General features: G+C 40.1%; 18 protein-coding genes and 1 non-coding gene across 19 annotated transcripts; 7 read left to right on the forward strand and 12 right to left on the reverse strand.

The window, feature by feature from the left end:
* Nucleotides 1-9,693: 9,693 nt before the first annotated feature.
* K441DRAFT_672050 (uncharacterized protein) lies at nt 9,694-9,957 on the reverse strand (the record flags this gene model as incomplete). The annotated part of the gene is made up of 1 exon (XM_067650509.1): nt 9,694-9,957. A coding segment is annotated over one exon (183 nt), but the record flags the coding sequence as incomplete, so codon positions are not given.
* A 37,411-nt stretch (nt 9,958-47,368) lies between these two features.
* On the reverse strand, nt 47,369-49,710 carry K441DRAFT_624398 (uncharacterized protein; the record flags this gene model as incomplete). Its single annotated transcript, XM_067646077.1, has 8 exons — nt 47,369-48,034; nt 48,192-48,386; nt 48,438-48,543; nt 48,606-48,674; nt 48,723-48,865; nt 48,918-49,341; nt 49,393-49,453; nt 49,514-49,710. 8 exons carry the CDS (start codon nt 49,708-49,710, stop codon nt 47,508-47,510), a joined length of 1,722 nt encoding a protein of 573 aa, XP_067496128.1. The 3' UTR covers nt 47,369-47,507.
* A 2,632-nt stretch (nt 49,711-52,342) lies between these two features.
* Nucleotides 52,343-54,384, forward strand: K441DRAFT_672054 (uncharacterized protein). Its single transcript, XM_067650510.1, has 6 exons — nt 52,343-52,809; nt 52,892-52,982; nt 53,040-53,263; nt 53,325-53,626; nt 53,680-54,000; nt 54,053-54,384. Exons 1-6 carry the CDS (start codon nt 52,614-52,616, stop codon nt 54,278-54,280), a joined length of 1,362 nt encoding a protein of 453 aa, XP_067496129.1. The 5' UTR covers nt 52,343-52,613; the 3' UTR covers nt 54,281-54,384.
* Nucleotides 54,385-54,939: 555 nt separating this feature from the next.
* K441DRAFT_713123 (kinase-like protein) lies at nt 54,940-58,075 on the reverse strand (the record flags this gene model as incomplete). The annotated part of the gene is made up of 8 exons (XM_067653930.1): nt 54,940-55,330; nt 55,451-55,618; nt 55,674-55,885; nt 55,993-56,041; nt 56,092-56,238; nt 56,296-56,441; nt 56,503-57,413; nt 57,464-58,075. 8 exons carry the CDS (start codon nt 58,073-58,075, stop codon nt 55,254-55,256), a joined length of 2,322 nt encoding a protein of 773 aa, XP_067496130.1. The 3' UTR covers nt 54,940-55,253.
* A 1,615-nt stretch (nt 58,076-59,690) lies between these two features.
* K441DRAFT_691593 (mitochondrial Rho GTPase 1) lies at nt 59,691-61,636 on the reverse strand (the record flags this gene model as incomplete). The annotated part of the gene is made up of 2 exons (XM_067652490.1): nt 59,691-59,840; nt 59,894-61,636. 2 exons carry the CDS (start codon nt 61,634-61,636, stop codon nt 59,691-59,693), a joined length of 1,893 nt encoding a protein of 630 aa, XP_067496131.1.
* Nucleotides 61,637-61,667: 31 nt separating this feature from the next.
* Nucleotides 61,668-62,501, forward strand: K441DRAFT_35505 (uncharacterized protein). Its single transcript, XM_067641336.1, has 2 exons — nt 61,668-62,369; nt 62,437-62,501. The coding sequence occupies exon 1, from the start codon at nt 61,839-61,841 to the stop codon at nt 62,319-62,321; it is 483 nt and encodes a 160-aa protein (XP_067496132.1). The 5' UTR covers nt 61,668-61,838; the 3' UTR covers nt 62,322-62,369; nt 62,437-62,501.
* Nucleotides 61,873-64,004, forward strand: K441DRAFT_35526 (uncharacterized protein). Its single transcript, XM_067641338.1, has 5 exons — nt 61,873-62,347; nt 62,437-62,567; nt 62,630-63,183; nt 63,240-63,407; nt 63,472-64,004. The coding sequence occupies exons 1-5, from the start codon at nt 62,343-62,345 to the stop codon at nt 63,832-63,834; spliced, it is 1,221 nt and encodes a 406-aa protein (XP_067496133.1). The 5' UTR covers nt 61,873-62,342; the 3' UTR covers nt 63,835-64,004.
* A 52-nt stretch (nt 64,005-64,056) lies between these two features.
* On the forward strand, nt 64,057-64,944 carry K441DRAFT_672058 (uncharacterized protein). Its single transcript, XM_067650511.1, has 4 exons — nt 64,057-64,171; nt 64,231-64,413; nt 64,465-64,540; nt 64,670-64,944. Exons 1-4 carry the CDS (start codon nt 64,151-64,153, stop codon nt 64,777-64,779), a joined length of 390 nt encoding a protein of 129 aa, XP_067496134.1. The 5' UTR covers nt 64,057-64,150; the 3' UTR covers nt 64,780-64,944.
* Nucleotides 64,945-66,220: 1,276 nt separating this feature from the next.
* K441DRAFT_713127 (carbon catabolite repression protein cred) lies at nt 66,221-68,612 on the forward strand (the record flags this gene model as incomplete). The annotated part of the gene is made up of 5 exons (XM_067653931.1): nt 66,221-66,282; nt 66,339-66,482; nt 66,545-66,866; nt 66,922-67,362; nt 67,418-68,612. 5 exons carry the CDS (start codon nt 66,221-66,223, stop codon nt 68,246-68,248), a joined length of 1,800 nt encoding a protein of 599 aa, XP_067496135.1. The 3' UTR covers nt 68,249-68,612.
* On the reverse strand, nt 68,594-68,978 carry K441DRAFT_683203 (uncharacterized protein; the record flags this gene model as incomplete). Its single annotated transcript, XM_067651666.1, has 2 exons — nt 68,594-68,846; nt 68,908-68,978. The coding sequence occupies 2 exons, from the start codon at nt 68,976-68,978 to the stop codon at nt 68,594-68,596; spliced, it is 324 nt and encodes a 107-aa protein (XP_067496136.1).
* Nucleotides 68,979-69,401: 423 nt separating this feature from the next.
* K441DRAFT_672063 (glycoside hydrolase family 18 protein) lies at nt 69,402-71,149 on the reverse strand. Its single transcript, XM_067650512.1, has 2 exons — nt 70,988-71,149; nt 69,402-70,729 (listed from the first exon to the last, which is right to left on the reverse strand). The coding sequence occupies exons 1-2, from the start codon at nt 71,042-71,044 to the stop codon at nt 69,833-69,835; spliced, it is 954 nt and encodes a 317-aa protein (XP_067496137.1). The 5' UTR covers nt 71,045-71,149; the 3' UTR covers nt 69,402-69,832.
* A 470-nt stretch (nt 71,150-71,619) lies between these two features.
* On the reverse strand, nt 71,620-73,405 carry K441DRAFT_709793 (cell division control protein 2). The gene is made up of 4 exons (XM_067653873.1): nt 73,139-73,405; nt 72,526-73,040; nt 72,306-72,469; nt 71,620-72,237 (listed from the first exon to the last, which is right to left on the reverse strand). The coding sequence occupies exons 1-4, from the start codon at nt 73,173-73,175 to the stop codon at nt 71,973-71,975; spliced, it is 981 nt and encodes a 326-aa protein (XP_067496138.1). The 5' UTR covers nt 73,176-73,405; the 3' UTR covers nt 71,620-71,972.
* Nucleotides 73,406-73,625: 220 nt separating this feature from the next.
* K441DRAFT_691598 (uncharacterized protein) lies at nt 73,626-75,019 on the forward strand (the record flags this gene model as incomplete). The annotated part of the gene is made up of 4 exons (XM_067652491.1): nt 73,626-73,920; nt 74,113-74,279; nt 74,438-74,702; nt 74,754-75,019. 4 exons carry the CDS (start codon nt 73,626-73,628, stop codon nt 75,017-75,019), a joined length of 993 nt encoding a protein of 330 aa, XP_067496139.1.
* A 279-nt stretch (nt 75,020-75,298) lies between these two features.
* Nucleotides 75,299-76,969, reverse strand: K441DRAFT_598450 (PH domain-containing protein; the record flags this gene model as incomplete). The annotated part of the gene is made up of 4 exons (XM_067645115.1): nt 75,299-76,483; nt 76,539-76,631; nt 76,693-76,818; nt 76,880-76,969. 4 exons carry the CDS (start codon nt 76,967-76,969, stop codon nt 75,299-75,301), a joined length of 1,494 nt encoding a protein of 497 aa, XP_067496140.1.
* Nucleotides 76,970-77,448: 479 nt separating this feature from the next.
* On the reverse strand, nt 77,449-77,588 carry K441DRAFT_t39. Its single transcript has one exon. It is a non-coding gene; the product is annotated as a tRNA-Asp (tRNA).
* A 453-nt stretch (nt 77,589-78,041) lies between these two features.
* Nucleotides 78,042-79,738, reverse strand: K441DRAFT_683207 (Dehydroquinate synthase-like protein; the record flags this gene model as incomplete). The annotated part of the gene is made up of 3 exons (XM_067651667.1): nt 78,042-78,994; nt 79,050-79,165; nt 79,266-79,738. 3 exons carry the CDS (start codon nt 79,736-79,738, stop codon nt 78,042-78,044), a joined length of 1,542 nt encoding a protein of 513 aa, XP_067496141.1.
* Nucleotides 79,739-82,190: 2,452 nt separating this feature from the next.
* K441DRAFT_649942 (putative ABC transporter) lies at nt 82,191-84,452 on the reverse strand (the record flags this gene model as incomplete). Its single annotated transcript, XM_067646960.1, has 8 exons — nt 82,191-82,711; nt 82,761-82,881; nt 82,938-82,970; nt 83,023-83,550; nt 83,604-83,862; nt 83,914-84,126; nt 84,178-84,205; nt 84,281-84,452. The coding sequence occupies 8 exons, from the start codon at nt 84,450-84,452 to the stop codon at nt 82,191-82,193; spliced, it is 1,875 nt and encodes a 624-aa protein (XP_067496142.1).
* A 1,170-nt stretch (nt 84,453-85,622) lies between these two features.
* K441DRAFT_649944 (PLP-dependent transferase) lies at nt 85,623-99,226 on the forward strand (the record flags this gene model as incomplete). Its single annotated transcript, XM_067646961.1, has 6 exons — nt 85,623-85,662; nt 85,716-85,747; nt 85,798-86,169; nt 90,953-90,984; nt 98,276-98,350; nt 98,407-99,226. Coding segments are annotated over exons 1-6 (1,341 nt in total), but the record flags the coding sequence as incomplete, so codon positions are not given.
* Nucleotides 99,227-102,184: 2,958 nt separating this feature from the next.
* Nucleotides 102,185-103,994, reverse strand: K441DRAFT_598453 (nitrate transporter; the record flags this gene model as incomplete). Its single annotated transcript, XM_067645116.1, has 6 exons — nt 102,185-102,369; nt 102,437-103,233; nt 103,291-103,566; nt 103,622-103,701; nt 103,769-103,787; nt 103,843-103,994. 6 exons carry the CDS (start codon nt 103,992-103,994, stop codon nt 102,185-102,187), a joined length of 1,509 nt encoding a protein of 502 aa, XP_067496144.1.
* Between the last annotated feature and the right edge of the window lie 20,595 nt (nt 103,995-124,589).

The following is a 124,589-nucleotide window of genomic DNA, read 5'->3' on the forward strand; positions in this document are numbered from 1 at the left end:
CTAAAAGACGCCCTTTAAGATCTATCTTATACTAATTAGCTATCTTCTTAATATAGGCTTCCTAGGATAGCTATAGGAGCCTCTAGCTATAATTATATAATATATAGATTCCTAGGAACTATTTTAGCTCGCTAAGGGTACTTATCTAGTATTCCTTACTTAGCTCCTTAATTACTTCTTAAGCTTTCTTTTTATCTATCTTTCGGTAGTAGAAGATAATATCATTAACGTAGAAGAAGACAACTATTCTACCTTTTAGCATAATACATGGCTTTTAGGGTACCTCTTTAAAACCCAATTCGTTTAATAAGCTTATAAGATTCTTCTGCTATAATAGTAGTGATCGTTATAGTCTATAAAGGGCTTTTCTTAAGCGCAGTACTTTATCTATCTTTCCTTTATTAAACCCTAGTGGTAGCTTTATATAGATAACCTCGTTAAGATCGTAATAGATAAACGCGTTGACTATATCTATCTATATTATCTCTAGGTAGAATTTTATGGTAATTACTATTAGGGTCTAGAAGGTTATACTCGCTAATATAGTAGCTCTCATAGGTAGGTCTCCTAGGGCCTATTAATTTCCGTATACTACTAGGCGTACCTTGCATTTCTAAAGGAATTTATACTTATCCATCTTATAGATAAACACCTATATTAAGCTAAGGATCTACTATCCCTTTATATGCTTCTTATTTATTTCTTAAAATAACCTCATTTAATAATAGGATTAAAGGTGGGCTTATTAAGCCTCTTAGAACTAATCTTAAAGAGGATATATATTAAGGTCCTTAATTAACTAAGGTAGAGGAAGTAAGTTCTTCCTATATAATCTAACATCGCATATTCTACCTAATTTTAGCTTACTATTATTAAGTTAACTATTAAGGTTAAACTTCCTTCCTGCTAAGAAGGCGCCATAATAGGCTAAAGTAATCCTTTTAGTAACAAAGTCTTTAAACCTATAATCGCTGGCTTTTTTTAAATAAGTCTTTAACCGAGTTATTAAACACCCTCTAAGTGTTAAACCCGTCTCCTATTCGTTAAATAATGTCCTAATTAGTATCTTATATATCTAACTTTATAGAATACTTAACGTAAAAGGCATATAGAGATTCTTTGTCTTCTTCTATTAAAGGTGGCGTATAATATATATCTTTAAGAGCTTTTATAAGCTTAAGATCTACTAACTTATTAAAGGTTTAAAGTGGCTTATTATTAATATTGTCGTCTTCTTCTTAAATTAATGGTTTAAATACTTCTTTATTATCTTCTAGAAGGACCTCGTTCTTAGTTAGGGTATTAGGGAGTTAAATCTTCTTAATTAGCGTGTCTAATTTAGCGTATAGATCCTTTAAGATATCTATTTACTTACCGTTAAAGAATATCTTTTTATTAAAGATAATGTCCCTAGTAGAGATAATAATACCCTTATATAGAATTTAGATTCTATAGATATTAGTAGAGTTATAGCTAATAAGGTAGCTAATATGGGCTTATAGATCTATCTTGCTTAGCCTTTTTTTCTTTAGCTAGGCATCTAACATTATTACATATACCCTATAGCTTTAACCTTAAAGAGATTAAAGCTAAGGGGGTATATTAGATAATCTGTATTCTATATGGCGTAGGATATATATAAGTTACGTATATGGGGCACGTATATTATAAATATCTTTATCTAAGCCTAGGGGCCCCAGGTTAAGACGCGATTAAAATTATCAATTAATTAACCCATTTTATTAATAAATAGCTCTATATAAACTATCTGATAATTTTAGCTTAAGTAGTAGGGAAGTAGTCCGCATTATCTTTAAGCTTATCCTATAATTAAAGCTTCTAATTATTAAATATAGGGTTAGTTCTATCTATAAGCAATAAGGGGTCCACAACTTTTGCGGACCGCAATAATACTAATACTATATATTAGGCTAGGGCCTTAAGGATTATAGTAAGTCTTTAGGTATTTAATAACTCTTTACTAGGTATAGGGGGTTCTTTAGCTTTAACCAGCTCCTAAAGTTATTTAATTTTAGTATTAGCTGCTATAAGCTCTACCTAGATGTTTAAGTTAGTTACTGTTTTATTATTAGAGGTATTTAAGGGTCCTATAGCTGCTTTGCCGGCCGCTATAGTTTTTAGCATAGTAATACGGTTATTAGGGTAACTTTTAGTAGGATTCTATAGGGGTTCTGGTTTATACATGTTCTATAGGTCTTATTATTCTTTTCTATTCTTCTAGTTTTATTTTATTCTTTAAGTTCTAGTAATATAGTAATGTGCACGACCAGCTTCTACCCCCCCCCTAGAAAAATATTATTTCGCTTCAGTATGCGAGCTCGCTAAATTGCCACTAACTGTATATAGTAATTGTAGCGAAGCCGTATGCTTGGCTGTAAGAACCTTTGCTTTTAACGGGCTTAAAGCTATTTATAATTGGTCTTCCTCCGCAGTATCGTGATCTTTGTTAAATATCGTAAGGTTTCTATCTATACTATTTAAAATATGGCTTCGCGAATAGGCCTATATTAGCACGCCCTAATTAAGAATCTTCTTTAACTTAGAGTAACTTAAGCGGAGTGTGCCTTTACCGCTAGTTGTATAACTCGCTTAATTACCGCGATTAAGAGGAACTTGCGGATATTTAGATTAACTTAGGCGCCTCTAAATAGTAAAGGTGGCCAGTTTTTACTAAGCAATTAAATAATGGTGGTAATACTAATGCGGCTAGAGGAAAAGCTAACTTTCTTTAGCGATGAGTTATAGTGGTTAATTTATAATGTCTTTGGTGTTATAGTAAGCCGCTATATAATATTTTAAGAGCTCTATTTAGCTAGCTGGATAAGAAAGCGGGTAAGCTAATTAGATCCTCCTGTTATAGAGCCTAGAGTAGCTTATATAAAGTAATATTGCTAGGTAGCCCTAGAGCGTAGCTCTTACAATTATAATATATATTTTGCTATTATATTACAGTATACCGCTAATTAATTGGTATTTATGGATAAGTTAGGTATAGATTCGAAGACGGGCGTACGGAAGACTGGCTGGGCTTTTTTTAGTATTGCACTAGTGTTATATACGCCATATAATTAGGGTAAGACGAGGCTTAATATACTGCCTGCGTATATAGTTAACGGCGTACTAGTAGCCTTAGTATATAAGGGCTTAATAAATAGCGAAGGCTTTAAGTTCTGGGTGGCAAATACTCTTCTACCGCGGTATAATCCCTTTCCTACTAAGCGATTAGTAGTAGTTATAGATAACGCCAGCTTTTATTACTTAGAGAGGATATAGGCTCTCTTTAACGCCTTTAGAGTTAAGCTTATATATTTATCCGTGTACTTACCTAATTTAAATCTAATTAAAGAGTTTTTTGGAGAGCTAAAAGCTTTTATTCGGCGGGAGTGGTTCTCTTAAATAGAGCACCCTAAAAGCTTTAACTATAGCTTTAAAGCCTTTCTTCTTTAGTATATAGATAAGGTTGGTAGTAAGAGCGAGAGCGTAAGAGGATATTTCTGATATAGTGGGTACAATTGCTAAGGGTTTTAGTGTAAGGAAAGATCGATTTTTGGTAGCGTTCTTAATTATATAAATATACTAAAAGGCTTTAATATCTTATATATATAGGGTATCTTTATTACTACAGAGGCGCTAGTAGTAAGGAAGACACCCTATATTTTACTAATTAAAGGTTATCTATGTCTTAAAAAACCCCTATAGGGCGTCTCTACTACTGTAGTGATGCTAGCAGTAATAGAGACACCCTATATTCTGCTAATTATCTATATCTTAGAAACCTTTAAGCTAAGTTTAATATTTATTTGCCTACTTCTTTAAATCCTTTTATAGCCGCCTTGTAACACCTAATTTAATACTAGCCTATATAAGTTCCTTAATAGGATTAGCATTATTAGATTTATTATATAGGAGCTCTAAATCCCATCTTAGATTATAGACGATTTTGTGTACCGCCTTAAAGTTAGCCTCCTAGTTAAGATTGCTAGATATACTCTACTTCTAATATACAAAGAACTTCTCTAAATCCTTTATATAGTTAATACCTTAACGTGTTCCACTACCGAGCTACGCACTCTACCGAGCTGCGCACTCCAAAAACCACCAAAAATCGGAAAAACTGCACCTTAATATCTCAACAATGGCTTAATAATAAATTCTAAAATTTTATAATTAGCCTTTTATACTTATTCTAAACCTCTTATTAGATTTAAAAAGTAATCTATTAAGTAGCTCTAGAGATATCGCAATTTAGCTTAAAATTAGGGGCTAAAACCTAATATCTTAATAACGGCCAGGCTTATTACGCTAGAATTTTATTAAGAGTCTTAATATAGGTATAAAAGGCTAATTATAAAATTTCGGAATTTATTATTAAGCCGTTGTCAAGATATTAAGGTGCAGTTTTTCCGATTTTTGGTGGTTTTTAGGGTGCGTAGCTCGGTAGGGTGCGCAGCTTGGTGGTGGAACACGTTATAGGCGGCGTATTAGTAATATAGGTAAGGATAATAATATTAGTCGGCTTACTGCTATAGGAGTTTGCTAATTTGGTACTAGACTTATAGAGCTAATATAAAAGTAATTAATAACGCCTAGAGTACTAGTAGTAGAGCTCTTACCGGAGGCTAATTGGCGTACTCTTCTACTGTTATTTCCTTTACCTACTATTCTCTTAGTAAGCCGCGTAGTAAGCTAATGAGGTGGATTCTAAATATTCGCAATGCCTTGCTAAATACTAGTTACCTATTCTCTTAAGTCCTTATTTATTAATTTAATGTCTACCTAGCTAAGAACGTAGTACTAATTAATATTTAGGTAGCGCTTTTTATAAAGCTAATATCTAGTAAGCTTAACCCGCAATCTTATTAAATTGGTAGCGTTACTAATAAGAAGTATATAAGGCGTTAAGCTCCGCTCCAAAATCTATAAGGGCGTTAAAACTTTATTATAAAGTTAATTAAGCATTAACGGATAAGAGCTAACTCTAGAATGAAAGGCTACTAATTAATTTATAGTTAGGGCATATATAATTAAGAGGTTAATAGTAAGAGCCTTAATCGCGCTACTTTTATTAATATGCTTCGCCCATAATATAAGCTAAGTATTAATCTTCTGCCACTAGGCTATAACCTTAACTTCTATTACGTTAAATCTAATATTACGAACGCCTGCGTACTAAGTGTTAATTTTAGCCTTAATTGGCTAAAGCTTAATATAAATACCTTACTCTTAATAATATAGCTCTCTCTTATAAATAGGAAAGACTTAGAGTCGCTAAAGATTATAAAGCTAAAGACTTATACCAATAAGAGTTTTAGTAAAAGGCGAATCCTTTAGGTATTAAATTACTATATTATAATTATAAGTAATAAACACGCCACCACTTCTCCTCTCTATATTATTAATCTCACTCTTAAAACGTAGGCGAGGCGGTGGCGGAATTAGCTTATCCTTATACTTACTTATTAAGCGGGCCCTTAGGGGTAAGTGAGAGGCTAATAGTAAGTAAGTAATTGGAGGAGCATAAGCCCGAGGAGCATAAGCATGAGGAGTATAAGTACGAGGCCGAGGAGCATAAGCAACTTCCTAAGAGGTCGTGGCTTAATATAGTGGTGTTAATACTAGCGGCTTCTATGTCAAATACGGTGACTTATAAGATCTTAACTAAGGTAGTTTACCGTGCTGACTTTGGTAGTATCGCCAGCCTTCTTTCTCCTCCTTAATGGCCTCCGCTGCGGTTTCCGAATCGTTATCTATTTCCTTAAGCTCCTCTAGTGTAAAACCCGGCTAAACGGCGTTATATTCGCGTCTTGGCGGCTGTTATATTATATCTAGGTAATAGCTTAACGGTAGTAGGGGCTTAGGTAATAAGGAGGGAGGAAGGTAATTTTATTAAGTTTGTTAAGAAGGAGGACTCTCGCCCGTTAATTAAGCCGCTGCGCGTTTTAAAGGATGCATATTAAAGGCAAATTGATAATAGTACAACACGATTTTAAGTGGATGTTATAACTTTGGTAGGTTAGGTAGGTTCTATATGGCTTTAATTTAATTGTCCTAGCAACCAGGACGACCCTTGCGTGCAGGCACATGCGTTCGCTACAATTACTATATACAGTTGGTGGCAATCTAGCGAGCTCGCGTGCCGAAGCGAAATAATATTTTTCCAAGGGGGGGTAGAAGCTGGTCGTGCACATCGCTGTAGTCTTTAAGTCTACTTTTATGTTCTATTATTATTTATAGCCTATAAATATTTTTAAGTTCCTTTTTAGAAAGAAGAGTAGATAAGCTTTAAATAATATTAGTAACTTAATTAATTAAGGCATAAGTATAGTAAAAGGGACGCGTAAGCCTATATAAGTAGTAGTCTATAAATAAGGATCTAAAGCTAAAAAAAGAAAAGAAGATAAAAGGTAGTGCCGCTTAACGTTATATATAATCCTCTAGTTATATAACAACAATTATCTAAAACTATATAAAACTATTTGCGATTATCCACCACAATCTACTAATATCTACTAGCCACAATCCACCAGTTTTTACTAGTTTTTACTAGTTTCTACTAGTTTCCACTAGTTTTCACCCGCGCCGTAATAACTAGCTATATTAGATTATTATAGCTAATAGTTACTCCTCTATAATTCTAAATACTAAATATGTCTAATAGGCTTTATATTTTATTAGATACCTTCTTAATAAAGGTACTTCCGCTTTATAGTATAGTATTCGCCTATCTTTATTATAGAGGGCTATTACTAGGCATAGTTCTAGCGGCTACGCGCGAATGTAAACCACCGTCATTTAACGTATGCCTTTTTTGCGATATATATATCTTAGGGGGATTCTTTAGGTATTTTTCAGGGTTCTTTTAATTAGTTTTAGTCTTTTTAGGCTAGGTGCAGCAAGAGTTCCTTTTTTTTGCAATAGGTATTGTAAGCTTTATAATGTAGGAGAATCGAATAAACGACTTAATTCTAAATCTATAGAAATTAGGTGAAATATATATATAAATGTAGAGTCTTAACCGTAGGGCCTATAACTTAATTTCTAACTTCTTTAAGTTATATATAAGGTATGCGAGATATATAAGGATAGTACTAATAATGTCTTAAAGCCTTCCAGGCTATAGTCTTATATCTTAATATAGTACTAATAGTCGGTTACATCCCCCCTAGATTTAACGGTGTAGTTAAAGCTATAGAAAACAAATAAAGGTTAAAACTATACTAAAATAGGAAATTTAGATACAATTTGGGAGTAGTAAAAAGATAGGGTAACTGTGACGGATATCGCGAATATCGTGGATATTGCGGATATTGCGAATAGAATTAATTAATCTGATGTCGAATATCTACCAAATTCAACTGCTGTATCTATGCTTCGTGCTTTTAACGAGGTAAGATTTTAGTAAGGCTATTAGTAGGTATTTTGTCTATAGGAACCTATCGTATATTAATCTTTTTATCTTAAACTTTCTATCTAAGCTAGTGCTAATAGATGTCGATATATTAAAGCTTTATGTTAAGTTTTAGTGTGTTCTGTCTAAGTAGGCATACAGTCTGTATATTGTCGTATAGTAGGGTAAATTCGCGTTCTAAATTAAAGCCGATTACCTTAAAGAATCGTTGCCACTAGATGATTTTAACGGCAGTAGTAGATAGGGAGAGAAGCTCTACTTTAGTAGTTAAGCGTATAACAGATCGCTATAGGGTTACTTTCTAATTAATTAAACCTCTGAATAGGATAAATAGATATCCTTAAGAGCTCTATCTAATCTCTTTATGGTCTGTAAATGCTACGTTAAATACTCTATAAAAGGTAACGTCTTCTCCTTTAGGGTTTCTAAAGTAGATATAGGCTCTAAATACTTCGCCAGAGTATTTAATAGCTATTGATTTTGTTCTAAGGCAATAGGTAATATATAAGCTTTATAGTGTGTAGGAATTAAACAAGTAACTTAATTATAAATCTATGGGCATTAAGTGGAATATATATATAAATGTAGAGTCCTATAGAGTAGGGTCTAACTTAATCTTTAACTATATCTAAGATATATAAGGGTAGGGTCAATTCTATCTCGGAGCCTTCCAGGCTATAGTATTATGTCTTAGCACAGTACTGGTAGTCGGTTATATAATAGCTTAGTTTGCCGCGTTAAGGTGTTTTTAATTTAGATTAGTAAGAAATTTAGCTAGTTTAGAATGCGTCTTAGTAATATTAGGACTTCTAAATATGGCGAGGTATGTAAGAGAACTAACCCGCTACTAGTAGGCTAGTGTCCTTTAAGGGTTCGTCTACTAGTTAGACGGAATTAGTTCTTTAGTAGAAAGCAATAACTTAAGAGATCTTCCTAGTTAAATATTAAATCGATTGGCTATCCTTTTAATATAGGAGTCTTGGTAGAGCTAGAGCTTTCTACTTACTTAATCTCGCTCAATTTGAATTTTTAGGAACTATTATAGGTCTCCTAGTACACGGATCTCGTATTAATGTAGTAGCTTAGCTTTAAACTCTTCTAGTCTTAGGAGGTCCTCTTTAGCAAATAGAACGGCAATATCGTCTATTAGTAAATAGGCAGTTAGTACCTAGGATAGGCTTCAATCCAAATTTAGTTAGGGTACTAGTAAGTTCTTTATACCAAAGTAGCGGTGATATTTTTAGTCCGTATTGCGCTATAAGTAGCTCTAGGATATGTCCATTTTAATTAAATCCTTCTAGGCAGTAGCAGTATACTAATTTACTAAGCTTGGCATTTATAAATACGTTTACGGCGTTATACTGTCGAATTTCCAAATTAAATGCAGCTGCTATAGCTATAAGGGCACAGAATATTTAAGTAGCTAGGGTTGCTGCATAGGTCTCTTCTTTAGTAATCTATAGGTCTCCGCAGACATACAGTTAAGCTTTAAGCTTTTATAGGTAGCCGTCACTATTAAGCTTATATTTAATAATAATAAATTCAATTTACCGTCCAACCCGGTCCCCCTAATGGGTCCACGCAGACTAATTCCTATGGTAAAAACTCAATATACATACTGAGAAAAACCCATTTTTTAGGTAAACAAAAAACCCCCAAGGGAAACGTGAGAGGTAATACTTCTAGATAGCATTCGTACTACATTAACGGGGGAAAAACACCGTCAGGTTACTGCTTAGAGACCCCTAAGGAAGGTGTCTCAAATGCCTGTCTTACCCTGTCTGCCTTTTAAACCACTTTCCCTATCTATTATTGCCTATGTGGAATTGTGTACCTACCCTTCCCCTACTCCGCCCTATATGCATACATATATGCTACTTACAGCTTCCCTACTTATAGCATAATCCAATCTTATTATTATACCTTCTAGTATAATCCACTACCCTCCCATATAATGCATTTATATCCAGTCCTATATGACCTTTTTTAAAACCAAAACAATGGGATAGTAATTAGTGCTAGGTGTCTTTTCCTAGGGCCCCAACCTAGGTCCTTTGTAACATAAAGGAGGACATATACCGCGTGCGGCAGGTCCAAGCTATTAGGTAATAATAAAGGTGGGTAAATAAGAGGCCTTAAAAGGCAATGGACGAGAGGCTTTTGGAAGGTAGGTAGATAAAGAGGCTTATCGCGGGCTTCAGCCTGTAAGGCGTACGTATATACTGTATAGGGTCGTGCAGTATGGCGTACCATACTGTGTAGAAGGAGGACGCCGATTTAGATGCCGTGATTTAAGCAGGTTGACCGTATATAAAGACGAGTTGGTCGTGTTCCTAAGGCCTTATTAGGGCTCACCCTCCTAACAGAAACTTCTTTCTTCGCAATTACCCGTCGCAGCGCCAGCGGTGCGCAGCCGTACGGACGTCTCTGCGTTTGCTCTAGTAGTCTATTAACACGATCCTAACGGAACATCAATAGTACTGCCAGGTTCCCGGGCTCCACCGCGTGGAGGTGCAGAGGCCGATTTCATGAAGCCCTAAGCTTATATTTAAAGACCTATTTTAGAAAAAGGATCTACTTATTACTTACTTCTTCTTTTAGTATAGTCTTAAATATCCCTTAGCGTTTTAGGTCGTTATATTCTTTTTCTATAGCCTTTTAAAAGCTGGTAGTTAATAAATGCTTTTTTAGCTCCTTAAGGTTCTTTAATTTAGGAAGATTGTCCTAATATAGAGACGAGGATCTAGTTTAGTTAATGTCCTTTACTAATCCTGTGGCAAATCTAACGTAGTAACCAAATAGGGTAGATAGATTGGCTAGTGCTATCGCATATACTTGACGTTAAATTCATTTAAATCCTTCTGGTAGGATAAGGTCGGTAGAAGGTTTAGCTAAGACTTTGTTAGCTTATAGAGCTATTACCTTAGCAAGCTTAGACGCGATTCTATTAGTGCGGATTTTCAATCGGTCCGCAAGCTTACTAATTATATTTGTGCGAAACCACCAGAATTACGTCTAAGCTATATTTCTAAGGGTTCTTACGCGTTCTAATAATATCCGCGTTATAGAGATTGCGGATATTAAAATAACTTAATACTAATTTTTTATATTATTTCCTAAAGTTAATTAATTATATAACAGAACCTAGGCTTTTAGAATATATTATTTTTATTACTTAGGTATTTTTAGGTCTTATAATTATTTTCTTTAATAAAAAAACGTGTTATTAGGAATCCCGTAACTATATATAACTTTATTAAACGCTAGCTAATATATATAAAACCTATATAGACCTATAATAGCTAACCTAAAGAACCTATTATAGCCTGGCGGATATATAGTGTCCGCGTTATAGTATATAACACCTACTAAAACCTTATCGCGCGCCTACTACTAAGTTACGGATATCTAGGCAAATCTACTATATGCCGGCACTAAAACCCACTAGCTAGAGAGGGAAGAAGTTAAATAAGGTGCTAAAACAGCCGCAGCCGTATTAGGTATTAGATAATTGGACTTAGAGGAATTATAGAATGGATTAGGAATAATAGCTATAGGACCTTTAAGATTAGCTTCTTGCGCTTCGCGGAGAGAGTAAGGCTTAGTAACTAAGTAAGGTTAATAAGGCTATTGCTTTTTTATATCCTTATTGCGGATATGCGGAGCAGCTTAAAGCCCTTAGGTGGCTACTGTTTAAAAAAAAAGATATAATACTTATTATAAGAACCTTATTTAGCAAGAGTATAATAATATAAGCAATACCATATCTTCTTTAGGCCTTAGTAGTGATTATTATCTTGCTACTTAATATAATTAGTATAGAGCAGAAGGTAAAGATTAAGGAGCTTCTTAGAATAAAATTAGTTTATATATACGCCGAGATAATATCCGCACGTCTTTTATGGGAAATCCGTATTAGAGTATATACTTATATTTTAATATCGCTAGAGCTGTTAGTTAGTAAAAGGTTTTATAAAACTTTTACTAACCCTGCCTTTTATATATATATTAGTTTAGTAGTAATTAATAAGGTACACCTTATAGCTAATTAGGGGGATTTATTCTAAAGTTTGTATACATAGCTATAGAAAGTACGGTCGTTATTAGGGCGGAAGCCTTGGTTTGCTTATACTATAACACTTAATAATATAATATTTAAGATTATTTAAGGGTTAGTGGGCTTTTAAAATAATATTAACATAGTGCGGACATTAATTAACCGGGCAGATTTATTAATTATTAGAGAATACGTTAAATGAGGAAGTAAGAAGTCCTTTAAGAGCTTATACTTTATTATAGACTATACGTATACCGCTATATCCGCTAAGTAGAGAATCTAATATACGCTAACTCCCCACTAGATCCTAAAGATAATTATCTTTCTTAATTTAAAAGACATGATATTACTCTATAGGGACTTAATTTATTTATAGTTAGTATATTACGGGTACCAGGAAGCGCAGGCTAGAAGAGCTATTTAGCTTTATTATGCATTGTTAGCTATTACAGATAAAGATAAACTATATAAGGAGTTTAGAAAGCCTAACTTAGAAATTTATATCCTACTCTCCTCTAACGCGCTTACCTACGGCGCTAATATTCCTAATATTAACTATATTGCGCAGTATTATATATATAAAGACAAGTCCATTAATATAATATGGCAACGACTTAGACGCGGTGCTTATAGTAATAGTTAAATAGGTAAGGCAATATTTCTAATTAAGGATTAGTATAAAGGTCTATATAAGGATATTTGTAACGGAACCTTGTAGTAAGAACTACGGTAGGCTTGTTATTAGGCTAGGTGTATAGGAAATATAAGTATAAAAGTCAATAACGTAATAATAACTAGTGGAGTGGTTACCCAATAGATTAACTCTAATTATATTCTGAGAATTACTACAAGGAAGAAACTATCTAGGTAGGGACTAAAGTCCTTTAAATATACAACCGTACTCTTAAGAAATCCTTCTTATACGTAATATACGTATACTCTATCTGCTCTATTATAGATTATATAGATCGTATAGATTATATAGATCACCCCACGTAACCTTAGTTACTATTCCTCGTTATATAGCTCTATTGGCTCCATCTTAGACTATGCCTAAATTAACCAACTAGCTTCTTCTAACTCTTCCCTAAGTAGTCATAATATTGTACTTAAAGCGTCTGTAATACTATCTCCCTCCTCTTTATCTTCGTCCTTAAAGATTTAAAATATCTCTAGGTTATTTACTAGAGGTATAATATCCGTCTAATTAATTTAGTTAACATTATTGCTTATTATACTTAAAGCAATTTCTTCTTCCTTAACTGCTTGTTATATTCGCACTATCGCTACAATATTGTCTCTTAGTGAGATTATACCGTCTCTATATTCTCGCTATTTAAAAGAGGGGTTAGTTTATATTACGTTGGCGAACCCATCTTCGCGATAACCGTTTTCTTACTTAGAGTGCACTAAAGCGAATATTTATTCGTCTTATAACATTTACTCCGTCTCTAATGCTAAATATACGCAACCTATTACTCTTAATAGTTATCTAGTTCCCTAACCAATTTGTCTTAGGATTTTATATTTAATCTACTGCTACGCGGCTAGATAATAAACTATTTATAGCTCTTGTAGAGCTATATCGTTCCTAAGACGCTAAGTAGGAGGCTATTAATGCTTAGCAACGGGCCCTTAAGTCTCATCTTGCGGCGTCCGCTCGGTTAATCCGTCTTAAGAAGGTCCGTAAGAAGGTGTATTTTAAGAAGTAGAAACTTATAAAATAGGGTCTACAGGAACTTAGTAATAAAAGAACAGATTCTCCTTTAATAGAGAAGGAAATAGATCTAAGTAGTTCGGCAACTGCTCTTCCTAGGTCCCCCTTAGGTGACTTATTCTTTAGTAATTCTTCTTTTTCTATACTACCTAACCTAATTTCTTCCGATACTTCTATACCTTTCCTATAGCGTTCTTTAAATTCTATAGTGGTTCCTAGGTAGTCTTAGTATAGCCTGTCTACTTAACCTTATACTATATTTTATTATTAATGTCCTTATAACTAACAATCTTTAAAACTTACTATTCGTCTTCTTCCTATCCTCTATATATATCTGCTTTGTAAACTAGTGGCTTAATATTCCTATATGCTAGCTCTAGTATCGCGATATGCTATATAGGGTAGATCTTTATTTTAGCTGGTAGGTTTAACTTAAATATAACCAGTAAAATCCTCTATATAATTTTAAAAGGTCCTAGTCTAACATAGTCTAACTTCTTACTTAGTCATTAACTCTTAAAATTTTTATATAGTAGCTATACTTTATCTCCCTCCTTAAGATCTAGTCCCTTAGATCTCTTAGCATTATAGTACTTTTTTATTCTCTCTTATACTTTCTTTACTAATTCTATAAGGTCTATATAAAGATTTATTAACATCTTTATTCTTTCTTTAGCTGTGCTACTTATTTTCTTTACTTACTATAGTAATAATAATATTCTTAGCTTATATCTGTAATTTGCCTTAAATAGTAATATACCTATTCCTTCTTAAGGTATTATATTATATGCAAACTATATAACTAGTAATAGCGATACCTAATTATTCTATATATAATTAATATAATATCTTAGATACTATTCTAGTGTCTAATTTAATCTTTCCGTTTAACTATCTGTCTGCGGATAATATACGGTAAAAGTTGCTACTTAAACTCCTTACTCCGCTAAAAATACCTCCTAAAATGCTATTATAAATCTTAGATCCCTATCTAATATAATTTTACTTAGTGCTCCATATCTTATAAACACTTCTTTAATATAAATTCTAGCAATATCTTCCGCTGAGATTTCTTCCGTATATGCTATAAAGTATCCCCACTTCGTAAGCTTATCCACTATTACTAAGATTGCGTTATAATCTTATCTAGTAATAGGATCTTTTAACTTTAGCAACTTAACAATAAAGTCCCACGATATGACCTCCTATGGTCTCTCTAGTATTTTAATAGGTTATAGCCCTCTATACGGCTTATACCTCGTTAGTTTATTCCTTTAACAATCTAAACACTCTCTAGTAACCCTTCTAGCTATCCTTTAGATTCCGTTAATAATATACTCTTCCTAGAGTCTTAATACTAAGGCCGGAGCTTTATTATATCCCTAAGTTAGTTCCTTATAGAAGTCTTCTATAAACTACTTTACTATGCTTTTTAGGATATACTTTGCCTCTTAATTCTTATATATATCTATTTATAGATCTTCTAGCTATGCTTTTAGAATTCTTTATACCTAAAAGCTTTCTAATATCTTATAAACCTTATTTAGTTCTTCTTAAGTTATTATAATTTTTAGATAATTGTACCTAATTAATCCGTCTATATCTTTTCGCAGTAAAGCCCCTAATGGCTTTTTATCGTTCTATAGTTTAGCTTTGCGACTTAGAGCATCTACTCGCGTATTGTCTATACCCTTAGTATACTAAATCTTGAAATAGTATTCTGTAAGCATCTCTACCCATCTAACCTATCTTTGGTTAAGTTCCTTCGTTATTAGAAATCTTATTAGGTTCTTATAATCTGTTTTAACTATAAATAATTTCTCTATACCTTATAAGAATACTCTCTATTCCTTTAATACTATAACTATACCTAATAACTCCTTATTATAGATATCATAGTTTAACTCTAATAGTGTTATCTTCTAACTATAGTATGCCACTAGGTGCTATCCGTCTTAATACCTTTATATAAAGTATACCCCTAGTATATAATCTAATATATTTATTTCTATAACCGTTTCTAATCCTAGTTAATAAATCTTAAAAACTGGCTCCTGGGTGAATAACTCTTTAACTTTCTTAAAGAGTTCTCTCTGTTCCTCCCCCTATGCCTATAGTTCTTCTTTCTTCATTAATCGCGTAAATGGCTTAATATCTTTTAACTATTGCGCTATAAACCTTCTACAGTAATTATAAAACCCTAAGAACAATCTTAATTGCGTAACGTTCTCTAGTTCTTACCAATTTACTATAGCCTCGATCTTCTTTAGATCTATACTAAGTTAGCCTAGTTTAATAATAAATCTAACAAAATTGGTTTTCCTAGTAAAGAACTCGCATTTCTTAATTGCTACTAGCATCTGTTCTTCTTATAGTCTCTTTAAGACCTATTTAACGTGTTCTTTATATTCTTCCTTAGTTATTAAGTAGATAATAATATTATTAAGGTATACCATAATAAACTCATTTAAGTATTCTCTTAATACGTTGTTAATACGCTTCTAGAACGTTACTAGTGCATTTATAAGCCTAAATTGTATAACTAATAGTTTATATAGTCCTTCCTTTAACCTAAAGGCTGCCTTTTATTTATTACCTTCCTTAATCCTAATCTAATAGTACGCCTATCTTAGATCTATCTTTATAAAGATTTACACATTACCTATCCTATCTTAGATTTCGCTAATTAAGGGTAAAGGATACCTATCCTTTCTAGTAATGCTATTTAACTGTCTATAGTCAATATACAGCCTTAGTTTACTATTCTTCTTTAGTACAAACAGTACTAAATAACCTACTAATAACTGCGATAGTCTAATATATCCCTTTTGTAGGTTTTCCTAGATAAACTCTTTTAACGCTCTACCTTCTTCTTCGGTAAGCTTATAGATTAGAAAGAACCTTAGACTTATTCCTGGTTCTAATTCTATCTTATAGTCCTATACTATATACTCTAACAGCTTTTTACTTTCTGGTGACCATAATTTCTTACTATACTTATAGTATCTCTTTAATACATAACTTAAGCCTTTCTCTATTTCTTTATAGGTCGCTCCTACTTAGTACTATACTAACTTAGCTTATTATTACCTCTTATGGCGTTAAGTATTTCTAATATCGACCTGACCTATAATCCAATTAATCTTTAGATTGTATTCCTGTAACTAAGGCATGCCTAATACTGCCTTATCCCGTCCCAATAGTAGGATATTAAAAGATATCTTAATTTGTCTCTCTTTAATAGTTATCTAAATAGGTCCTATTTTAAGATTAATAATCCCTCCTCCATAGGCTATTAGATCTCCTAAAATTATAACTAATAGGTAAAGTTGCTCCTTCTATCTATAAGGTAGTCCTATTCTCTTAACTACTACTAGTAAGATATAGTTTCTTATTGCTCCACTATCTATTAGCGCTTTAAACTACTAGTCTTACTATTTAACTCGTAAATTTAGGTGTTGTCCTTAAATTCCTTTAAGGGTCTAAGGCTCTACCACTGGCTCCCTCTAGTCCTATAGGCCTCCACTTTTCCTAACTATTAGCTGCTTAATCCTTATATACTTAGCTTACTCTTTAGCTAATACCTAGTTTACTTTTTATCTTTAATATACTATAGACACGTATTTTCTAGGCATTCCCACCACTATTATCCGTCTAAGCATTTTTCTATAAGGAATCTTCCTAATTAAAGTACTAAACTTCCTTCCTCTTGGACTTCTGCTGGATGCCATCTATATATATATTTAGCATTCCTATACTATTACTTATCTATTATCCAGTATATCCTTATAGGGTATTTCTAATTCTTTTCTTTTAGATTCTTATGCATTTCGTATATATCGTCCACGCACGCAATCCATAATAACGTGTAGTGTGCTAGGTGCTTTAGGTTAACTCTTAACTCGTCTTTATCTTTAAGTTTAAACCTTTATTATATTAATCTAAACGTTATAACTTTATTCGTAGGTACTAAGATATATCTCTCGCTTCTCTAGTCCTCTAAATCTTTTAACGTTATAATTAAGGCTCCTTTAATATACGTTATAGCCTTTTCTATAATTAGGTGGTCCTAAATAACTTATTCATCTAACTACATATAGAAGTCTTCCCACTTATCATTATACCTTTACCTATACTACTTTTAGTACAGCTGCTAGAGTATATACGGCTTGTCTATAAGGAAGTATCTTCTTATTACTGCGTTATAATAGCTCTTTATGTGTCGTTCTTTGAACCTAGTAGGGATCCCTAAATCCTCTTCATCTTCTAGTTTAGTAAGCCACTTAGCTCTTAATATACCTGCCCTAAGCCTATTAGTAATTCTTTATATTAATACTCTATCCTTTATACGTCCTAATATACTAAATCTCTTATCTAGTTTCTGTTCTTGCTATGCGATAATTCTTTACCTAAACTCTTCTATAGTTTCTTTTAGTTTACGTCTTACGCTTAGATCCTCGAAGTCTTCATACTTCTTAATCTTAGTATTAACTTTTTGATCTTTAATCCGAACACTATATTCTACTAGTAAATCTTTTAGGTTTATATACTCGTCTCCCAGTCTAATTATTATTTACGCTGCAGATTCTCTAATCTATAAAGAAGTCTCTTACCTCTTATTTATAGGTGTCCTTATTTATACTCCGAATTCTTAACCCCTTTAAATTCTTAATCCTAAGCTTGCTTCTATCTTAAGCTTTACTCTAGCCTTAGTCTAACTAGGCTTACTTAGTATTCTTATCTTATTTTAAGAGTCTTAAATCTTACTTATCTCGTCTTAAGAGTCTTATGCCTTTAGGAAACTTCGTCCTAAGCTTATTTGTATATTGCTAAACTAAGCCATTGCTCTACTCTATCGGTTATCGTCCGTTATAGGTCCTTAAGCTTACCTTATCTCGTTTTAAGAATCTTAGTTGTCTCGCATCTTATTATAAGAATCTTAAGCCTTTAGCCTTTTGCCTTTATTAAGTACCAAAGTGGTTTACTATTCTACTTTTCTTATATCTTGTGAAGCGATAGACATTATATCTAGTGGGGTTTCAATCCCTACTAATATTCCCTATTCTATAGTGGAATTATCCTCTACCTCTAGTATAATATCTCCGAGGTCTACGTGCCCCTAGTAAGCCGCTTCCGTTACCTTATTATTATAAAATATTTCGCCTACGTTAAAGTCATCGTCCTTAATATCCAATCTATAAACTGGTTCGTTAGTTCCTCTATATCCTATAGGTGCTAGCTCTTATAGCTAATAGCTTGCGCTATACTTAGCGTCCTTATAAATTTGGTATACGTTATTATAATAAAACGTAAAACTTTTAATTAAATATTCCTTTATTCCTTATAGCATATTATTATTTCTCTATACGTATATATCGTCTACTAGTCTTATTTCTTTTACTATATAGTAACTCTAACCATTCCTATAGTCTCTAACGTAATAACCCTATTTTCCGCAATTTATGTAAGCTCCCTCTTTAAACTATTTTTCTTACTATAGAGTCCGCCTAAACGTCTTCTACTACTAAGATCCCTAATTTAGCCTCTGCTCCTTAGACCTTTAATTACTTAATCCTTATCCTCTAGGTTTCCACGGTTTCTTACTCTATCTCTTATAGGCTTCTTTAGTACCACTTAGGTCTATTAGCTCTGCGCCATACCATAGTTTTTAACTTAACTTTAGTTATTACGTGCTCTGCGCCTTATATAACTGTAGAACTCTATCCTAGCCTTTCTTAGCCTGTTCCCTTTAGTAGATCTAATTATTAATCTTAATTACTTAATCTATTAGTTCCCTTAGGGTGTCTATATCTTCCATTAGGATAATTACGTCCTAGACTTTAGCCTTAAGTCCCTGTTTATACTATACTATAAGCGCCCTATTATTCTACTTTACTTGCGTTGCTAACGTCTAGAACTACGTTATATACTTAATTGCTAAGGTTTATTACGTAATATCTTAGAGTTTTCTTTCCACCGTGGTTACTGCCTCTAGGTCTCTAAATATTTATATAAGTCGTTCTATAAATCCATTCCAGCTTAAGAATATAAACCGTACCTCTTAGTTAGTAGTTGTTATGCCGTTCGCTTATATCTCTATAAGGTAAGGCTCAAACTACTTAAGTGCCCTTCCTATTAAGAATAGTCCTGCATAGGCTATTTAATCTATAGGTGTTGCCAGCTTTGCTCCTTCCTGTGCTACCTTAAAGTACATTTATATAAGGAATCCTTTAAGCTTTAATCTCTCTCCTAAGTACCTTTTAATTAATAGTAACTTAACCTTTACTGCGCCTATCCCATTAATCCTATTTTCTAACGTTATATTATTTTCTATTAACTAGTTAACTATCTCTTATAGCTATCCGACCGTTATAGGTTGCTATAAGTTAGTATCTGCTATACTAGTGTCGTTACCTAATCTTAAAGTAGTTGCCGCCGTTAATGGCGTCGTGGTGGCTGCTTTTAGTGGCATATTATTTGACTTTCTGTATTAATACCGTAACTAGGTAGTAATTGTGTAATAAAACCTTATAGCAAGAACTACGGTGGGCTTGTTATTAGGCTAGGTATATAAGAAATATAAGTATAAAAGTTAATAACGTAATAATAACTGGTGGAGTGGTTGCCTAACAGATTAACTCCAATTGTATTCTAAGAATTACTATAAGGAAGGAACTATCTAGGTAGGGACTAAGGTCCTTTAAATATACAACTATACTCTTAAGAAATCCTTCTTATACGTGATGTACGTATGCTCTGTCTACTCTGTCACAGATTATATAGATCGTACAGATCATATAGATCACTCTACGTGACCTCGGTTACCATTCCTCATCACATAGCTTTATCGGCTCTATCTTAGACCGTGCCTAGATTAACCAACTAGCTTCTTCTAACTCTTCCCCAAGTAGTCATAACATTGTACTTAAAGCGTCCGTAACAATATTACTAGGCTAGCTAAAAATCGCGGTTATACTAGAGCCTTCTAATCTTAGCTAAGTTAACTTAGCCGCGAATATTATATTAAGCGACAGGTACTATAAGAGGACGGGGCTGCTAATTTTGCTAGCGATATATCTTTAAGAGTGTCTATATATAGTAATGCTAATTCTAATCCGTTTGTATCTAATATAGGGCGAGAGCTTAGTCTAGGTGAAATATCCGTAGTTCTACCTACGGATATTCTATTGGGGAAGCTAGCGCGGCGTCTAAAGACTAAAGCTAAGAAAAGAGCAGCTCTCTCCTATTATATATATGCTCTTATAAATAAGGAAAAGGGCTACTTAGAAAAGATTATATTAGAGAACTATAAGAAACATTCTCCGTCCACTAGGAGCTAGGGTTATTACTTTAACTATAATTCTACTTTACGGGCTTTTAAAGAGTTTAATATTTATAAGCCGTATATAGAGGGAATTCCAAGGAAGATATAACAAAAGGCCTTTACTGTAAGCATAAAAAACTAGTTCTGTAACTAGATGGAGAAGAAATATTAGTATACTGTTTGGAATCCGACCTTAAGCTATATTATATCTAATAAGCAAATTACCGCCCTCTATAGCTGCGCCTGGTATATAACTAGCTATAAGGCGCTTAAGAAAAACCTACCTAATTGGAATTATAATCAGCTTAGTAATAATCTAGATAAGTTTATTGCCTTTATTTAAACGGAGGTAGAAAAGGTAAATTAGGTAGAGAGCTAGCTATTAGCGTTAGTAAGTAAATTAAAAAATAGTATAAAGCGGATATTACTACGGTCTAAGGTAGCAGAGAGGCGTATAGTATTAGTAGCTTAATGTCCGCAAATATAAGTAGCTCAGCTACCTTAATTGATATCCGCCGAAAATCCGTATATAGGGTAGCCGACACTATTACCTTCTTAGCCTATATCTAGCAGGAACACGCAGCTAGCTAGCTTAAACTCTAGCTAGCAGAACACCTCTAGGCTAAGTATACTAATACCCTATAACGGATATTAGTTTTAGTAACGCAATAGTTAGGTCTAGTTTTTAATATAAGGCGGATATTTAGGATCCTAAAGTTAGGCCAGGTATTAATAGCCCTAGGGTAATAATTAGAGTTAGTTGTTATTAGGTATTAAGTATTAGCCTCTTAAATATTAGGGTCTATACTATAATAATAAATATTAACTCCCTATAGCTCCTAGATATCTAAGTCTATACTATAGTATTAAAAACTAGTCTCTAGGGCAGGCTAGGTATTATAGCTTACAAGGCAGCTCCGCACCTTAACCTTTAGAATAATTTAGATATTAGAGCTTATAACGCAGTATTAGGTCTTAGCCCTTAAAGTAATCCAGATATTAAAGCTTATAGCGCAGTATTAAATCCAAATCCTTAGGGCAGTCTAAGTATTAGAGCTTATAGTGTAACACTAAGTCTTAACTTTTAGATAAGCCCGAGGTTTAATATTCGTAATATAGCACTAGATCTCCAATTACGAAAATTTCTAAAGTTTAAGATCTGTACTATAGCACTAGTTCCTAAGTAGTAGGAAATCCGGAAATTTAGAATTTATAACACATTATTAAATCTCCGCTCCTAGAGAATCTTAAGGCTTAAGATTTAAGTTACAATACTAAATCTCCGCTCCTAGGAAACTCTAAGGCTTGGGGTTTATAGGCTAATACTTAATCTCCGCCCTCTAAACTGGGCGTAGTTTAAAATTCGTATACTAATGCTCGATCCCCGCCTTTTAAATTAGGTATAGCTTAAAATTTATAGTCTAGTGTTTAATCTCCGCTCTCTAAATTGGGTGTAGCTTAGAACCTGCGGCCTAGTGCTTAATTTCCGCCCTTAGCTTTAAATATAACGCAGCTTTAGCAGGTTAGTATTTAATATTCCTTAGCGTTCCATTTATTTATTAACTTAACTAAGACTAGGGTAGAGCTCTAATTAATATCTGGGTGTTAAGTGTTAATCTTTATATGCGTATTTAAATAGTTTATTAGATTCTTATCTAAAAAGACACTAGGGTTTATACTAAAAGCTTTTAAAACCCGTAGAACCTATATTATATTAGCTATTTAGTTTAAGTATTTTATAATCCTCTTAACTAGATATTATCCGTTCTTCTTAGGCTACTATACCTTAAGCCTTTTAGCTAATATTAAATCTACCTTATAGTAAGAGAAAATAAAAGGACGTATCTATATACTTTAAAAGTAATAAATTTGCTTACTAAGTAAACCTAATATCCGCTTATAACCCTTCTCCAGCACCTTAATTAAGTAGTAATTTTATATTAATGTTACTTCGTAAGTTAACTAGACGGCGCCCACTTACTTTAATTAGTAGTAACTTAACTATAAAGGATTTACGCGTTACAAATAAGCGTATAAAAGGTAGTTAATATTTACTAAGGTAAGTTACTATAATAGTAATTATTTATTAGTAAGCTAATTTAATAAAATCTACAGCGTGGATATTTACCTTAATTAACCTCCGCACTTTTACCTCATAACATTACACCGCAAACTTTATTATTATTGTTTTATCTACTATCTATTAGCATACTACTATCTATAATCCCTTCTTTTATACCTCTAAATACGTCTAACAGCTATTTAGTTGAGGAACTTAATACGCGCGATATTGATGATAAAATAATTAAGGACGCTTTTAAAGACGCTCTTTCTTTTACTAATCCTTTAAAATCTTTACCTAGAGAGTAAGCTTTCTAATACTAAATTATGCCTATAGCTAATATAATTTTAGGAAATATATACTAAAGCACTCTTTATTAGATCTAGCAGAGCACTATAATAAGGTTATTGCGAAATCCGCTAGAAATTTGCTTACCTTTTCATTGCTTACCTCTTTACCGCCTACTTCTTTACTACTTATCTCTTTGCCGCCTACCTTTAAGCCGCTTATTTCTTTATCGCCTACTACTTTTAAGAAGTTTAATCCTTATTGTGCTTTTACTTCTCTTAAGAGGCAGGCTAATAGAATTGCTGCGCAAAATTTTTAGTATAAGATAGCCTTTAAATCGTATATATTAGCTATACTCTTTTAGTATCTTATCTACTAATTTACCTCTTATAGTAACCTAATAGAAATGTTAGAGATTTTAGATAATAATAAAGAGAATAATCTTAATGACGCTAACTCTCCTAAAAGCCCTTCTCTATCCTTTTATAATCTCCACAGCCCTTATAAGCTCCGCAGTACATAGACGGCCTAAGCTATAATATTGGATATTAATATAAACGAGCGCCTTCCTATTTAAGTGCTGTTAGTAAATAAATAGTATACCCTAAAAGCTAGTGCTTAGGAGAATATAAAGGAAACTCGCTAGTAGATATATACCCACGTCTAGAATATTAAGGGTAGCTCTAGTATGCTGCGCGATCTACTATACGCTTTATATGTTAAGCAAGACTATAAATATCGCGTCTATAAGTAAAACTCTGCGCTATATTTTGGAGGTATGTGCTTAAGATATCGTTTAAGTAGTAGGTTGTGCAAAAAGGTATATACTAATAATATACTATTATTCTATTAGCTAACACGTATATAGGATAGTTTGCTAAGACTAGAGCCGGTTACACCTTAGCGTAAAAAATGTACGTAATTAGCTTCTGCTAGTAGTCTAGCTAGAACGCCTACTAAAAAGGTATAATATCCGCATTTTAATAATATGGATATTGCTAATATCCGTATAGCTTTATACCTATACTATCCCCCCTCCGGAGACCTTCCCTTCCCCTAAGACTTTTACTTATAGTAATATACGCAGCCGTAGGGGCACCCGTTCTGCTGCTGCTCCTTTTACTCTTTTACTAATTCCTAGTACGCCTAGTACTGCTTCTAGTACTACTGCCGCTCCCGCTAGCACGGAGAATATTAGGGTATATTTAGCAATTGCTATTTCTACACGCGTTAATATAGTTTATAGATAGGTAACTAAGATAGCGAAAGATGTTTAGGCTATAGATTGCTGGTTAAGTAAGCTTAAAGATTCTTTAAGTAAGATAAAGGATTGGCTTGCGTTTATAAGGCGTAGTATTATAGCACTTATATATAACGCCGGGTTGCTAAATATAGAATTTAAGTAGATATTAGTTAGCTATTGCTGCGGGTTAGCTATTACTATGGGTTAACTGTTATTATAGGTCTAGAGTAATAAAATAGTAGCTCTTACCTCTCTACTACTATATATGTAGGAATTAAGTCTCTACCTTATATTTAATAGACGTAATTAATATTATAATATCCATATAAGCTAAGATAAAGATATTTATATATTATTATTAATTCTATTTATCGCCCGATTCGGTCCCTTTTTAGGTCTATGCAGGCTTCTACCTTCTATATATAGGAAAAACCCCCTAGGGGGGAAAACCTAGGTATATCCTTTTAGCTAGTCTTACGCGCTCCGCCTTCGCCTAGCCTGTGTACCTTTATATAATGTCTGCCTTACGTACTATGCTTCTAAGGTGTCTTGGAAGATCTAGGGGGTAGTGGGAGGGTTTGGTGATTCGCCGGTATGCCACCTTTAACTAGGTAGGGGGTGTCCAGTCTCTAAGGGACTAAAAGGGGGCGTATCCTTTAGTGTCCTCCTGCTGGATCTCATTTGCTGTCTGGAACTGCTAAAGGACTCCTTGGCTTATAAGCCATTGTGCTGCTTTATATAGACCCCTGCTTATGGAGAGCATTTAGGTAATATCATTTGTGCCTATTCTAGCGAACAACTGGTCTCTTGCAGTGCGTTGGTTGCAGAATAGTAGTACGTGGCGTACTAACTGTGTAGGCCATCCGCACGTACAGTGTGGCGTAATATTTGGGACATGGATGCTTGCTAGCTATGCATTTAGCCCTAAGACCTTTGTCCTTAGTAGGAAGGCGGCCGTAGATTCTGCCTTTGTTTGTCCTTCGTATAGGGGGAGAGTTAGTATCGTCCATGGGGTGATCTATATAGCTGCCCTCTGTGTTTTTGCCGCCTTCTTCCATCATTGGTTCCACTCAATATTTGCCCATCTTGCGATGCATGTAGTGGATCTCCACTTATGCTGGTGGCCTCCTATTCTCTACTGCCGTGGTGGCGCTCCGCTGGCGTAGCGCCGGGTCTCTGCTTAGTATTATAATAGCTCTTGTATTTCCTATTCTTTCTCTGCCGTACGTAGGCGGAGGGCTTCCTAGCTTATAAGCTTAGGCGTATTACCCCTTCGGGGGGCCCTTACTCCTTATATACAATTGAGTGTTTGGCGTATATCCTTCTCCACTAGGTGGTCTTGTACTATAGCTGCTCTCTATATGGCAATTATGTCTATATATATATCTAGTGGAGGTACTACTGCTTTGCGTTCTAGTGTGGCACATAGTGTCCTCTTATAGGCCCCTGTAATTCTACGTAGGTATTAGTTTTATAGTTTAACTAGTGGCTCTAGGGAGCTTTTTGCTAGTGGCTTGCCTTTTAGGTCCACGCCCCAGATCTAGGCGCTGTATAGCATTGTTGGCCTTACTACAGCTATGTATAGTAGTTGTATACGTCTAAATGAGGGTCCCCAGGTTGAGGCTGCGGTACGCGATATCGCTACAAATGCTGCTGCTCCCCTATGAGTCGCCTGTATAATATGCGCATTTTAGTTTAGTCTAGCGTCCACCCATACCCCTAGGACCTTAAGGGTGGCTTCTAGTTTTGCTTCGCAGCCCTAGATGCTTACTGTTAACGCTAAGTCGTTATTCGCCCTCCTTTTCCTTATAAAATGGATAAGCTAGTATTTATCTAGTGCAAATTTAGCGCTATACCGTTTTGCCTATACGACGCACCTATCGTGCGCCTAGTTTAGTCTAGTGCAGTTTTCTGCTGCTGTGTTTCCCTATATAATTAGGTTTATATCGTCTATAAATCCTAAGGCTACTGTTTCCTAGTTGCTCTTAAATATCTCTAGTAGCTTAGATATAAAGAATAAGAACAGGATTGGCGATAGGGGCGACCCCTGTGGGATGCCTATAGGTATTGGTATTAATTCGCTTTTGTAGCCCTTAAATACTATCTTAGTAGTACGCCCTGTTAGAAAGGCTTATGTAAACTTAACTATCCATTCTAGTAGACCCTTCTTTCTTAGGATCCATAGGAGTCTCTCATGCGATACATTATCGAAGGCTCTACTTAGGTCTAAGCTAAGCATAGATACTACGCATCCTGGGTGGGCTTGCCACGCCGCCTAGACGCTAGAGGTAATTAGAGAGAGGGCTAAGAGGGTTGATCGCTTCTTTCTTACGCCCATTTATGTCCATAGTAGTAGTCCTTACTCCTCTGCGGCGTCTTATATGCGCTCTATAACTATCTTTTCTAAAAGCTTTCCTAGCGTATTTTTAAGGGCGATTGGTTAGTAGCTTTCTGGGAGAGAGTAGTCCTTTTTATTTAGCTTTCTTAAGATAACTGTAGTTGTTGCTTTACAGCAGTCTGGTAGATTGCCTTCGTATAAGCAGGTAGTTGCAGCGTTTACTAGTAGTATTGCTAAGGCTTCTAACGCAGCCTTAATTACCTCGTTTAGAATCCTGTCTAGTTCTGCCGCTTTGCCTATAGGGAGCTTCCAAATAGCTTCTTTTATGTCCTTTATTAAGACTATCTAGCTTATCTCTAGGGGTAGGGGGTAGTTTTAGTTGCTAGTGTTCTATAAGTCTGCTTAGCCTACGCCTAAAAAGAACCTCTCTGCTAATATTCTTGTTTTTTCCCCGTTATTATTTATATACTGGTTATATACTATCCAACGTAGTGCGGGTAGGTAAAGGTCCCCTAGCATTTCCCCTGCGGCTCGCTTACTCCACTTTAACATTTGCCAGAGTCCCTAGTTATATGGCTTAGTGGGGTCTAAAGTAATTTCCTTAAGGAACCGGCGCCAGCTGTTTCTGCTCTCCTTCCATATTGTCTTCTTAAGCCTATTCTTTAGGGCTTTATAACTCTGTTAGTAGTAGACCTCGCCCGTCTCACTATACTATCGCCTCGCCCTCCTTAAGCCTATAAGTATCTGCGCTGCCTCTGGTGACCATTCGCGCCGGGCGTGTTTACTAGGCTAGGCCATTAGGCAATACTTATCTAGGTAGTTGCTTATAGTCTTCTAGATATCCTCTAGCGTTACCTAAGGTATTGTTGCTAGCCTATTAATAATTTCCTAGGTATATTTTTCCTAATCGAGTTTCTAGATAGCGTATCTCTGGCGGGTTTGTTGCGCTAGTATGTTAACATCAAGGGTTATCTGTATAGGTATATAGTCTGCAGTTATTGCCTATATATTCTCTAGCCCGCAGAAAGCTAGCCGGTCTACTAGTGCTTCGTGCATAAATATAAGGTTAATTATGCTCTCTTAGGTTCCTCTTTTCTAGGTAAGTTCGCCTATTAGGGTAATTAGGGCGAGGCTTCGCGTTTCTAGTTTATTAAGTAGGTGAGTTGCCTATACTTCTACTATAGCCTACTATCCTCCCCATGCTGTATAGTGTGTATTAAAGTCCCCTAGGACTATTATCTCGCCTTCTACTATGTTAATTATTTATTAGAGTAGCCCCTACGTAGTTATCTGGGGCCTGTTGTCGCTTGGGTTATAGACATTAATTATACTAATTTAGCCCCTATTTGTAGCTATTTATAGTTTAGCTATATTAGGGCTAATAGTGTAATAGCTCCAGGCCTATATATTAATGCGTTGGCTAATTAGGAAGCATACGCGGGTAGACGGGTTTAGTTTATATAGGAGGTAGTATTTTTTTAGTTAGTACGTTTTACGGGTTTGTTTGTTATACGCTAGCTCCTATAGGGCTATTATTTAGTATTTTTCTAAGTCTAGGCTGTCGAATAAAGGGCGTGTTGCTCTGTAGTTTGAGTGTCTATAGTTATATTATATTGTTATTAATCCTTTTATAGTTCGTCTGGTGACTTATAGGCGTCTTCCATTCGTGTCTGGGGCGTTTTACTCAGGGCCGCTATAATTGGGATTCTTTATTAGGATAGGTCTCTGGCGGCGTTAGTGCTGCCTCGCGGGCGTCCTACGGCTCGTTTTACTACTGGTTAGGCAGAGGCTGCTCCTATTAGGGTAGGTATCCTAGTTCTCTTCCGCTGTTCGATTATCCAGCCACTATTATTTGCCCTGCTTATCTCCTTCTCCTTATATACGTTTCCCTAGAGCGTGGCTATAATCTAGTATAGTTAGGCTTATCTTGTCCTAGTGGCTTCTAGGTATACCTAGTAGGTTCTACATTCCGCCTTCTGCCTTACTCTATATTCTTTTCCGCAATTTACGCATCTAACTCCCTTATCCTTAGGGCAGTCCCTAGTATTATGGTTATCGGCGTACTCTCCGCACCTTACTTACTTCCCGCATGCGTTCTAGGTGTGTCCCTATTATTAGCATCTAAAGCATTATTAGACTTGGACTCTGTAGTAGTATAGCTAGGCTTTATACTAAAGGCTATCTATAACTACTTCTTTGCGGGCTACTATTGCCTACATCTCTTGGGTTAGTAGGTTGATTATTAGGGTGCCGCGCGTTTTAACCTTTTGGAACCCTGGTGATTCTCCTGTGTACGTTATGCGTTCTTTATAGAGCCATATAACTCTAGTTATAGTAATTCCAGGGGCTAGTTTTTTAGTGGCCTCTATAATCCTCTAGATAAGCTATGCATTTATAGCGCCTCGTCCGCTTTCTACTTATATACTAAGTGGTACTCCTATTACTTTAACTGGGTAGTCCTAGCGGAGGATCTTACACTCGGGGGTGTCTCCCTAGGTGATAGTCTAGTCCTTTGCCTGCTGGTTAGGGAGCGTAACCTCTACGTTGCTGCTGCGTAGGACCCTTACTGCCACTGCCTTTGGTATATATATTTTAATTAATATAAGAATCTGTTCTGGGTCCGCCCCTAATACCTTTAGTATTTAGACCCTAACTGTGGCTCTAACCGGTGCTATACTGGGTATACGCTAGGGAGTCGCCGGTTAGGCGCTTGCGGCGATATTAGCCCATATTAGCTTTGCTGCTTATGCTATTAGTGTTCTCTATAATTTTATAGCATCCTCGATGCGCCCGAGCCTATCCTCTACCGCATTCTGGTTCCTGTTATGCTTTGTCTAGAGCTCTCATACAATAAGGCCTGCTTATTGTGCCACACGCGCTACCCCTACGCGTGGGCGTTCGTCCTCTCCCTTCCCTAGATCGTCCTTAATGTTCTTTAGGAGGTCCACAAGTTTCTGCCAATTCTAGTCGTTGTCCTTTAGTTATTATGGTTAAGTCGCCCCCTGTTGGGTTTGTTGTGGTGTCACGATTTTCTATGCGGCGCCCACCCTTCGAGTCTACTACGACCCTCCTATATCGCGCAGGCTTTCCAGCTGTGCTGCATACATTGGTTCTAGGGCATAAAATGCCGTAGATTTGATTGGAGGTGGTTATTTCTCTATTAGGTAATTAGTGGGCGTGTTCTGCTGCTATAGCGGCTCGTTTCTATCTGAAGATATTTATATATCCGCACTATTGATAATTACTAAGGTAAGTCACTATAGTAGCAATTATTTGTTAGTAAGCTAATTTAATAAAATAGGTAGCGTAAATATTCACCTTTAATTAACCTCTATACCTCTTTTTCCTTTACTAACCTTCTACCTTATAGTACCGCACCGTAAACTTTATTATTGTTGTTTTATCTACTATCCCTTAGTATTCTTCTATCTATAATACCTTTATTTACACCTGTAAATAATATTAATGCGAATAATAGTAGCTAGGTAGTTAAGGAGCTTAATATACGCGAAATAAACGAGGATGTTGTTAAGCACGCTATAGCTGCTCCTACTAAGCCTTTAGGCTTTATTCCTAAAGAGTAAGCTTTCTAATACTAAATTATACCTATAGCTAATATAATTATAGAAAATATATACCGAAGCGCTCTTTATAGGATTTAGTAGATAATAAAAATATAGATAGAGCGAAATCCGCTAAAAATCCGCGTACCTTTTTGCTGCCTGCCTTTCCTTTACCTACATCTTTACTATAGACTACTTTGCCGTCCACTTCTTCGCTATCTGCCTCTTTGCTACTACTACCTAATACTTTTAAAAGGAGGCTTAATAAGGCTCGGTTATCTTCTTTTTTTAAAAAGTAGGCTAAAAAGGCTGCTGATATAAATTTAAAGGCTAAGATAGCCATTAAATTATATATATTAGTTATACTATTTTAATATCTTATCTACTAATTTACCTCTTATAGTAACCTAAATATTTATAAGGTTTCTTTAGATAGCAAATCTTTAAATAGCGGCAAAGATGAAGATCTTAATAACGCCGACTCTTATAATCTCCGCAGCCCTTATAATCTCCATAGCCCTCGCAATCTTTATAGCCCTTATAATCTCTATAGTACTACAAATATAAACAAGCGCCTTCCTATCTAAGTGCCGTTAGTAAATAAATGGTATACTCTAAAAGCTAGTGTTTAGGAGAATATAAAGGAAAGTCGCTAGTAGATATTAACATACGTCTAGAATATTAAGGGTCGCTTTAATAAGCTGCGTAACCCGCTATATACTCTATGTAAGAAGTATAGCCATAAATATCGCGTTTATAAGAAGGACTCTAGGCCTTATTTTAGGGGTATATACTTAAGATATTATATAGGTGGTAGGTTGTACGGAAAGGTATATGCTAATAGTATACTATTATTCTATTAGCTAACACGCGTATAAAAAAGTTTACTAAATCTAGAGCTGGTTACACCTTAGGGTAAAAAACGTGCGAAGTTAGCTTCTGCTAATAGTCTAGCTAAAACGCCTACTAAGAAGGTATAATATCCGCGTATTAATAATACGGATATTGCTAATATCCGCATAGTGTAACGGAACCTTATAGCAAGAACTACGGTAGGCTCGTTATTAGGCTAGGTGTGTAGGAAATACAAGTACAAAAGTCGACAACGTAATAACAACTAGTGGAGTGGTTGCCTAATAGATTAACTCCAATTATATTCTAAAAATTACTACAAGGAAGGAACTATCTAGGTAGGGACTAAGGGTCCTTAAATACACAACCGTACTCCTATAAAATCCTTCTTATACGTAATATACGTCTTATATATAAGGTACGTAAGTTCCTCTTATTCCTCTTATTTAATATATAGCATATTATATAACCTTAGTTACCATTCCTCGTCATATAGTTCTATTGGCTCTATCTTAGACTATGCCTAAATTAACTAACTAGCTTCTTCCGTCTCTTCTCTAAGTAGTTATAATATTGTACTTAAAGCGTCTATAACACCATCTCCCTCCTCTTTATCTTCGTCCTTAAAGATTTAAAATATCTCTAAGTCGTTTACTAAAAGTATAATATCCGTCTAATTAATTTGGTTAATATTATTACTTATTATACCTAAAGCAATTTCTTTTTTACACGCCTAACGTCGTGCTCGCACTATTACTGTAATACTATCTCTTAGTGAGATTATGCTATCTCCGTATTCTCGTTGTTTAAAAGAAGGGTTAGTTTATATTGCGTTAGTAAACCTATCTTTACAATAACCGTCCTCTTACTTAAAGTATACTAAAGTGAATATTCGTTTGTCCTATAACGTTCGCTTTACTTCTAATACTAAATATACGTAACCTATTACTCTTAATAGTCGTCTAGTTCCCTAATTAATTTGTCTTAGGGTTTTATATTTAATCTGCTACTATACGGCTAGATAGTAAACTGTTATAAGCCCTTACTAAGTTAGAACGTTCCTATAACGCGGAACAGAAGGCCTTAAATACTTAAATTACGGCATCTACTCGTCTGCTTTGTCTTAAAAAGGTTTATAAAAAGGTTTGTTTTAAGGAGTAGAAACTTATAGAATAAGGTTTATAGAAACTAGGCGATAAAAGAATAAACTTTCCTCTAATAGAGAAGGAAATAGATCTAAGTAGNTTNGNAACTGCTCTTCTTAGGTCCCCCTTAGGTAACTTATTCTTTAGCGATCCTTTTTTATTAATACTGCCTAACCTAATCTCTTTTAATACTCCTATACCTTTCCTATAGCATTCTTTAAATTCTCTAATAGCTCCTAGGTAGTTTTAGTATAGCCTATTTACTTAACCTTATACTATATTTTGTCGTTAATATCCTTATAATTAACGATCTTTAATACTTACTATTTATCTTCTTCTTATCCTCTATATATGTCTACTTTATAAACCAGTGGCTTAACATTCCTATATACTAGCTCTAGCATTACAATATACTATATAGGGTAGATCTTTATTTTAGCTAATAGGTTTAACTTAAATATAACTAGTGAAATCCTCTACGTAATTTTAAAAGGTCTTAGTTTAACGTAGTCCAACTTCTTACTTAGTCGTTAACTCTTAAAATTTTTATATAGTAACTACACTTTATCTCCCTCCTTAAGATCTAGTCCCTTAGATCTCTTAGCATTATAGTACCTTTTTATTCTTTCTTATACTTTCTTTACTAATTCTATAAGGTCTATATAAAGATTTATTAATATCTTTATTCTTTCTTTAGCTATACTACTCGTTTTCTTTACTTGCTATAGTAACAATAATATTCTTAACTTATATCCGTAATTTGCCTTAAATAGTAATATGCCTATTCCTTCTTAAGGTATTATATTATATGCAAACTATATAATTAGTAACAGTAATACCTAATTATTTTATATATAATTAACATAATGCCTTAGATACTGCTCTAGCGTCTAATTTAATCTTTCCGTTTAACCGTCTGTCTGCGGATAGTATACAGTAGAAGTTACTACTTAAACTCCTTACTCTGCTAAGAACACTTCCTAAAATACTATTATAAATCTTAGGTCTCTATCTAATATAATCTTACTTAATACTCTATATCTTATAAACACTTCTTTAACATAGATTCTAACGATATCTTCCGCTAAGATTTCTTCTGTATATGTTATAAAGTATCCCTACTTTATAAGCTTATCTATTATCACTAAGATTACGTTATAATCTTATCCAGTAATAGGATCTTTTAATTTTAGCAACTTAATAATAAAGTCCCATAATATAACCTCTTATAGTCTTTCTAGTATTTTAATAGGTTATAGCCCTCTATATAGCTTATGCCTTATTAGTTTATTCCTTTAGTAATCTAAATATTCTTTTATAACTTTTCTGGCTATCCTTTAGATTCCGTTAATAATGTACTCCTCCTAGAGTCTTAATACTAAGCCCATAGCTCTATTATATCCTTAAGTTAATCCCTTATAGAAGTCTTCTATAAACTACTCTACTATACTTCTTAGGATATACTTCACTTCTTAATTTTCGTATATATCCGTCTATAGATCTTCTAGCTATACTTTTAGAATTCTTTATACCTAAAAGCTTTCCGGTATCTTATAGACTTTCTCTAGTTTATCGTCTTCTTAAGTTACTATAATTCTTAGATAATTATACCTAATCAATCCGTCTATATCCTTTCACAATAGAGCCCCTAATGGCTTCTCCTTATTTTATAGTTTAGCTTTACGGCTTAGAGTATCTGCCNNNNTATTATCTNTACCTTTANTATNCTNAATCTTAAAATAGTATTCCGTAAGCATCTCTGCCTATCTAACCTATCTTTAGTTAAGTTCCTTTATTATTAGGAATCCTGTTAGGTTCTTATAATCCGTTTTAACTATAAATAGTTTTTCTATACCTTATAAGAATGCTCTCTATTTCTTTAATGCTATAACTATACCTAATAACTCCTTATTATAAATGTTATAGTTTAACTCTAGTAGTATTATCTTTTAACTATAGTATGCCACTAGGTGCTATCCGTCTTAATGCCTTTATATAAAGTATGCCCCTAGTATATAGTCTAATACATTCGTCTTTACAACCGTCTCTAGTTCTAGTTAATAGATCTTAAGAACTAGCTCCTAGGTAAATAACTCTTTAACTTTCTTAAAGAGTTCTTTTTACTCCTCTCCCTATACCTATAGTTCTTCTTTCTTTATTAACCTCGTAAGTGGCTTAATATTCTTTAACCACTGCGCTATAAACCTTCTATAGTAATTACAAAACCCTAAGAATAATCTTAACTGTNTAACGTTCTCTAGTTCCTACTAATTCACTATAGCCTTAATCTTCTTTAGATCTATACTAAGTTAGCCTAATTTAATAATAAATTTAACAAAATTAGTCTTCCTAGTAAAGAACTTATATTTCTCAATTGCTACTAGCATCTGTTCTTCTTATAGTCTCTTTAAGACCTATTTAACGTGTTCCTCGTATTCTTTCTTAGTTATTAAGTAGATAATAATATTATTGAGATATACTATAACAAATTCATCTAAGTATTATCCTAATATATTGTTAATACGCTTTTAGAATATTACTAATGCGTTTATAAGCCTAAATTATATAACCAATGGCTTATATAGTCCTTTTTTTAACCTAAAGGCTGCCTTCTATTTGTCGCCTTCCTTAATTCTAATCTAATAGTACGCCTATCTCAGATCTATCTTTGTAAAGATTTACGCATTGCCTATCCTATCTTAGATTTCGCTAATTAAGGGTAAAAAATACCTATCCTTCCTAGTGATGCTATTTAACTATCTATAGTTAATACACAGCCTTAGTTTACTATTTTTCTTTAGTACGAATAGTACTAGATAACCCGCTAATAACTGCGATGGTCTAATATATCCCTTCTATAGATTTTTCTAGATAAACTCTTTTAACGCTCTACCTTCTTCTTCGGTAAGCTTATAGATTGAAAAGAACTTTAGACTTATTTCTAGTTCTAACTCTATCTTATAGTCCTATGCTATATATTTTAACAGCTTCTTACTTTCTAATAACTATAGTTTCTTACCGTACTTGTGGTATTTCTTTAGTATATAACTTAGTCCTTTTTCTATTTCTTTATAGGTTGCTCCTACTTAGTACTATACCATCTTAGCTTATTATTACATCTTACGGCATTAAGTATTTTTAATATTAACCTAACCTATAATCCAATCAATCCTTAGATTGTATTCCTATAACTAAGGCATACTTAATACTGCCTTGTCCCGTCCTAATAGTAGGATATTAAAAGACATCTTAATTTATCTCCCTTTAATAGTTATCTAAATAGGTCCTATTTTAAGATTAATAATCCCTCCTCTATAGGTTATTAGATCTCCTAAAATTGTAACTAATAGGTAAGGTTACTCCTTTTGTCTATAAGGTAGTCCCATTCTCTTAACTACTACTAATAAGATATAGTTTCGCGTTACTCTACTATCTATTAGCGCTTTAAACTGCTAATCTTACTAATTAACTTATAAATTTAGGTGTTATCCTTAAATTCCTTTAAGGGTCTAAGGCTCTACTACTGGCTTCCTCTAGTTCTGTAGGCCTCTACTTTTCCTAACTATTAGCTACTTAATCCTAGTGCACTTAGCTTACTCTTTAGCCAATACCTAGTTCGCTTTTTATCTTTAATATACTATAGATACATATTTTCTAGGTATTCCCACCACTATTGTCTATCTAAGCATTCTTCCGTAAGAAATCTTCCTAGTTAAAGTACTAAACTTCCTTCCTCTTAAACCTCTACTGGATGCCATCTATATATATATTTAGTATTTTTATACTATTACTTATCTGTTATCTAATATATCCTTATAGGGTATTTCCAATTCTTTTCCTTTGGATTCTTATGTATTTTATATATATTGTCTATATACGTAATCCATAATAACGTATAGTATACTAGGTGCTTTAGGTTAACTCTTAGCTTATTTTTATTTTTAAGTTTAAACCTTTATTGTACTAATCTAAACGTTATAACTTTATTCGTAGGTACTAAGATGCGCCTCTTATTTCTCTAGTCCTCTAAACGTTCCTCTAGATCCTTTAACGTTATAATTAAGGCTCCTTTAATATGTGTTATAGCCTTCTCTATAATCGGGTAGTCCTAAATAACTTTTTTATCCAACTATATATAGAAATCTTCCCACTTATTATTGTGCCTTTGCCTATACCACTTTTAGTACAGCTACTAGAGTGTATATAGTCTATCTATAAGGAAGTATCTTCTTATTACTATATCGTAACAGCCCTTTATATATTGTTCCTTAAACCTAGTTAGAATCCCTAGATCCTCTTTATCTTCTAATTTAGTAAGCCACTTAGCTCTTAGTGTGCCTACTTTTGGTCTATTAGTAATTCTTTATACTAGTACTCTATCCTTTATACGTCCCAATATGCTAGATCTCTTATCTAGTTTCTATTCTTACTATATAATAATTCTTTGCCTAAACTCTTCTATAGTTTCTTTTAGTTTACGCCTTGCGCTCTAATCCTTAAAGTCGTCTTACTTTTTAATCCTAGTATTAATTTTTTAATCTTTAGTCTGAACACTTCGTTTAACTAGTAAATTCTTTAGGTCTATATATTTGTCTCCTAGTCTAATTACTATTTATGCTATAGATTCTCTAATCTATAAAGAAGCCCCTTACCTCTTATCTATGGGTGTTCTAATTTATACTCCGAATTTTTAACCCCTTAGGTTCTTTAATCCTAAGCTCGCTTTTAACTTAAGCTTAGCTCCAGCCTTAGTCTAACTAGGCTTACTTAGTGTTCTTATCTTGTCTTAAGAGTCTTAAATCTCACTTATCTCGTCTTAAAAGTCTTATACCTATAGGAACTTCTATCCTAAGCTTATTCGTATATCTTTAAACTAAGCTACTACTCTACTCCATCGGTTATTATCTATTGTAGGTCCTTAAGCTTACCTTATCTCGTTTTAAGAATCTTAGTTATCTCTTATCTCGCTATAAGAATCTTAAGCCTTTAGCCTTTTGCCTTTATCGAGTGCTAAAATAGTTCGCTATTCTACTTCTCTTATATCTTGTAAAGCGATAGACATCGTGTCTAGTGGGGTTTTAATCCTTACTAATATTCCTTATTCTGTAATAAAATTATCCTCTACCTCTAGTATAACATCTCTAAGGTCTGCTTACTCCTAGTAAGCGGCCCTTATTACCTTATTATTACGGAATATTTCGCCTAGGTTAAATTTATTGTCCTTAATATCTAATCTATAAACTAGTTCGTTAGTTCCTTTGCATTTTATAAGTGCTAGCTCTTATAGCTAATAGCTTACGCCGTACTTAGCATCCTTATAAATTCGGCATGTATTATTATAACAAAACGCAAAACTTTTAATTAAATATTCTTTTATTCCTCGCAGTATATTATTGTCCCTTTATACGTATATATTGTCTACTAGTCTTATGCTCTTTACTATATAGTAACTTTACCCACTTTTATAGTCTCTAACGTAATAACCCTGTTTTCCGCAATTTATATAAGCTCCTTCTTTAAACTATTTCTCTTACTATAGAGTCCGCCTAAATGTCTTCTACTAATAAGATCCCTAATTCGGCCTCTACTCCTTAGACCTTTAATTACCTAATCCTTATCCTCTAGGTTTCTATAGTTTACTTCATCTCTTATAGGCTTCTTTAGTGCCACTTAGGTCCATTAGCTCTGCGCTATACCATAGTTTCTAACTTAGCTTTTGTCGTTACGTACTTTACGCCTTATATAACTATAGAACTCTATCCTAGCCTCTCTTAGCCTATTCCCTTTAGTAGATCTAATTATTAATCTTAATTACCTAATCTATTAGTTCCCTTAGGGTATCCGCATCTTCTATTAGGATAATTACGTCCTAAACTTTAGCCTTAAGTCCCTATTTATACTATACTATAAGCGCCCTATTATTCTACTCTACTTATATTACTAGTGTCTAGAACTATATTATATACTTAATTGCTAAAGTTCGTTGCATAAGGTTTTAAAGTTTTCTTTCCGCTATAGTTGTTCCTTTTAGGTCTCTAAATATCTACGTAAATCGTTCTGCGAATCCTTCCTAACTTAAGAATATAAATTACACGTCTTAGTTAGTGGTTGTTATTCCGTTTGCCTATATCTCTATAAGGTAAAGTTTAAACTACTTAAGTGCTTTTCCTAATAAGAATAGTCCTGCGTAGGCTATCCAATCTATAGGTATAGATAACTTTACTCCTTCTTATAAGACCTTAAAGTATATCTATATAAGGAATCCTTTAAGCTTTAACCTCTCTTCTATAAATCTCTTAATTAATAATAGCTTAATCTTTACTGCTCCTATCCCGTTAAGTCTTTCTTCCAATACTATATTATTAGCTATTAGCTAGTTAACTATTTCCTATAGCTATCTAACCGTTATAGGTTGCTATAAGTTAGTATCTACTATACTAGTATTACCTCCTGTCCTTAAAGTAGTTGCTACCATCAATGGCGTTATAGTGGCTGCTTTTAGTAGTATATTATTTAACTTCTTATATTAATACTATAACTAGGTAGTAATTATATAACGGAACCTTATAGCAAGAACTACGGTGGGCTTATTATTGGGCTAGGTATATAGGAAATGCAAGTACAAAAGTCGACAACGTAATAACAACTAGTAGAGTGGTTGCCTAATAGATTAACTCTAATTATATTCTAAGAATCACTATAAGGAAGAAACTATCTAGGTAGGGACTAAGGGTCCTTAAATACACAACCGTACTCCTATGAAATCCTTCTTATACGTAATGTACGTCTTATACGTAAGGTACGTAAGTTTCTCTCGTTCCTCTTGTTTAATATATAGCACATTATATAACCTTGGTTACTATTCCTCGTCATATAGTTCTATCGGCTCCATCCTAGACCATACCTAAATTAACTAACTAGCTTCTTCCGTCTCTTCTCCAAGTAGTTATAACATCGTACTTAAAGCGTCCGTAACACATAGCTTTGTTCTTACACTATCCCCGCCCACGCCACTATGCCTCTCCCCCCCCCCACTAAGGCCTTCCCCCCTATTAAGACTCCCACTTATAGTAGTACGCGTAGCTGTAGAGGCACCTACTCTACCGCTGCTCCTCTAACTCTTTTGCTAATTACTAGCACGCTAGGTGCTGCTGCCGCTTCCGCTAATACTAGGTTTATTAGGGTATATTTAGCAATTACTGTTTCTGCGTATATTAATATAGTTTATAAACGGGTAACTAATATAGCGAAAGATGTTTAAGCTATAAATCGCCGGTTTAATAAGTTTAAATATTCTCTAAATAAGATAAAGGATAGCTTATATTCCTAAGGCGTAGTGTTATTATACTTATACGTAATACTAGGCTACTAGATATTAAATATAGGTAAATATAAGTTAGCTATTGCTACGGGTTGGCTATTATTACTAGTTTATAATAATAAAATAGTAGCTCTTACCTTTTTACTACTATATATATAGGAATTAAGTCTCTACCTTATATTTAATAGATATACTTAATTAATATTATAATATCTGTATAAGCTAAGATAAAGATATTTATATATCCGCACTATAAAATAGCTTACTGCTACGTTATATATTACGCACTAAGAAGATTATACGCTGGCTAGAGTTAATATTAATAAAAAGAACTCAATTAATATATTAAGACAGAAACGTATTATAAGCCTAAGTATTTAAAAGTCCTTTAGTATATTATCTATAACCTTATTAAATCCGTCCTTATAAGGGTTATATAGTAAACCGCTAATGTAAAACATACATATATTAAAATTAGTAATGCCGCCCTATAAGAGCCGCTTTAATCCAAGTTAAAAAATAGTAGGTGCTTTAAACCCAACGTCCCGCACACACTAACGTATAATTAAATCCTTAGCAATTATATCTGTAAGGGATTAAATATTAACCGCAGGAGATTTAATTATATAATTAAATATCGTCCGCTTACTAAACGCATTCTTAAATTTAGTACGAAAAGGTCCGGTATAGCTTATAGTAAAAACACTTTACCTAAATAGAGAGTCTACTCTAAAGGTTAAGTTTCTATATAATTAGAGTAACTCCTTTAGCTAAAGATTTAGTAGTTTATTAAGTTAATTAGCTTTAAAAAAGCTATTTAGCTCTCCGTAATTATTAATTAGCCTATTTATAAGTATAGCCTACTAAAGTACTAGATTATACGCCTCCGTTATAATTAACCTCTAAAAGTACATTATTTTAGATATATAGTTATTACTTTTTAATCTAGTAAAGTAAAGGTAAAGGTAGGTAATTGTACGCTTTAGAAGGCCGATATCTGCATACTTAATAGTGTATTTTAACACTTTATATATTTTAACCACCTATAGATACCGAATATAATTAAAGAACTCCATATTAATAATCTAAGTAGGCTAGCTTATAGTAGCGGAGCTAGGTTCTATAAGCAATTAATCTATAATTTAAGAACTTTTGTAGGCGGAGGTCTACGGCGGAACTAATTTATTAGCCTTGCGGCCGACTTTAAAGCTAAAACCTACTACGCAGATATCCTTAATATGCTATAGAAACTACTTAGGCGTTAAGGATCTAATATATCTTTTAACCGCACCTTCTTTATAGATATTAAGCCTATCGCAGATATATATTAAGTATTACGGCACTAATATAGACCCTAGTTAGGGGCTCGGCCAAGCCTTAGCGCTATATATATAGACGTGTCCTTTCCTTAACTTTCTTCCAGACCTTGTCTTAGAATTCTCGTTTACTAGCTACTAATAGATTCTATTATTTTAACAGAGCCTTTATATTAAGAAGAGCGCAATAATACGGGCATTAAAACTATACAGTACTAGCTCCTTAAGATAGTAAAAGGGAGGGCGCTCTATAGGAATATTTCGTCGCCTAAGGTAATTTATATAAGTATAGAGCGTAGAGTACTACTGCATATATTGCTTACTACTAAAGAAAGTCCTTATAATTATATATAGGAAGTTTAACTAAAGGTGCCAAAGACCTAGAACAGGTAGTACCTAATAGTAGCTATTATATAAAAGCGCAGCCTCCGCCCGCTCCCGCTTATAAGCGTAGATAAGCTTTACGGTTTTCTAATTACTATATACTAGATATAATCGGTTTTAGAAATCGTTATTACAATTAAGCTATAGTTGCTCTAGGAAGATTGTCTTAAGTATACGGTAGTTGCCATTTATAGAAGCCTCGCTTTCTATAATAGGGCCTAGGTTTATATAGGTTGTCTTTATAAATAGTAGAATATTAATCTTAGGCATACGCGGATATTTAAGTTTGGTATTAGATTTAAAAATACCATTTATAGCGGCCGGATACGTACTTTAGAGAGTATTTGTAATTATAAAAATAGATATCCAATTTTAAACGCTATTATATATATTACCTAGCGCCTTAGCAATATCTTTAATCCAAAGCTGCACTTGGTTATATAGTATACTTTAAAGAAGGCCACTAGGGGGAATACAAAATCCGTAGATAAGCTTTTTAGTAGTATAGGAATAGAAAATACTAGTATCTCTAATTAACTAATATCGCGTTCGCTTAAGGTAGTTAAAATTATCGTATATAATATAGATATTATTAAGAGCGGATATTGATTAGAGGTAAGTCTTTAATAATATTAGTGCCAGTATATTCGCCGCTAGTATTATAACCTTCCTTAGAGCGTTCGGCTAATTCCATCTTTTAATAGTTAAGTGCTGTATATCTATTAATAAGCCCTAGTCTATAAAGCAGTAATAAAACCTAATACTTTACACCTATGCCTTAAAGATAAAGACTAAGAAGCCGAGTAAAATAGTTAGTAGAGCTTTAAGCGCGGCCTAATAAAAGGATAGACGTAAGAAGAATAACCCGCCCTAGGTATAAATTTCGCAATTTATTAGTTCTTAATTATGCTAATAATCCTTCTATTAGTTGGTGGAGTAGAGGGGCATATTAGCTAATTGCCTTATAGCCCTATAAGAGTTAAACGTCTTTAAACTCTAGATCTAACTTCTATGGGCTAAAGATAACCGTCTTCTGCTAAAGATTACAAAGCTCTTTATGGAGGATATTTATAACTATATTAATTAGTTCTGAATAAATATCTATAATCTCTATAATCGCATTACGGATTTCTTTATCCCCTAGAAGGGTAGTAATAAGCCCCTTTACCTTCTTCTTTTTTTCCTTCTTCTTTTTTTACGCCTCGTCATTTCTTATCCCTTATCTTTTATTAATACTAAGCTATAGCTACGCCAAAGAAAGGTCACTAAAGGACTATCGCTACTTCTATAAATGCTCTAGAATAATTCTAACCTTTTCTTCCTTTAATATCCGCTTAGTGGATGCTCTAGTTAGTATTTAGATAGGCGTCTGCTGGTTAACTAATATTATATTTATAGTGGGAATAGGCGATTTAATTATCGATATATTACCCGTTTAGCGGCGCTTTCTACTTAATATCGTGGGGGCTAATAAGGTAGATAGGGCTCGATGAAATCGGCCTCTGTACCTCCACGCGGTGGAGCCCGGGAACCTGGCAGCTACTATTGATATTCCATTTAGATCGTGTCAATAGACTACCAGAGCAAACGCAGAGACGTGTGTACGGCTGCGCAGCGCCTGCGCAGCAACGTGGTGGTGGTAGTGTGAAAAAATTTTTACTAGGGGGTAAGCCCTAGCAAAAAGTTTAAACACAGCTACCACGTCTATTGTACACGTTCGGTCATTCGAATTAACAAGCAATTATCCCTCCGGCGTACCCCCTCCCTCCTACAAATACTATATACACCGCGCAGCACCCATATATATACGTAAACAATCCGCGCCCTAAATATAGCAGAGGCCCCCTATTTTAATATTACCTGGTAACCTAGGTATCTAGTTATAGGGACTGGTCCCCCCTATTAAATACTAGAGCGTCCTCCTATACCTCATAAATAGGTACAAGGGCCTAGGTTTGGGCCCTAGGGTAAAAGCGATACTAAGTTATATACACCCCGTTATAGAAACCTTTTAATAAAGGAATGGATAAGAGACCTTAGCATGTAGGCCTAGGCGGAGCGCAAGCGTTATTATTAGGAGATATTCATAGGAGACTTAGAAAAGGAGCTAGGGATAGGCACACGACTCTATATAGGCAATACACAGACGTGGCAAAAATAGTTCAAATAGCAGACAGGGCAAGACAGGTATTTTAGACACTCCCGCGTAAGGGGAGTCTCAAAGCAGTAACCTGACGGTGTTTTTCCCCCCGTTAATGTAGTATGGATGCTATCTGGAAGTACTACCTCTCACATTTCCCTTAGGGGTTTTTTATTCACCCAAAAATGGGTTTTTCTCAGTAAATATTGAGTTTTTACCATAGGAATTAGTCTGCGTGGACCCATTAGGGGGACCGGGTCGGACGGTAAATTAAATCTATTATTAATAAGGTAGATATATTTATTAATTATAGAGCTACTTCCGCGGATTAATTTAACGGTATTTCTGAGATAATAGCTACTATAGGGGTGTAGATTAATTTCGTTAAAAAAGGTAACTGCTCTATATACAAACAAAGTCGGATCGCTTAAGAAACGCTGGAAAAGTCTCTTAGACCATAGAATTAACTTTTTGACAAAAAAGGTTAGCGATATCCGCTTGCGGATATACGTATGTCCGCTAATTGATTCTATAGTCTGAGCTTGCTGAGGTAAGTAGAGCTGTATTAGTTGCTCTATTGGATAGTTCTGGTGAGCTTGGCTAGGTAGGGGCTTCTTTAATTATATCCAAGATATCGTCTTAAAGTCCTCCTGGTGTAGTGTTTGTTTCTAGTAGATCTAGAGATACTATTCTACTAGGAGTTAGTAACTGCTTAGTATCCTTTATAGGAGGTTCTGCCGAATTGTTCGATTTAGGTGTAGTCGTTTAATCTATATTTAAGGCAGGTCTATATAGGATAGATTTATCCTTAGACTTATTCTTATAGAGAGGTTCTAGTAGACTAATCGTCTAGAGGGTGTCTTCCAATGCTTCCCTTAGCAGGTAGTCGATATCTTAACCCTTAGGGTTATAGAACGAGGTCTTGTTAAATATAACGTCTCTAGTTTGGATAACCTTGTAGAGACTTAGAATCTAAATGTAGTAGATATTAGTTAAATCGTAGCCAACTAGATATCTAATTAATGCACAAGGAGCTAGCTTATCTCCCTTTTTAACTTATTTATTTAGTGTATAGGTCTTATAACTATATACCAGTGATATAATAATAATAATAATTCATTGCTTAACGTCCGATTCGGATCCCTACTGGGCCCACGCGGACTACTCCTTATTTACATATGGGGAGAAAACTCTATTTAAGAAAAATAAGAAAACCCCATGATCCATCTCCCTGCCTTTTAGGACTCGCCTGCTTAGCGCCTACAAGTTGCCTATAGTGCTCTACTACCTTACTGTTTGACCTTCTTAGGAACCACTGCTGCCGTAACAAGCCTACGGACGCGCTAGTATTACAAACTTTTACTCTACTACTATAGAGTTACTAGGGGGCACCTACTACTCGCCCCCTTGCCTTCTATTACCATTTCCCTTACAACCCGGAACTAATTTAGCACATTTTAACTAATAAGCCACTAGGTAACCGCCTTAAGGCCTTTTTATGTTAAGAGTAGTGTATTATAGTTCTCTATGCCAGCTGCTGAGAGCATTATTTCTTAATTGGTGCGTAGGGGGCATAGCAGTATTACGTGTTTTGGTGTCTGTCTTAGCCAGCCACATTCGCATCTTAGGCTACCTACTAGGACACCTACCCAGTAAAGCCAATCTTTTAGTCCTATTATTCCTATTCTTAAGAGTATTGCTATTATATTTTCTACCTTTATTAGGCCTTCTTGGAGCCCTTAGGTATTTACCCCCTATAGCGTTAACTATGCTATAGCTTAGGTTCGTCTTGCCTAAGTCAGCCTCTATACCTTCGACTCCTATTCGCCTCTCTAGCGTTGGTCCAACCAGTATTGCATTACGGTAGATGGTTTCCTAGCGTTCTTATATATTCTACTTTAGCTCCTTTCTCTGTCTTGCTATTATCTTTACTAACCTCTTACGCATCTCCCTTTCTCCTCTATATAGGCCTGAGCCCTAAAGCGGCACCATTCTTCTTCTGCTTTCTTTACCTGTTTCTCTAATATCTCTTCCCTACTTTAGGGTTATTGGTTTATTCTCCTACGGGGCACCTTAAGGTCCCTCTATAGTTTACTTAGGCGTGTTTTAATATACTTTGTAACATTAGAGTTGCGTTTATTTTGCGTTCTTTATATTGCAGCGGCTTTAATATATAACTGTAGGGGGGGAATATTGGATTCCTTCTTAAGCAGTGCTGTGGCCGTTCGCTTATACCCGCCTATGATACTCCAGAGGCAGGCTGTTTGGACCTTTTAAAGTGGTTTAAGGAGTAATTTTGGGGGGCCCTTCTCAGTTTCTCCAATGGCCCAGATACTGGATCCATATGTCATGGTTGGCCAGACGACTGCTGTATATAGTAGGCGTGACCTCTAGAAGCATGGACCCCATGTGGAATTGACAATCCTGGATAAAGCGATGAACTGTGCTTGGCCTTTACGGGCCGTATACCAGTGATATAATTGGTCTGGTTAGTTATAAATTTTGTCCCTATAACCAACCAATAGCCTATTTAAAGGCCCTAACCGGTTGCCTAACTGGTTAAACCAGATAAACCAAATGAGATTAGAAATATCATAAGTCTTAGACTCTTAGCATAGTGTTAAGTTAAAACAACCGTTAATAACTATATTTAATAGCATCTCCCTTATCGCTTTCATTATTATTATTGCCGCAATCGCTCTTACTAAGCTCCCCTTCCTACTTATCCTGTTCCTTATCCTTTTCCTTATCCTTTTCTTCATCTATATTACCTATTATATTATAACCTTTCTTAGCGGCGGCTTTAGCGGCAGCTTTAGAAGCAGCTTCTTCCTTATAAATTGTCAACGTTAGGATCAACGCCTTGCTAAAAGGCCTTGGGCTTTAGGCGCCTATATTAGGACTTTAGTAATATTAAATATCTGTGGCTTTATAAACTATCGCATATCCCTTCTCTTCCTCCTATATATGCGACTTCTTTATACGGCCTCCGCGCTTCCTCGTAACCTTATTATAACGCCTATACCATTAGCCGTAGACTTTAAATCGCTTTTACTAAAAGGCCTAGCTTACCGCAAGCTCTAGCGCGGAGTTAGACTTAGCTTTATAATAGGTAAGAGGCTCTACCGGAGCTTTATCCGGCTTCGTCTTTTAATACTTCCTTTTTTAGCTTTAAGACTAATAGGCGCGCTTTTTAGGGATAGTAAGAGCCTTGCCCGCAGAACGGCTATTGCCTATAAGACTACTACCCCCACTACGCGATAATCGACCGGTTAAAATAAAGGCCTCCATTAAGTTAACAATAGGCAGAAATAAGGGCAATTAGCAATAAGGATAAAGCAATAAGCGCAATACGATAAGCGCAACGCGACGTATAAACGGGCTCTTAAATTAGTAAGGGGGTAAACTTTAACAATTAAGTGGCTCTAGCTCTTATGCGTGGCGCCTTACCCAAAACCTTAGCACCAAGACTCTATACTAACTTAATTGGTTTAGGTAGTTAACCGGTTAAGCGGAATTTTCTATAACCAACCAATCGGAAGCTAAAAAAAGCTCCAACCGGTTGCGATTTTGGAAGCGTAACCAACCAACCAACCAAAACTTCAACCAGACCAGTGACATCACTGCCGTATACGCGCATATGGGTAAGTAATGGTATCTTGCCGTAGGCAATCTTATATGGAGTTTTCCACCCTAGTTGCTTATTTGGGGTTCGATTAAGTGCGTAGCTAGCAGTAAGGAAAGCTTCTGGTCTTAGAGATGGGGGTAAGGATGCTTCTAGCTGCATAGCTCTTAATCGTTCCATAAGGGTTCATCCAGATCTTTCGGCTCTACTATTTTGTTCTTTAGTATATGGCGCTCGACATTCAAAAGTAATGCCTTTGACACGAACGCACGCACGAAGCTACAAAAGAGGGGGTCAAGGGGGTCTCCCCTTAAGGTTTAATATGGAAGCTCTATATAGTAAGGCTTTACATAACACTCTATATAAAGCTCTATGCAGAGCTCTATAGGGGAAGATTTAATATAGAAGCTCTACGTAATAAGGCTTTATATATGGCTCTATACGTAGCTTTACTTAAAGCTCTACCAAAGCTCTGCTAAAGCTTTACTACCCCTATATAAAGCCTTATTAAGAACTTAATATGCATTAACTTGTAATTATTATAATTCAACTATACTAAACCCCGCCCCTATATATACCTAAGCCGTGCCTTAATCTACTCTGCTTACTAAGCGTAAACTGGGCCAGAATTTTCGTTGGCGTTGACCCCAACGACTATCATGTTACATTTCAACAGCTAGCAGCCCAGTAAAAGTACACGGGACTAAGTCGTCGAGTCCAGTCCAACGTGACCACTGGCCAAGTATTTGAAGTCAGTTGGAAGATTAGCTTCATCTAACCGAAGCCTCTCGCGCAGGCAACCAGGCCGTGATGGTTTGAAAAATTGAGAGGGGTTGCCGATGGGATACTCCAGCATCCACCCCAATTTGTGTTTGAAGGTGCCTTCCGGGCGTTGGCCTTGGTCGAATTTGAAGCCCACGCAGATCGTAAGGATGTAAATTGCGGCTAGTGCACCAGCGCAATATACAGACCCCACCACGACTGTCAGCACCCAAGTCGGTTTCGTCAGCAGGAATGTATGGTGACTGTCTATGAGAACCAGAGGCATAATAACCACCAATCCGTTTCCGCAGAGAAACATCATACCGACGACCCAGCGAAGTAAGAATTGAACAGCGCCGTAGGGCATGGAGTCTTGAGGTCGTGGGTCTGGATCTTCCGAATGTGTTGAATGGGACGGCGAAGGGGAGAGGTTAGCGCTGACTTCCAACGGTGAGGCAGTGCCCGCGGCTGCCTCGTTTTGAAAGCGACGCTTTCTGATGTGTTTGTAAAAGGCCAAGAAGCCTATCCCGAGCATGACTGACAGAGTCCAGATTCAGCTTTGGCTATTATCAAAGGCCTTGAGACTTACTTCCAGAGATGGAATGTCCGTACATGAAAAAACTACTAATAAAAACTTGAGCCTCTCTGGAATCCCGAAACGCCGGCATTGTGGCAATGGTGACGAGCGATATCAACGTAATAAGTAGAAGACCTCCCCTAGGAGTGCCGTTCTCATCCCATTTAGACTTTCCGTACGTTGAGCTCGCTTGGAATGGTTTGTAGAATGGTATAAGTCTTCTCCGTGCAATTATTCTCAGTACTTTACGGGCGTCAGTCACTAGGTTCTTAAAGTGAAATATGCAGTGCAAACCTCTACTGTTGGTATATAGAACGCTGATAACATTTCCCATTGAAGAGAATGCGATACACAGTGACATTGAACATGACGTATTTTCTATTGAATGCGTAGCAAAAACCTTCAACGCAAGTCAGATGTGATCTCGAGGAAACACGGTTGAATGCAAATGGTGGAAGTGACCTTCATCGCAAAAAATGCTATCAATGATTCCTTCTTGTTTACAATCGTGTCGAGATCAAGTAGCCAAAACTTGCAAGCAGGTTAGCAGGGCTCACCAAAATTCAGGAAGTAACGTACCAAGAGCATGTTGAACGAGAAGTACAGCATAATGACTCCCGACACGGCGAAGTAGGCACCTTGCTTCAAAGCTTTCATTCGGCTCCGAGAACATTCGTTGAAATGCTGATCTTCACCGCCATCTATTTCGGAGGTAACGTAATCTTCTCCCTCTCAGCTAGTACAGGGTGAAGGCGAGAGGATTCATATACTTACCTGCGGCTTGCCATCCTTGGTAGCTGTAAAGAACCAGAACGATAGCCAATGGCATATTTCGACCGTGGATGTCGTCATCAAACTCTGTCATGAAACCATCAAACCATGGAACGGATTGTCTTTCTATGATTGCTCGTACCAACCCTGCCAAAATCATAACCAGCAGGAATATGACCTTGGTTGTAGCAACGCCCCGATTTGTGAAGATTGAGACCCTTGGCAGGCAGTAGTGCATCCAGGCAAAGATCATAATTAATGCGCTGGCAATACACATCGTGCGCCATTCATTTGGATGTGTAGATCGGTATGGAACTACATGTTGTGCAAAGGCCAATGAGCTTGCTACAGGTGTCGAAAAGGCAACAAAGAACCAGGCAAACGAGCATATGAACACCAGTGGTGGACGTGTAAACACCCTAGAAATCTGGCTTGAATATCAATGGTGGGAAGTTTACCCCTGCTTTGAAGTGCTCACATAAATAAACTCCCCTCCATTAAAGGGCCAAGCAGCAGCATACTCGAGATTAACATGAAGGCTGACGGTTCATTAATGATTTGAAGGTCAATGGCACTGCGTCGGAGGGAAAGGTACATACCAAAATAGAGTGTATATACCACCGAGAAGCCAGGCGACTGCCGCGGCTAGTTTACTTCCAGCGAGTATTGTTATAAAAGGTGGTAATATGAAGATATCCCAACCTATCATTCGATTAATGATAAGACAAGTAACGTCCCACCTGACGAGCGCAAGTAGGATTGGACGACTTCCATCAGTAGAACCAGTGCCCTGCATGTCGTTGTTGCACAGCGGAAAGCAGTAGATAAGTTTCTTACACAAACCAAACGCCTCAATGGTAAATCACGATCAATATATCGACGCTGTCAAGGCACTTGCTATTTACAATGCGTCGGACAATTGCGAGGAACTTTAGGGGGAAAAGCGAGAGGCGAATACTTGACGAGATGGTATTCGAAAGATTTGAGGTGGACCATCATTTTACTGGGGAATGGCTGAGGACCCCACCGCCAACCCAGGGCTTTCTAGAAGGCGGCGAGGCAGCCTTTGGGAATAGATACGATACTGTGCGGCTCTAAAATAGAGCGGGGTTCACACAGAAGGACGCACGCAAGGCATAAATCAGCATTAGGCCCCACAGCCCCGAGCATCTGTGGGGCTTTAGTGTCAAGAACGCCTTATCGCAAAGTTCGAGGGAATAGAGAACTTCTCTCCCCAATTGCCACCGGTCAGCGACATATTGTTCGTGTTCGACGAGAAAGCCCTACGACCTCGCCCCTCGGTTCACACAGGATGGAAGAACAGGTCCTTGAAGGACGGTATATTACCTACAAAAACACTCTGAGGGACTTCCTCATCGAGACTTACGGGCATGGTAATTTTCAAATCACTGTATGCTCCCAATGTTGGATCCCATAATATGTCCTAATCAACTATGCTTAAACCATCCAAGGCGGTAGACGGGGGCGAACGATGGAGCATAAGGGTACCGCAAGGCCGCACGTTAAATGCAGTAAGTAATTTCGATTGCAAAGTATTAGGAACACAATGGCTGACGACAATGGTTCGCGAAATCCCAGATTCAAAAGCGAGAAATTCAAAGGCGTTCTCAGCGTGCAATCCAGCAAGACCGGGAGGCCGAACTGGAGCAGCAACGAAATGAGGATGAAGGTCAAGAGTAGAACTGCGGAACGTGAAAAATATGAAAAGCCAAGATTACATGTGTATCAGGGACAGGCACAAAATTGGGGTATTATTGCCATTACGACCTTATGCAGATTTCTTTTCCTGACACATTTCTGGGATGACAAGGCGAAGGCTTTATTGGTTTACGGCTCACCGATGAGAAATTGCATGGTAAGCTTGCTTTTGGTTGGCAGGGAGGGTGGAAGATGCACGCCATTCGGCGAAGGGCCGTCCCGCGTCGGGTTAATGCCATCCGTCTGGTTTCACACTTATCGTTAACGTGGGACCCCAGGAAGCGAGACCCCCTGCAATCGAGACACTCTTGGCTTAACTTACAACTCTAATAACTTTAAATATTATTATTAAATAAAATATATTTATATTTATATAAAAAGTTAAAAATAAAAATAAAAATAAAAATCTTTTAAAAAGGTTATATATATTATTTTATTTTTATTTATTTTTAAACTTAAGGTTATATATTAATATTTTTTTATATTATTTATTTTTTAATATATTATAATAGTTTGCTAACTTTTAGGCTAGGCGAAGATAGAACGCGTAAGACTAATTAAAAGGAAATACTTAGGTTTTTTTCCTAATAAGGGCTTTTTCCTATATATAGAAGGTAAAAGCCTATATAGACCTAGAAAGGGACCAAATCGGGCAATAAATAGAATTAATAATAATAATAATAATAGTTTACTGATTTAATGTAATGTAGGTAATAGGGTTATAACAGTTAGTATAATTATAATAGTTTAAAATATCAAAACTGCGTATAGACAAAATTTATTAGGAACCATTATAATCCTATTACCTACGTTATAATAAATAAAATATTTTTTATCCTTTATATATTAAATTTTTAAAATAAAGTAATATATAATATTAAGTAATAGGCCCGTACGTCGGGGACCTAACTATTACCTTGCTTATTATATATATTGTTCTACATAGCGTATCCAGCAAGTATACTAGATATTTGCTTACTTTTTTAGTATATTTAGCTCGAGTAGTATAGAGTTTATCGCTTTATATATAAATTATTATATTTCTATAATATTATATAGTTAGAAACCTTAAAGAAACCAATAAATTTTTTTTAAATATTATAAAGTATAGCCCTTACGCTAATCGGACTATATATACTAAAAAGATAAGTAAGGTAATGCGTTACCCCAAAAAATTTATACTTATAATAGTAATATAATAATAATATAATAATATATTACGTTTTTATTACGTTTTTATTACGTTTTTATTAAGTTTTTATATCAATACTATTATTATAAATTAAATTTATATATATGAATAAATTGTTTATTAAATTGTTTATTAGAAGGGTATTATTTAGTGTCTCGCTTGGAGGTGTCTCGCCTCCTGGGGTCCCACGTTATCTCCCGGGTTTTACAAGTATTGCAAATTGTGAAGAAAGGTGAAAGGAAAGAATGGAGGATGGATGATGAAGGGGGAAATTGTGTATGAAGAAGAGCATTTGCATATCTTAATAGAATTTGGAGGAGTTGCTGAAACTTGTCGCGCTCGTCCAAATTTGGACTAGCTACTGAGCTCGAAATGTGGGTCCACGTGATGATCCAGTTGAAGACAATATCATGGGAGTGACGGACGTTCATAATTACGTTTGGGAAGATAAGTTCGTGTTGATACACACAACGTAGCATAATGTCCTAAGTTCTTGGTGCTTGTTCGAAAGCGCGGCAAGGCTGAGGCGGCGCAGCCAACCAGTTGTCATCGTGTTACGAGAAGGCAGTAGGCAAAGGGCAACCGCATGGATCCGCTTTCATTCAGAGCTGGTCTCTCGAAGAGGGATTCTCCATTACATTCGCCTTTATGTTACCTCCTTTTACTGCCTCAAGGCGACTATTCATTTCAGCCTCGCCGCCGTCCAAGTGGGGCAAGTTTGAGGGCAAAGGTATAAGGCCCCTCAGTTCCAGCTCAGTATTGTATGTCCGATGCTAGTCGAAGTCAGTATGGTTGAGCGCGAGCATACTCCTGAATGTTTCCGTGGATGGCAAGAGTTCCCCAAAAATCTATCCTTATCTCTTCTTCACGTCGATTCCAACCGGTGCTCCGTACGGCTCTCCCAAGATTCCGAAAGGCTGTTCGTCTCCGATAAAGACAGTCGGCTATGGGCACTTGTAATAGACAATGCCGGAGTAACTAAAGGTCGTAGTAGCATTTATCTGCCATACTTCATGACAATGACTGGGCTAGTACAAAGGATGGACTGCTGATCAAGCCTTTACAGACGGCCAACGGGATGTTCGGCATGTCACGTTCCAAGACTCTTCCCAACTTGCTTCCTACCTGGAACAGTCTTCCTCATCAACGCACGTATTGCAAGTGGCTTCGTATTCATTCTTTATAGTGTCAAATTATCTGACAACAAAGATTAGCTTCATTCGCCAAAGCTTTTCCTGGGGCCGACTTCTCATATCAGAGAATATGTTAAGGAAATTGTTCACGAGTCAAAACGTTCACCCAAATTTTCTCGACGTAGTGCACACTTTTGGAGAGAAAGCCGAGCCCGTCGAAGAGAGTTTCTCGGCATTTTTCTACCATCCTCTATCACAGTATCAAGCGCTTGGTTCTGAGTCCCCTAATGAGAATGCAGGCTATGGTAAGATTGTCCAAAATCGGGTTGACATGGAAAAAGTATTGCTCGTGCTGAACGGCCGTAGTTATTGGATACAACATTAAGTATGTTGCAGGACACGGCAGACCATTCCTGAAAGACCCTTATTCCGTCAGGGAAACGGGTGTCTTCCAGCTATGTGCCAACAGTTCTGCGTCTGCACAGCGGTGTAGCTGGGTGTTTATTCACCCATCAGACGCTTTGGAAGAACGGCTGGGAGAGGTCTTCAAAAATGCAAAGCAGACAACTTGCACGCTTCAGTTCCAGATCCATGCTCTAGTGCTTCTCAGTGTATCTGACAACTGGAGAACTTATACAAATTACCTAGAGGAATCGTTCCGGAGGCTGGTAAGCACTGAGCAATTCGCGGATTTAGTACTACGAATAACCATAATATCAAGCTTGAACGAGGCTTCTATACGAACATCAACGGCCCCACAGTCGAGGGTGACATTGATACAGATTTCTCTGATATTCGGAAATTACAGTTGCTGACAGATAAACTCCGTCGACTCTGTCATATATTGCAGCTCAATATCAACCTCGGGACGCAATTGAAAAGCTGCATGCAACAAATTAAAGATAGAACATGTGCAGTATCATCTTCTGTTTCATCTTTTGATAGCTTTAATTCTCAAATGGACCTGTTTATTTCCCAACACCGGACCCACCTTGCGAGGATCGAATCGTTGGTATCACGGGCGCAAGGGGTGTCAGGACTGGTGAGTAGCTCTTCCTATCGTTCGACCCTCTTACTGATTGGGATTGGAATAGATACAGAGCATTCTAGACATCCGCACTGCAGAAAGTAGTAGTAGAATAAATACTGCCGTTCACGACATTACTCAGCAAGGTATTCAGGAAAACAAACTTATAAAACAGCTGACGCATCAATCTACTCAGGATACACGAGCGATGAAGTTGATAGCTTTGATATCTGCAATCTTCTTGCCCGCGACTTTTGTTGCTGTAGGTCTCTTTTGGAGGTGTCGTCATTGCTAGTATTAACGTTGAAGAACCATGCAGACCTTTTTTGGTTCAAACTTTTTTGGCTTCAAGTCTGATCGGAGCCGCAATGTCCTTGTAGCCGCGGAAAATATCTGGATATATCTTGTTACTGCTGTTGGACTGTCAAGTCTCACCCTAGCCGCATGGTTCTGGTGGCTGAGGAGAACAAGGCATCCTCCTCAAAGTTCAGCTGAATCGGACATTGAAGCATTCTCATGAGGTCTTTCGAGGATTACGGATTCACCGACGCCGGAAAAGTTTCAAGGGAACCATGGGCGAAGATGGTTCCTGAATATGATGTGGAACCTTTCGAAAACAGCTGGGAGCAAAATCACACCTCTTTTTCACCGCAAAGCCGCCAAGTGCTTTGCAATATCTCCTTTGCAAGGCTCATATCTTTTCCGCTGCTGTAGCTAGTATTTCATTTGGTAACGGAGCATATGTTGTTCTCTGGGAATCTGTCTCTTGATCGTCAGTATTCCGCAAAACTTTTTTGGACTTTCCTTCATTTCTCTTAGTTTTCGTTAATTGTTTGAGCTTGCGCTATCATTCAATTCTATGGAGGCGTAAATGGATTAGTAAAATGGAGTGTTTTTGTTATTCCCTTCTTCTGTTCTACATGTTTTGCGTTAGTTTCCAGTATTCCAGAAAGCTGATTGAAAGCCGGGCGGCTTTCAGTAGGCTTTCACAGCCCCCTTGATCCTGGTATACACTAGTCTATCTATATTATGCAATCGGATATTAATTGAATTAAGGCGTATTTGTCTGGAGGGGTATCTAGCGTATTATAACCATGCAGAAATGATATGTCCCGTGATTCTCCACCGGAACGGAAATGCAAATGCCAAAGGAGAAATAATTAAGGAACAAACAAGAACGCCTTCAATAAAATCATGACTCGCACGCATATCTATACGCGGCAAGCAGACTCGGCAAATTGCGATGCCCGTTGCTCTCGCACAGGATTCTACTCTAGGTCCTGGTTATTCATGCGGGCCTTCCTCCTTGAACTTTCCCACTCATTAAGAACGGCGTTAAATTCTCCTAGAAAATCATCAAGGTCTTATGACGGTCAGTGGGCAGCGATGACAGAATGACCGGAGTTCGTGGAAACGATGCAGGATTCGAGGGCAGCAATGTTTCAAAAGTAGAGAGTATACTCACTTTCCTTGGTTGCAAACTCTAATTGCACTTCCTGATCCGCATTATAACTAGAAGTTTTGGAAAGATCGGTTGGGATGCCATGGGTGACGTCTATTTCGCGGACTGAGACTTTGTAGAGTCTCAGACCCGTATTTGAGGCTGTCACATCCCTTTGTGTATTATCGGATACTGGATCATCTCAGTAAGGGATAATATGCGATTAGAATAATTTAGATAATCGTACTGCATATGAGGAAGAGCTTTGAAGCTTGAGCAATAGCAATCCTCATAACGAAGGGTCGGGAGTTCATTCGCGGTTTTCCGGTTGCATTCCTGTCTGTCCAAATTTGGGATCGAGAATGGGTTATGCGGAACGAATCCCTTTTGACAAAGGGCAGCCAACCTATGTATGGTTTCTTCATGTCGAACCAAAATGAGGACACCTCGAATGACAGGCTGAAAGGGTCACATTAGCTGAAGCATTGGGGAGAAGAAAAGCAGTACCAAGCGATAGACCTCTCGTATGCGGAGGAAATTGTGAGCTAAAGCGAGGAGAGACTTACCATTCATGGACCGAATATCCTGTGAGTGCAGCCTGAAAATTGATTGTGTCTTCGAAAGTGAGCAGAATATGATGTTAGTTGAAGAGAAGGCGCGCTCACCACTCAGGGATCGAAACGAGTAGTGGTCCGTGTGTCTGTCTCCGAAAACAAGTGTGATGGTCATCGGACGGGTTTGGCATGTATTAAATCGTACAATTTCGTTGGCAGTACTTATACGGGTTTGGGGACTGTATTCATCTCGATGAACTACGGCGGTAGTCAGCGATGTAATATTCACATGAAGGTTTTCAGACAGAGACTAACTGAGAAAAGTATCATGAGGTATCTCCTGGGTTTGTTCGTCGATGTGGTACCTTTTCAGAATGACCAGTGGCGGGTTACCATGCCTGTAGAAGTAAAGTGCGCATTTCTTCTCACATTTATCGGAAGCATCGCCGAATTTGGCACATCTGGGAAGATCTAGTCAGTTAACACACCGTGAGACCCTGGGATGTGACAGGGACTACTTACAATCTCCGGTAATGACTCAAGTGGCTCGTTGGAATGGTTCCTGCCCAGGATCGTTGCCATACGTCGGGCTGACCGGTGGACTCTTGATCATATTCTGAGGCTTGATTGATAAAATGACGCAGCTGTTTCACCACTTCCGAGGCTGAAGGTCTCTGGTCTTCGGGGCCGAGCATCTGTTCTACTAGGCCGAAAAAGTCCCTGGTGTAAAATCGCATTTGCCAGGACGACAGCTCCCCACCATTCCCGCCTTTGTTCTGTTGCACCAGATTCAGAAGGGTTTTGTGTCTTTCCCTGACTGCTGCCTTCATCATCTTGTTCTTGTGAAAGCACGACCAATAGACCATATCCTCATTTTCCTGCGATCGTTCACTTCGGTATTCAATGAGAGCGTTTCTCTTTTGTGCATCAGAGGTCGCGACTTCAGACATCACGCACCCGAGTGACCAGATATCGTACGCCGGGAAGCGTACATTTAGCTCGGGCGGAGAATATGCCCTTCCTGCCCAGAGGTCTTGATTTTCTGTGCTTTTGATACTATGTATAAGGCAGGAAGAACCAAAGTCTGCGAGTTTCAGCGTTTCATCATGAAGAAAAATATTCTGTGGCTTTATGTCTGAGTGAATCGTTACAGGGTCGTCATTGTGCAGGCACTCGAGGGCTTCGGTGATGCCAAGGATCTGCTTCCAGATTGACTCAGACGCGAGACCAGCAAAATCTTGCAAAAGTAGTATCTCAAGCGTGCTCTCGGCGTACAAGAAGAGAATTGAGAAGGTGTCCCCATGGATAAAAGCGCCCAATGCCTGCATGAAATGAGGATGATATTTCTGATTGATATGTAGGAGTGCCTTCCACTCCTTGCGCGCAAAGCCAAAATTGTGGCGAGCGAAAACTTTACGAGCAAAAAAAGGGAGCTGCAGAAGGCTGTCAGTAAATGCTCGCTCAGCAAAGTGGGAGAGAATACCTTCTGCTCCTTCATCCAGATCCGCTGGTATTCCGGATAAGGGAAAGAGGATTTGTAGACACTGCCAAACTGGCCAGAGCCAATCGGATCACTGTCTTCTTCAATCGGCACCACTTCCTTTGATTGATAGACCATAGCCTGCGGGGACATTACCAAAGGTCGAATCTGGAATCTCCATTGATCGCGCAATATGCTGTCTTGAAGAAATGTTGCATCGTTGAGCGCTGATAAGAATGCCAGGTCTATAGCATTCAAGAACCGGTCACCATCTAATCTGACCTCTTCCCGAATGAACCTCCCAATCAAAGTTGGTCTTTTGTGATAAATCAGCAGAGCGTAGATTAGTAGATAATCTTCTAGAAGCCTTCTTTCAATGTTTACAATTTGATCGATGCGGTTGTCGGTGCCATACTCGGCGCGGGAGTAGCGTTTGCAATTTGCGCATTCACAGAGAAAGATATCCTTGGCGGATAGCCCTCGAAAAAATTCGATTATAATGCTCTTTGGAAAGTAGAAGTCTGGAGCGCCTGGAAATGCATTATTGAACTGCACCTTTCTATCGTGCAGAGCCAGGCGCGCACGTTCGCACCGAGGATCTGAATGTTCCTCCATAAGAACCGGAACTCTTGAAGTTTCCTTAAGTCGAACGGCATTCTAATGAGCGAAGCGTCCGAAAGGGGTATTGGTCTGATTGGATCAGATGTAGTAGTGATAGTTTCCAATGTGCGAATTAATATTGGGATAGATTAAAACGGGACGATGGGATGAATTAGACCCTGCAAGAGGTGTATAGTGACAATGGTCGCGTGGCTGAAGCTTCGGTCTGTGCCCTTCCGAGGGTCTGTGCGTCGGGGTATAAATACGTCTGACAAGGTCTTAAGGTGACGACACCTGGGCAGCTGGGTTTCGATCAGAACGGCAAAGTAAGGAAAGACCTTTCCTATCTCTTCGCCATCTGTTTAGATCGAAGGCATCCGGGCGAGTGAGTGTCTCAAGCATCGAGGTCGCCCCGACGCTCCATTTAAGAAATGGTGTGGAGTGGAGAAGAATTGGAGCAAAGTTGAACCTCTCGTTGGCCGGCTGTCAAGAGTCCGCTATGAATTGCTGGCTAACTTTGGTCTGTTCTGGCCTCTGAATCAGAGTGGGGCTTAGACCGGTCAAGATCTGCCTCGAGAGGCAGATTTGAAGGACCATTTCCTTGTGATCTTAACGATTTCATGTTCTGCATCATCTGCGCACTCTGCTTGGGGCCTCAGTTGCCCAAGGCCAATCAACTTCTCTGCCTCATACGATGCGCCTCGAGAGCTTTAATTCTTGCTGGCCTGATGGAAAGGACTCCAGGCTGGTAGGCCGAAATTGCAATAAACAGGAATAGGAGCTTCCCGAGGATTCAACCTCACCAGGCTTAGAAGGCAAGTCGTCTTCTAGCTTGTTTACCTTTACGCTTCGTTCTGATTGCAAACCTGATGCCAAAGGCGTGAAATGGTTTTGCGCGTCATTCCAATTTGAGTTTTCCGCATACTTGACCGGGAAAGACTCTTCCCAGGTTCGCCCTTACCTCAGCAGACTCAGACGCATAGAATCAATTAGCGGACAAATGTATATTCGCAAGCGGATATCGCTAACCTTTTTTCTTCAGCCCCCTTTCTCCAGCTTGTACAGCGTCATAGGGCCAATTAAGCGCCCTACCCCAAAGAACCAAAGCTAAACGGAAACCGATAGCTGCGGCGCCAACTCACCATAGGTAACACCCACATGGTATGCCTAGCGTACATCAAGAGTGGGAAACAGCGGACGTGGCAAGCCATCAAATGTGAAAGCTAAAGTCTATGGATGAACCCGGGCCGCTTTCTACAGAACATTACCACTCAAGAAAGACTACCGAGGCCCTTCAGGTGTGCCCGCCGGCCCAAAACGTTATTCTTTGCATTTATAAAGCACTTTAAGGTCCGCACGTCCTTTCTGCATCAACCCGAGACTTAAGAATAATCGCCGAGGTCCTCCGGACAAGCAGGTCTGTTAGAATACTTTTGACGATATCCACCTATAATGTCGAGAGCAATGCATTAAACGTTGTAGGCATATTTGGACGGAAATTTCGGTGAGTACCCTATACATTTTGGGTTTGCGCTGAGCTCGCATTCTCGCTTCGAGTGATTAGCGGAGGAGGTGTTATTATATATTACAATAGTACAGGGACCCCGCATTTCTTAAACGGTTAGTCGCTCTATAAAGACGTTGACTTTTTCCATATGATCATAAACGCTGCTGTGGCACCCAAAATTACGCCCAGCGCAACGTAAAGGTTGGTCCGGTCAACGGGTTCGTCATCCTGCTTTGGGAAAGCAGTTGATGGATAAGTGGCAGACTCAGCCAGCTGTAATCTGTCAATTGTACAAACGGGTATAAGTTGAGCAACGGAATACTTACGTGAACAAACAACTCAGAGATGCTGCTCCAGGTCGCACTAACATGTAGTGGCGCCGCCATGTTTAGAGCGCTCGTGTACTCATCCGGTTGCTGTTCACACCTTTGCATGGTCTTATCCTGGTCCGCTTTAAGAGCGGTATAAACTGCTGGCAAACCATCCAGTTGTGGGTACCTCTTCCTCAACTCAACAATGTGTGCAAAACTGTCGGGCTCGCTGGAGTCATAAGTGTAGCAGAGAAGATCGCAAGCGTCAAGCTTCGCCTGGTTCTCCAAGATTGCCGGTTCTAATTCCCCGAGCTCCTCAATAATCAAATAGCACTGCTTACCTCCCTTCAACTCTACACTGTTGACGGCAGAACGGGGTTTGATGGTTGGGTGGTAGGTTTGGCTGAATGGCCTGTTGAGAAATGCGGATAGGAGAGCGCTCTTCCCAGTACCACTGGCACCTAGCACATAACATAGGAAGACATTCCGTTCAACCCTGCTGGGCTTGTTACGCCGTTTCCGAGCCTTGGTAACTTTAAGAGCGGCGGTGGTACCTCCTCGGTCCGAACTCTCAAAGCCAAGATACGCTAGATACTCTAAAGTTGTTTTAGGTTCTTCAAAAGTAGTCATGCTCCATTGCGCTAGCCAGCCCTGGAGAGTGATATAACCGGCTTCGTTTCGGACCGTGCATGAGGGAAAGGCAGAATCAATCCATGAAGGAGGCACTCCTGGTGTTGGAGCAAACAAAGCGGCAAGCTCGGAATCATTCAATCCTCCATCGTTATCTTTGTCAAAAAGTAAAAATAGGTCCACAAAAAATCGGTAACCAGTGGGGCTTAACTCCGCGGAAGAGTACTGTGGAACTTCAAATTTCGGATGTAAAAATGTATCCTTTAGACTGAGGCTGTCGGTGTAGTGGAATTTCCTCAAAATAATCCAGATGGTTTCGTGACGACCCTTTTCCGCAAATATTTTGTTCAGCAACAAGAAACCTCTTTCGTCAATCCCCCGATCGTTCGCCGATTCCGGCGCGAGCCGTTGGATGGACCGTTTGATATTGGATAGATCGTCTTCTCCGAGTGGCTTTTCGAAGCATTTGATTTGAAACCCAAGCAGTTCCTCATCATTCAGATAGCCATCCTTATCTTTGTCGCAGAGATGGAACGCCCGTTGTAAAGCAGATACAGCGGCTGGTTTGAGAGCGGCTTCCTTGGAGTCATATAGCGGGGCGATGGGGTGGGTAACCGCCTTTTGGCAGAGGAAGAAAACTTCGTTGATGTTGTGGTGCTCTTTGGCACTGGTTCGTATGCAGGAATCAATTTCCTTGAATTCATTCATGACCGGGAGCATCTCATCAGATACCACTTGAGACGTCGTTCCATTGGACTGGAGCTCCGACTTGTTCGCGCAAAGCACGACCGGTACGTTGACGCCCAGAGAGCGGAAGTATGGCATCCAAAAAAGTGCCACGCGCTCATAGCTGTAATGGTCCGAGTATACTAGTAAAATGACGTTGGACTTGCGCAATTCTTTTCGAAGGATATGCCGTTCATGTGGGAGAGCGGAAGTATCGACAATGATGGTGGTGACATTGTCTGGTGTCCCGAGGGTGGGTGGGAGCGTTACTTGGGGGAGGACTGGTTGGATTTTGGTGGTAACGAAGACATCTTTGACGAGCGAGGTGATGATGGAGCTCTTGCCCACCCCTTCATCACCGCAAACACAGATCCGGACTGTGACAGCGGAGAAGTCAGTCATAGTGGGGGACACTGCTCGAGTGGTTCGCAGTTACCAGTTGCCATGCTTTGAGTGCATCTTTAGACCATCGCCCCGCGCCGCAAAAGAAGGATCCGGGTGATTAGAGCTATTCGTGCTAAAGGAAGCTATTCGCAAACAGGAAACAAGGTCAACCGTCTCGCACAGATGATGGGTGGAAGTTCGTTCACTTCAACGTCGTGGGATGCGAAATGAAGTCGCGGGCATGGGTCTCTTGCTAGACCTGCAGGGTGAGGAGGTGCTGTCACGCCACGTGCGTCGCGCGCTCGGTAGCCCGACGGTTCAGCGCCGTTGGATTGGACTTGGGGATCTATCGAGGCCAAACGACTGGGGTTACATCGAATATCGCTTTTGTGGCGGCGCTCTACCCCGAAAAACCACTCTCCTAACGCGGTCGCACTCCGCATTTTGCCCAAATCCCGGGCAAATTCTTTACCAGCATCGCATCCTTCAGCTAGACGGCCTTTCTGTATTAGCCGCTCCAGATTCGGGGCCCCATAGTGGCACATGCGGGCCAGGAAGACACATACATACCGCATCCAAACCCCACATCCCCAGAGGGATTTACAGTCCTGAGCTCCATGGTCCAACTATCGTGAAGCCAGGTTGGCTCTTTTGTGTGCGTAGAGAGAGCGTAGGGCAAGCCGACCGCATTCAGGAAGCTTGACGCCAAGTCCCGATTTGTGCCATGTTGTAAGTGCCACAACCACCGTTGGTCAGCTAGACCCAATCATGCCACCCCAGAATGCGCAGAGGCTGATATGAACACTTCTGTTCTGCAGCGTCCTTCCTCCTCCGCCGAGATATCCTGCTGCAGCGTACCCGGGCGCTGCTGGGGGCGGCCCACCTATCGAGACGAACAATATTCTAACCCACCCAACTAGCCCTGAACATCAGCTGGTTGTGGGCGAAGGTAGCTCTCCGATCGATCGCATTAATGTTCTTAACAGCTTTCTTATGTCCTTATCATGATAGGCACCTATATTCTTCGGGACGACCTTCACTTGGCAACGCCTCCACCTCATCCTTCAGAAGCTCCTATACATAACCCGAATCCTCTTGCGACAACCATATCACCACCAACAGCAGGCACCAAGCTCTCGCTACTCGTTCTCGCGCCGCGACAACTCTCCCAGCCCCAACTGTATCGAGTTGACACAACGAACAGCACTAGGTCGCAAGTCCCGCCGAGCATACAGGAAAGCCCGCATGAAGGGCAAAGTCAGGCCAGTGACACTGCCTCTCACACAAAGACAAATGGAGTCGCACCACCGGGGACATTCCACGCGCCAGTCTTTGGGGAGGGAAATCCACATCTGTCGGTTCTAAATGGCAAGGATTCGAAAGATCCTCTGAAACGGCGGAAACCGAAGAGTAACATCATCAAAAGTAATTCGTCATTCGTATCGAGAGTCATCCCTCATGAGGCTTTATCGCGGCGATTACAAGAACACGATCCCAGTGGTCTATATGCTTTCGCAAACATCAACAGAGCGCTCCAATGGCTAGACCTGTCCTCGCCGTCAAAGGTGGGTAAAACTCAATCCAACACTATAAAGATTATTGGATTAACCGTGTGATATAGGAAGAGCACATGACCAAGATCCTTTTCACCAAAGCGCATGCTCTCTGTCATGATATTAACCCCATCACAAAATGCGCCAACCATGTGGACTTTATCATGGGCTTCTCCACCGGAGATATCATATGGTACGAGCCGATGTCGCAGAAATATGCCAGGATAAACAAAAACGTAAGCAATTGAGGAGATCTACGTGGGTGCGCCTTTGGAAAAAGCAATTCTAACACGTCTTTAGGGTGCTATCAATCCATCACCAATATCAGACATTCGGTGGCTGCCCAACAACGAGAGCCTTTTCTTAGCAGCACATGTGGATGGAACGCTTGTAGTCTACGATAAGGAGAAAGAGGATGCACCATTTGTGGCAGAAGAGCGAGCTGCATCATCGGAAAAAGCGTCGAGTGAGAGCGAGCGTAAAGTCGCCCTGCAAATTAAAAAATCCGTCCAGTCAAAAAGCCAGAAAACCAACCCGGTTGCATGTTGGAAAGTGTCCAATTCTAAAATTAACGCCTTTGCTTTCTCTCCAGATTCTCGACATCTTGCTGTCGTCTCTGAAGACGGCAGTCTGAGAATCATTGATTTCCTTAAAGAGCAGTAAGTGATGGACATGGCTCGACAACTTCAAATACTCATACTTACACGACCCTAGGCTGCTTGATCTGTACACTAGCTATTACGGAGGAATAATGTGTGTTTGCTGGTCACCGGACGGGAGATATATAGTTACCGGAGGGCAAGATGACCTCGTTTCAATCTGGTCCCTCGAGGATAGCATGCTAGTTGCTCGGTGCCAAGGGCACAACTCTTGGGTGACCGCAGTGGCCTTTGATCCGTGGCGATGCGACGAGCGCAATTACCGGATCGGCAGTGTCGGTGAAGACTGCAGGCTTCTTTTATGGGACTTTAGTGTCGGAATGTTGCATAGACCTAGAGCGGTATGTTCGCGTGGAACCATGGCTTGAGACATGTCACTGACCAAGGTGTTGGGAGTCAGGCATCGGTGCGTCAGCGAGGAAGCGTAACTTCTGCAACGTTCAAGATCCAACGAACTCGCGCGGACGGGTCCACGAGTCGACTTCGCTCAAACTCCAACCTCACGTCTGCGAGCTTGGCTGGAGAGGACGTTATCCACCCGGTGGAACCGCGGGCATGCACTGCCATGTTACCTCCTGTTATGGTAAGGCCCGTGATAACGACAGGAAAAGTCTTCTGTTAACCAGACGAACAGGCGAAGCGTGTGGACGAGCATCCGCTCTGCTGGCTGGGATTTGAGGAAAGTTGCATAATCACATCGTGCAACAGTGGTGAGTGAATTTTTTCTTTGTCGATGTGCTTATTTTGTTGGGTTAAGGCGACCCGCCTTGATGCAGGAACCGTGCCACAGGCCTGGATGTGGCTCTGACTCCAGCTCTGGCTGACGACTTTTCTTCTAGGTCATCTCCGAACATGGGATCGTCCTAAGGAGGGCACAGGGAGCGATGATGGAGAACTTTCGACAACGTCTGCGAGTGCCAGTGCGAGCGCAGGGGCGAGCAATGCGTAGGCTCGAATTATATCCTGTTTTGTTCCCGTCGATAGACCATGCGTCGACCTTCTGGAATTGGGTAAAAACATGGTTTGACCCGGTATTTTCCGAATCACATGCCTAGCTATTCTTCGTCGTTCAGCCCTAGCATGGCTTGCCGTGGCTTACCATGGCCAACTGTACATTACTGTTTTTACTAGAGGTTCTGTTTCTCGGCAGCTTTGTATGAAATAGTTTGGGCGCTGCGTGGCTTTTTTGACATTTAGGCACCGATGTACTGAGAAAGGAAAATATCTTCTGGGGGGCGCTTCTCTCCACCAATGCTGCAGCAGATTGATTAAGAGGCAGACCCACGAATAATGGAACGTGCGGTGAATGCTCGGCTCGGTACTGCTGCGTTCACGCAAACGACGGCTATGGTTTTTTCCGATTTCGCAATCTTTCCTAAAATCAGAGGGTGGTGTTGATCGGAATGGGTACCGGCCACACTGCCTGATGAAACTGAAGGTAGCCAGGACAAGAGCTGGAGTGCTTTCATTAAAGCTTCGCCACGTCTGATGTGACCGGGAAAAATCGCTGAGACCTCGGCAATAAAGAGCGCATGTTGGAAAAACACCTAGGTTGGCGAGCTGAAGCGGAGCTCAACGCTTTCTATCAGATCACTAAATAGGCATGGCGCCAGATATATATGAGAGGCTCTATGAGGAAGAATCTATGGAGCTCGATCGCTCGAGAAGATATCTACTGGTCCGTGCACGTCGCCGAGCTCAACAGACTGCCCGCCTACCCCTACCAACACTTTCTTTGCGAACGGCTTTTCAAGGTCAAGCTTGATTGAGGTAAGTTAAATGGCACCAGCAGCATAACCGATTCCCGTCGATCAGATTCACAAGCTTTTGTGGACGCCAACGTTAGTCGGCCTGTGGTTCGGCAGCGGCATATGCTAAAGAATGAGCTCATCGTGAAGTAACAGTCATCGCACAACACAGGGCTCGCTGACAGGTTGACACACAAAAAGCCCCCTTCCCCCTTGAGAGGGCTGTTCATGCGGATTTGTATGCCTTGCAGGATTTTGTTGCACCGAATTGTTGCATAGCCACCCTGAGCAAATAAGCATCGATAATCTCGCATCAGCCCACTCGCACGTCAGTCTCTGGTCGTTGGTGCTGCAAACGAACGGCTCTCGGCATTACTTTCTTTGTCCTGCCGCCCAGTTTGCCGAACCATTCCTTCTTGTAAAGTTCCCGTCCAACGCCGCAGCGTTCCGGCAACCTGGCTCCTTAGTGCGCAGCCTGCATTAACGGGTCTAATGGGCGTGGGATGATTACCAGGTTGGAGCTATCCAATGACTCCCTCCAGGTTAGTCGTGCCGTCCGCAGCATTGCCTTATTTTACACAACCGCCCTCGTACCTCCATGTAGTCGAGTTTTGACCTCCTTGTGAACCTTTTTCTGCAATCATGGTCCGAACTGCTGCTGGAGTTTTTGGCGGAGGGAATTCGAAACCTACTCTCGAAATAAAGTATGCTCCTCCGGGGCACTTCTACAACGGAAAAACAAAAACTAACTGAACCCCAGGCCAGACTCCCCTTTTGTCGTCTTCTATGGCCTACCCTCTGAAGCCCAACCGGCCGAGCTCACCGGCAAGCTCGTGCTCACAAGCGCCGAGTCCATGCCTGTACGGAGCATAAAAATGACGTTATGTGGCATGCGGAAAGTCTCGTACGGTACCACCACGAAACTCGTGTGAGGAGTAAGCCAGGCTAACTGCGTCGTCTCTGCAGATGGATGACAAACACGGTTACTCCACAGCCGATTGTTTCGAGAAGAACCTTTATGAAGCAAGAGTTGAATCTCTTTCCTGCTGACGGACTCAAAAACAAAGCGCACAAGATCAATCCGGGCGTCCACGAATGGTCGTTCAGGTTCCAGATTCCGAACGATACGGACGAGAGCGTCGAGGGGCTTGTCGGAAACTACATCTTCTACAACCTGAATGCAACCGTGGACAGAGGCTACATTAGCAAGCAGATCTCTGCCACAAAGCATGTTAGGGTTGTTAGGACACTGGGGCAAGACTTGATGGAGTCACTGCCCATGGAGCAGGTAAGGTTGCAGGCGGAACTTTAGTTGTGCATGCAGCTGACGGGGTGCTCTACAGATCAACGAAGACATTTGGGCTTCAAAATTAGCGTACAAGATCACCGTCCCGCAGAAAAATTACATTGTGGGAACCGCAATCACAGCTGACTTTGTATTGGTCCCTTTACGCAAAGGGGTAGAAATCGGCGTGATCAAAATGGAGGTGGTGGAGCACATGTTCCTCAGTAGCGACTATGTCGGGCGTTCTATATCACATTCCCGCGAGCATGTTGTTGCGAGCATGGAGAGTGGAATGCCCTCTGATTCAGCGCACGTTGTCCCTGAGGGCGTGGAAGAAGCGGATCAATTATTTGACGAGTCGCACCGATTCCAGATGACGCTCGATTTACCAAAGTCATTGAAACAATGCCGGCAGTCAGCTGATACTGACTACATCAAAATCGTCCACAAATTGAGGTTATATGTGAATCTTCATAATCCTGAAGGTCACACAAGTCAGGTCAGTTCGAGAGTGACGTTATCTACCACGTTCATACAGTGCTGACTTTACCTAGCTTTTGGTCAAAAACCATCTTCATCTTTTCATATCGCCAAATCTTCCTCCTGGAGAGGATCAAAGTGTATTAGTAGATCGTAACATTCTTTCTTCCAACGCTATGCGTGACGAGGCGTATCAGACTGCCCCACCGACATACGGACTACATCAGCTCGACGAACTGTACAACGGTATCGACACTAGCGGCTTTGTGACCCCTGGACCCCGTGGAAGCGCGGGTAACAGCGGCGGCAACACTCCTTTCTACAGTCAGAGTCGGAGCGGCTCAAGTGAAGATATTCCAGCTACACTTGGCGCTGTTGCTCAGGAAAACGGGAACGGTGCATCCGCGAGCGCGCTGCACTCCCGTTTAAGCAGCCTGAGCATGAATATCAACCGAACCACCCTCTTCGCTCCTGCCTGGGGTTCATATCACTCTTCAGGAGGAAGCACGCCTCATAGCACCACGGACGAAAGCTACACGGCGTCGTCAAGCAACTCACACTCGTGGCACGGGTCCATCAGGGGCTATTTCGGCGACCACGTGACGGGAGCGGACGACTACCCGCACGCCGAGTACGATATGGAAGCACTGATCAGGACGCCGTCATATAACACGGCGGTGCGGACGCCAGTGCGCACGCCCATCAGCGAAGACCTGCCCACGTATGAGATTGCGACCAGCAGGCCCACAAGCCCGCTGCAGCACTTGCGCAGCGGCAACGGCAGCCCCCCACCCACGCGCAGCCTCGACACGCTGACGGAGGAGACGGAGCGCAACACGCAGCCCAACCCGCGGCGTGCCTCGCCCGCACGCTCGGGATCGAGGTCGTCGGGCGAGCAGAGGTAATTTCTCTCCTCTTCGTTTTCCTTTCTCCATACCTATTCCACAAACTATGCCTGCAATTCAAGGGTCCGGCGTTTTGTTGAGGAATCGAGCCCATCATTGCTGTTTCCAGGGCATTGTTTGCATTTGCGGCTTTTAGACGGGGGAATTCGAGCCCGGCATGACAGGCAGCTCGACATGCCCCTTTTCTTCTCTCCCCCTTATCTCTCTCTCTCTGCTCTTCGCCGAAGATACCCTTCCCCTTAGCATTTCACAATTTGTATTATTATTTGCTATTGTTGTTTATTGGTCTTTTCCATGCACGACACATAGAAAGTTTGCACATCGGCTCACGCCGCGAAGACGCTCTCACAGCAGTCCTTTCAGGCCCAGAACCAGCAGCGGCAGGCGCAAAACGGCGGCGCCGTCGTTTTGGAGCAGGGTCGTTCCTTCGTCTGTGTCTGCGTCTACATCCACATCTACATCTACGTCTTCCATCACTCCTACGCCGTTTGCATCTGCGCCAGGCAGCGCCAGGCCCAGGCCCCGACTAGCTCGCCTGCCTCGCTTGCCCCGTTGATCGGCGGCGCGTAGGCTGGCGCTCTTCGGGTTGGACGAGGCGCTGGGGGGCCGGGTCGTGCAGCGGCAGCAGCAGCAGCTCGAAGCAGCGGATAGGTCGCTACCGAAGAGTGGGCAGGGAGGAGGAGGAGGAACAGGGCATGAGCAGGATGGGCGGGATGGGCATCACGAGCATCAGGGGTTGGAAGGGGGCATTGTGGAATATCTCGGACGAGGGCGAGGGGGTTGGGATTGATTGGGAAGGTGATGGATGTGTATAGTTGGGGTTAATAGGATAATGGAAATGAAACTATTACCACCGCTACTGCTGCAATTGGTCGTGCTGGTGCTGGCGCTGGTTTCGGTTTCTGACGTTGCTTCTGGAAACATGGTTCCGAGCGGGTTCTCCTGCACTCTCCCTTGACATTTGACATGTGACAGCGGCGGCAGGTGCATCAGCATGGCGGGTTGACACATGACAGCGCTAGGTACAATCACATGCGTGGCGAGATGACGCGATGCTACACGGCAGCTCGCTTCAGCCCTATAAGCGGGTACCATAGCGGGGGTATAGCGGGGGGTATAGCAGGGGGTGAAGCGGGGGGTGAAGCAAGGAGTATACTAGGGAGTACAAGTATACTAGGATTTTTTTTTAAATTTTTTTTCCAGAAAACGGTCCTTTTGGGGGAACGGGGGGATAACCCATGGGGCAGTGGTTGCGTGTCGTGCATGACTGCATCCGCACCCATCCGGAGCATCATGGTCACCAGCACCAGCACCAACACATCAGCACATCGTCACCACCTCTCCTACTGCTGTCGACCCAGACTGACCCGTAGCACCAACCATAGCCCCAGCCCCAGCCTCACCCCCGGACCCAGCCCAGCCAGCCCGACCATTTCCCTCTCGGCCATCATCGCTGCCATCATGCAATTACTCAATGCCACCGCCAGCCCGCGCCAATTTCTCCTCTCTATCACACGAAAGTTTCACCCGGCTCAGAGCCCGTTCAGCTCACGCGCATCTGGCCCCCAACCCCAAATCCCCCTCTCACCGCTCAAACAGCAGCCCAGCCGCCAGCTCCACGTGCCCATCCGTCGCATTCAGCGCCGCCACGGCCTCGTGCCGCGAAAACCCGAGCGCGACCAACGCGTCGACGTCTCGCCCGGGCCACGGCACCGCCGGCTGGGCCAGCGCCGCGACGACCGCGGCGGGGGAGGGGAGCGGGGGCGCGGGGGCGCTTGGCGCGGGCGGGGTCTCTGCGCGTAGGACGAGGCCGAGCGCCTTGGCCCAGCCCGCTGGTCCCGCCGGTGGCGTCGCGCCCACCTCCGTCTCTTCCGCCCTCGAAACCGCGCGCACGACGTCCCTGTCCCCCTCCCCCAACCCCGCATTGAAGTACTCCCACCCCATGACCCCGCCGAACCCTCCTCTCGCCGCATACCGCGCGCGCAGCACCCCGCACACCTCCCGCAGCAGCCCCAGCCCCACGTGCCCGGCCCCGTTCGCCGCATTCGTCACCACGCCCAGCACCACCCTGCGTGGATCCCACCCCGCCGCGACGATGGCGTCGTACCACCCCGTGGTCTGCGCATCCCCCCACCCGCAGTAGAACTGGGTGTTGTACCACTCCACTAGCCGCCCCGCGGGCGAGGCCTCGAGCTCCGCATACGAGAAGCCGGAGAGGTGGGGGAGGGAGCGGTGGAGCGGGTTTGGAGTGTTCGGGGCCAGGGAGGCGGGGCGTGGGGGCGCCGGGTGCGAGGGGTCTGGGAGGAGGGCGGTGGCGACGGGGGCGAGGGTTAGGAGGAAGGAGGGGCCGAAGTCGGCGCGGAGGCGGGTGAGGAGGCGGACGGGGGTGGAGAGGGGGACGGGCTCTTCGATGTCGAGGTCGAGGCCGTCGAGAGGGTGGTGTTGGAGGAGGGTGCGGAGGGGAGCGTAGTAGGCTTCGCACTGCGGGGGGGTGGCGTTAGCGGTTTGGATCGGTATAGGATTTAGGTAGGTGAGAGAGCTGGGAAGAAGGGAGCCGGGAGAAAGGGAGCTGGTAGAAAGGGAGCTGGTAGAAAGGGAGCTAGTAGAAAGGAATCTGGAGAGAGGGAAAGCATGGAAGCCGAGTCCAAGGTCCAAAGCTGCTCAACAGTACCATCACCCAGCCCTCCCAAACATAAATAAATTCCTCCCAAAACATAATAAACACCCCAAACAACTCACCTCCTCATCACTCCCCCCCAACCTCTCAAAACTCCCCTTCGCCGCTCCCCCCAGCATCCCCAACACCTTAACTCCCGCACCCCTCAACCACGCCACCTCCGCCCACAGCGTCCGAAACTTCTCCGCATCGAACGGGTCGTCGTTCAGCGTGATATTCCCAGGGCCCTCGTTCAGATGGATCGCCGCGACGATGACGTGCGTCACCCCCGTGTTCTGCGTTATCAGCGGCAGCAGCGACACCGGTGTCCCTGAGCTATCGTGGTGCGTTTGCGCGTAGAGGACGAGGCGCGGGCCGGTTGAGAGAGGGAGGAGAGTTGGTGGCATTGCTGGAGGGGGGGATGGGGAGAGGAGAGGGTGGCGGAGGGAGGGNGGCGGGAGACGCGTAGTTTGATGAAGTGTGGTGCGGTGTGGTGGAGGTTGAGGGGCGCGGTTCGGGAGCGGGTGGTTCGGGAGCGAGCGCGGTAGGGCTGACGGGAGCGGAAAGCACGGATGCACGACATTAGTGGGTGATATGCAGGGTCTACTTTCGTGCTTTCTGGGATTTAGATGGGCGGAGAAGGGGGCTGTTTTGATTAGGGATATCAAATGTAGGAATGTTTACTGATGCCTTCCGAGCTTGCGCATTTATTAAGGGGACGTTTTGCATTCATATCGTAATTCGTGTACGCCTGATAATTCAGGCATCTTAAGCTTACGGCGTCAAAGGTTACACAATCATGCCTTTCTATCCAGAAGTACCGGCGTCAGGAAACCAACCTATACATCCAAAACCAAAGAGAGAAACAAAGCTTCCATAACGCCTGTGACAGCCCTATCCGCAATTTATGCCATCATGCTTCAAAAAAAATAATAGGCAGCATTAAAAGTCTAGTAGAGACTCTCCCCTTTCAAGTACCAAGCATCCTCACCTGCGTCTATGCCCAAGAATGCCAACCATCCTTAAACTCCTGGCCCGCGACATGATACTTCGTATATATATGGTAGCTTAGTGAAAGCCATTTGTTAGCGGCTGTCGGCCAGGGTAAACATAGCTGCCCTCTGTGAAGTACGGGTGAATGACGGCTTGCTTAGCGGAAATACGGCCGGCAGGATCATAAACAAGGAGGGCATCAAGGAGATCAAGACCTTGATCATCCAAGTTCTGGACAACTGTTGCGATGTCCGTTCTGTTCCACTTAGGGAACGAGGCCTTAAAATCTGGGAATGATGTTACGCCAGGCCATTCTTGTTCTGTAGGTGTACCGAGAACGCTGTTGATTGTTAGATGCTATACATAGAAGTGTACAAACCGCGGTCTTGCAGTAATAGCAGAACTTACCGGAAAATCTTAAAGATTTCATCAATCTCCGAGTCACCTGGGAAGAGTGGCTTCCGAGTGCACATCTCTGCAAAAATGCAGCCTACAGACCACATATCCACTCCGGTGGAATACTGTCGGCCACCAAGCAAAATCTCTGGGGCGCGATACCACAGTGTGACGACCTATTACGTATTAACAAAATATGCAATGAAGAGGAAGGATATCCAAGAATGCATACCTCATGGGTGTAAGTCCTCAATGGCACACCGAACGCCCTCGCCAAACCGAAATCAGCTAATTTCAAATTGCCCTCTTTGTCAATCAACAAATTCTGCGGCTTTAGATCGCGGTGCAGCACCCGATGAGCATGGCAGTACCGCACGCCTTCAACTAACTGGCTCATAAACTTCTTAACCATATCTGCACCCAGACCCAGACTTTGTAGCGCGCTACCGGAGCCTTCGGGAAGAGGTTTACCCCGACCACCTTGGCTTACCGGAAGCGCCTCCATATACTTCTTCAGGTCCAGGTCAAGGTATTCGAATACGAGGTACAGTTTGTGGCCATCGGCATGCACAATGTTGAGGAGACGCACGATGTTTGGGTCGTTCATTTCTTTCAGGAGAGAGATTTCTCGAATGGCCGTGCTGGGAACGCCTTCGTCTTCAGCTTCGAGACGGATCTTCTTGAGCGCAACAATGCGGTGGTCTTTGGTCGTGAGATCTTTAGCTTTGTACACAACACCGTACGTCCCTATTGGAGCACTCAAATGTTAGTAAACGGTGTTGAGGCCTCGTAATGCGGGCTAGATGCCCACGGAGGGCTAGCTCTTTGCAAAATCATATTCTTACCCTCTCCAATCTTTTCCATCCTCTGGTAATTCTCCATGGCTCCTGCAGAGAATATCTCCGGTTTCAAATTCTTCTTCAATGGTAAGCAACAAGGCTTTGACCGTCAGACAAATCTCCAAGGAGGTGAAGACGGAACAAAAAGCCGTAAATGAGTTAAACGAGTAGGATTAAGAAATCCGTGAGAGGCAAATTGAGGTCATGGAATTTATAGTCGCGTTTCCTGGTTGTTAGTGGATATCCGGGGAGGGTTTGGCTCGTTGAGTGGACTGAAGGGTGGTTGTTGTGTGTCAGTAAACACTTCCCGACCTGTGAGAGCTCGCGAAACGCGCTGAATCGGGAAAATCTTGGCTTTCACGAAATTGTCACCCTTGACAACTCATCAATATCATCAATATCATGATCCTATTTATTCTATTAACGAGTCCTGAGTCTTCTACCGTGAGTCTCGAAGTCATCCTGTAAAGATACAATGAAATAGAAACCCTAGATGGCTTCGTCACAACACCTCGACCCTCACGAGAAGCCTCCAGACCATATTCGAAATGTCTATAAGAAGTACCAAAAAATGAAATTACGGGATCTGGACAAAGACCCAGATATAATAGACTTTAAAAGAGGACTGTTGGAAGAGCAGAAAAGGCATATCAAGGTTATCAAAGAATACAACCCTGAGGAGCTGACTGCGGCCTTCCGAGCATTCGAAGGAATCCAAGAACCCACTAACAGCCAAGGTGGTCTGATAGACCCTCCAATCCTTGTATATGAGCATTCTCATATGCCAGGTATGTACTACTCTCTTTATCTATTTCATATCTCTCATCTCCATGACTTTCCTTAACAATTTTAACACCCTCTGTCAACTCTTCTATTCTCCAACCGTCTTACAATGCCACCTATCAAACGCACAACCACACTACCTACCCACATGATCCTCCCTATATCCCAGCTTCCTACGCTCAACTAACCCCCTCCAGGCCTGCACATCCTCCCCGCCCTCCTCCCGCCCTCCACCCAACTCACACTCCTCTCCCGCCTCCTCCACCGCGACCTCTCCAACCCACTCCACCTCACAAACCTCCACACGCACTACACCCTAGCCTACCCCTCCAACCCCACCTCTCCATCCAGGCCCCCAAACCCCGTCTCCACCTCTTTCTTCACGCAACCCCCAAACCTCCCAACACCCCTCGCCCCCCCCCCCCCCCCCCCCCCCCCCCCCCCCCCCCCCCCCCCCCCCCCCCCCCCCCCCCCCCCCCCCTCCACACCCCGCTCCCTCCCACCCCCTTGCTAACCCGCAAGCTCCGCTGGCTCACCCTCGGCGGCCAATACGACTGGACCGCAAAGCGCTACCCCACCTCCCCGCCGCCGCCCTTCCCCCCGGACATCGCCGCGCTGTTGACCGCCGTCTTCGCCGACGCGGAGCCGCAGGCCGCGATCGTGAACCTGTACTCGCCGGGGGATACGCTGAGTCTGCATCGGGACGTGGCGGAGGGGTGCAGGAAGGGGTTGAGCAGCGTGAGTTTGGGGTGCGAGGGGGTTTTTGTTGTTGGGCCGGGGGATGCGGGTGCGCTGAGGGAGGGAAAAGAGGGGGGTGGGGAGGGGTGCCCGGGGGTAGAGGGTGAGGAGCGCGAGGAGAGAGACTGGGAAGGCGCTGGGAAGACGGTGCTGGCGCTGCGCCTGCCGTCCGGGAGCGCGGTGTATATGGGCGGCGAGGCGCGGTTCGCGTGGCATGGCGTCCCGCAGATCGTGGCGGGGACGTGTCCGGCGTATCTGGCGGACTGGCCGGCGGCGGGGGGCGGAGAGGGAGGGGACTTCGAGGCGTGGAGGGGCTGGATGGGTGGGAAGAGGGTGAATTTGAATGTGCGGCAGATGTGGGATTGAGTGGCCTCAGGTGCTCTGCTTGGTGACTGGAGTCAAGATGATAGGACGGAAATACCGGACAGGGGTAATCACGGCGACAACGACTAGGGCATAATGGGTCACGTCGATGCGGGAGAGCAGGAGAAAGATTAGACTAAGATGTTGCTCGTACGCTGCGTGTGTATATCAAAGGTATCATCAGACGAAAGGAAAAGGAGCCGCAAAATCAGCTTTCAACACCACGTTTCTGGCACTCAACACGTTCTATCCAACTATCCACCATCCTCCGTCTTGCACAAACTAGTATTCTCCCGGCTTCCTCTCAACGCCCGACACCGGCGCCGCATCCTTTACATTGACACCCGCACTAGCCGGCGTGGCACTGGTTGGATGCGCACTGGTCGGATGCGCACTCCCAGCAGCCTCCTTCTCAGCCAGCAAACCCTGCGTCTGCAACGGCGCCATCTGCTTCTCCTCGGTAACCGTAGGGCTAATCGGGCTAGTCATCTCTGACTTCCTCGTATCAGCCGGCGAGCTGGGGACGCTGGACTCGGGCATCTCATTCGTGACCTGGCCGGCCGCCTGACGGATAATCTCCCACCACTGCTGCGCTGACTGCGGGGTGTGCGCCTTGAAGGCGAGCTCATGCGACATGCTGAAGGTGTTGCCGACCTTGCCCTTGCTGACGTCCTTGCCCTTGACGTTGAATTTGTCGCCGTTGAGCGCGCCCGCGATGCAGTCGGGGAGGTACAGCGACAGCTCGGGCGACGGGTCCTTGGCGAAGTCGTCGTCGGTTTTGAATTCGTGCAGGAATTTCGACGGCGTCACGACGTAGTAGCTTGCGTCGTACTTCTTCATGATCTTGCCCTTCCGCTCCAGGGATCCGGCGATCAGGGGTTGCGTGGAGCGATGGTTCTGGTTCGGGAAGGAGACGTTGGACAGGGAGCGTGGAGGTGCGGATGGATCGATCAGAACGCCGTCGTTGCGGTGGATGAAGCCATTCCATTCGAAGTCGGGTGGGATGCGCTGAGCTGTCCCAACTATGTCGCCGTACATAACCCTCGTTTGCTCGGCCTGGCTGCTGACCACCTGCATGAATTGGCCCATACCTTGCTGCATGGTCTGGATGATATGCGCTTCAAACCGGGCAAAGCTGTTCTGAACCGATATCATGTCTTGGCGGTTGTTGTTCTCTTCCTGAATTTGCTTGTTCAGGCGGTGCATCACACCACGTTGGATTACATATGGGTCATCAGAAGCAGCCACTTTGCCACCAGTAGAGTCGAAGGTCGCTGTGTGCTGGCCTAGCAGTTCAATGTGCTTTTGAGTAACGTTCCTGGCCTTGTCCACCGCCTTGGCGCCTTTTCCAGCACCCTTCGCGAGCTCCTTAGTCTTATTCTTGATCTCGGAGTGGAGTCGCTCGAATACGGGGAGGATAGAGCCTTTGATTGCTTTTGCGGTATCGTAATGCGAATTGGAGATACCCTGGAAGAAGTGATCAGCACACATACACCAAAAGTGGACGCACGAAATTCTTTACCTGCGTGTTGGACCTGATGTTCTCGAACATGCCCGCAATACCACCAAGAGACTGATCAAAGTGATGTCCTTCCCTCAAAGGATGTGACACCGTCTATATGGTCTCAATTAGCACGCGCCAGAGATTTCCGACTGTAACGGTATCTCCTACGGACCTTGAGCACTTTCTCGTATTCTTTGCCATGCGCATGCTGCAGCTTCTCCGTTGCGGTGATGTAGTCTTCGAGATATGCAATGGCATGCTTCCAAGCTTGAAGGCGCTCTTGGAATAGCTTGGTAACCTATTCGCTGTCAGCTCGGCCTTCATATGTGATTTGTTTTCTTGGAGGCTGTAAAACCTACCTCGCTGGTATCCTCGCCAGGAATGGCATCGTCATCGCTACCTTGAGTCAAGGTCCTCGTGGGGAGGTTTGCTGAAGTAGGAGTCGCCATGACCGCGATATAGCAAAGCAGAGGGTTTTAAGTTTGACGTAGGACTGGAATATGTAGGTTGGAGGGTTGCGAGAGGCGCCCAGAAATTAGGAGGGGTGATTGCGTGGGGTTAAAATGTCACGAGTTGGTTTTGAGCAGGAAGCTGGCAGAGTATGAATGTGAAATCAATCAGCCAATTAATCAATTAGGGGTAAAGGGTGAAGAATAATAGAAGCGTATGTATCAGGCAGGGTTTATGAAGTTACTGAACCCCTCTCGTGGGGACCCTTGGACCCTTGGAAAAGATAGACATCAGATCGTCTGGGACTTCAAAAGTTCGTTGATGTCAGTGGCTTTGTCCAGCCCACACAGCCACAGTCCAGCCGCAAATCACCCTGCTAGCTGCGGCGCAACCACCCATCAAAAATTTCTACAGGCCAGCCTTCATCTCTCTCCCACGACACCACCTCCGGCATCCTCTAAAATGCCAAAAAAAGAAGCTCTCCGACGGGGAATCGAACCCCGGTCTTGATAGAGGTTAGTTTTATTGTTAATTAACGTTTAGTTAAGTGGCTTACCTCCCGCGCTTGTTGAGATGTATCTTGACAAGCGGAAATCATGACCACTAGACCATCGAAGATATTCAGAACTCGTATTTGGAGAGCCAAGCGAAGACTCAACCGCGATTCTGATGGTTAAACTAGAAGATACGTTAAAAAAAGGAGTATATAAGCTTGAGTCAGCTCCAAGTCTGTTGCCGAGGACATCCGGGAGCACCACTATCTTTGAGTAAGACACCTTATCACCATAGTCGAAACAGCTAGACAGCTTCCTAGGGGAAATGTGTCTTGTAATGTAAGTTTAGACAGCGGTTTTATGCACAAGAAGAGGTTTTCAGGAGGTAATGTCACATCAAGATGATTTGTTCTTCACATTCCTTTAAAGTATATACATTGAACCGTTCAGGCGACATTACATATTCCGCCATCCTGGATAGTTGCACATTTGCCCGTAATACGTCAGGCGTCGCGAATGTGTCTTGAGGACCCGTTTTGTTCCAGACCATTATAAGAATTTTGGTAATATCGCGTAACTAATACTCCATTGCTTCCTCAAACAATCCCGTAAGCTGCTCCCTCTCTGCATCCAAATTCGTCATCTCTAAGTTCGGTGCTAGCATCAGAACCCTAGCCTGCGGGATCGTGCCCTCCACCAGTGCATCNACATGCTCTTTACCAAATCCTAGTGCCTTCAACCCCCGAGGCTGGTCACCTAATTTCACTAGGAAGTCTGCAAGAGCTTCGCTTAACACCTCGCCCGCACTTTCCTTCTTCACCTGGCTTACATCAACGCCGAAGCACTCCGCAGCTGCGAGATGCCTCTCTGGATTCGAAGCACCTGTGAATTTGAACACAGCCGGCGCAGTAACGGCAACGCTCACGCCATGCGGGATAATCGGGCTGTCCACCTGGTATCCCGGGTGTTTGTACCCAGGGTTTTGACCTGATATTGGATAGCTCATCCCATGGCATAGATGGACGCCTGCATTACCAAAACCTATGCCGGCCAGAGTCGCTGCCAAAAGCATCTGACTCTGCGCTTCGTGGTCCTCAGGGTCCTTCACTGCGCGCGGAAGGTATTTGATAGTGCTTCGTAGAGCTTGGAGAGAGAATATGTCAGATATTGGGTTCGCGCCTTGGTACGCCGGCCGATTGATCGGATTTGTTGGTCTTGGGACCCGCTCATAGTATGGGATGGCTGTCCAAGATTCTAGAGAATGACACAGCACATCTAGGCCTGAGGAAGCGTGCACAGCCGATGGCATTGTACGTGTATTTAGGGGATCGCATATCCCTAATGTGGGCTTAAGATTACGGTGTGCAATACCAGTTTTAGCACGCTTTGAAACAAGATCAAAGATCGCTGTGCCCGTAGTTTCCGAGCCAGTACCTGCGGTCGTAGGGACGGCAATGAGAGGCTTGAGGCCTTTAGTAATTGGTTTACCTTTACCTAGGGGTGCATTTACAAAGTCGAGGAATTCGGCGTCTTGAGAGTTACGTTAGTCAGAGACATAGCTAGTAGAAATATATGAGATACGGACCAGGGAGTGTAGTATAAAGATTCATTAACTTTGCGGTGTCTATTACTGACCCTCCGCCAACGGCTAAAAGGGCATCAGGCTGGTATGGTTTCGCGGCGGCAATTGCAGTTTTAATTCTACAATCCTATCAGCATAATTTCCTTGGAACATAAATGTCACTTTCTCTTCTCCTAAAATAATATAATTACAGTGCCCTACTGTAAGAAACCCACTCACGAGCTGTCCTTCGGTTCCACCCGCACGCCGTCGAATACCTCAAACGCAATTCCCTCAGCTTCCAAGGCCTGCACTACCTGCTTCATAGCATTCAGCTTCTTCACAGTGCTATCTGTAACCACCATGACCTTCTTCGCTCCCATGTTTTTGAAATCCATTCCCACCTCTTTTGTACATCCCGGACCGAACCTTATACTTGATGCTGCCATTTCAAAGGCATATTCCTTCTGCTGAGAAGCATCAATTGGTGTAGCGAGAGACCGCCGAGCTTGATTTACTAAGGAAGGTGTTGCATGGTGGTGGTGGCCCGGGTTAGAGTGGCACGGGCAAGACGGCGGGTGTGTATACTCATGGTGGTGGTGGCCCGGGTTAGAGTGGCACGGGCAAGACGGCGGGTGTGTATACTGGACGGTGCGGAGGAGATTGATGGCGCGTGCTGCGTGAGTGGGGGAGACGCGAATTGCTGTAGGCATCTTGCGTTGCTACCGGTGCTAGAGGCCAAGTGGGATCAGCAAAGAAGTGCGATGGCTTGGAGAGGGGAGTAGCAACTTCGTCGAGAAATAAAGAGTAATTAATTAATCATAGCGGAGACAAGTGCGGAGTGGTGGTGATCACATTCGAGGGGCCGAGGTCGCTTAATTGCCATTCTAGGGATCCCGAAAATAACAGTCCCAATTGTAGGAATAAAACGTCAGCCGAAATGATCGATGCAGGGGACGAAAGCTTAAGAGTCTTGAGGGTTCTCCCATAAAAAGAAATATAGAGGCGAGTTAATGCTACAAGGAACTCAGACTAAGCGCCGTTTTCAATCCAACACCAAAAAGCACTCCGCAAGCCTCGTAAATACAATTCGCAATCTTAATCAGGCATTTGAGAGCCCCTCACCACTTCAATTGAGTTTGTGTGCACCGAATTTGTTCCGCCACACTGTTGGAAAGACAAAACCACCATCATAAAGATGATTAAGCAAAAAAATACGTTTAAAGGCTTGGAACCGAACACCAACCGGTGGGCTTATATGTAGTATAGGAGGCGACCCGTCCGGCGTGTCCGAGAGTCAGCGTCGCTGACAGCGTCGCTGCCAAGAGGCTGATAACGTACCTAGGTAAGCAGTCAGCGAGCTTATAGAGTTGTGGCAATCAGCTATAAGACTGCAGCTAACTAACAGCACGCTGCCTTAGTGGTAAGATTTAGTAATAAGCTAAAACTTTTGGTAGAAGTTAAGAAACCTATAGGAATCTCTTACTTAGCTACGATAAATAAAACATTCTCTCCAATATCTCTATTATGCACCGTAAACCCATTCTCCTATACTAAAATTTACCATTTTATTACCTATATAAAATGCAACATATATTATATTTTACGCATTAGCTAGGTAGTAGAGCTTCTTCCTCTACTTCTTTCCTATTAGATTTATAATCTAACACTTACTAAGATTACTTTTAATATATTCTCTATACCGGCGATAAGCTCTATATATAAATAAGACTTAGTTAAGTTAAAAAGATTATTACCGATAAGCGTTATAGACTATTAGCTAATATAATTAAAGCAGATTAGTATTAGAGGTAGTAGTTAATTAAAGGCCATTTATTAAGTAGTTTAATTAACTATATTAACTTTAATAGAGCTTTAACTATACATTAGTTAACGAACTTAAATCTTAATTTTGTTAGCTATAAGCTAACTAGAAAAGTAGAAAAGCTGGCTTAGTAAGGTATATTTAATAGAGCTTTATATTTTAATTAAATCTAATATAGAAATAGAGCCTCTAGAGCCCTTATTACTAACTATTCTACCTACCTTTTTAAGTCTCTACGGGTACATAGGACGAATTTAACTATATTTAAATACTATATTAGATAAATTAGGGCTAATTTTTAATTAGGTAATATTAATATTTATATATAAAGAGTTACTGCCAAAAATCTGCAATAAAATACCACAAAGTCTATACAACTTTCCTAATTGGGACAGCTAGCTGACAGCGTGACAGCCCGCGTAAGTTATCCAACAGTCAGCGGACAGCGAGCGATCCAATCAGTGATGTCACTGGTTAGGTTACTTCATTGGATCGGTTCGGTTAAACCAAAATTCAAAGCCTAACCGGTTAGACGATTTTATTGGCTTAATCTGGATCGGTTCTGAAGTTTTAGCGATAACCAGGTAACCAGGAACCAGTAAGGCCTTAGTGGTAAGGATTTGGGTAAGGGCGAACGTCACCTAAGGGAGCCAAGCCTCGTCTATTGGCTTAAAATTGCCGTGTAGCAACGCCCTAGTTAATCCGTTNNAGGCTTTNTAGATNACCAGATCCATTNGATGTAGTTAATTTAATGGAGTTAATAAAGTTACGGTGGTTATTCCTAACCGCGTTATCCCCATCGCGTCGCCTATATCACGTCGCCCATAACGCGTCGCCTTTATTATTACTACCCTTATTACTGCCCTCATCGCGTTACCCTTATTACTGCCCATATACTGCCCTCATTGTTTTATAATTNANNACTAATNGTCGTTNAACACCATGCCAAGACTCGCGATAGTAAGTACGACGTTCTAATTTGCNNATTGATCGCTAATATCACTGCTGACGTCCTGCAAGCTTTATAGGANCTCTATATACTATTTNATTACTTTATACAACTCCTCCGTACCTTCCTTAAGCACCTTTACCGCTTTATACACTATATTACTCCAAAATCTATATATTTTATCCGGTTGATCTGGTTTAACCGGTTACATAACCGGTTAGTAGCCTAAATCCGAATTTTGGATCGGTTTTGGCCTCATTTTTGTAACCTAACCTAACCGCTGACATCACTGGATCCAATTGACGCGGTCAGTCAGCTGTGAGGCTCAAGCTCGCAGCTAGGCTGACTGTTGGGCACATTGAACCCGTCAATCCAACCTCAGACGACCGGATTAGTGGCGGCGAAGATACATAACCAACCAACCGAAAAGTCTATATCCCAGGGTTATTAGCAACATATAACCGACATATTTGCCAGTATTCTGCGTGTCGAAGTTATATGTGGCCAAAACGCCTTTGCCATCAATCTTACACTGGTCTGCAAGATCTGTGACATACATGCAGTGGCACTTGCTGTCACACTCATACGTTCTATAGCCAAACTCATTGACCATCATGCCTCGGAAGACGTAGGCTTGATAATCAATGTAGTGGAAGACGTATCGCCAGAAGACGTTCAAGGTTTCGGGAGCTACCATGAAACCATTGACGCTCATCCATAAACCGTTTGCAAACGCTGTAGCTGCAAGAGCAATTACAAAGATTGGCACAAGGCTGGACAAGAACACGACTAGGGACTCAGCGGCGACGAGATCAAGGAAGAGCCACATAACCCAGATCCAGAACCCTTCAGCTGATGGTCGGAAGTTGGAGAGCCAGTAGGTTACAACGGAGAAGAGAAGCGAAATGATGACTAAACTTCTATTAGCAGCTGTAGTTCCAGAGGTGATGAAGGCTTCTACATAGATATGGGAGGCCGACCATGAAGTTAGCGACCATGAAAGCAGTTGGGCCATAAAGGCCATTCGCTCTTTCCTTAATGTAAAGTTGTCGGTCTTCCAAGAAAGCTGGGATATAAGCAACCTAGTACATCCGATCAGCATTAGTACCTTAAACCATCATACGTAGGAAATACTCACCGCCATGAAAGACATGAAGGCGCCGCCGAAGAACTATAAACTTGTTAGCAATGCCAGAAAACACTGAGAGCAAGGGAGAGCTCACAATTGCGTTAATAAAAGATTCGATATTCTCTTGACCCGTTCCAAGACGTAGCCATACTGTCCCCATCATGATCGCGAGTCCCATATACATTGCAATACGAATTCCGTAGGCGACGACGTCCCGATAACTCTTAATAAAGGAACGGTGTATCAGCGTGAGAGGAAGCATAAATTTATTGGCCGACCCATGTTCATCCTCCCATTTGGTCTCCGCAGAACCTGAAGTCTCTCCTTCTATCTCCCGGACGACTGTCAATGCATTCTCTGACTTGCTCCATAAGCCCTGAATGTTATCCAACTGCTCAGTTGCCTTTTCCTGATTCCGAGAAAAATCCGTGTTCACTAGCTCGATGACGAACTCTGCCGGGTTCATGTACAAGGGCATCTTATATCCCATTGAGTCGAAATATTCCTTGACATCAGAGACTGGACCATTGTAGGCGGTTCTGCCGCGCGACAGCAGGAGGAGCTTGTCGAAAAGCTCAAACGTCGTGGTAGAAGGTTGATGGATGCTAGCGATCACGAGAAGCTAAAAAGAATTAGTCTAAAGAAACAGCAAAGTATGATCCAACAATCGCGTACATTGTGCTTCTTAGCAATATTTCTCACAAAGGAGATGACTTCGAAGCTTGCAGCTGAATCCAAGCCACTTGTCGGCTCGTCGAGGAACAGAAGTTTTGGACTGGTGATAAGTTGGCTAGCTACGCTTATTCGCCGCTTCTGTCCGCCACTGAGACCCTTGCGGATCGGTGTGCCGATAAGTGTACCTGCTTGCCCTTGAAGACCAAATGCTGCAACAAGGGCGTCGATTCTTGCAACTCTCTCCGATTTGCCAATAGAGCTTGTGCATGATTAGCCTCCGTATCATTTCCAACAGAACTGCTCCACCGACCTGGGTAACGATAATCTTGCCGCAAAATATAGGGTTTCTTTCACGGTCAAAGATCCAATTAGGGCATCCTCTTGCTCAACATATGAGCTGATCTTGCGAAAGTCCTTCAAAGATGTTTCCTTCCCATTAAGGTAAAGAGATTTCTGTACAGAAGCACTTGGAGTCGCTTCTCGATGAGCAAGTACGTTGAGTAATGTAGTCTTGCCGGAACCGCTGAATGGTACGGGTTAGCTTGATTTCCGAGTCTTTTGCGTAGACACCCACCTTGGGCCCATTAGAGCAAGTAGCTCACCTAGGAGACAAAAGGATTTAGTTTTCGTCCCAAAATCTGGTAAATGTAGTCGAATAGTGTAAAAAGATGTCTTACCAGCTTTAATCATTCCATTAACGCTCGACAAAATATCTTTGGGTTGTTTTGTTTGACGGTCCTTCACAGTGACACTAATCCCCTCCCACCCGAAACTCTTGATAGACGTGTTAGTTAAATGGGCGTAATCTCCACCATTCTTCTCAACATCTGAGGCCACAGGCGATTCCATAGCGTTTCGTAAGTAGTTTGACGAAAGAATTGTATTCCAATAGATATTTTTGTAAAGATGTGTAATAGTGCTCACAAGTTAATTTGACAGGGATGGGGAAGCACAAAGCAAATAAATTACAATACTAGCAACATGTTTTGACAACTAGAAGACAGAAGGGAGACAGCTAGATATAAGTGCAAATGCAACCAAAGGACGCAGCTGCATCCTACGAAGGATTAATCGTTTGAACGGCGAGGTACATCCCTCGAAGGATTACGTTACATTTCATGGACAGCTAGCCAAACCATTGAGAGGGAGGTTATGCATGCCAAGGATGTAAGCATCTGGACCACGTCTCGCTACCATTGGTCCAATAAATGCGTTGTAAGGCTGAGGCTACATTCGGGTAACTTTCAGCCGCTGCCAGCTCGCCGACCTCCGAGGGCAGGGGGTCCACGTCACCGAAAACCTCAGATAATGCCCAGGCGCTGGCAGCATCATAACCAATGAAAGTACGGTGTAGGTGAGCTTCATTACCACGAAAAAGTATTCCAACGGTTTCCTTATTCCTTTCAGCCCAATGCAAGCATTCCTTCAGTCAGCCAACTCTCCATATCCCTGCATGATCTAACCACGAACCCCAAATTCGAACCGATCTTAGTACATTGCGCCTGGGCCTTGTGGTATTGTGACGAGTCAATGCGAGTAATGTAGAGCCCCAAGGCATCCACGGCCATCCGCATGGACGATAGCATCACGAAATAGGCCAGCTCTCGTCTGATTTTTAGCGAATTCTCACGGGGCAGCAACTTCAGCTTCCAATAGTACCAAAGCCACAGCGCGATTAAAACGGTAAGTGTGGAGGGTATCCTACTAGCATGGATATTCGGATGCATGCTTTCAAAATCCCTGAATCTCATCTATTGAGAAGGAATTTGGCAGGGTTTTATGCTGTTGGTATGCTGTATACAAGTGCTTTGATGCCATGTATTTTCGGCATCTGTGACTCTCCCAACTAGCCGCCAACAATCTCTAAAATTTCAAACTTCTTACGGCACGTATTATCTATCCTTTATTAAAGTTCGGTCTTTATTCGCCAAGCCCCTCGTAGTTCCTAGGATGAATTCTTCATCTGCCTCTCCCGGTGAAGATGCTGGTGACAGACTACCAACGGCCTACAACAAGTATGTTGAGGAGATTAGAGACGATGAATATCCTATGCTTAAAGGTTGAACCTACGGTTGCTAGCTCTAAATCGCCTAAACTAATTAATTTATCTAGGAAAAACGTACCTCGACCACGGAGGCACTACCGTAAGCTCCATAGAAACCGTGCACACATTGGCGGCCTCTAACTACTTCAGTTGTACGCCAGATCTCTCGTCGAGAAGTTCTCCGAAGACTTAGTTTCGAATCTATACGGAAACCCTCATTCGGCTTCAACGCCCTCTACTCTTGCTGGAGACCGAGTAGACGAGGTCAGAATTCGCACACTACAGTTCTTCAACGCCGACCCGGACCATTTCGATTTGATATTTGCATCCAATGCTACTGCCGCCATCAAACTCGTCGCCGAGTCCTTTAGAGACTATCATGAATCAAGTGAGAGTAATAAAAGGCAGAAGGGATTTTGGTACGGATACCATCGGGATGCACATACAAGCCTCATTGGGATCCGCGAATTTACTCATGGCAGTCACTTCTGCTTCCGGGATGATGAACAAGTCAACCGGTGGGTTGATGGATCTGAGGATGGAGCTAAAGTCAAACTGGGTCCTCTCAAAGGACAAATCCAGCGTGGCCAATAAACCGTCGATTGGATTAATAAGGCTTCGATTAATTGATTGGATTGTTAATTGAAGCCGTTAAATTAGACGGATTATTAAGATCGGATTGCAAACAATCGCAATCCGATGGTTAGATTGAACTCGCAATTCTTGGCATGGTGTTAAGGCTTAAGTTGAGGCTCGGCGCCAGATCGTCAATCGCTCACCCAAATCCAGAGCCTAGATCTCGACTCACGATCCTTGGCATAGTGTCGCAATTAATATTTATTATAAAATCAGTTATAATAGAAAATAAGAAGCTAAATATTACCGTACTACCTAGCAGAATAAGTAATAAAATATAGCGAATCTGACACCCAATTAAGCCCCAGGAACTCCCATTCTTAACCACTTCCTTAAGCACTCTTCTTCCTTAATTAAAGCAGCTTAAAAGCGATTACAATTAGGTGTAACCATTCTACCTATGTCGCTAAATATCCTTTCGCATTCGGTACTTATTCTAGGGCAACTATAAAGCTCTAAAGCTAATTTGTAAAGGATAGGGTACTACTCACGATAATCTACCTACCACTTAATAGGATTTATAATCTTTTCCTTAAAAGGGGAGGCACAGTATCTATTAAATTCGTCCTCAACTGCTTACTTAGTGTTAGTAAGGCATAGGAAACGACTAAAATCTAATACCTTTTCTTCCTTAGAGTCCTTATTAAGTTCGGGCGATTAGTATAGCGATTTGGATGCAGCGGCGTGCTCCTCTGCAACAACAGCAATTTAATGCTGCTGTATATATTCTACCTAGTAGCCCTTTACTTCCTTCTTACAGTCATTAATCCAGGCCTTATTACTTACCCACTTCTCTTTAAAGTAGTCAAACTTAAGGCCAGGGTAAAGTATAACAGTAGCGCAATAAGCAGGTATAAGATCGGTGCGCTTATAGTAAGCTCTTATCTTAAGATGGCCGAAGTTAACAGCTATTTTATATTAAGGAGTTAGTGATTAGAGCTTTAACAAGTTAGTAGGCTTCCTACCTGTTTTAAAATAGCTATTTAGCTTATTCTACAGCTCCTATACAGTAGATTCTAGGTACTCTAGAATATAATCTATTATAGGAAGCACCTCCTATAAGGCGCCGTGCGTTCCGTCCTGGGCGTTACCTTTAATTTGCTTTATTATTTGCTATATAGGAAGCAGAAGCTTATAGAACTGTTCTAGTTTAGCCCAGTCCTCATTTAAAAGGCGATCTCGCGATAGAGCTGCATAACGTCCGTAGGTAAGGTCGATGGCGTTATAAAGTAGTAGTACTATAAGAAAATATTAGTCGTTATTTTATAAATGGTATCTAATATCTATATATATACGATTTTGGTGTAAAATACACTAAAAGCGTATAAAATCCACACTTAGTAGCATTTTGACGATGACTATATATATTTAAGAGGAAAAAAAGGACAGATTTAAGAGAGAGTAGGGTAAGAAAATTCGCAAAATTATAAGCTAAATCGTTAGTCTTAATTTAAGTATTAACAACACCAAATATAAAAGTTCTAAATAGCGGAACTGCGCGATATAAGGTTGCTTTAAATGCTCTAAAATAGGGGAATAAAAAAAATAAAGTATGGGGGAGTTATATAAGTAATAGGGGAGGTGGTATAATAGGAGCTCTTTTCTAAAGCTCCCTTAGTAAAAGTTTTACTTACCAATATCTACTTATAAGAACGTTAAGTTCCACTTTACTCCACCGTCGCTTAGTACTATATAAGCTATAAATAGCTAATCTAGCTTTAATTTAGTAGACGGGCAGAATCTTTAAAGCTCCTTAAAGGCCTACATACTGTAACGGAACCTTATAGCAAGAACTACAATGGGTTCGTCAATGGGCTAGGTATATAGGAAATGCAAGTACAAAAGTTAACAAGGTAATAACAACTGGTAGAGTGGTTGCCCAATAGATTAACTCCAATTGTATTCTAAGAATTACTATAAGGAAGGAACTATCTAGGTAGGGACTGAGGGTCCTTAAATACACAACCGTACTCCTAAGAAAGTTGTTGCTCTATCTTCTCTATCTACTCTACTCGCTCTGCAACAGATCTCACAGATTACACAGATTACATAGATTACATCACGTGACTCTGCTTACTATTTCTCGTCACATGGTTCTACGGGTTCTATCCTAGACCGTGCCTATATTAACCAACTAGCTTCTTCTAACTCTTCTCTAAGTAGTTATAATATTGTACTTAAAGCGTCTATAACACTATCTCCCTTCTTTCTATCTTCGTCCTTAAAGATACCTAGTATCTCTAGGTCGTTTACTAGAGGTATAATATCCGTCTAATTAATTTAGTTAACATTGTTACTTATAATGCCTAAAGCATCCTCTCTTTCTTCTATAGCTCGCCGGTCTCGTACTATTGCTACGATATTATCTCTTGGTAAAATAATGCTATTTCCGTGTTCTTGTTGTGCGAAAGAGGGGTTAGTCTATATTGCGTTAGTAAGTCCTTTATCTTAATAACCTTCCTCTTGCTTGGAGTGCACTAAAGCGAATATTTATTCGTCCTATGACGTTCGCTCTACTTCTAATGCTAAATATACGCGACCTATTACTCTTAATAGTCGTCTGGTTCCCTAATTAATTTATCTTAGGGTCTTATATTTAATCTGCTACTACGCGGCTAAATAGTAAACTGTTGCAAGCCCTTGCTAAATTAGAATATTCTTATAATGCGGAACAGAAGGCTCTAGATGCTTAAATTACGGCGTCTATTCATCTGCTTCGTCTTAAGAAAGTTTATAAAAAGGTTTATTCTAAGGAGTAAAAACTTATAGAATAAGGTTTGCAGGAACTAGGTAATAAAAAAACGGATTCTCTTTTAACAGAGAAGGAAACAAATCCAAGTAGTTTAGCAACTGCTCTTCTTAGGTCCCCCTTAGGTAACTTATTCTTTGGCGATCCTTCTTTATTAATACTACCTAACCTAATCTCTTCTAATACTCCTATACCTTTTCTATAGCGTTCTTTAAATTCTCTAGTAGCTCCTAGGTAGTCTCAGTATAGCCTATCTACTTTACTTTATACTATATTTCGTTGTTAATATCCTTATAACTAATAATCCTTAAAACTTGCCATTTGTCTTCTTCCTGCCCTCTATATATATCTGCTTTATAGACTAATAGCTTAATATTCCTATATACTGGCTCTAGCATTATAATATGCTGTATAGGGTAGATCTTTATTTTAGCTAGTAGGTTTAACTTAAATATAACTAGTGAAATCCTTTATATAATTTTAAAAGGTCCTAGTCTAATATAGTCTAATTTCTTACTTGGTCGTTAACTCTTAAAATTTTTNTNTAGTAGCTANACTTTATCTCCCTCCTTAAGATCTGGTCCCTTAGATCTCTTAGCATTATAGTACTTTTTTATTCTCTCTTATACTTTCTTTACTAATTCCATAAGGTCTACATAAAGATTTATTAATCTCTTTATTCTCTTTTTAGCTATACTACTCATTTTCTTCGCTTGCTGTAGTAATAACGATATTCTTAGCTTATATCTATAATTTACCTTAAATAGTAATATGCCTATTCCTTCTTAAGGTGTTATATTATATATAAACTATATAACTAGTAATAGCGATACCCAATTATTCTATATATGATTAATATAATACCTTAGATACTGCTTTAGCGTCTAATTTAACCTTTCTATTTAACTATCTGTCTGTAGATAATATATAGTAGAAGTTACTACTTAAACTCCTTACTCCGCTAAGAACACTTCCTAAAATGCTGCTACAAATCTTAGATCTTTGTCCGATATAATCTTGCTTAATACTCTATGTCTTATAAACACTTCTTTAACATAGATTCTAGCAATATCTTCTGCTGAGATTTCTTCTATATATGCTATAAAGTATCCCCACTTTATAAGCTTATCTACTATTACTAAGATTGCGTTATAATCTTATCCGGTAATAGGATCTTTTAATTTTGGCAACTTAATAATAAAGTCCTATAATATAACCTCCTATAGTTTCTCTGGTATTTTAATAGGTTATAGCCCTCTATATGGCTTATACCTTATTAGTTTATTTCTTTAGCAATCTAGATATTCCTTTATAACCTTTCTGGCTATCCTTTAGATTCTATTAATAATGTACTCCTCCTAGAGTCTTAACACTAAGCCTGTAGCTCTATTATGTCCTTAGGTTAGTCCCTTATAGAAGTCTTCTATAAACTCCTCCGCTATACTTCTTAGGATATACTTTACTTCTTAATTTTCGTATATATCCGTTTATAGATCTTCTAGCTATACTTCTAAAATTCTTTATACCTAAAAGCTTTCTAGCATCTCGTAGACTTTCTCTAGTTTATTGTCTTCTTAAGTTGCTATAATTTTTGGATAATTGTACCTAATTAATCCGTCTATATCCTTTCGCAATAAAGCCCCTAATAGCTTTTCCTTATTTTATAGTTTAGCTTTACGGCTTAGAGCATCTGCCCGCGTATTGTCTGTACCCTTAGTATACTAAATCTTAAAATAGTATTCCGTAAGCATCTCTGCCTATCTAACCTATCTTTAGTTAAGTTCCTTTATTATTAGAAATCCTATTAGGTTCTTATAATCCATCTTAACTATAAATGGTTTCTCTATACCTTATAAGAATGCTTTCTATTCCTTTAATACTATAACTATACCTAACAACTCTTTGTTATAGATGTTATAGTTTAACTCCGGTGGTGTTATCTTTCGACTATAGTATGCTACTAGGTGCTATCTATTTTAATATCTTTATATAAAGCACGCCCCTAGTATATAGTCTAATATATCTGTTTCTACAACCGTCTCTAGTCCTAGTTAATAGATCTTAAGAACTAGCTCTTAGGTAAACAACTCTTTAACTTTTTTAAAGAGTTTTCTTTACTCCTCCCCCTATGCCTATAGTTCTTCTTTCTTTATTAACCGCGTAAATGGCTTAGTGTCCTTTAACCACTGCGCTATAAACCTTCTATAGTAATTATAAAACCCTAGGAATAATCTTAACTATATAACGTTCTTTAGTTCCTACCAATTTACTATAGCCTTAATCTTCTTTAGATCTATACCAAGTTAGCCTAGTTTAATAATAAATCTAATAAAATTAGTCTTCCTAGTAAAGAACTCGCATTTCTTAATTACTACTGGCATTTGTTCTTCTTATAGTCTCTTTAAAACCCATTTAATGTGTTCCCTATGTTCTTCCTTAGTTATTAAGTAGATAATGATATTATTAAGATACGCTATAACAAATTCATCCAAGTATTCTTCTAATATATTATTAATACGCTTCTAGAATGTTACTAATGCGTTTATAAGCCTAAATTGCATAACTAATAGTTTATATAGTCCTTCCTTTAACCTAAAGGCTGCCTTCTATTTATCACCTTCCTTAATCCTGATTTAATGGTACGCCCATCTTAGATCTATCTTTGTGAAGATTTACGCATTACCTATTCTATCTTAGATTTTGCTAATTAAGGGTAAAGGATACCTATCCTTCCTAGTAATGCTGTTTAACTATCTATAGTTAATACACAGCCTTAGTTTGCTATTCTTCTTTAGTATAAATAGTACTGGATAACCCGCCAATAACTATAATGGTCTAATATATCCCTTTTATAGATTTTCCTAAATAAACTCTTTTAACGCTCTACCTTCTTCTTCAGTAAGCTTATAGATTGGGAAGAACTTTAGACTTATTCCTAGTTCTAACTCTATTTTATAGTCCCATGCTATATATTCTAATAGCTTTTTGCTTTCCGGTGACTATAGTCTCTTACCGTACTTATAGTATCTCTTTAGTATATAGCTTAGTCCTTTTTCTGTTTCTTTATAGGTTGCTCCTACTTAGTACTATACCAACTTAGCTTATTATTATATCTTGCGGCGTTAAGTATTTCTAATATTAACCTAACCTGTAATCTAATTAATTCTTAGATTATATTTCTGTAACCAAGGCATGCCTAATACTGCCTCGTCCTGTCCCAATGGTAGGATATTAAAAGACATCTTAATTTGTCTTCCCTTAATAGTTATCTAAATAGGTCCTGTTTTAAGGTTAATAATCCCTTCTCTATAGGTTATTAGATCTCCTAAAATTGTAACTAATAGGTAAGGTTGCTCCTTTTGTCTGTAAGGTAGTCCTATTCTCTTAACTACTATTAATAAAATATAGTTTCGCGTTACTTTACTATCTATTAGCGCTTTAAACTGCTAATCTTACCAATTGATTTATAAATTTAGGTATCGTCCTTAAATTTCTTTAAGGGTCTAAGGCTCTACTACTGGCTCCCTCTAATTCTATAGGTCTCTACTTTTCCTAACTATTAGCTGCTTAATCCTAGTGTACTTGGCTTACTCTTTAGCCAATACCTAGTTTACTTTTTATCTTTAATATGCCATAGACACATGTTTTCTAGGCATTTTTACCACTGTTATCCGTCTAAGCATTCTTCTATAAGGAATTTTCCTGGTTAAAGTACTAAACTTCCTTCCTCTTAGGTCTCTATTGGATGCCATCCGTGTATATATTTAGCATTCCTATACTATTACTTGTCCGTTATCTAGTACATCCTTATAAGGTATTTTTAATTCTTTTCTTTCGGATTCTTATACATTTCGTATATATTGTCTATATACGCAATCTATAATATTATATAGTGTGCTAGGTGCTTTAGGTTAACTCTTAGCTCGTCTTCATCCCTAAGTTTAAACCTTTATTATACTAATCTAAACGTTACGACTTCATTTATAGGTACTAAGATACGTCTCTTACTTCTCTAGTCTTCTAAACGTTCCTCTAGATCCTTTAATATTATAATTAAGGCTCCTTTAATATGCGTTATAGCCTTCTCTATAATCGGGTGGTCCTAAATAACTTTTTTATCCAACTATATATAGAAATCTTCCTACTTATTACTATGTCGTTGCCTATACCACTTTTGGTACAGCTGCTAAAGTATATATAATCTGTCCGTAAGGAAATATCTTTTTATTACTGCGTTATAACAGCCCTTTATATGTCGTTCCTTAAACCTAGTAGGAATCCCTAGATTCTCTTCTTGTTCCAGTTTAATAAGCCACTTAGCTCTTAGTATACCTGCTCTCGGCCTATTAGTAATTCTTTATACTAGTGCTCTATCCTCTATATATCCCAATATACTAAATCTCTTATCTAGTTTCTGTTCTTGCTATACAATAATTCTTTGCCTAAACTCTTCTATGGTTTCTTTTAGTTTACGCCTTACGCTCTAATCCTTAAAGTCGTCTTGCTTCTTAATCTTAATATTAACTTTTTAATCTTTAGGCTAAACACTGTGCTCCCCTAGTAAGTCTTCCGGGTCTATATATTTGTCTCCTAGTCTAATCACTGTTTATGCTGCAGATTCTCTGATCTATAAAGAAGCCCCTTACCTCTTATTTGTGGGTGTTCTAATTCGCGCTCTAAATTCTTAGTCCTTTGGATTCTTTAATCCTAAGCTTGCTTCTGACTTAAGCTTAGCCCCTGCCTTAGTTTAACTAGGCTTGACTAGTGTCCTTATCTTGTCTTAAGAGTCCTAGATCTCACTTATCTCGTCTTGAGAATCTTATATTATTAGGAATTCTTGTCCCGAGCTTATTTATATGTCTTTAAACTAAGCTACTGCTCTATTCCATCAGTTTCTGTCCATTATAGGTCCTTAAGCTTACCTTATCTCATCTTAAGAATCTTAGTTGTTTTTTATCTCATCTTAAGAATCTTAAGCCTTTGGCCTTTTGCCTTTATTAAGTGCCGAAGTAGTTTACTATCCTACTTCTCTTGCGTCTTATAAAGCGATAGACATTGTGTCTAGTGGGGTTTCGATCCCTACTAATGTTCCTTATTCTATAACGGAATTATCCTCTACCTCTAGTATAATATCTCCGAGGTCTACTCACTCCTAGTAAGCGGCCCTTGTTGCTTTATTGTTACTAAATGTTTCACCTAGGTTAAATTTATTGTCCTTAATATCCAATCTGCGAATTGGCTCGTTAGTTCCTCTATATTCTACAGGTGCTAGCTCTTATAGCTAATAGCTTACGCCGTACTTAGCGTCCTTATAAATTTGGCATACGTTGTTGTAACAAAACGCAAAACTTCTAATTAAATATTCTTTTGTTCCTTATAGCATATTGTTGTCCCTTTATACGTATATATCATCTACTAGTCCCGTGCCCTTTACTATATAGTAACTCTACCCACTTCTATAGTCTCTAATATAATGACCCTGTTTTCCGCAATTTATATAAGCTCCTTCTTTAAACCATTTCTCTTATTATAGAGTCCGCCTAAATATCTTCTACTATTAAGATCCCTAATTCGGCCTCTACTCCTTAGACCTTTAATTACTTAATCTTTGTCCTCTAGGTTTCTATAGTTTGCTTCCTTTTTTATAGGTTTTTTTGGTACCACTTAGGTCCATTAGCTCTACGCCATACTATAGTTTCTAACTTGGCTTTTATTGTTGCGTACTTTGCGCCTTATACAACTATAGAACTCTGTCCTGGCCTTTCTTAGCCTGTTCCCTTTAGTAGATTTAATTATTAATCTTAATCGCCTAATTTATTAGTTCCCTTAGGGTGTCCGTATCTTCTATTAGGATAATTACGTCCTAGACTTTAGCCTTAAGTCCCTGTTTATACTATGCTATAAGCGCCCTATTATTCCACTTTACTTATATTACTAGTGTCTAGAACTATATTGTATACTTAATTACTAAAGTTCATTACACGAGATTTTGGAGTTTTCTTTCCACTATAATTGTTCCTTCTGGATCTCCAAACATCTATATAAGTTATTCTACGAATCCTTCCTAGCTTAAAAACATAAACCGCACGTCTTAGTTAGTGGTCGTTATTCCGTTTGCTTGTATCTCCGTAAGGTAAGGTTTAAACTACTTAAGTGCTTTTCCTGATAAGAATAGTCCTGTGTAGGCTATCCGATCTACAGGTATAGGTAACTTTACTCCTTTTTACGAGACCTTAAAGTGCATCTATATAAGGAATCCTTTAAGCCTTAACCTCTCCCCTGTAAATCTCTTAATTAATAGTAGCTTGATCTTTACTACTTCTATCCCGTTAAGTCTTTCTTCTAACACTATATTATTAGCTATTAGCTAGTTAACTACCTCCTATAGCTGTCCGACCGTCACAGGTTGCTATAAGTTAGTATCCGCTATACTGGTATTACCTCCTATTCTTAAAGTAGTTGCTACCGTTAATGGCGTTATGGTGGCTACTTTTAGTAGTATATTATTTGACTTCTTATATTAATACCGTAACTAGGTAGTAATTATATAACGGAACCTTATAGCAAGAACTACAATGGGTTTATTAATGGGCTAGGTGTGTAGGAAATGCAAGTATAAGAGTTAACAAGGTAATAACAACTGGTAGAGTGGTTGCCTAATAGATTAACTCCAATTATATTCTGAGAATTACTATAAGGAAGGAACTATCTAGGTAGGGACTAAGGGTCCTTAAATACACAACCGTACTCCTAAGAAAGTTGTTACTCTGTCTTCTCTGTCTGCTCTGCTCGCTCTATAACAGATCTTATAGATTACACAGATTATATAGATTACATCACGTGACTCTGCTTACCATTCCTTGTTATATGGTTCTATGGGTTCTATCCTAGACCGTGCCTGTATTAACTAACTAGCTTCTTCCGACTCTTCTCTAAGTAGTTGTAACATCGTACTTAAAGCGTCCGTAACACATATGCTTAGGCGACCCTTATAGCCACCAAACGATATTATACACCTTACTAATTAAGCTCTTCTTCCTCCACTCCTTATACTAATCCTCCTCGCTTATACTTACAAGGCTCCTCTAAAAGAGGCTTAGCCTATTGCTAAATACAATTGCCTTAGTAATAAGGTTAAGGATATAGCTAGAGCACCTAATACGGCGTTCCTTAGCGTCCTATCCGCATTGGATTGCAAGGAGGTTAATAGCTCTATTATTTAGGCTAGCATTATCGCCAATAAGGAAGCTAATCTTATAGGTAATATTATATCGTTCTAATACACTAGAAAGCAGAGCTATAATATTCTCTTCGGTCTTAGAGCTATAGATCTTAGGCAAGCCAATTAGAAGAGTCCATGCATGGCCAATCTTATTAATAAAGTAGGCCACTATAGAGAGGACGCCTACACTACTACGAGAACTCCAGCCATTAAAGCTTATATAAATCCTACTAATTACGTTCCGTATAAGCTTAGCAACGGCTTTGCAGGCACTAATATAGCGGGCCTTAATCTAGGCGCGACTACTCTTATATAAGTTAGGGCAGATACCATCTATAGTAGGATTTAAGAGCTTAATAAGGCGTTATAGGTAGGAGCTAGTGCTCTACCGCCTAGTAATTCCTTCTATAATAATAAACTTAGTAAATAGCCTTCGCGCCTTATCTAAATTAACTGGTGTAACCAGATTATATAACATCGTAGGAGAGAAAGTGGAGGTGGGTAAGGTAGAGGATTCACTAGGGGGAAGATTAGACCCATTTTGGCCAATTTAGTGGTACCTATAGAGGTATCCAATTATATAAGTCGTACTGGTGGCAGAGAATATAAAGTTATAGTAAGCTTTTTAAAAGAGGCCTGCTCCTTATAATAGAATTATTAGTATTAGGGTATCTATATTAAGAGCCTAACTTACAACGCTCGCAGGCCTAGCAATCACGCCTATTTCGGTTTTTAATTAAATATCTATAAGCCTATATATATAACTTCTAGGTGCGCCTACGGCGTAAAAAGGAAGGCTTATAACCAGGTAGAAGATCCTTCTAGCTAATTACTTAACGGCCGTCTTTTAAGAGCAGTCTTCTGCCTATTACTTCGCCAATATTAGAGTCTTCTACATCAGTATCTTTAGCAGGAGGGTCCATAATTATACAATTAGCAGTCTCCTTAATAGTAGAGACTGTAGCGGGAATGCTCTTAGGGGGAGTACTATAAAGGTAGCTCCGTACGCCGCTAGAGCTATAGGAGGAAGATATATAGCTACACTAGGTACCCGCAGAGTAGCAGGAAGCAGCCAGAACTTAAGTAATAAAGCGGTCTATTATAATTAGCAAGGAGAGAAAATAAAGTAGGTAGTTTTATAAAGCAGGAATAATTTAGTAGAGAATTCTAGTAGGGACTTATTAACTTTTATACTAAGATTCTAATCGCATTACGGTTGCGTTCCTATCGCGACGTATATATAGCCACACGCGGTCTAAACGTGTAGTAAAATTTCTGGCGCTTATAATAATATCATTAAAGTAATTTCCAAGCCTTAGAATAAGCAAAAATAATACAATAATAGTAAGGTATTAGTAAGAGAAAGGAGCTAACAATAGAGGGAGTTTAACGTTGTTTTCCGCGTATAGCCCTAACTCTAATCTAGCTAATCAAATCCATAGAATTAAGGTTATATACACAGGCCTCCCCCTTTAAAAGAACTTTGAACTTCGTATAAGACTTTTAGCTACCCCCCCTTCTTACCTCCCTTACCCTTAATCACCACCTTATACAGCTATTTAGATCCTATCACGCTTAAAAAACGTAGTAACGTATATAAAGCGCGTTTTAGGAAACTTTAGGCTAATTCTAACCACAAATTTGCGCCCCCTAAACTTACCACTATACTAACTTTATAATAGCTACTTACATACCTACCACGATAGCCCTACTGGAAAGGCTTCTACCCGTACCTCTCTTCCTATGGCTTCTAACGGCGTATATTACCATTAAAATAAGTTAATTTAGGCCTTATAGAACTACCTCTAGGTTTATCCTAAAGCTCATTTCTATATAAGACTACACCATTATTAGCTACTTCCAATACCGCCACCAATATACACCTCTACCCCCCTTATCCGACCTCAATCCGATCCAATCCGGATTAAGACGGATAACCTCACGGACGGATTAGATTAATAGGTTAATTTTTAGATTAGCAATCCGTCGACTAATTAATTACGGATTGGACGCTTAATTAGCCACGCTAGACAAATCGGCCTATTCGCTTTTCCAGGTCAATCGAACATGACGGGTCGGCGGCTGCCTCTAACATGGTATGTAAACGTGCTTTCTTCTCGCCATATGCAAGCCATTTCGCTAAGCTTCTTAGGCCTGCAAAGCTGCGAAGCAAGAAAGGAGCCAAGATATACACTCTGCTAGATGCTGCTACACTAGCAACGACATGTTCAATTGATCTACGTGATAAGGGAGCTCCGGACTTCACATGTGTCAGTTTCTACAAAATATTTGGCTTTCCTAATATTGGTGCTCTGATTGTTCGCAAGGAAGCAGGCCATATGCTCCAACAGCGGAAATATTTTGGCGGTGGAACCGTGGACATAATTATCGCTCTCGATGACACCTGGCACGCAAAAAAGGATTCCTCACTTCATGATGAGTTAGAAGATGGCACACTGCCATTTCACTCCATCTTCGCCCTTGGCCACGCCCTTGACGTTCATCAGCAGTTATTTAAGTCAATGTCCCGGATCTCTGCGCACACAGCCTATCTTGCCAAACGACTTTTCAGGGGCATAAGTACTCTAACTCACTCTAATGGGCTGTCAGTCTGCCGCATATATAAAGACCCAGAAGCCATATACGGTGATCCCAAGACGCAAGGCGCAACGATCGCGTTCAACGTATTCGACTCCGTTGGTACGCCTATCCCATTTACCGAAGTCGAGAAGTTGGCCAACATCAACGGAATATATATCCGCGCTGGAGGGCTATGTAACCCTGGAGGTGTAGCCAACTTTCTGGAGTTTGATGCCTCCGAAATGAGGGCGGCTTTCGCGGCTGGACACCGCTGTAGCCGGCCATTGGTGGTTATGCAGGGTAGAGCCACTGGAGTTGTGAGAGTGTCCCTAGGCGCCATGAGTACATTATCGGACGTCAATACATTCTTAACCTTCTTGGAGAATAATTACGCCGTAGGAACAGTCAGCTCAGGGCTACAGCGGTCGAGCAAGTCTTCCGTCGCTGAATCAGTTATTATGCACAAAACAGCAACTCATACAATTACCATAACGACAAATGGAAAGGCGAAAAGGCACTGGATGAAAACCCTAACCAATCTAATTCGAACCAAAAAGGATGTCGACAATTCTCTGCGTGTAAGCGCTTAAAGGCTATTTGTACGCTTTTTGACCATTCCCGAGATGCTAGCATCTGCTTGTACCATCATCTTCCGTCTCATACGAGACAAAATACTCACGGTTTACAACCGATTTTAAACACTGTAATTGTTTTTCGTTTAATGCACATATATCTTTTCTTTTGTAGCAACCTCTACTCTCATGACGATCTTTCATCCGTGTCTTGTGCTCTTCTTGGTGTGTTATCTCTTATGTATCATTTATGTTCCTATCTGCTCTTTTATCGCATGGAGACAGGTTTTTCGGTGTTGGTTCAGGACGGAAAGTCTCACGCGCTGTTAATACCGTTGGTTTCAGTCCCACATTCCTCAGACGTTTCTCTCCCTTATGATTAAAATATTATGTCAACAGTCGTACAGTCTTTCCTCCATAGGAGTCATATTAATGTATTATTTCCGAAAAAGTAATATTGAATTCTCGGCTATCACTCGAATATTATCCTTGATCACTTATTACGCCTTAGTTGATGTCTGCAGTGACTATTATAACCTCAGTTCTTTTTCTAGTCTTTGCGATCATGGGTGTACTAGCAGAGTCTAGAGGCTTAACCGCCAACACTGTGCACTATAACCCTAGAGCTATCCAGGCCCCGACCCAAAACACGGGTAAGTACTTACTAAGGGTAAACGACCGGTGCTAAAGGAGCGCTATACGGATATTAAGCTCTACAAGATTGATGATAATATTAACTAGGTGTTGAACGTAGAATAAGGTCAGGAAAGGAGGACTCGTGTGTAGATTGATCTACGAAGAAAAGAGACTATATATACATGAGGTAGTACGTAATGACTAGGTTATAGAAACAGGTTTGTAAAACATTAGCGGGGTAGTAAGACATAGGGTGGTCCGTTCGACACTAGGGTAGGATTAAACTACACTATACTGGGCGTAGACTAGCTAGTAGACGGCTTAATAAAGGCTCTACTAAAGGACGTCTATAAGGCGTTTAAAGACGGGTATTAAAGTTACTAAAGTCTCCTAGGTTATCTAGGCCTAATTAGAAAATTATACTACGACCGGCAAAACCTCGGAATTAATGACAGTTAACTCGGTTATGATTTTTAAAAGCTTACTAATACTATTTTTTAGTAACGTGTTTTATCAGTTATCTGGTAAAAAAACCTTTTAATTAGGCCACTACTAGTCGCACACCCCCTAATTACTGCGCGCACACCCCCCAATTACTGCTCGCACATCCCCCCGAAACAGGCTTAGATCCTTCCACTTTAAGTTAGAATATTACGTGTGTTTGACTTATTTACACCCAAATCGCGAAAATCAAAGTGTTAAAATATAATATCTTCAAGATTGTCCTAAGTTAACTGGTAGGACTACGGAGTGCTCTGCGAGACGCTGTAAGAACTAGATTGGGTGCTGCTGTCTCTATTTAAACATCTGTAGATTGCCTCTGAGCACACCCGCGCCCGCGCCCGCGCCCGCGCCTACACCTGCGCCTACACTTGTGCCCACGTGGCACCCGCGGGTAGTGCAGCCAGTATTTCGCTCGAATACTAAGAGCTCCCGCTGAGTGAAGTTATTGATGCGATTTGTAGAGCCAGCAGTAGAGCCAGCCAGCCGCGCGACCGCGACCGCGACGACGCTCTACAATTGTAGGCTCTTGGTATGGGCGCGTGGTGTTGTTTTCGCGATTTGGGTGTAAACAAGTCAAACACACGTGATATTCTAACTTGAAGTGGAAGGATCTAAGCCCGTTTCGGGGGGTGTGCGAGCAGTAATTGGGGGGTGTGCGAGCAGTAATTGGGGGGTGTGCGCGCAGTAATTAGGGGGTGTGCGACTAGTAGTGGCCTTTAATTATTAAGGTCAACGATAATCATACACCCCCTAAATGATACGCGTACACCCCCCAATTGATACGCATACACCCCCTACCTTATTTGGTTTAGACGCTTCCTCATTAAGTTAGATGTTTCCTCATTAAGTTAGAATATCACGTGCGTTTGACTTGTTTGCGCCTGCATCGCGAAAATCAAAGTGTGTGCCATGTACGCAACACCACAATCAAGTCTTGATTTTAGTTATAGTATAAGTAGTAGAGTCTAAATTTGGATCGCGACTGAGTCGATTAATTGGATTGCGCAGTGCTTTATAAGGCGTCGCGCAAACTGATTTAGGTGCTGCCACCTGCTTCGCGCCCCCGCGCCCGCGCCCGGTGGGACCCAAATTAACACCTCTGCTTCGCATCCAAGGACCTGCAATTGTAGAGCGTCGCGGCGGTCGGCTAACCAACCCTACAACCGGCTCTATAATTGCCAATCGCGTTGACAGATCTACTCGTAGAGAGCCCTCAGCATTTGAGCGAAATACTGGCTATACCATAGGCTCGCACTTTGAATTTCGTGATGCAGGCGCAAACAAGTCAAACGCACGTGATATTCTAACTTAATGAGGAAACATCTAACTTAATGAGGAAGCGTCTAAACCAAATAATGTAGGGGGTGTATGCGTATCAATTGGGGGGTGTACGCGTATCATTTAGGGGGTGTATGATTATCGGACCATTATTAATTATAATTAGTATTTAATTAACGGACTTTTTTTCTATACACTGACTAATATTATAACCGTATCACTAGCTAAAGCGTATTCAGTACGTATTACAGATCTTATACGGTTACGGGTCACGGTATAGTATTAAAGCGTATATTGTATTGTATTTACGGCCGTAATACGGAATAAGTAATACTATTGACCACACTGATCACATGGTTTTCATCTTCCTCCGATCTGGCCCTTGGGGATGGGTCTTATCCAAATGACAGATAAATTCATCGCGATATGCAAGATACCACAGATCCAGATGGCCCGAGCATAGTCAGTGCCATTGTAGCGGAAGATAATGGCAAAGATCACACCACCCAAATTGCCTGCTGCGCCAGTGAGGCCAGAAAGGATGCCTACGCATACGAATTAAATGAAGGGAATTTTAGATGGTCGCTGCAGAAATGGCATTGGAGAACTTACCATTAGCAAAGGGATGAACATGAGGCACAAGAGCGAAGTTGGCACCATTCCCAGCCTCATGAAAGAAAGCCATGCCAGCAATTAGCCCAAACATGGTCGGTTGATGGTGAGGGTCCTTGAGGCCAATCACGATCAAGAAGATGCCAGTAGAGATACCAACAAAGTGTATCCACATCTTCTTTAGCCAGAAGGAATGAGTGTATTTGTAGATCAAGTCGCCGACGAATCCACCCGATGGCCGAGTAATGACGTTGAGAAGACCGTACATGGACGCCCATCTGCCGCTGAGGGTTTGACCGAGTTTTGGGAAGTTCTTAAGATAGTATGCCCCGAGAACGGAGTTGAGAGCAAGCTCGCCGCCAAATGAACAAAAGTACGCAGCCGTGAGAGTGAGAGTCTGCAGGGAGAAAATGACTGGAAGTGCCTCTGATATGCTAGGGGTTTGAATGATTTCCCCACGAGCGCAAGTGATCGTCTCAATTTCGCCAACTTGGATCTCCTCGTCGCTAGGTTGTTGCTCCTGAATCTTCAGCTTTCCATCGGATTCAGTTGGCGATTCGTTGGTGTTTGTGGCTTTGTCGGCGATTAAGCCAGGGATGTCAACGGCAGTGGTTCCTGGAACAGCAAGGTGGCGATTGGACCACGTTCCTATAGGTGTATCTTCGGCGAGTGTAAGCATACCGATGGCGGTTGCGGTGATCAAAATGAAGGGAACAATGAATGCGACACGCCAGGCCTGGGTGGGGGTTAAGCCTTGACCGTGGACAAGAGAATCAAAGATTACCGGCATGACGAAACTGTTCACGATGTTACTGTTTGACATCAAATGTGTCCGACAAGCCGTGAGAGCTTACTACGTAATGCCCCCACCAGCATTACCCCACCCCCCAGCTAACGCGTTGGCTGATCCGACAACATTCTTGTCGAAGAAGCCAGTAGTCCAGACCTGGCACGGGACAAAGACTGCACCAAGGATACCGACGAAAAACCGCAATACCATAAGACCCGCTGCGTTTGTGACTAAGCCAGCCATTGCCGTTGGGAGAGCACCCATCAATAAAAAGCTGGCATACACCTTCCGAGGACCCCATCTATCACAAGCTGGTCCGGCTAGCGCTCGAGCAACGAGACTGAATCTTCATTAAAACTCCGAATACATGGCTTAAAGGGTGGTGAGGAACATACGTAGCGGTGAGCGCAAGAATGTTCGAATTCGAAATTTCGTCGGCAGAGAGATTGAGGTCCTTTTTGATCGTGATGGACATCTGGTTGTTCCGTATTAGCCTGTTGGTCGATGACGAGACTCCCATGTCGGCCATATTTCTGACTTACTAGCGGCGGGAACGTATACCTGCGAATTTTGATTAGCTGATGCACTGGCATGTATGTCCGGATGCCGGACTTACCAACCCCAAAAGGCGATGAAGAAGCCCCACCAAGAAAAGAAAAACGCCCGGCCATACTTGTCGATGGGGTTGAACACAGGAATCGACCTAGCCTTGTGATTGATTGGATTGATCTTTGGGGCCTTGAACAAGATCGCCAAGGTGAAGCCCATCGTGATGCTTTTTCTGTATACAAGGGAACAGAAGCAGCTTGCTTTGCGAGAGAAAATGGGCAAGATGCCTATAGTTTTGGGCAGAATTCTGGAGGCCGAGGCAAGTGATTCAGATCAGGGGAACATGAGCATACTCAAGTTTCACCCCAGGGTGTGCCCTGACCTGTTATAGGATGAGAAAAGGTCATATCCCTAGTCAGTTCAACGACTGTAGAAGAGTTTTCTCCGTGGACAAGTATGATATACAGGATCAGTTGCCTCCACGAGCAACCAAGGTGGGCTTGGCCGGACTAGGAGTCAGCAAGTCTAAAAGGGTTCAAAAAGCCAAAGCTGTCGAAAACAACTCTAGAAGGCTTATCTGAGGGCGGCGGTTCTCTTGGCCTCTTGACCTTATGGATAACAGATCTGGCTGTGCGTATCAGCTTTCAGAAGACAATCAACGCCGAGGAATTACCTCCCTATGTTCCCATATCTGTCCAGCTGAAATGCCTTCCATCTCCGCGGATGTCCTTTGCAAAAAGGATAGATAGCGAAATGAAATTCGATGACTGTCAAAATCCGCAATCTCGATCCCCTTTAAGAGGAGATACGCTTGTGGATTAAGCAGCCTCTGGAAAGTGTCGCCTGAGCCTTGGTTTCATTTCTGTGTACTCAATATTAAGTCAAAGAAGATTGGAGTTTCTGAAGGCCTTGCCTTATCATACCCGAAATTGGGCTGATTTGTGGATTGACGTTATCAGGGGCTGAATTATGGCGACCCGCCACGCAAGCGAGGTTGGGAGATCCCGTCCTGTCTAATCTAAAATGAGCCTAGTTTTTCGCATATTCGTGGCTTGCTACAAGGGTCTGGCCGGTGCAGGTCGGCCACCCTCCCTACTAGCATCGGTGGCGTATAAAGAACCTTTTGCGCTGCCCAATGCAGGCTTAACTCACTCATGTGACTTAGCGGGGGTGGCTATGCCGGTAGTTTAGGCACTTTGATTGCAGACAACACGCCAGGCTCGTTAATACTACCTATTAGAACTATCCAACTCACGCAAGAACAAATTTCTATATATAATTCTTATACTATGTCCCCGTACCGTTATTTTTCGCTTTTACCGGGGCCTAATAGTATCCGCTTGCTTCGCCTAATGCTATATAAAAACAAGACTGCCCCTATACAATGCTAGCTCGTTAACTACTCTCTATAGGAATTAGATAAAGGGACTTATCTATAGAAGGCTTTATCCTACATATAGGGCGATCTAAAAGAAACTTTACCTATCTTAATAGACAAGTATAACCTGCCCATTACGGTGAGCCTTTACGCGGCGCTATCCCGTCTTTAAGATTGCTGTTTTAAACAAATTATATAGGTAGATGCCGTTTGCATTAACTAAAAAAATCAAAAAGAGAAAGGATACTAGGTTTAGTCTATAGCGAAAATCTATAGCCAAGTAAATTATATAATCGTTTGGCTTAGAAAGGCGGCAGATAATAGCGATTAAGCGCTTAAAGACATACGTATTGCTGTAGAAGGTGAATTTATAAACTTATTAAATAATAGAAAGAGTTAGAAAGCAATTCTTAATCTACTTAAATAACTGTGGTTTCGGCGCATCTGGGTAAGAGAGTAGATACTTAATAATATCCGTAGAGGTTATTAAAAGGTCGATTTAGGTACTTTAGGAAGTGTGACGGCTTACACAAATACCTCTAAACCGAAGCTTGTGGATTGCTATTTAGTAAAGATACTAAGCTAAGGAGAAGAAGAAGAAGGAGAATCGTTTAGGGGTAGTAGGTAGATATGTCGCGAGGGTCGCCAAGGCGCTAGTGGTAAGTAAGCTAATAGCGATTTTCCATGCCGGGTATGGAAAATCCTAATTGGTTAAATATGGCAGGTGACGCGCACTAGCACCGTTATATTACCCCCCCCTCTTAAAAAAGCCTGCCCTTAGGCGTTATCCGAGTTCCTTATTATCGTCTAAATTATTATAATTATCTAACCCTTCTTTCTAGCATTTAATCCAGCTATCTGTCACGGAACCCCACCGCAGGGGCCTCCATAGGAGAGCCCCGTGCTCTCGCGCACACCTCGCGTACAGCTTATGTCAGCTACGCGTAGGTATATCACCTCCTTACGCCCTCGACCCTTACGATCGATCGCGCAACGTCTTGTAGACTCCTCGAATACATACGCTCTGTAGCCACTGCCCTCGTTCCATAACATTACGTTGCGCCTTTTTACCACCGACGCTTAGCCTATAACCAATTCCACGTCTCTGTAATACTGTAGGCGCTGCTAGAAGCAGCGTGTCTATGAATTACCTCACTTTATACTTCTAAGGAACCTATAATAGTAAGACGATATTCCTTACTAGCTACTATATTAAACCTAAAGAATAATCTAATACCTATACTTAACCTACGACGCCAATTAATCCCAGGAGAATTTAATTTATTAGCCCTAACCCCTAAGGAGATAGACACCAATAATGTCTTATCTTTTATTAACTATATAACTACGGATAAGCAAATAGAAGGGCTATTACCCATTAAAATCGAAGTATAAGACGCCAAGACGTTTATAAAAATGGTAGCACAAAACCCTAATAAATACTACCGCCTTCTATAAAACTACTACCTAAAGCTTATATAAGCTAAGATGCGTACTACCTAAGATCGTGATATTATCTAAGACCTATAAGCTTATAAGGCGCTCGCCGATAACATATATTAAGAAACTAAAGATGACCTCCGCGTATCTAAACGCAATATTTAATAGTTAAAGAAGAATAAGATTACACTAATTGCTACAGTCACTAAAAAAGAAGGTATAATTAAATACCTATAATCTTAGCTTAATGAGTACATTTATAACAATACTAGACACCTCTCTACTATATATAACGCCACCTAAGTCTCTACGCCCCTGGCAACTTTACCTACTTAACGCTTAACGGAGGGTTAGCGCTAAGCAGCTTTACCTAATAGGAACCCCTACTAAAGCAGCAATAATAAAAGCCATAATAATCGGACCTAAACTGCTACTATAAAATCTAATACACGCTACCCTAATCCCCTAGTCTTCTAAGGAGACCGTAAGGAATATAGCTACTAGAAGATACAAATCTATAAAAAACTAACTTAGAGCACCTGCCTTTTTCCTATAGAAGATACTAAGATTAGCTATATTATCGGGCGAACAAAGGGTATACTATTTAATAGACTCTTTGCCTAATAGGAGACTAGTAGCCCCTAAAAGTAGTAGTCTTACTAAGAAGTTCTTAATAATCTTAACCTAATATACCGCGACTATAACCTACTAGCTACTAACCGAGCTAAACTATATACCCTAAAGATAAGCCCTACTAAATTATTTAATAAGTTCTATGTTAAATTCCAGGAATATACTAGAGCCCTCACCTAAGACGATACTAAAGATTAAAAGGATCTCCTTAAAAAAGTTACTTATCGCCTTAGTTACGCAGCCGCCAGCTATAACTATAACAATATTTATAAGATAGTAGCAGCCCTATAAAAGATTAAATAACGACTAAATTAGATTACTACTACTAATCCTTATTTAAAGACCTCTTTATAAAAGCCCTCTAGGCCTACTAAACCTACACATACTAAGCCACCGACGCCTATTACCTTAGGTGCCACTAGAGCTAATATTAACCTCTCTATACTAACCTTTCCGCAAAAACTCCTAGACGGAGAGCGCAAGCTACTTCGGAAATTAGGATGCTACTATAGATGCTATTAAGAAAGCTATTATTGCGATAACCTAAACTACTTAATGGCTAGGTTTAGTACTTACCGCCTAATACCTAACCTAATGCCCTAAACACTAAATATATCGCTATATACCACTACCATATAAAACAAAGACGTAGTAATAGTAGTAGAATTAGATACGGAAACGGAAAACACTAAGTCCTAGCCCTAAGTCGTAGGTTAGGACGCCCTAATAATAGAGGGATTTATATATCGACCTGCTTAATAGATAACTTAGTAAAGATAAATAGACGGAAATAGATAGTTTTACCTATAATAGGAATTACTGCTATAAAACAATATAAAAGCCGTTTTATAATTAACTGTGGAGCTACTAACCAATTTATAGATACCTAACTTGTGCGTACTTATAACCTACCTACCTTACCCCTTACTAAAGCCTGCGCCCTATAACTTACTAATAGTAGTTATACCGCATAGAAGATTACCTACATAGTATAACTTTATTTAGATATAAACGGGCACCAGAAAGAGCTCTAGGCCTATATTACACCACTTGCTAACTACCCTATTATCCTTAAAATAAGCTAGCTTAAACAATACAACCCCACTATTAACTAGGAAAAGAGAAAAGCAACCTTTAACTCTAAATACTGTAGAGAGACTTGCCTAGGACATAGCCTAGCCGCCTTTATTTACTTACTAGGATATTAACCTAAGAAACCCCTTATTATCCCACCTATAACTAACTACTACTACGTAAGTGCCGCGGCCTTCTACCGCATAGCACGTAGGAAAGGCTGGACCGTTGCTATAGCTTCCTAATTACGACTATATAAGCTTAATAAAGAACAGGACTATGTCCTCTATAGTAATAGAATAGACATAGTTAACCTTCTAGAAGACGACGCCCCTGCGGAACTCTATAGACTTTTACCTTTAAACTTTAAGAAGTTTATAAAACTTAAAAAAGGACTTACTAATAAAGAACTCCGCAAGCTTCTCCCTAAGAGGTACCACAACTTTATTAACATATGCTTACAAAAGGGCGTAGATATACTCCCCCTATATCGACCTAATAACTATACTATTAATATTAAATAAGGAAAAACGCTACCTTATAAGAGACCCTACCTAATATTAAAAGACGAACTTCTAGTTATAAAAAAGTATATCAACGAGTACCTTAATAAAGGGTTTATTTATCCTAGCATATTACTAGCAGCTACCCCCATCCTTCTTACTAAAAAGCTAGGAGGAGGTATCTAATTCTATATTAACTACAGAGGACTTAACGCTATTATAATTAAAAACTAATACCCAGTACCGCTTATACGGGAGACCCTTAAGCGGCTTAACCAAGCCAAAATTTATACTAAGCTCAATATTATCGCCGCCTTTAACCATCTCCGAATATAGGAAGGTAATAAATAGAAAACCGCATTCGCATCGCGCTTTGGCTAATTTAAATATACTATTATACCCTTTAGCGTATATAACGGCCTAGGTACCTTCTAAAGCTATATTAATAACGCCTTACGGGACTACCTTAACGACTTCTACTCCGCGTACCTGGACGATATACTTATTTATAGTAATAACCCTTCTAAGCATACTAAACACGTTTAAAAGGTCCTACAGCGCCTTAGGGACGCAGGACTTTATATTAACTTAAAGAAATGCAAATTTTTAGTTATAGAAGTAAAATACCTTAGACTAATTGTTACCACTAAGGGTGTCCGTATAGACCCTAAGAAGGTACGCACAATTACCGAATAGTAAGCCCCTAACTGTATTAAGGACGTATAAGCCTTTCTTAGTTTCACTAACTTCTATCAGAAATTTATATATAACTTCTTAAAGTTTATTATATAGGAAGTTGCATAACACAGGAGCTCTTACTGCACCTAGCCCAAAAAGACCAAAACCAACCAAAAGAACCCTGAAAAACACCCAGAGAATCCCCCTAAGATGCATGCATTGCAGGGGAGGCACACGTCAAACGACGGTGGCTCGCACTCGCGCGCGACCGCTAGAACTACGCCTAGCAATAGCCCTCCATAATAAAGACGGGCGAATACCACACCATAAAGCGGAAATACCTCTATTAAGAAGGCATCTAACAAAATATAAAGCCTATTAGACGTGTCTAGTATCTAAAATTATAGGGAAGTAACCGTTAGCTATAACAAACTAATATAGCTAGCAGAATAGCTCCGCCAGTCTAGTAAACCTTAGGCGCCCCTCTAGCAAACCCTTAATTAAATCCTCCAACGGCTAAGTAAAATTAAAAATAAGTATAACCCCCCTTTACCGGCGAACCGCACCTAGGCCGCTATAGCTGCGCTTTTATAGTATAGGGAACCCACCCCCCTTAAGTTAATAACCGGGTATATAATTATAATATAACTAAATATAGAATAAGCAGAGGGGCTTAGGGAATAATTAGAAATAGAAGTCCTTATAGAGATATGTAAAGAGGTCTATAATGCTATTATAGTCTAACACCTTAAGAGTGGAGATATTAGAGTTACCCTAAAGGACTAACAGGTAAAGGAACAAGCTGTAAGGGTAGGGGATAGGCTAGGAGAACGTATTAGCATAAAAGTACTCTGTAAGGATTACCTAGTTAAAGTCTTAGCGGTTCCTATAAGCCTTAGGGTAGAAAAGGGACGCTAGGCGGATAATATAGCAATTATATAGGAGATAGTAAGATAAACGGAACGCCTTATACTAGGACTTAAAATCACCTAAATCTAATAGCTTTAACAGGAAAATGTAAACTAAGTATATAATAAGAATAATAAGAGGATATAAAGGTCGCTAAAGACTTGCTAGGGAGATGCCGGACAAATATATAGCTCTCTTATTATTAGTATACATATACTAGGAATGTAAAAACTCTTTATCTAAAAAGGAATAATTATAAATGGCCTTATATACAACATAAGGCTCTATAACTATAGACTACGCCTAAAACGATGCTATTGCTATATATAATAGGGACATACCTAATCTATATACACAGTACAGGTGTGCTACGGCTACTGTACAGGCCCCTATAATACAAGATATTGCTTAAATTAAGACTAAATAAAATGCGTAAACTGCTACCGAAGCATATATAAGGTGTAGGAAAGAGAAAACTGCATTAAATATAGGAGATGGAAGGTAAGGGCTTAACAGCTGCGGGAATAACTACACGCTAGGTTATATAAATGGAAATAATAGGCAATAAGCTAGGGGGACATAGGCGCCTTCCTAGCGTTTCCTACCTTTAATACTAAAGGGCTAGGCCAGCTATCCCAAGCCTTAACGGGCTAGAAGCAACACCGCGCGATATTACTAGACCGATTAGGGATATAAGGGCTATAGGGGACATAAGGGAGAGGACGCCCCGTAGGAAGACCCCTATAGATAGTAATAGCAGGCTTAAGACTAGGATAATTAAGAATTAGACTTAATGCGGTAAATATAACATTCGCAGCCGACCTATAAAGGGTATATAGCTAACCAGTAAGAATAGGAGAAGAACCAGTAATAATAATAGATTTAGATATAGAAGCGCTAACAGGAATATAAGATACGGGAATGGAAAGCTTTATATAAAATAAGTAGTAACTAGGGTATAGATATAAGAGACAGAAGCTCTAAATATCCTAAAGAAAGTAGAAATAGAAGAAGCGAGGAACAAAGGAAAGTCAAAGGACCCTTACCAGGGGTCCGCCACCTATCCATTATATAGTATAACTGCGGCAATATAAACCACTGCCTTGTAAGGCCCCTATTAGACAGTCTAGACCTAGAGAAATACTATATCCTTGCTATACAAGAACTGTATTATAATACCTTTATATAATCAATATACTGCCCCCGAGGATTCCAGCTCCTATATAAACCAAAAGCAGCCATATGCGTGTGCTTTATAATTAGTAAGGCTATTAGCCTGTCCTTATAGTTATAGTAGGCAGTTAACCTAGATATTATAGTTATAACAATCTAAATATATAGGGGACCGGTATAAATTATTAATGTATATAACCCTAGGGTCGAAGGGGTCCTATAAATAGAGAATATTATATCGGTAATAAGCTTACTAGAAACTAAAGGTATAGAGTCTATCCTACTAGAAGACATAAACCTCCACCACCCGCGGTAGGGGGGTATCCATATTGCTGCAGATTAACAGTTAGAGTGCCTACTAAGAGCTATAGATATCTAGGGCCTTAAGCTAGCTACCCCCCTAGGAGCAATTATATGGCAACGAGGCACTACTAGAAGTATAATTAACCTCATATTTATAGACGAAGGCCTATACTAGAGACTCGAAAGGTATAACCCCGAAGAAAAATGGGCACTTACCCTAGACTATATCCCTATCTAGATACAGCTAGACCTAGATATTAAAGCGTAACTAAATAGAAAAAGATACGCAATAAGGAAGCTTAAGACAAACAGTTTCCTTAATATAGTTAAATAACAACTCTAAGACCTAGAAGAAATCCACCCAATACCAAATAAGTGAGGCTTATTGGCTACCCCCGAGGAAATTAACCGAAGACTAGAAAGGATCTAGGCAGCAATTAAAAATAGGCTGGAAGAGCACTACCTGATCTTAAAACTAGGCCCCTATACGCGACACGCATAGTTTATATAATGCGCAGTTCTGGTTACCAGTTAATAATAAGTAAGAAGGAAATATATAAGCAGCCATAACCCTAAAGATAAGAGACGATATAAAGATATAAGAAACTAGCTAAAGAATACCCTAAAAAAAGAAGTAAGAAATAACTGGAGACGGTTTATAAATAAGTATACTTTTAACCTAAGCCTCCCCTATAATAAGGGCCTTTAGGCTATAGCGAAATAGGTAAAAAAAAAGGTAGGGCGCCTAGCAGAAGACCTATACCTACTACCCCTATAAAGAGTAGGAGAATTACAGGCTATAAACGACAATAATAAGAAGGCAAAGATCCTTATAGAAAGGTTTTTCCCCTAACCAGCTCTAGCAGACCTTAGTAATATTACGGGCGAAATACTAGTGACTTGCCTACGGGTCGACAGCGACATAATAATAAAGGAAATGGCTAGAACTATTAGCCGCCTTTTAAATAATATAGTACTAGGACCAAATAGGATTCTAAATAAGGCCCTAAAAACCTGTGGGCCACTTATAGTACCTTGGCTTATAGATATAGCTAAAGCATACTTTGCTATAGGCTACTACCCATAACTTAGAAGATTTATAACGACGGTTGTTTTATAAAAAGAAGGTAAAGCAGATTACTTAATCCTAGGAAGCTACCGCCCTATTGCCTTAGAAAACACCCTTAGCAAGATCTTAGAAAGGGTAATAGCGGAATGCATAGTAGATATAGTAGAGGAACACGCCCTACTACTATAAAGCTAAATGGGGGCAAGAAAGAACCGCTTAACACTATTAGCACTTACGTTACTCGCTACCACCATTAAATCTACATAGGCGATGCGAAAGGACTTTGTAGTATTAATGCTTAGCCTAAACATTAGTGGTGCCTACGATAATATACCCTACGAGCGTCTCCTATATATCCTTAAGGTAAAGGGCTTTCTAGAATAGATTATATAATTTGTCTAAGGGTTTATAGGCCAGAAAGAAACATTACTAGTCTTTAGCGGATACTAAAGCCCCCCTATCGCAGTTGCAACAGGAATACTATAAGGATTACCCCTCTCGCCTATACTCTTCCTTTTCTTTATAAGCAACCTGCTTAACTCCTTTAAGGAAGGGGCAACCTAGGGGATAGGCTTTATTAATAACACAAACCTAATTATATACGGGCCAATAGCCGTAGAGAATTGCAGAATACTAGAGAAAGCCTATAATACTTATATAGAATAGGTAAAACGTTATAGAGTTTAATTCTTACCAGAGAAATACCAGCTAATCCATTTTATAAGAAAACGTAACTAATCTATAGATCTTTAGCATATAATTTACATCTAAGGCTTTAGGGGTTAACTAGTTTAGGGCCTAAGGGTATTAGGAGTATAGGTAGATAGTAAGCTCCGGTAGAGCGTATATGCGGCGCAAGTGGCCCGTAAAGGCCAAGCATAGTTTATTACTTTATCCAGGATTGTTAATTCTATATAGGGTCTATGCTTCTAGAGGTCACGCCTACTATATATAGCAGTTGTCCGGCCAACCATAACATATAGATCCAGTATTTGGGCCATTAGAGAAACTAAAAAGGGCCCCCCTAAATTACTCCTTAAACTACTTTAAAAGGTCTAAATAGCCTGCCTTTAAAGTATTATAGGTGGGTATAAGCGAACGGCCACAGCACTGCTTAAGAAGGAATCTAATATTCCCCCCCTATAGTTATATATTAAAGCCGCTGTAATATAAAGGATGCAAAATAAACATAACTCTAATATTATAAAGTATATTAAAACACGCCTAAGTAAACTATGGAGGGACCCTAGGGTGCCCTATAGGAGAATAAACTAACAACCCTAAAGTAGGGAAGAGATATTAGAGAAATAGGTAAAGAAAGTAGAAGAAAAATGGTGCCGCTTTAGGGCCTAGGCCTATATAGAGGAGAAAGGGAGACGTATAAGAGGTTAGTAAAGATAATAGTAAGATAGAAAAAGGAGCTAAAGTAGAATATATAAGAATGCCGGGAAACTATCTACCGTAATATAATACTGGTTGGACTAACGCTGGAGAGGTAAATAGGAGTTAAAGGTATAGAGGCTGACTTAGGCAAGATGAACCTAAGCTATAGCATGGTTAACGCCATAGGGGGTAAATACTTAAGGGCTCTAAGAAGGCCTAATAAAGGCAGAAAATATAATAGCAATACTCTTAAGAATAGGAATAATAGGACTAAAAGATTGGCTTTACTGGGTGGGTGTCCTAGTAGGTAACCTAAGATATAAATGTGGCTAGCTAAGACAGACACCAAAACACGTAATACTGCTATGCCCCCTACGCACCAATTAAGAAATAATGCTCTTAGTAGCTAGTATAGAGAACTATAATATACTACTCTTAANATAAAAAGGCCTTAAGGCGGTTACCCAGTGGCTTATTAGTTAAAATGTGCTAAATTAGTTTTAGGTTATAAGGGAAATAGTAATANAAGGCAAGGGGGCGAGTAGTAGGTGCCCCCTAGTAACTCTATAGTAGTAGAGTAATAGTTTATAATACTAGCGCGTCCGTAGGCTTNTTACNGTANNAGTNGTTCCTAAGAAGGTNAAANAGTAAGGTAGTAGAGCACTATAGGCGACTTATAGGCGCTAAGTAGGCGAGTCCTAAAAGGCGGGGAGATGGATTACNGGGTTTTCTCATTTTTCTTAAATAGAGTTTTCTCCCTATATGTAAATAAGGAGTAGTCTATATAGGCCTAATAGGGATCCGAATCGGACGTTAAGCAATGAATTATTATTATATAACTTCTTAGGCGTAGTAGCACTACTTATAGCAATAATACGAACGAAGGGCCTTTTTATAAAAGGAAGAAAAACGTACCTACGCTTTACCTAGACGCCTAAATACGAGAAGGCGTTCTAAGACCTTAAAAATGCCTTTACTAAAGCACCTATCCTAGCCCACTTTACACTAGGACGATAACTCTATCTTAAAACCGACTTCTTAGACTACGTTAATGTAGGCGTCCTCTTCTAGATAGGCAACGACGGTTTCCTTTACCTAGTCGCATTCTACTCGTCTAAGCTTACACTATAAGAGTATAACTATAAGATCTATAACAAAGAACTCTTTACAATTGTACGAGCGTTCGAAGAATTTTAACTAGAACTCTCCTTAGCAGAGCCCGACTAGCCAACTAAAGTCCTTACAGACTATTGTAACCTTAAGTACTTTATAACTATAAAGTAGCTAAACTAACGCTAAGCATGTTAGAACGAGTTCCTCTCTAGTTTTAACTTTAAAATTATATATAGACTAGGAGTATAAGGTACTAAACCTAATAGCCTAATACGCCACTCGCAAGACCTTCCTTAGTCTAAAGATAACCCCTATAATTAGTTTCAACAACAGATAATCCTAAAAGCACGAAATTTAGCCCTAGGTATACTACCTATAATAGAGCCAACTGTACCTTAGCTTTATACTATAGAACTAGAGTTACCTCCCGAAATTAATAAGCTTATTACCACAGCATATAACACCTCTGTTAACCTATTACTATATTAACTTATTACCGCAAAGACCGTTAGCGCCCATACGCTACCTACTAACCTCTAAAGCTTAGGCCAGATTAATATAGCAGCCTTAGAAGTAAAAGAGAACAGGCTCTATTATAGAGGTTGCCTATTTATCCCTAACTTAGAAAATTTACAACAGCAACTAATCTAAATGGCCTATAACCTCCGATTAAGCGGCCACCTAGGTAAAGGAGGAACCTATAAGCTTCTTAGCCGATACTACTTCTAGCCAAAAATAATAGACTTAGTTAAACGCTTTATAGGCGCCTGTTACGGCTATAAGCGCGCTAAGGCCTTTAATATAAAGTACTAAGGACTACTGTACCCTCTATTAGTACTTATATAATAATAGGCAGATATCGCTATAGATTTCGTTGTTAACCTACCACCTTATAAACGACACGGCCGTACCTATAAGAACATCCTTATAATAATATACCGACTTATAAAAGAGCGCCACTACGTTCCAACCAAAGGCGTAGCTATTAGCGACGTTACTAACGCCTTCCTTCGCGAAGTCTACCGACTATATAGGCTACCTAACTCAATTACGTCCAACCGAGGTATATAATTTAACTCTAATATATAGAGACGAATCTACTAACGCCTTAGCATCTCCGTTAAGATATCTATATTCTTCTACTATAAAACTACTAGGCAATTAAAAAACGCTAATGCCAGCATAAAAGCGTACCTACGATAAGTAGTCGCCTATAGTTAAAATAACTGGGTAAATTACCTCCTACTAGGTAAATTCGCAGCGAATAACTACGTCTTAACCACTATAGGACTTACCCCGTTCTTCGCGAATAAGGGCTATTACCCCTAATCCGGTATAGAGCCACCAGAACCTATTAATAAGAAACTACCATATAGAAAACGCCTTAAGATGCTACTTACTAACCAGTATACAGACCGTATAAAAAATCTACTTAACTACTGCAAGGGAGAAATAGCCTAGGCTTAAGTAAAGTAGGCCTACTTCGCCGACCGCTATAGAACGCCACCACCGGAGATACGTGTTAGCGACTGGGTATAGCTAGATATACGCAATATCTCTATATAGAGGCCTATAAAGTCACTCGATTATAAAAACCTTAGCCCCTATCTAATTAAACAAGTCATTAATAGGGGAGCTGTATATAAGCTAGAACTCCCACCTACCCTAGCTACCCGCGGGATATAGCCTATATTTTACCTATAGCTACTATACCTCTATTAGCCTAACCCCTTACCGGGGCAGATATAGCCTAAACCCCTACTAGTACTAATCTGAGATAAGAACGAAGACGAGAACCACGAGGAGTGGACCGTTAAATAAATTATTAACTCTAAATACTTTGGCAAAGGCAGAGGACGACGGCTCTACTATAGAGCTATATACACAGGATTCGATATAGATTAGCCAGAATGGTAACTATAGGAAGACTTCAAAAATGCAAAGGATCTAATTAGCGACTTTTACTACGCGAACCCACAGAAACCGGGCCTAAGTAGAGATTTTATACTTAATCCTCTATAGGAGCCCTTATAGAATTAAACCGTTATACATTACCACGTAAGGGCAAATTGCCGTTAAATTGCGGTAAAGTACGATTACGTAATCGGAATATCGTTGAGATGTCCAGGAACTTTAACTAGCGGTTAAAGTTATCTAATTGGTCGGATTCTTATATGCCAAGCCTTATTATATAACGTTGTTTCAAACCTTTAGCAATACCCCTCTTTCTTTTCTATACCTTAAGTGTCCCTTCTATAATGTATATAGTAACCACAGCGTCGCCGGAGCTCCGCCTCTATAGGAGGGGGGTAGTATTACGGAACCCTACCGCAGGGGCCTCCATAGGAGAGCCCCGTGCTCTCGCGCACACCTCGCGTACAGCTTATGTCAGCTACGCGTAGGTATATCACCTCCTTACGCCCTCGACCCTTACGATCGATCGCGCAACGTCTTATAGACTCCTTAAATACATACGCTCTATAGCCACTGCCCTCGTTCCGTAACACTATCTAACTTACTTAGTAGTCTGGGGAGGTCTAGGTAGGCTAGGTAGAAGACTTATAGTTTATAGGGGGAGTACTTAAAATTAGATATAGGATACTATTCTAGGTCCTTATTGTGGCCAACCTAGCTTATATAGTATTTTAAGACACTACGGACCTTCTTAACTACTAGGATCTCTTTAACTTCCTATTCCTTATCCTCTACAATCTAAATTAGTGGTGGAGGGTCGTTATACTATTTAGGCAGTAGGTTATTCGCAGCCTTTTATAATCGGTCTAGGGAGAAAATAAGGTAGATCTTTATTAAATCTGGTAGTTTAACCCTAAAAGAGTGTTCTACCTTCTCTAAAATCTTATATAGACTAGCCATTTAGTGGTCTAACTTGCGGCTTAGCCTCTAGGTTTTCTAGTTCTTTATTAACACCTATACCTTATCTCCTACTTAGAAGTCTACTTCGCGACAATGCTGATTTACGTTGGCCTCTTTCTTCTCTTACGCCTTTTTTATAATTATTTAAGCAGTCTCCTAGGCCCTGTACATTCTCTTAGCAAATACCTAGGCCTCTTTATAGCTAAGGCGTTCGCGAGCTATAGTGGGTTTAGTAAGCCTATCCTAATTAAAGGACGTTTATAGTGTGTACCCGTTAAGTAGTTTAAATAGCGACATCCCTATACTATTATAGGGGAGCGTAAGCTACGCGTAGTCCATTATAGGCAGTAATTCTAACTAGTTGTCCTAATAGTAGTTTATAAAGGGACGTAGTTGCTAGTTAAGGTACTAGTTTATAATCTTAGTTTAGCTATTAGTCTAAGGGTAGAATACGGTAGAGAGCTTAATCTTAATCCTAAGGATACGGTAGAATTTATTCTAGAAGTCTAATATAAACTAGTGCTACAGTGCTGCAATAAAGTAGACTAAATAACTACGTTATAGTATAAAGAGGGGAAGAAGGTGGAAAGGGGGTATTGTATATAAATAGTAGGGCCGGCCGCTAAGTCNCTAGTNGTGGGCNAGCNAANAGTANNAAANAGTANNAGATAGTATNAAATAGTATNCGTTAGGTTAGTNCCNTAACANTACTNCTCTCCCCTAGATNGTTTAGTCCCTAAACTAAATAGATAACTTAAAAATAGGCAGTATACGGGGTTGCCTATTTTTTACTATAAAGATATTAGTTCCGCTTACCGCCCTTAACTAAGCTAATAGCGATTTTCTATACTAGGCATAGAAAATCCTAATTAGTTAGTTTAGTAAGTAAGGTCGGTAGAACTCTATACCACCACCCAAATCAATCCGTATAGCGTTTCTTAGCGAGAATTTGGCTAATTAGATAACTTTAACCGCTGGTTAAAGTTCTATAACATCTCAACTACTATAAATTTTAATACGGTAGTCGGCCGCGACCTTAGCGTAACTTTTCCTTATCTTATGCCTAGTCTAGGGGTCTTAGCTTCTTAGGGTATTGCTTATAAAAGCGCTGTATAGCTTATTTATAACCCTTTAGGTCTTCCTCTAGCTGCTAGATTATATCCTTATAATATTTCCATTTAATCTTATAAGTTAGGCCCTAGGGGTCTTCGTTATATATATTAAGGATTTTCTTAAACTCCTATTTATTTTCTATGTTGCCATTATTATCTCTTTCTGCCACTCGTCCTTATATATTACGGCGCTTTATAGTATTAATATTTGCTTAGCTAGGGATCTCTTTAGTAGCCTAGAGGCGGACCTTAAATATATAAAAGGATTTGTTTACTTAAACATAGTTTAGAAGGTCTACTATAACTACCCCTTAGTATACTACGAGTGTAGGGTACAGGCCGTCCTATTTATCGTCCTATTTCTTTTTAGGTTTGTTTATCTTTATATTTTCTAAGCTAACTATAACTATATCGCCTTTGTAGAATAACGCGCTCTCATCCCTACAGGTATTAGTATTATCTTTATAGCGTTATTATAAAATCTAAGCTAGGGCCTTAAGCTATATTAATATCCGCTTAAAGCGGTTGGCCATAAAGTCTGCGTAGAAGAACTCCTTCTTTACTTATACTAATAGTATTAGTAAGTAGGGGCCGGCAGGCTTAATTCCGAGGTAAGGGTTAAAGCTATAGTTTACAAAAAACGGGGAGATACCTATGCTCTTATTAACTTAGTTATTTATAGCAAACTTAGTAAGCGGTAGGTAGTTAATCTAGTTATTTTATATAAAGCTAATAAAAGCACAAAGGTATTTATTTACGGCAGCGTTAATAATTTCGGTTTAGCCGCCTGTTTCTAGGTACTAGGCTAAGCTTAGTTATAAGGTTGTCTTAAGGCGTTTACTTAGTCGTCGCCAGAAGTTGCTAACAAATTATATACCGCAATTAGAGATAATCATGCTTAGTGCACTATAGAGCTTATATATGTTGTTAATAAAGCCATTAACTAACTTCTTTATTAAGAGTCCTGTTACTAAAATAAGGTATTATATTTTAGTTAGGCGGTCCATAATAATAAGAATATATTTATATACCTTACCGTAGCGTTAGTATACTAGTAGCGTTATAATATAGTTAATTAAGATATTAGTCTATAGGTAGGCGGGTAATTTTAGTAGTTTTAAAAAACCGGGTAAGGTAAAATAGGGGGTCTTAGTGCGAAAGTATAGGGCATAGTCCTTAATAAAGGTAGCCGTAAACTAGGAGATTCCTAGCTACTAGTATATTTGGTTTAAGAGGTTAAGAGTTTTAACCTAGCTAGGGTAACTAGTAGGGCCGCTGCTATAAGAGTGATAGGTAACTTCTAGGCGGAAGTTTAGGGTATTAGGGATAAAGAGACGTTAGCGGAAGTAGATCTATCTGTTAACAATACTATATTCTAATTTATCGCAATAGAGTAATTTCCTAATTTTCTTTAGCTAATGGCGAGCTTTTTAATTATATAGGGCTGCCACTATATCTCTTCTAAGTTTGTTCTCCTAGTATCTTAGCCAAATTAACTTATTTAGTAACTTTTTAGCTATTTTAGGGTCTAGAGCGGCTATAAACTNCGNNTTATTAGAGTTACGGGACTTATATAGTAATTCTTTTAAAATTATAGGGTTAACTTTCTAGGGCAGTATAATAACTTAGGCTTAGTAGCGGAGGCGTTTATTATCGGCGTCCTTAGGCCTTATTCCTAGTAGCTAGCTTAGGGCGTTAGGAAGCGTAGCTTTACTGCTAAGTCTATATATAATTATAAAGTTAAACTATAAAAGGAACTCTACCTACTAAACTTAGCGCTAGTTTAGCTGCTTAGTAGTTATAAATATCTATAGGTTTTTATAGTCGGTAATAATTTTAAACGGCTCCTTAGTTCCTTACAGCTTAGGACGCTATTCCTTTAAAGCCTTAACAATAGCTAAGAGTTCTTTATTATAGATCTTATAGTTACACTCTAGCGTAAAGTACTTTGCGGAGAAGAATGCAACCAGTCTTAATTTTCTATTATTATTATACTGGGAAAGGACTCCACTAGAAGCCTAATTTAATGCGTCTGTCTCTACCACTATTTTCTTTATATAGTTATAGTATGCTAGTACTAGTACTAAAGTAAAGGCTCCCTTAAGGGCCTTAAACGATTTAGCTTATTTTAGTCTCTATAGCCATCCGATATCCTTTTTTAGGAGTTTTATTATAGGTATAGCAATAGCAGAGTAGCCTTAGATAAATCATTAGTAGAAGTTCGCGAAGCTAAGAAATTATTATAGTTCTTTAATTAATATNNGGTNCTTCTATTNCTATAAGGCCTATANCTTCTTAGGGTNTATAGTTATACNATTAGTTAAGATAATTAAGCCAAGGTATTTTATTTTAGTAGAGTAAAACTTAGACTTATTAATATTAATCTAAAGTCTAGCATTGCCGAGTCTTTAGATAACTTTATTTATATACTTAGTATACTTAGCGCGTGTTTTAGAAAAGACAAGGATATTATTAAGGTAGGTAGTGTAGTAGTCGTTAAGGGCGTTATATAGAATATGGTTAATATAGTTCTAAAATATAGTGGGTATATTATAGAGGCTAAATAGTGTAACTAGTATTTTATAAAGTTTAAACTAGGTAATAAATGCTATAAGCTACTTATAGCCCTCCATAATCTAGATCCGGTTAAACGCAGTAATTATATTAAGTTTAGTAAAGTACTTAGCACTATAAAGTGCGTTAAGTATCTTACAGATTAGTAGCAGTAGGTATTAATTCTTAATAGTAACTATATTTAGGCCTTAGTAGTTATAGTAGATTTATATACCGCCGCCAGGCTTAGTAGCAAGGAGGAGTAATACAGCAGCTAGTAAGGTCGATTTGCGGATAAAACCCTTATCCAGTATCTTATTAATCCACTTCTTTATACACCTAAGTTTAGCAGGTAAAAGTGGTCTATTTTTATANTACGGGGCCTAGTTTCTAGGGGTAATCTTAATTTTATAGTCCTATGGTTGGTAAGGGGGCAGCTTATCTACATTTTTAGGGAGGAAGTACTTAATATATTTACTAAACTCCTTTAATAGGCGTTATAGAATATCTTCGCGGGTCAATCCTGGTTTGCCTTTTAGGAATTTTTTAATATTAGTGTCAACTATCTTCCAATATAAAAGCTTGGGTTTAGTTTTTAAATTTATCTTAAAAAAGTTATAGAAATAGGGGGAAAGCACTTTACGGGCTTCCTTTATTATATAGTTGCCTTCTACTAGCCAGCAAAAAGACCTTTTTAATAGGTTTAGTACTTCTATTAGGCCTATAGGCAGCTCTTTAAGCAGCTATTAGTGCTTATTTTATTTAACTAGTTCTACTAGCTCCACTATATAGATCCTTATTACCTTTACGTCCTTTTATTTATAGAACTGGGTAAAATTAATAGCATAAGTGTATTTAATATTGTCTAGGTTAGGGCGTGTTTAGTTCTCTAGTGCTACGGCTAAGCTAATATAGCTTAGTCGGCCTAGGGGGGCGAAAACGAGGCGGCGGCCCTATATAGTACGCGCGGGAGATAGGTGTAAGGTTAGGCGTTACGGTGGCGCGGTTTTTATTATCCGGGTCTTAGTAGTTCTATAGCCAGTCCTTACTATAACGCGAGCTATAGTGTGCGTATATGGCATATAGCTTAGTTCTAGGTATTAGGCTAAGCGGTTAAGGTTTAAATAGTACCTAGATTAGGGTTGGATTCTTAGTAGTAGCAGCGTAAAGCGGACCTTCTTCCTTAGTCTCGGTAGGGCTAGCTAGCCCGTTATTTTAGTCTTAAGTACTAGGGTAGTCCAGTCTTCTACTATCTCGTTTCTTTACAGCTNTATAGGCTCCCCTTTATTAGGAACGTCTTCTACTATTAGGGCTTTATATATAGTCCTAGGCACTAGGCTTAGTAGTACTAAGTATCCATATAGGGCGTCTCTACTAACATCAGCTATCCCCTATAGGAGGTAGTACCTAAAGTAGTAGTCTAAGTTAAAGTAGATCTTAAGTTTTCTAAAGCTAGGATAGGGCTTGTACTTCTAAAGCTAGGGCATACCTAAGATAATTAGGGTAGTAGGCGAGAGTTTAGTAATAAAAAAGAGTATGGCTTTAGTATAGAGGCCAATTAATATTTAAATAGTAAAGTAGTTCGTAATAAGCAAAGTTAGGATACTATCTGCGAGGCGCAGTAGCCTAGGTACTAGTAGCTTCTTAATTATAATATTATACTTTCTTATAATAAACTCTACGTTAGTAAATACTATTATAGTACTACCGGAGTCTACTAGGCTTACTATATTAATATAAACTTAGGGGTATAGGTTATATAATAAGGAGAGTTAGGTTTAAATAAGGATTAATTTCTTATTACTATTTACTAATCTAAAATTAAGTAACAGTTTACTAATAGAAAGGACTAATTAATCTAGTAATAGGGACCTAATCTTCTTGTCTTCCTCCTTATATAGTTTAGACCCTTAGGCGCAACTTAGTCTAAGGGTCTACCTTTTAACGACTAGGGTATAGGGCTGTCTTAATAGGGCGGTCTAGTGTCCGTTTAGCTAGCGGTATTAGTTTCTATTTTAGTTGGGGTATAGAAAGACAATACCTTACTAACAACGTAGCCGTATTCGTATTCGCTAGCGCGAAGTCACCAATACTAGGCGTTATTAACGGGTTAGGCTTCTATATAGGGTATAGTTTAAAGTAACTAAGCTATAGGGTTAAAGGGGGGGGGGTTCGTCTGCTATAGCTATAATAGGCTCTACGGTCGCCGCGTCTATAATAGACTCTACAGTTGCCGCGTCCGTGGTTATTAGTTCGCGTTGTTTAATAGGGTAGTATTAGGACTAGGTTTACTATCTTAGTAGGGTTATAGGTATCCTTCTAGTAGCTAGGTAGGCTATAGGTAAAGTATAATCTATTATTAACGCGGCGCTTNCGCTCCGTATCTAAGATTTTATTAAGGTCTATAGGTTCTCTAGTTACTGCTAGGGTTAAGGTTAATATAGAGGCAGGGGCTTAGGTAGGTAGGCGGTAGTTAGCGTTCTTCTTAAGGTTGGCTTGGTGTATATAGTTCGCGAGGTTTTTAGCAAACATATTTATCTGCTTACTTTAACCTATATAGTCGCTATTATTAATTTTATAGGCAAGTCTAAGTACCAGCTCTTCCATCTTTAGAGAGAT

Source organism: Cenococcum geophilum, assembly GCF_001692895.1.
Source record: "Cenococcum geophilum 1.58 unplaced genomic scaffold K441scaffold_118, whole genome shotgun sequence".
Lineage (NCBI taxonomy): Eukaryota > Fungi > Ascomycota > Dothideomycetes > Gloniales > Gloniaceae > Cenococcum > Cenococcum geophilum.

Bases quoted from the DNA above. Each gene is read 5' to 3' on its own strand.
- K441DRAFT_672054 (XM_067650510.1), top strand. From the start codon at position 52,614: ATGGTTGAGCGCGAGCATACTCCTGAATGTTTCCGTGGATGGCAAGAG. The intron at 53,264-53,324 runs GTAAGATTGTCC...GAACGGCCGTAG, and splicing joins TAATGAGAATGCAGGCTATG to TTATTGGATACAACATTAAG. The intron at 54,001-54,052 runs GTGAGTAGCTCT...GGATTGGAATAG, and splicing joins CGCAAGGGGTGTCAGGACTG to ATACAGAGCATTCTAGACAT.
- K441DRAFT_35505 (XM_067641336.1), top strand. From the start codon at position 61,839: ATGCGAAATGAAGTCGCGGGCATGGGTCTCTTGCTAGACCTGCAGGGT.
- K441DRAFT_35526 (XM_067641338.1), top strand. The intron at 62,568-62,629 runs GTAGCTCTCCGA...TTATCATGATAG, and splicing joins TCAGCTGGTTGTGGGCGAAG to GCACCTATATTCTTCGGGAC. The intron at 63,184-63,239 runs GTGGGTAAAACT...CGTGTGATATAG, and splicing joins ACCTGTCCTCGCCGTCAAAG to GAAGAGCACATGACCAAGAT.
- K441DRAFT_672058 (XM_067650511.1), top strand. From the start codon at position 64,151: ATGTTGCATAGACCTAGAGCG. The intron at 64,414-64,464 runs GTAAGGCCCGTG...CCAGACGAACAG, and splicing joins CCATGTTACCTCCTGTTATG to GCGAAGCGTGTGGACGAGCA. The intron at 64,541-64,669 runs GTGAGTGAATTT...CTTTTCTTCTAG, and splicing joins AATCACATCGTGCAACAGTG to GTCATCTCCGAACATGGGAT.
- K441DRAFT_672063 (XM_067650512.1), bottom strand. From the start codon at position 71,044: ATGCTGGGGGGAGCGGCGAAGGGGAGTTTTGAGAGGTTGGGGGGGAGT. The intron at 70,730-70,987 runs GTGAGTTGTTTG...ACCCCCCCGCAG, and splicing joins TGGGGGGGAGTGATGAGGAG to TGCGAAGCCTACTACGCTCC.
- K441DRAFT_709793 (XM_067653873.1), bottom strand. From the start codon at position 73,175: ATGGAGAATTACCAGAGGATGGAAAAGATTGGAGAGG. The intron at 73,041-73,138 runs GTAAGAATATGA...GTGCTCCAATAG, and splicing joins GATGGAAAAGATTGGAGAGG to GGACGTACGGTGTTGTGTAC. The intron at 72,238-72,305 runs GTAAGTTCTGCT...AACAATCAACAG, and splicing joins GAAATCTTTAAGATTTTCCG to CGTTCTCGGTACACCTACAG.